The sequence below is a fragment of the Leucoraja erinacea genome, chromosome 17, assembly GCF_028641065.1.
Source record: "Leucoraja erinacea ecotype New England chromosome 17, Leri_hhj_1, whole genome shotgun sequence".
NCBI classification, from domain to species: domain Eukaryota; kingdom Metazoa; phylum Chordata; class Chondrichthyes; order Rajiformes; family Rajidae; genus Leucoraja; species Leucoraja erinaceus.
This window is the reverse complement of record NC_073393.1, coordinates 1857970-2002148: the sequence shown is the minus strand read 5'-3', so window position 1 is coordinate 2002148 and position 144179 is coordinate 1857970. Positions and strand designations below refer to the sequence as shown.

General features: G+C 43.3%; 5 protein-coding genes across 14 annotated transcripts in view; 3 read left to right on the top strand and 2 right to left on the bottom strand.

The window, feature by feature from the left end:
• vstm2b (V-set and transmembrane domain containing 2B) overlaps positions 1 to 11690 on the top strand; it is a 28511-nt gene extending 16821 nt beyond the window's left edge. Inside the window, exon 6 of the mRNA XM_055648370.1 lies at positions 8560 to 11690. Within this exon, the coding sequence (XP_055504345.1) occupies positions 8560 to 8639 (80 nt within the window). The 3' untranslated portion in view covers positions 8640 to 11690. The remainder of the gene's footprint in view (positions 1 to 8559) is intronic.
• A 19920-nt stretch (positions 11691 to 31610) lies between these two features.
• Positions 31611 to 44634, top strand: pop4 (POP4 homolog, ribonuclease P/MRP subunit). 2 transcript variants are annotated; one of them, XM_055648369.1, is made up of 7 exons: positions 31611 to 31704; positions 35129 to 35181; positions 36202 to 36419; positions 37089 to 37166; positions 38533 to 38594; positions 41202 to 41303; positions 42882 to 44634. In XM_055648369.1, exons 1-7 carry the CDS (start codon positions 31680 to 31682, stop codon positions 43016 to 43018), a joined length of 675 nt encoding a protein of 224 aa, XP_055504344.1. In that variant the 5' UTR covers positions 31611 to 31679; the 3' UTR covers positions 43019 to 44634. The 2 variants fall into 2 exon arrangements, with proteins under 2 accessions (XP_055504344.1, XP_055504341.1); XM_055648366.1 differs by having other exon boundaries at positions 31670 to 31737.
• Positions 44635 to 71722: 27088 nt separating this feature from the next.
• Positions 71723 to 83085, bottom strand: marveld3 (MARVEL domain containing 3). 8 transcript variants are annotated; one of them, XM_055648364.1, is made up of 4 exons: positions 83056 to 83085; positions 80313 to 80770; positions 77909 to 78036; positions 71723 to 74251 (listed from the first exon to the last, which is right to left on the bottom strand). In XM_055648364.1, exons 2-4 carry the CDS (start codon positions 80765 to 80767, stop codon positions 73629 to 73631), a joined length of 1206 nt encoding a protein of 401 aa, XP_055504339.1. In that variant the 5' UTR covers positions 80768 to 80770; positions 83056 to 83085; the 3' UTR covers positions 71723 to 73628. The 8 variants fall into 8 exon arrangements, with proteins under 8 accessions (XP_055504339.1, XP_055504338.1, XP_055504336.1 ...); XM_055648363.1 differs by having other exon boundaries at positions 82956 to 83081; XM_055648361.1 differs by lacking the exon at positions 83056 to 83085 and adding an exon at positions 82601 to 82910.
• A 6100-nt stretch (positions 83086 to 89185) lies between these two features.
• Positions 89186 to 143639, top strand: cep89 (centrosomal protein 89). 2 transcript variants are annotated; one of them, XM_055648355.1, is made up of 20 exons: positions 89186 to 89369; positions 91625 to 91731; positions 91853 to 92026; positions 94842 to 95055; positions 96925 to 97027; positions 101397 to 101492; positions 104507 to 104592; positions 106234 to 106288; positions 107263 to 107370; positions 108735 to 108874; positions 110603 to 110653; positions 114447 to 114530; positions 116395 to 116498; positions 119600 to 119715; positions 121838 to 122018; positions 125258 to 125425; positions 127056 to 127197; positions 129219 to 129308; positions 136271 to 136440; positions 142350 to 143639. In XM_055648355.1, the coding sequence occupies exons 1-20, from the start codon at positions 89331 to 89333 to the stop codon at positions 142774 to 142776; spliced, it is 2655 nt and encodes an 884-aa protein (XP_055504330.1). In that variant the 5' UTR covers positions 89186 to 89330; the 3' UTR covers positions 142777 to 143639. The 2 variants fall into 2 exon arrangements, with proteins under 2 accessions (XP_055504330.1, XP_055504331.1); XM_055648356.1 differs by lacking the exon at positions 101397 to 101492.
• Positions 130488 to 136274, bottom strand: zgc:165481 (uncharacterized protein LOC100073327 homolog). The gene is made up of 2 exons (XM_055648357.1): positions 136130 to 136274; positions 130488 to 132266 (listed from the first exon to the last, which is right to left on the bottom strand). Exons 1-2 carry the CDS (start codon positions 136135 to 136137, stop codon positions 131546 to 131548), a joined length of 729 nt encoding a protein of 242 aa, XP_055504332.1. The 5' UTR covers positions 136138 to 136274; the 3' UTR covers positions 130488 to 131545.
• Positions 143640 to 144179: the final 540 nt, after the last annotated feature.

Genomic DNA, 144179 nt, shown 5'->3' with positions numbered 1-144179 from the left:
AGGCAACGTTTTGGGCCAAAACCCTGAAGGAAATAGGCAACGTTTTGGGCCGAAACCCTTCCGGGTTTCGTCCCGAAACGTTGCCTATTTCCTTCGCTCCATAGATGCTGCTGCACCCACTGAGTTTCTCTAGCAGTTTTGTCTACCTTCGATTTTCCAGCATCTGCAGTTCCTTCTTAAACATTCTTGAAGATGTTGCCACGACTAGGGCCTGAGCTAAAAGGAGAGGTTGAACAGGCTGGGACTCTATTCCTTGGAGCGCAGGAGGGTGAGGGGTGATCAATATCATGAGAGGAATAGATCGGGTAGATGCACAGAGTCACTTGCCCAGAGTAGGTGAATCGAGAACCAGGGGACATATGTTTAAGGTGAGGGGACAAAGATTTAATAGGAACGAGCTGCCAGAGGAAATAGCCGAGGCAGGTACTATCGCAACGATTAAGAAACATCTAGACAGGTACATGGCTAGGACAGGTTTATAAGGATATGGGTCAAACACAGGCAGGTGGGACTAGTGTAGATGGGACATGTTGGCCAGTGAGGGCAAGTTCGGCCTAAGTGTCTGTTTCCACGCTGTAAGACTTTATGACTACCCCTGACCTTGTATGCCTTGAATAGAATTGTATCTGGCAAATTGAAAAAAATGACCACTGGAATATGGGATTAATACAGATGAGCCCTCAATGGTCAGTATGGGCATGATGGGCCGAATGGCCTGCATCTATGGCCCTTTAACCCATTCATTTAGACAACAGTTATACCTGGCCTATCTGATAGCCCTTTCTTTTAACTCCATTTTATTTGGAACAGCAATTGGCTCTTGCAAAACTATTGGAATTATTTTCCCCCAAATAAGTTCTCAACAAAGAGCTTTTTATAGGAAAGCACATCACAAGAAAATTAAAGTCTCTGATGCATGATTCATTGGAGTTGAAATGCACTCAATTTGCTAATGCATCTTATGAATGTAAAAAGCAAGTTGGTAATTCAGTATTTCTGATTTGATTAGGGAAAAGACCATGTAGAGTAGTCTGCACCAAATCATTTTAATATACAGTTCCCTCCATAATGTTTGGGGACAAAGACCCATCATTTACTTATTTGCCTCTGTACTCCACAATTTGAGATTTGTAATAGAAAAAAAATCACATGTGGTTACAGTGCACATTGTCAGATTTTATTAAAGGCCATTTTTATACATTTTGGTTTTACCATGTAGAAATTACAGCAGTGTATTAAAAATACCCTTGAATAAAATCTGACAATGTGCACCTTAACCTCATGTGATTTTTCTGTTACAAATCTCAAATCTCACTTTCTCATCCACTTCCGACACGCTTGGGGCATTTTGCAGAAGCCAATTAACCTACAAACCCGCACGTCTTTGTGATGTGGAAGGTAACCGGGGCATCCGGAGGAAACTCATGACAGATCCCAGGATAGCAAAACCCATTAGTTCCATTACCCTACTGTTTATTTTCCTGAACCCTCTCTCTCTCTCTCTCTCACACCTCGCACACACACGCCCATGTTCTCCCCTTTCAATACGTTTACCATTAACTCGCAACCAAAGAGCAATTTTTCACATTAAATAACCAAGAGAGCAGACGGAGAGAACATGTCCATGATTCACACATAATAATAATAATACATTTTATTTATGGGCGCCTTTCAAGAGTCTCAAGGACATGTACCATTTTCAAGAAGGAAAAACTGCAGAATTAAATAAATAGGAGAGATGACTATCAAAGTAAAGAAGTTACAAGACACAAAATAAGGCTGGAGAGTCCAACTCAGCAGATGGGTGTTGGCAGCTTGTCTATGTTTCCGTGCGTTATAGGTTATAAATAGGCAACGTGGGGCTAAGGGGCCATGGGTCTTGAGGCGGGCTGGGACTGGTGAGAGAGGAATGGGACTTCTTCAGACTGATTCACACACGGAAAGAGAAGGCTCTTTGCTAAATTGTGGATAAGAAGGAACTGCAGGGTTGGTGTCTGGATATGTGGGGGGCCAATGGTGGAGGGCTTTGTAGGTGAGGATCAGGAGTAGACGGTGGGAGAAGCCAAAGTTGTTTGAGGACTGGATTTGGTGTGGGTGAAGTCGGGCGGCTGCTCAGCTGGGTGGAGGTTCAAGAAGGAACTGCATGCTGGAGAATAGACCAAAATGCTGGAGAACTCAGCGGGTGAGGCAGGGTCTATGGAGCGAAAGAAATATGCAACATTTCAGGCCGAAATTTTTCTTCAGACTGATTCACACACGGAAAGAAGGTCTTTGCTAAATTGTTTAAGAAGGAACTGCAGATGCTGGAAAAATTTAAAGTAGACAAAAAATGCTGAAGAAACTCAGCGGGTGAGGCAGCATCTATGGAGAAAAGGAGTAGGTGACGTTTCGGGTCGAGACTCCAAACGTCACCTACTCCTTTTCTCCATAGATGCTGCCTCACCCGCTGAGTTTCTCCAGCATTTTTTGTCTACTTTTGTCTTTTCTCAATTAGTACTTAAATTTGAAAGTAGTCGCCCATTAATAAACAACGCTAATGTAAATGACAAACACCAGAGGGTAGAGCTTTAAGGCGGGAGTGATAAAGTTTAAAGGATATGTGCGGGGCAAATTTTTTTACACAGAGGGTGGCGGGTGCCTGGAACACACTGCCAGGGGTGGGGGTGGAGGCAGATACGATAGTGGTGTTTAAGAGGCTTTTAGATAAGTGAATGGATCTGCCGGGATTGGGGGGGGGGGGGGGGGGGGGGGTGTGGGTCATCTGCAGGCAGAGGAGATAGATTTGTTTTTCTTGGCAAGTTCATGTTGGTCACGGACATTGTGGGCCGAATGGCCTCATCCTGTGCTACACTGTTCTAGGTTCTATGTTGTGCCATCTCCAACAGGATCATCTCTGGGATAAGGATCATAGTCTTTGTCTGACAACCAAACTATCAAGCGGTATTTTCATCTTCTTTCTGTCTCTACATAGAAATTATTGAAACCTATACGGTCATGTGGAATAGGAGTAGAATTAGGCCGTTTGGCCCATCAAGTCCACTCCACCATTCAATCACGGCTGATATATCTCTCCCTCCTAACCCCATTCTCCTGCCTTCTCCCCATAACCTCTGACACCAGTACTAATGAAGAATCTATCTATCTCTGCCTTAAAAAATATCCACTGACTTGGCCTCCACAGCCTTCTGTAGCAAAGAATCCCACAGATTCACCGCCCTCTGACTAAATTCTGAGGCTATGACCTCTAGTCCAAGACTCCCCCTCGAGTGGAAACATCTTCTCCACATCTACTCCACCCAAGCCTTTCATTATTCGGTAAGTTTCAATGAGGCTCTACCTCATTCTTGTAAACTCCAGCGAGTACAGGCCCAGTGCCGACAAACGCTCATCACAGCCTCAGGAAAAACCTCCTCATTCCTGGTAACTTGGACTGCGCCCTGGACAATATTAATCATATGCACCGACTACGTAAAACATCCTGAATTCTCTAAATTGTCTTTCTTCCTATTTGCGCAAAAAAATGCTGATTTGGTTAAGTCCCAGGTTGTCAATTTCAAATACCAGACAGGATGACATTTATAACCAAGTGAACTATGTTGGCCACTAATGTTAATACAATATTGGTGCCACTGTAAAACACTTACTTTAATTTGGCAGATATAAATCCAATATTGTTCAGATTTATTTATTACATCAAAATATTCGGCCATACTTGGAGCAGCATGCAGTCACAGACAGATGGATGACAAAGATTTTATTTGTCCTAAGATCAATACTAATTCAATAAAATTGGGTCGTTACGCAATTTAATTCTACAGAAATCATTTCTTGTAAACTCCGTCGCCTGCAGTTCTGGTCAATATATCAAAGGATGCCACAGAAGTTATTCATTACAATTATAAGTTAGCATGCATGAGCACTGTTGTAAACCTTAATGCCCAGATATATGGGGGAAATAGGAAATCAGGGTTGGTTCCGTGGCCTTGGAACTAAAATGTTGCAAATTAATTTGCAAGTACCTGTAGCTACATAAGGAGGGGCACTGATAATATCATGCTCCTCAAGAACATAGCTTCAACTATTCGTATCGTAAGTCGGGACTTTTGTAGTTCCATTGAACTAATTCTCTAGAGAAATCAATTTAAATATCTGGCTTTACCCAGAAGCTTATTGCTTGTAAAGTCGTACAGCGTGGAAACAGGGCCTTTGGCTCAACTTGCCCACGGCGACCAACATGTTCAATCTACACTCGTCCCACCTGCCTGCATTTGGCCCATATCCCTCTAAACCTGTCCTAGATACGCAGATACATAAACATTAGGTGCAGGAGTAGGCCATTCGGCCCCTCGAGCCAGCACCGCCATTCAATGTGATCATGGCTGATCATCCACAATCAGTACCCCGTTCCTGCCTTCTCCCCATATCCCCTTGATTCCGCTAGCCCTAAGAACTCTATCTAACTCTCTTTTTAATGCATCCAGTGAATCGGCCACCACTGCCTTCTGAGGCAGAGAATTCCACAAATTCACAACTCTCTGTGTGAAAAGGTTTTTACTCATCTCAGTTCTAAATGGCCTACCCCTTATTCTTGAACAATGGCCCCTGGTTCTGGACTCCCCCAACATCGGGAACATGTTTCCTGCATCTCCCCCAACATCGGGCATGTCATCTACAATGTCCAAACCATTAATAATTGTATATGTTTCTATAAGATCCCCTCTCGCACTTCTAAATTCCAGTGAATACAAGCCCAGTCACCTATTCTTTCATCATATGACAGTCCCGCCATCCTGGGAATTAACATGGTGAACCTACGCTGGACTCCCTCAATAGCGGATCCAATACAGAGTTGTGCCAATGTCGTCAAACCACCAAAGATGCTTGCCAGGCCAAATCTTCCTGCCATCTCTCTTCCACCTTTCTTCTCTGCCTCTCCCATATAAACTAGTCCCATAATCGATCTGAATAAGGGTCCCAGCGTGAAATGTCACCTGCCCACGTTCTCCAGAGATGCTGCCTGACCTGTGTTACTGTGTTACTCAGCTACAATACAGTTGTCAAGTGTTGGACATTCTTCAATATTTTCCCCAAGCACTCACGGGTGACCACAATCACTGGGTCGTTTAAGAAAGAACTGCAGATGCTTCAAAAATCGAAGGTAGACACAAAATGCTGGAGAAACTCTGCGGGTGAGGCAGCTTCTGTGGAGAGAAGGAATAGGTGAAGGGTCTCGACCCGAAACGTCGCCTATTCCATCTCTCCATAGATGCTGCCTCACCCGCTGAGTTTCTCCAGCAGTTTTTGTCTACCTACAATCAGTGGGTTAATCAGACATGAAATTAACTGCCAGAGGAGGAAGTGGAGGCCTATATTATTACAATATTTAAAAGATATTTGGACAGGTGCATGGATAGGAAAGGATTAGAGGGAAATGGGCCAAACATGGGCAGGTGAGGTTGGTGTAGATGGGGCATGTTGGTCGGCGTGGACATGTTGGGCCGAAGAACCTGTTTCTGTTCTGTAAGACTCTATCACTGAGAGCTGGAGAATTTCTTTGCAATAAAACTCTTCAAAATATCCGTCTATTACGGCAAATCTGATGTTATCCACGACAGAAAATAATTATTTGATCTAATCACTACCAGCGTGGGTTTTCTGCATGAGAATAACATGTGTTTAGAATGAATAGGTGTTGAATGGCTGATGAGGACTCGGTGGGAGAGAGGGCATATTTCCGTGCCACACGACTCTCACAAGGAGGAGGAAAAGATGTTTTCTCATGCGCTTTGATTTCAAAGTGTAAGATAATAGCGAGGATGCTCGATTTAGCTCCTTATCAACTCACATTCTTATTCAGTGAGGAAATGCAGTTCGCGATGGTGGGAGGGTACATGGTGTTCAAAGGCATTTTGGATGCCGTTTTCTATTAATGCAAAATATATAAATAGTACAGCAAGCAACTGAAATCCAGATAAAAATGTTTCCTGCAAAGACACAAATGGACAGGCGATGAATGGAGCAGCTGGGCGTTTGTATACCCTGGCGTTTAGAAGGATGAGAGGATATCTTATTGAAACATATAAGATTGTTAAGGGCTTGGACACGCTAGAGGCAGGAAACATGTTCCGGATGTTGGGGGAGTCCAGAACCAGGGGCCACAGTTTAAGAATAAGGGGTAAGCCATTTGGAACGGTGACGAGGAAACACTTTTTCTCACAGAGAGTGGTGAGTCTGTGGAATTCTCTGCCTCGGAGGGCGGTGGAGGCAGGTTCTCTGGATGCTTTCAAGAGAGAGCTAGATAGGGCTCTTAAAAATAGCGGAGTCAGGGGGTATGGGGAGAAGGCAGGAACGGGGTACTGATTGGGGATGATCAGCCATGATGACATTGAATGACGGTGCTGGCTCGAAGGGCCAAATGGCCTCTACTCCTGCACCTGTTGTCTATTGTTTCGGGTCGGGACCCCTTCTTCAGCCTTGTCTTATTGTGTTGTTTTTGGTAAACCCCTACCTGCAGTTTCCTGTGTCGTGATATTTTCCCCTCATTGGCAAAGAGTTGAAGTGCAACATTGGGGAAGCGTTGTTGAACAGGGCTTGAAAGAGGTAGGCAGGTGTTGTAGTCTTGTCGGCGTTCCCAAGGCATGGGGTGAAGGTGGTTGAGGGCATGGAGAGATAGGTGTCATCCAGTCAGGCCCAGAGTCAGCCATAAAGCACTGGCATGAGATTTTTTTTTTTTGTGAGTAGGTTTGAAATCTTAGAGCTGACCTGAATATATCAATGAGTACACTGTATTAATGATGGTAATGAATTAGACAAAAGCGCTGGAGAAACTCAGCGGGTGCAGCAGCATCTATGGAGCGAAGGAAATGGGCAACGTTTCGGGCCGAAACCGAAGACAAAACTTAGACAAAAATGCTGGAGAAACTCAGCGGTTGCAGCAGCATCTATGGAACGTTCACGTTCAAGTTCAAGTTCAAGTGAGTTTATTGTCATGTGTCCCTGTAGAGGACAATGAAATTCTTGCTTTGCTTCAGCACACAGAACATAGTAGGCATTTACTACAAAAAACAGATAAGTGTGTCCATATACCATAATATAAATATATACACAGATGGATAATGGATATACACACATGGATAAATAAACTGATAAAGTGCAAATAATAATACGAAGGAAATAGGTAACGTTTCGGGCCGAAACCCAAAGGGTTTCGGCCCGAAACGTTGCCTATTTCCTTTACTATTTCCTTTGGGTTTCAGCCCGAAACATTGCCTATTTCCTTCGCTCCATAGATGCTGCTGCACCCGCTGAGTTTCTCCAGCACTTTTGTCTACCTTCAATTTTCCTGCAGTTCCTTCATAAACACATGGGAATTATTTAGTTCTTAGATGTTAAAGCCATCATGCAGTAGATGGGATGTCAGTGTGCAGGAGGATTGAGGAGTGGGGTTACGCATGTTCTTTTGAAAAGTGTTGCCGGATCGAAAGATCATCTGCTCTATTTTTCCTCGTCTTTACAAGGTATGTTTTTGCAACAGCATTATCACTTCACAAATACTTCACTGGCTGTGAAGAGCTTTGCAATGTCCCTGACATTGTAATGAACATATTGTAAATGAAGGCTTTCTTTAGCACCATTTTCTATTCCATCATATGTATCAAAGTGCTCCTGCAAGCTTCAGGCTGGAAGATCATGTGACAATTAGAATCCATTCCTTCCACAGATGCTGCCCAACCTGCTGAATTACTCCAGCATTTTTATGGTTTATTTTGCTAACCAGCATCCGCAGTTCCTTGTGGCTTAATAATTGGAAATGATTGAGTAAACTGTTGCTATTTATTTTCATGGGAATAAGATATCTCTGGAGAACATGGATAGGCAAGATTTCGGGTCTGAAAAAGGGTCCCAACCCAAAACGCCAACCTATCCATGTTCTCCAGAGATGCTGCCTGACTCACTGAATTACTCCAGCACTTTGTGGATTTTTTTTATAGCCAATTAGTTTTAGTTTAGTTTAGAGATTCAGCGCGGAAACAGGCCCTTCGGCCCACCGGGTCCGTGCCGACCAACGATCCCCGCACATTAACACTATCCCACACCCACTAGGGACCATTTTTACATTTACCAACCCAATTAACTTACAAACCTGTACGTGTTTGGGGTGTGGGAGGAAACCGAAGATCTCGGAGAAAATCCACGCAGATCACAGGGAGAACGTACAAACTATGTACAGACAGCGCCCGTAGTCAGGATTGTACCGGGTCTCTGGCGCTGCATTCGCTGCAAGGCAGCAACTCTGCCGCTGCGCCATCGTGCCGCCACTTTAATCGTGTATTATCAGTATCAGTTATGTCAACATTAATTCCAATTACAACCTTGAGTTTAGAAGGGGATAATTATGGTTCACAAATCTTGTCCATAATAGCTTTTGCATGAATGTGAAGTCCTCTTTGTGGATGGGGAATGGGCTATTATTATGGATGAGCAGCGAACGTCATTGATGAGAAAATGCTTCTAGTGGGAGTTCAGTGTGAAATAACTACATGTTCAATCCACCTGCAGGTTTCGAACCCCTTTGCCCTCTGGCCCTCTTGCTGCTTATCCCTTTAATGGTCTCACACGATCTCTGCACATATTATTGATCCTTGGACTGACTGCAAAGCGAACCTTTCGCAAGCCAATAAAGAAAATGTGCAACGAAGACACAAGAGTCTGTGGAGAGAGAAAATAACTTAAATACTAGTGACATCAAATTGCCTTTCACGATATCGAAGGAAGCATTTGAAGGCAAGGGAAGGGGACATTTTCATTTGAAGACAACCTTCAAAGATTGACAGCAGTCACATTCTAAATGTTTACAATGTGGTACATTAATTTTACAATTAACACAGTGTTGGGTGTGGCATGGCAATGATAAGATGACTTTTCTTTGTGATGAGTTATGCCTGCTCCTTTACTACTACAAGTCGTTCCATAGCCACCTATCGGTTATCGATAATCTAGAGTGATAAAGCAGGGTCGGTAAATCTAACAAAATGTGAATATTTTTAATTGATCTGTTTTGGTTTGTTCACTCATTTTCTTTAATGACTTTTGGATTTGATTGCCTTTTATGTTGAAACAAATCATCCCACCACTGAAACTATTCAACATCAACAATATTTATTTTTTAATAAAGATGGGAATTAAAGTAAGACATTCATTTTTAAACTGTATTGATATATTGCTGATAATAAGTTGGAATAAAGAATTTTCAAATAACGCCTTCAATCTGTAATGTTGCTGTGGTCCTCAATATGAGCTAAAAAATATGTGTTCATTTGATTCTTCTCAACAGATATCGGTGTGGTTTTGAAATGCATGTTAGAGACACAGCACGAAAACTGGCCCTTCGGCCCTCTAAGTCCATGCTGACCCATTTACACTCATCTAATCTGACTTTACATATTGTTTTCAATTCCCCCAGATTCTACACCCTACACGCAATATTCAATATGTGAATATTCACTTCTCCAACTTCAAGTAACCCTTGCTTTCCCTCTCTCTCCATCCCAGTTCTCCGACCACAAGATGTCCCCCTGATTTCATTGTAACTCTGTTTGCTCTGTATCACCTTCCCCAAGCCAACAATGACCTATTGTACATTCTCCAAGATCTTCACTTCTTTTGACCTCTTACACTTCCTTATCTCTGTAACTCGTTAACCCTGACGCTCGGTCTGAAGAAGGGTCTCGACCCGAAACGTCACCCATTCCTTCGCTCCATAGATGCTGCCTCACCCACCGAGTTTCTCCAGCTTTTTGTCTACCTTCGATTATTCCAGCATCTGCAGTTCTTTCTGAGACCTAGTGAACCATCTCTAAACAGTAATATTCGACCAATAGATGATATTCTATGTGCTGTTTTGAAAGGAGAATCGTAGTCTAAATGTGGACCACCTGCCGTCCGTTCAATGTCACTGAATGATTCTTTATTTTGTTGGCATGGATAAGTACTGGTGCTAATAACTTTCTTCACTCACGGCTGAATATTCAGAGTTTATTGGGAGTGTGCAGCATGCCTGCAAATGGAAATAGCAAAGGAAGCCTGAAAGAATAAATTCCCAGTAAGTTCATAAATGATAGGAGCAGAATTAGGCCATTCATCCCATCAAGTCTACTCCACCATTCAATCATGGCTGATCTATCTCTCCCTCCTAACCCCATTCTCCCCATAACCCCTGACACCCGTACTAATCAAGAATCTATCTATCTCTGCCTTTAAAATATCCATTGACTTGACCTCCACAGCCTTCTGTGGCAAAGAATTCCACAGATTCACCACCCTCTGATTTCACACAGAGAGTGGTGAGTCTCTGGAACTCTCTGCCGCAGAGGGTAATCGAGGCCAGTTCATTGGCTATATTTAAGAGGGAGTTAGATGTGGCCCTTGTGGCTAAAGGGATCAGAGGGTATGGAGAGAAGGCAGGTACGGGATACTGAGTTGGATGATCAGCCATGATCATATTGAATGGCGGTGCAGGCTCGAAGGGCCGAATGGCCTACTCCTGCAACTAATTTCTATGTTTCTATGTTAAAGAGATTCCTCCACATCTCCTTCCTAAAGGAACGCCCTATAATTCACTACATCCACTCTATCCAAGCCTTTCACTATTCGGTAAGTTTCAATGAGGTTCCCCCTCATCCTTCTACACTCCAGCGTGTACGGGCCCAGTGCCGTCTGGGTAGTAGAATGCTATTATGACACAAAACGCTGGAGGGATGTAGCAGGTCCGACAGCATCATATTCATTCCCTCCACAGATATCGAGTTCATAAAGTTCATACAGCTTGGGAAACAGGCCCTTCGGCACAACTTGCCAATGACAACCAAAATGTCCCATCTACGCTAGTCCCTCCTGCCTGCTTTTATCCCTCTAAACCCATCCTATCCATGTACCCATCACAATGTCTCTTAAACGTTGCGATGGTTCCTGTCTCAACTACCTCCTCCTGCAACTTGTTCCAAACACCCAACACCCTTTGTGTAAAAATAGTTACCCCTCAGGCTCCCATGAAATCAATCCCCCCTCACCTTAAAACTATGTCCTCTGGTTCTTGACTCATCTACTCTGGGCAAGAGACTGTGTGTGTTTACCCAATCTATTCCTCTCATGATTTTGTACACTTTCATAAGATGTGCTCCTGTGCTCCAAGGAATAAAAGGTGCTCCAGAACGTTGTGCGTTGCTCCAGATTCTTGTATCTATCATAATCACGATAATACTTTTTTAGCCAAGTATGTTTTGCAACATACAAGGAATTTCATTTGCCAAGTCAGTCATACAAATAAAAAGCAACAGAACACACAAAGTACATTTTAACATAAACATCCACCACAGTGACTCCTCCACATTCCTCACTGTGATGCAAGGTGAAAAAAAAATTAAAATCTCTTCCCTTCTTTGCTCTCCCACGGTCGGGGGCCTGGAGCCCCCCGTTGATGGGACGTTCCTGACTCCCGTAGCCGGCGGCGTTTGGGCCCTCTGCATCGGGGGGATGTCAGCTTCCCCGTGCCAGCGATCAGACTCAGTGTCGGGGGCTGGTCATGCCTCTGTGGCGTTGGAACGTCCCGACTCTGCCTCTCCCGAGACTGCGAGCTGTTGATGGTAAGTCCGCAGGCCACGGTTGGGATCAGGCAAGGGATCAGTATCAATGTTAAGTCCACGCTCCACAGTGGGGCTCAAGTCAGTCCGAAGTGGCCTCCAGCACCATCGATGGTAGGCCGCAGAGCGACCCGAGATGCGATCCGGAAAACATTCGCATCTCCGGCAAGGTAAGAAACTGAAAAAAAGTTTCCCCCAAGCCCCTCCCGGGGGTCCCCCACATAAAACAAACCATAGAACATTTACACAAACTCTTAACACACACTAAAAATGTTTTAAAAAGACGAAAAAACAGGCAGACTGTTGGCGGGTATGCCAATCGAGCGGCGCCCCCTGGTGGAAATAGACTTCCTTGTGTCCCCATGGTCCATATTCCTTTGCCGTTTGTTTTGTGTTGGAGTTAGGTGAAAGCAGAGGTGCTTTTTGAATTAAAGAGCATGATATTTCTCCTCTGTCCCTGCTTGAGAACCCCAGTCAAGAGTCAAGAGTCAATTTAATTGTCATTTGGACCCCTGGAGGTCCAAACGAAATGCCGTTTCTGCAGCCATACATTACACACAAATAGACCCCAGACACAACATAATTACATTTAACATAAACATCCATCGCATAGCTGTGATGGAAGGCCAAACAAACTTATCTCTCCACTGCACGCCCCCCCCCCCCCGATGTCAGAGTCAAAGTCAAAGCCCCCGGCTGGCGATGGCGATTGTCCCGCGGCCATTGAAGCCATGCCGGGTGGTGCGAGGTCGCACACCGGGTCTTGGTGTTGGAGCCCCCGGTGTGTGCTCGCAAAGTCCCGCGGCCGTTCCAGCCGCGCGGGGCAATGGTGTTAGGCCCCGCTCCAGGAGCTCTTCGACCCCGCAACACGGGCGGGAGAATTCGCCGTTGCAGGAGCCCCGAAAAGCAGTCTCCCTCCAGGGAGCCGCGCGGGGTCGTCCGAGCCGTCCGCAGACCCGCAGTAGCAGCCTCCGACTCAGCAGCAGCAGCGGCAGCAGCAGCAGCAGCAGCAGCAGCGGCAGCGGCAGCGCTCCTCCACCGCTCCACCCGCTCCGGTCTCGGCCAGCTCCGCGACGGCAACGGTAAGTCGGCACCAGAGTCCCCGGCTTCTTCCCGTTGGAGGCCGCTCCTCGTTGCGGCCTCAACGACACCTGAGACCCGACGAGAAAAGGTCGGGTCTCCAGTGCAGGGAGAGATTCAAAAGTTTCCCCCCCCTCCCACACCCCAACATAAAATAACAAAAACTACACAGAAACACAGACAAAAAATAACAAAAACGCGGACAGGCTGCAGAGGCCGCTGCTGGCCAGAGCCGCGCCGCCTACCGGATCAGCCACTGTGAATGTTAAGTCGCTCTCAGAGACAGTGGCGCAGCAGTAGAGTTGCTGCCTCCCAGCGCCAGAGACCCGGGTTCGATCCTGAATACGGGTGCTGTCTGTGCGGAGTTTGCACGTTCTCCTCGTGACCGGCATGGCTTTTCTCCTAAATTTCCGGTTCCCTCCCACACCCCATAGATGTACAAGTTTAATTGGCTTGGTTTCATTGTCCCCAGTGTGTGGAGGATAGTGTTCATGTGCGGGGATCGCTAGTCAGCGCGGACTCAGTGGGCTGAAGGACTCAGTGGGCCGAAGGACTTGTTTCCGCACTGTATCTCCAAACTAAACTAAACTAGACTTACACACATGCAGCAGAAGAGAAGTTGGGACCCTCTTCTGAACAGCGGGCTGTAGAAACATTTCATGAATTAATGGCATGAAACCAAGTCTTATCATTTGATGCACAGTTCACAGGTAATCCTTCACAGTGAGTAGCATGGATCTAATTAGCCTTTTCATTTTCTTTATCATCACCTCAGATTCAATTTAGTCCACAATGACACCGAGATACCGTTAAAGGAGCACGTTGCTACACCAGCAACCACTCCTCGAGGTTTTATTAGAAAGATAAATCATTATTTCATCTCTTATTACCCTCCCAACCAATGTTGTCCATATCCATCAGATTGCATTACCCGAATGCAAATAACAATGTTTCTCAGATATATTGATGCACCAGCAATTCTCTCCCTATCAGTAATTGGAATTAAATGCTATGGTTCGGTTGATCATGTCAGTAACATGAAGCCTCCACACAGACACACAGTAAGCGCTGACATATCACCATGGCAATGGTGACAAAATAGTTTGAGAATGTGTTATAATCTGGGCTCAAAGATTGCAGCCTTAATCATTGTGGATTACCTTTGGTGAAGTTTAAATGTACTGTAAGTTAATCTTCGTCTCATCTGTCCACAAGACCTTTTTCCACAACTGTGGTTGCTCTTTTAAGTACTACTTGGCAAACTGTAATCTGGCCATCCTATATTTGCGGCTAACCAGTGGTTTGCATCTTGCAGTGTAGCCTCTGTATTTCTGTTCGTGAAGTCTTCTGCGGACAGTGGTCATTGACAAATCCACACCTGACTCCTGAAGAGTGTCTCTGATCTGTCGGTCTTTGTCCCAAACATTATGGAGGGACAATTATCAATGTCCCAAACATTTACTGTGTTAAAATTGACTATTGTAACGCAGTAAATAGTCAAACCCAGTTACAATTATCAATAATTAATTAACTGACCGCTTACAGCATTAATCATTAGCAGTCAGAAAATAATTTAAACCATGAATGCACAAAGTGTTGTTCTGTCATTGGGTGCACTCGGTGAAAAGGCAGGAGGAATCTTGAAGTTATTGGGACTGTCACAATCCACAGCTGCCATTTTCAAATGGAAGCTTCTTCTTCTTGCGAATGAAACATAAATAAACCAAAGGAATAGTTAGATCTCAAGCCGGATGTTGAGCAGCCAGGTTGTTGCCTCTGTTGGCGTCAATGTCTGCCAGGCCCTAACACAGCTCAATTTGGTGGGTGGTAGAGCGAGTACCCAGAGATGACATGGTTGGCTGCCTGTTGTTCTGCTCCACATTCACAGGCTGGGCTCTGGCAGAGAGAGCGCCCATCTCCACACGCTGGCTGCCGATAGGCGGCGCGGCTCTGGCCAGCAGCGGCCTCTGCAGCCTGTCCGCGTTTTTATTATTTTTTGTCTGTGTTTTTATGTAGTTTTTGTTATTTTATGTTGGGGCGTGTGTGTGGGGGGATGGGGGTGGGGTGGGAGGGGGGGGGAAACTTTTGAATCTCTCCCTGCACTGGAGACCCGACCTTTTCTCGTCGGGTCTCAGGTGTCGTTGAGGCCGCAACGAGGAGCGGCCTCCAACGGGAAGAAGCCGGGGACTCTGGTGCCGACTCACCGTTGCCGTCGCGGAGCTGGCCGAGACCGGAGCGGGTGGAGCGGTGGAGGAGCGCTGCCGCTGCCGCTGCTGCTGTTGCTGCTGCTGCTGCCGATGCCGCTGCTGCTGCTGAGTCGGAGGCTGCTACTGCGGGTCTGCGGACGGCTCGGACGACCCCGCGCGGCTCCCTGGAGGGAGACCACTTTTCGGGGCTCCTGCAACGGCGAATTCTCCCGCCCGTGTTGCGGGGTCGAAGAGCTCCTGGAGCGGGGCCTAACACCATTGCCCCACGCGGCTGGAACGGCCGCGGGACTTTGCGAGCACACACCGGGGGCTCCAACACCAAGACCCGGTGTGCGACCTCGCACCACCCGGCGTGGCTTCAATGGCCGCGGGACAATCGCCATCGCCAGCCGGGGGCTTTGACTTTGACTCTGACATCGGGGGGGGGGGGAGAGTGCAGTGGAGAGATACGTTTTTTTGGCCTTCCATCACAGTTATGTGATGGATGTTTATGTTAAATGTAATTATGTTGTGTCTGGGGTCTATTTGTGTGTAATGTATGGCTGCAGAAACGGCATTTCGTTTGGACCTCCAGGGGTCCAAATGACAATTAAATTGACTCTTGACTCTCTTGACTGGCATTGAAATGCCCAACACCAGTACCAAGTCTGTTGAGCTTCACCCATGCTCCTCTGGGGAGATCAGAACTTGGGAAGCTTTTATCTGGTGAGGAGATGTGGCTGTGTAATGGAGATGAGGTTGCCTTCCACTCCGAGTTGAGCTGAATTTCAACCTCGCAACATAATTTTAATTTGGAAAGGTTTGAACATATTTTCAGCTCATGGTTTTTGAGATATATGATTTCTTGATTAGTACGGGTGTCAGGGGTTATGGGGAGAAGGCAGGAGAATGGGGTTAGGAAAATAGACAATAGACAATAGGTGCAGGAGTAGGCCCATTCGACCCAGCACCGCCATTCACTCTGATCATGGCTGATCATCCACAATCAGTACCCCGTTCCTGCCTTCTCCACATATCCCCTGACTCCGCTATTTTTAAGAGCCCTACCTAGCTCTCTCTTGAATGCATCCAGAGAACCTGCCTCCACCGCTCTCTGAGGCAGAGAATTCCACAGACTCACCACACTCTGTGAGAAAAAGTGTTTCCTCATCTCCGTTCTAAATGGCTTACTCTTTATTCTTAAACTGTGGCCCCTGGTTCTGGACTCCCCCAACATCGGGAACATGTTTCATGCCTGTAGCGTGTCCAAGCCCTTAACAATCTTATACGTTCCAAGGGAGGTAGAGATAGATCACCAATCGATTTGATGGACCGAATGGCCTAATTTTACTCCCATCCCTTATGACCCTATGATATGGAATAAAAAAGGGATGGAGGGATATGGATCACGTGCAGGTAGAGGAGTTTAGGTTTAACTTGGCATCTGTTCAGCACGGATATTGTTGGCCAATGTGCCTGCTCCTGTGCTGCACTGTTCTATGTTCTATATGTTAAATTGTGATGATAAACGAGAAATGTGACTCTTGATTTTCATCACACTGGGTAGACTGTGGCCGCTGCAATTTGATTTCCAATGTCTCCACCGCTCTTAATTAAAATACCAAGACCACAAACACTGTTATGGTTTTATCAAATTTCCCCTTGCAGTTTTAAAGGTGCGTGTCTGTGAATCCGGATTCCTTTACTGCTTCTCAAGGCGGCAAGTCAGAGAGCATCGATGAACTTAATTATGGTGAGTTAATAAAAGATGCCGGGAACTCGGAGCTTCCAATCACTTCAGGCTGAAATAAACTGGAAGTGCTTGGAAGATAAGTGGCCTCCTGCAAGCGAAGTCCTGCTGGCAATGATTTGCAGGATTCATGATGCCCATTCAGCATCAGGAGAGCGCTGCTGAATTAGCTTGTGGAACTGACGGGAAAGAATGGAGAAAGGCACAACTGGGCAGAGGACAAACTCTGAGGTTTACAGATATAATGGACTTGTTTTGACTTGAAAGGTACAGCATGGAAACAGGCCCTTTGGCCCACCGAGTCCATGCTGACCATTGAACATCTGTTCACACTTGTTCTATGTTATCCCGCTTTCATTTACACTCCCTACACACTAAGGAGCAACTTAGAGGCCAATTAACCTACAAATGCACACATCTTTGGGAAAGTGGGATGGTCAGCATGGTGGACTGGCATGGTGAGCCGAAGGGCCTGTTCTCTCTCTCTCTCTCTACATATATATATATATATATGTCAGTCCCCTAGTATTTCCGGGAGATTGTTTGCGACTTCCTGAGTGAAGACAGAACCAAAGTACTCGTTTAACTGTTCTGCCATGTCTTTGTTCCCCATTATAAATTCACCTGTCTCTGATTGTGAGGGACCTACATTTGTCTTCACTAATCTTTTTCTTTTTACATATCTAAAGAAGCTTTTAGAGTCAGTTTTTATATTCCCCGCAAGCTTTCTTTCATGCTCTTTTTCCCCTCTCCTAATTAACCCCTTTGTCCCCGTGTTCAGTTCTAAATGTCTCCCAGTCCTCTGGTTTGCTGCTTCCTCTGGCCAATTTATCTGCCTTTTCCTTGGATTTAACAGATCCTTGATTTCCCTCGTTAGCCACGGTTGAGCCGCCTTCCCCGTTTTATTTTTTCGGCAGACAGGGATGAATAATTTTTGGAGTTCATCCATGTGGTCTTTAAATCTTTGTCATTGCATCTCCACCCTCAACCCTTTAAGTATAATTTGCCGGTAGACACAAAATGCTGGAGTAACTCAGCAGGACGGGCAGCATCTCTGGAGAGAAGGAATGGGTGACATTTCGGGCCGAGACCCTTCGTCAGACTGAGAGTCGGGGGAGGGGGAAATAACTTGCCAGTCTATCCTGGCCAATTCCCGTCTCATACCTTCAAAGTCTCCTTTCTTTAAGTTCAGGACCCTAGTCTCTGAATTAACCATGTCACTCTCCATCCGAATGCAGATTTCCACCATATTATGGTCACTGTTGCCCAAGGGGCTTTGCACAAGATCACCAACTAATTCTTCCCCATTACACAATACCCAGTCTAGGATGTCCTTGTTCTCTAGTCTTCTACTTATTTGTACATTCCGGGAAATCCTCCTCAGCGCTGCTACCAGTTTGGTTGGCCCAAAGATTAAAGTCACCCATGATAACTGCTGTACCTTTGCGACACGCAAGTTCCTGCTTGATGCTATCCCCAACCTCCCTACTGCTGTTTGAGCATCTGTATGCAACTCTAACAAGCCTTTTCTGCCCATGGCTATTTCGCAGTTCTACCCGTACCAATTCCACAGCATCCAAGTTGATGTCAGTCCTTGCTATTGCATCAACCTGAAACGTCACCCATTCCTTCTCTCCAGAGAGAAGCGGCTTGACCCGCGCAGTTACTCCAACACTTTGTGCCTCTTTTTTTTTAACACGATCACACTTGGATTCAGTAATGAAGCGCAGCTGCTGGTAAGTTGCTCAGAAATAGGAACGACGACTTTGAAATGTACGGCAGTTCATTTAATTAAAATTGGACGATTTGAATTAAACAGCAGCTCCTCTGTAACAGCTCTGAAAACGGATCAGAGACTCAGTGTAACGTATCAATGTGTTGCTGCTGCTTTCTGCTCCTACAGGGCTCATTCCCAAGAAAATTATTGTTCTGCTCTGAACCATGCCCTGTCATTGAAAAGCCACGACTTTGATGAGTCTGCACACTCAGACGCCATCACTGTTGCAGTCGGTGACTATTACTGGACTTTGAAACATAAAAACATGGAAAATAGGTGCAGGTGTAAGTAGGCCATTCGGCCCTTCGAGCCAGCACCGCCATTTCAGTGTGATCATGGCTGATTATCCAAAATCAATACCCCATTCCTGCTTTCTCCCCATATCACTTGATTCCATTAGCCCTAAGAGCTAAATCTAACTCTCTCTTGAAAACATCCAATTAATTGTCTTCCACTGCCTTCTATGGCAGAGAATTCCACAGATTCACAACTCACTGGATGAAATTATTTTTCCTTATCTCTGTCCTAAATGGCCTACCCCTTATTCTTAAACTATGACCCCTGGTTCTGGACTCCCCCAACATCGGGAACATTTATCCTGCGTCTAGCCTGAGAAGATACATACTGCCGGATTCCTTCTGGAGCGTAGACGAGAATAAATGATTGTACTTGTTCTTTATCTCTCAACATCACCGTCTATATCTCTCGTTTCCCTTGTCCATAACCAATCTGAAGAAGGGTCTCGACCCAAAACATCACCCATTCCTTCTCTCTAGAGATGCTGCCTGTCCCGCTGAGTTATTCCAGCTTTTTGTGTCTATCTTCGGTTTAAACCGGCATTTGGAGTTTCTTCCGGCACATTCTTGTACTTAAGGTGGCTTTATATCAAGTTTTCTCTTCAGAGACTGCCGTTGACAGATATCAAAGAGCCAATTCTCCCACAAATCAATTGTGCTTTCTGGATGCAGAAAAAAATCACGTCAAGGTGGCCCAGCGGTAGAGTTGCTGCCTTACAGCGAATGCAGCGCCGGAGACCCGGGTTCCATCCTGACTACGGGCGCTGTCTGTACGGAGTTTGCACGTTCTCCCCGTGACCTGCGTGGGTTTTCTCCGAGATCTACGGTTTCCTCCCACACTCCAAAGACGTACAGGTTTGTAGGTTAATTGTCTTTGTAAATTTTAAAAAATTGTCCCTAGTGGGTGTAGGATGGTGTTAGCGTGCGGGGGTCGCTGGTCGGTGTGGACCCGGTGGGCCGAAGGGCCTGTTTCCGCGCTGTATCTCTTAACTAAACTATAAAATTTGCGCAGAATGAAAATCATTAAATAAAAGTAGAATCTTTTATTGCAAGCAATCTATTCTCAGGCTGACAATAACCCTCTCACATACCAATAAAGGGGCGGCTGTTTAATTTGCTCATGTTCTTGATGAGTAGTGCACTTGTTTTGCCAATGTTTTGGTAGGTGTGGTTGTATTTTAACAAGAAAGGAAAGGAAGGTTTTATGTTATGGATTTCTAGGCAGGAAATGCTACGTTTTGGGGAATTAAGGTTTACATTGCAGGTGGACACATCTTGGGTTTCATCAGCAAAATGGACAGTTTTTCTTTCCATTTGATATGTGCACATGTTCGTGAACTCAGTGCATCCCTGCTGCTATCAATATTAACATTCCACAATCTGCTGAATTATTTAATAGGTATGTGTTGAATGTGCAGTGTTTTATGGCCTAATACCTGGGAAGTACTGCAGAGTGTCCCTATTACCATCAAGTGAGCGTATCCACAGTACTTCTGCTTCCCAAGTGATTGAAGGAATCATTTTCTGCTGCACTGCCCCTTTCATTGGAATAGAAGTGCTTCAACTATACTGTCTCTTCTGTGGTGACGGTGATTTTTCAAATGGGCTGACCAAGATGAAAGGAAAGAGGAGGTGGGGAAGAGGGCCCTCAGAACGAGACAACTTACTGGATGGTGAGAAGGAGATGGTGTCTCTTTAGGAGGCTTTATCATCTGAGATGATAATATGGTTGGGTTCGTCATTAGGATGGAGAGTGACATGGTTAATTCAGAAACAATGGTTCTGAACTTAAAGAAAGGTAACTTTGAGGGTATGAGACGTGAATTGGCCAAGATTGACTGGCAATTAATTCTTAAAGGGTTGACGGTGGATATGCAATGGAAGGCATTTAAAGACTGCATGGATGAACTACAACAATTGTTCATCCCAGTTTGGCAAAAGAATAAATCAGGGAAGGTAGTACATCCGTGGATAACAAGGGAAATCAGGGATAGTATCAAAGCAAAAGATGAAGCGTACAAATTAGCCAGAAAAAGCAGCATACCAGAGGACTGGGAGAAATTCAGAGACCAGCAGAGGAGGACAAAGGGCTTAATTAGGAATGGGAAAATAGATTATGAAAGAAAACTGGCAGGGAACATAAAAAAACTGACTGCAAACGTTTTTATAGATATGTGAAGAAAAAGAGATTAGTTAAAACAAATGTAGGTCCCTTGCAGTCAGAAACAGGTGAATTGATCGTGGGGAACAAGGACATGGCGGACCAATTGAATAACTACTTTGGTTCCGTCTTCACTAAGGAAGACATAAATAATATGCCGGAAATAGCAGGGGACCACGGGTCAAATGAGATGGAGGAACTGAGTGAAATCCAGGTTAGCCGGGAAGTAGTGTTAGGTAAATTGAATGTATTAAAGGTCGATAAATCCCCAGGGCCAGATAGGCTGCATCCTAGAGTACTTAAGGAAGTAGCTCCAGAAATAGTGGATGCATTAGTGATAATTTTTCAAAACTCTTTAGATTCTGGAGTAGTTCCTGAGGATTGGAGGGTAGCTAATGTAACCCCACTTTTTAAAAAGGGAGGGAGAGAGAAAATGGGGAATTACAGACCAGTTAGTCTAACATCAGTAGTGGGGAAACTGCTAGAGTCAGTTATTAAAGATGGGATAGCAGCATATTTGGAAAGTGGTGAAATCATTGGACAAAGTCAGCATGGATTTACAAAAGGTAAATCATGTCTGATGAATCTTATAGAATTTTTTGAGGATGTAACTAGTAGAGTGGATAAGGGAGAACCAGTGGATGTGGTGTATCTGGACTTTCAGAAGGCTTTCGACAAGGTCTCACATAAGAGATTAGTATACAAACTTAAAGCACACGGTATTGGGGGTTCAGTATTGATGTGGATAGAGAACTGGCTGGCAAACAGGAAGCAAAGAGTAGGAGTAAACCGATCCTTTTCAGAATGGCAGGCAGTGACTAGTGGGGTATCGCAAGGCTCAGTGCTGGGACCCCAGCTATTTACAATATATATTAATGATTTGGACGAGGGAATTGAATGCAACATCTCCAAGTTTGCGGATGACACTAAGCTGGGGGGCAGTGTTAGCTGTGAGGAGGATGCTAGGAGGCTGCAAGGCGACTTGGATAGGCTGGGTGAGTGGGCTAATGCATGGCAGATGCAGTATAATATGGATAAATGTGAGGTTATCCACTTTGGTGGCAAAAACAGGACAGTAGACTATTATCTAAATGGTGGTCGATTAGGAAAAGGAGAGATGCAACGAGACCTGGGTGTCATGGTACACCAGTCATTGAAAGTAGGCATGCAGGTGCAGCAGGGAAGTGAAGAAAGCGAATGGTATGTTAGCATTCATAGCAAAAGGGTTTGAGTATAGGAGCAGGGAGGTTCTACTGCAGTTGTACAGGGTCTTGGTGAGACCACACCTGGAGTATTGCGTACAGTTTTGGTCTCCAAATCTGAGGAAGGTCATTATTGCCATAGAGGGAGTGCAGAGAAGGTTCACCAGACTTATTCCTGGGATGACAGGACTTTCATATGCGGAAAGACTGGATAGACTCGGCTTGTACTCGCTAGAATTTAGGAGATTGAGGGGGGATCTTATAGAAACTTACAAAATTCTTAAGGGGTTGGACAGGCTAGATGCAGGCAGATTGTTCCCAATGTTGGGGAAGTTCAGGCCAAGGGGTCACAGCTTAAGGATAGAAGGGAGATCCTTTAGGACCGAGATGAGAAAAACATTTTTTCACACAGAGAGTGGGGAATCCCTGGAACTCTCTGCCACAGAAGGTAGTTGAGGCCAGTTCATTGGCTATATTTAAGAGAGAGTTAGATGTGGCCCTTGTGGCTATAGGGATCAGGGGGTATGGAGAGAAGGCAGGTACAGAATACTGAGTTGGATAATCAGCCATGATCATATTCAAGTTCAAGTTCAAGTGAGTTTATTGTCATGTGTCCCTGTATAGGACAATGACATTCTTGCTTTGCTTAAGCACACAGAAAATAGTAGGCATTTACTACAAAACAGATAAATGTGTCCATATACCATGATATAAATATATACACACATGAATAAATAAACTATTGAATGGCGGTGCAGGCTCGAAGGGCCGAATGGCCTACTCCTGCACCTATGTTTTATGTTTCTATGAGAGCAGTTTGGTGAGATACCTCAATCAGAACATAGAACAATACAGCACAGGAACACGCCCTACAGCCCACAAGATGTGATCCATATCCCTCCATTCTCTGCATAACCATGTGCCTATCTTAAAGCCTCTTAAATATCACAATCGTATCTGTCTGCACCACCTCCGCTTTGTTCCAGACATCCACCACCCTCTGTGTATCAAAAGCTTCCCCCCCCCCCCACTACCACCCACACACACACACACACATTTCCCTTAAACTTTGCCCCTCTCACCTTAACGCTATGCCCTCTGGTCTTTGACATTTCCACCTTGGGAAAAATGTTCCGACTGTCTACCCTATCTATGCCTCCGATAATTTTACAGGAGAGATTTTAATTTAGTATGAATCAGAAGAATTAGGAACAAAGGCTGGTTGGGACCTGTCGCCTGTTGTAGACACACCCTCGCTGTGTGATTGCCCGGTCACTGGATGTGAAGACACATCGTTGCAGACAAGGATGTTCCCCAGTGTACAGCTCACTGTGATAGTAGGGATGGTGAACATGCTCTTTCTCCAGGGAAAAGGAGATTAAGTTTAAGTATATGAAATGTGTAGGAAGGAACTGCAGATTCTGGTTTACACCGATGATAGACGCAAAATGCTGGAGTAACTCAGTGGGACAAGCAGCATATCTAGAGAGAAGGAATGGGTCGAGACCCTCCATCAGTTTAGTTTAATCTCTATACAGACAGCACCCGTATACTTGATGGGCCGAATGGCCCAATGCTGCTCCTATCACTTATCCTATGACCTTGTGCCACTGTGCTGCTAATATTCACATATTGCTATCTACTAATTACTTTTGATAAACTAGAATGGGAATTCCAGATTGCCACTTTAAATATACAAGTCTATAAATGTATCCCAGGTTGGTTGTATTAAATGTGCAAAATCATCATGCTGCTGTTCTCTGCCTCTGTCATTCATTCCATTCCATTGACTTCAACACAATGTATTTCGGAGCTAAAGTTCCACTTGCTGATGTGAATTTTTATCGCATTAACTCCACTGACTGGGATGGATTTGCAGGCAATGATATGGAAAGGAAAAGAAGGTTGATTGAAGATCTGTCCACGTGTTCTGATGAAATGCTTAATGACATTAGTTTGTGTTCAATCCAATTTTCTAACGAGTCGATCCTTTGATCTTAAACTGCCATTAGGTCTATTTTGCTTTCAAATGGATTTATAATTGAAGAACAGTAAGTGAAGTATAACTAATTACTCCATTAAATAAACAATACTCTGTTATAAAGTTACATTAAGCTTGTAGTAAACACCTTTCATCTTTGACTGTGATAAATGTAGGTCATCTATTCCTGTTAAATATTGCTTCTTTTGAAAGACAAATTTCAATTGCTACAAGCAAACCACCAGATGAAATATTAAGAATTGTTCACCTTGCTTAACCTTGCTTAACTCCCTTAAACATCGAGTGAGAGAGTTAAGTTATTTTCATAATAGAATGCAGCAAATGAAAAACCTGTTAGAGCATTGTTAAAAGTGGGCTGATGATCAAGAAAGCAGAAGTTTAGGCTCAAAGAACTGCAGATGCAAGAATCTTGAGCAAACAACAGAAAGTGCTGTAGTTCCTGACCAGAAACCCGAAATGTCACATATTCCTTCTCACCAGAGATACTGCCAGACCCGCTGAGTTACTCCAGCACTTTGTGTCTATCTTTGGTATAAACCAGCATCTGCAGTTCCTTCCAACACAAGTGCTGGAGTTACTCAGTGGATCAGGCAGCATCTGTGGAGGGAAAGGACAGTCAAAGAATGAGATCCTTCATCAGGCTCTGGTCTGAAGAAGGTTCCTGATCCAGAGATGGCCTATCTATGTCCTCCAGAGATGCTGTCTGACCCTCAGAGTTACTCCAACACTTTGTGTTGTTTGTTTAAGCCTAGAGTTTATATATTTTCCATATATTTCACAATAACTAGGTTTCTAAGTAGACATTTTTCTTGCACCAGGCAACAGTTGGCAGGATCTCCACAAAGAAAGCCACGAGGCATCTGTCACTAATTGTGGATACCCGGAAGCTATGTCCATCTCTCAAAACTCTATCTATGACTGTGGGTTGCCTCAAAGTGCTCTGGCTTCCTCCAACACTCATAGTGAGTTAACATGAGTTAGCCTCCAGTGTGTAGGTGAGGGGTTGAATCTGCAGGGCGTGGACGGGAATGTGGGAAGAATAAAATATTGGAATTAGCCCAAGTGAGTACATTATAGTTGGGGTGGACTTGTTTCTGTGCTGCATGGCTCCATCATATTCCTTTTTGTTACCTACCTACATTGCAAAAATACAGCAATGGATCTGAGCTACATGGAAAATATACTTCAATTTTTAAGTAGAAAGCTTTGACCTACACAAAGTGGTCTTCCAAGGAAGGCCTTGTACAAAAGTGTTAGTTCTTTGCACTCCCTCAATCTTGGTACATAATCCTCACAGTTATGTTGGCCAGCTGCTTTATATTCTTCACCTATTGTTTCTGAGTGAAACTTTGACTGATTTTATTTTAGCCATAGAGTGATACATTGTGGAAACAGGCCCTTCGGCCCAATTTTCCCACACCGGCCAGCATGTCCCAGCTACACTAGTCCCACCTGCCTGCACTTGGTCCATATCCCTCCAAACCTGTCCTATCCATGTACCTGTTTCTTAAACGTTGGGATAGTCCCAGCCTCAACTGCCTCCTCTGGCAGCTAGTTCCATACACCCACCACTCAAGTGCTTATAGGATTTATTTTTCTGATTCAGTGCCATCAGCGCGAATCCTTGCCAGATGGCCAAGCATATTAAAATTAATAAATGGAAATTCACAGGCAACGTGCTTGCAATTTGCTGAGGCACATCGCTGGTGGGGAAGGCTCTGCGTAAAATCATTGTTTGTATTTCTTGCCTCTAACTAGTGAAGAAACATAAAAGGAACTATGAAGTAAAATAGTAAGATTAAAGATCGGGCTAGGGTTTAGGTTTATTATTGTCATGTCAAATCAAGTCAATTTTATTTCTATAGCACATTTAAAAACAACTCTCATTGACCAAAGTGCTTTACATCAGTACAGGTGCTAACATGCTACATACAGTGGTACATAGATCAACAATACATATATAAATACATACATACAGCGCTCCCTCAGAGGACCTTGAGAAACGTTTGTGAGTAGAAATAAGTTTTAAGTCTAGACTTAAATAATGTATAATGACATGCTTTGTTTTGCATGGTATCTGAATAAATTAGGTAATACAATACATATATACAATCGTCATACTCTAATACAATAGGTAGAGCAAAGGAAAGATAGTGCTCAACCCCACAAATTCATTTACACCATGTATATATGTATGTACTATGGAAGTGATTTTGTGATACAATACGTACTGAGCTTAGCACAGTGCTTTTCCTCCACTTTTTTTAGTTAATTAACGACACTGCATGGAAACTGGCCCTTCAGCCCGAGTACATGCTGGCCATCAATCACCCATTTATACCAGTTCTATGTTATCCCACCTTCTACACGTTACGGGCAATTTACAGAGATCAATTAACACGCAAAATCTGCACTTGTTGGTTTCATAAGGTCATAAGTGATAGGAGTAGAATTAGGCCAATCGGCCCATCAAGTCTACTCCACCATTCAATCATGGCTGATCTATCTCTCCCTCCTTACCCCATTCTCCTGCCTTCTCCCAAAAACCTCTGACACCCGTACTAATCAAGAATCTATCTATCTCTGCCTTAAAAATATCCACTGACAAACAGACTTTCTGTGGCAAAGAATTCTAGATTCACCACTTCTGACTGAGAAATTCTCTTCTACTCCTTCTTCAAATCCACACATCCTTTAATTCTGAAGCTCTGACCTCTAGTCCTAGACTCTCCCAATAGTGGAAACATCTTCTCTACTCTATCCAAGCTTGTCACTATTCTGTATGTTTCAACGAGGCGCCCCCCTCATTCTTCTAAATTCCAGCAAGTACAGGCCCAGTGCCGTCAAACGCTCATCATAGGTTAACCTACTCATCCCTGGGATCATTCTTGTAAACCTTTTACAAGAAACCTTAAACCATTTCCTCCAGATGCTTCAGTTTCCTCCCACATCCCGTTTACAGGGAGAACCTGCAAACTCCACACAGACAGCGCCTAAGGTCAGGATCGAACCCAGGTCCCTGGTGCTGTGAGGCAGCAGTTCTACCTGCTGCACCACTGCCACTCACTTCATGGTAGAGCCATGTTTGTCACCATTTAATTTTGTCTGCAATTGTGTGTTTACTCTTGCCTCATTTTTCATGTACTGTAGATGATTAAAAATTGGTAAATAAAGAACTGGGTCGGTTTAGCTCAGTTCAGTTCAGTGAAGTTTATTGTCACGTGTACCGAGGTACAGTGAACAGCTTTTGTTGTGTGCTAACCAGTCAGCGGAAAGACAATACATGATTACAATTGAGCTATAACTGCGTAATTATTTGCAATACCAAGAGGAATGTTGCAAAAGGGAAGTCTTATACAATACAATAATACTTTATTAGCCAAGTATGTTTTGCAACAAATGAGGAGTTTCATTTGCCAAGTCAGTCATACAAATAAAAAGCAACAGAACACATAAAATACATTTTAACATAAACATCCACCACAGTGACTGACCTCCACATTCCTCACTGTGATGGAAGGCGATAAAAAAGTTCAATCTCTTATGATGGGATCAGAAAATTGCAGATGAAACTTAACAGTGCAAACAGTCAAAGACTGGAAGAGAGGTGGAACACTCCTTATAATCTTAGGAAAGCATGAGGAGAGACGGAAAAGCAGGAACAACATCCCACAATCAGTCTGAAGAAGGGTCTCAACCCGAAAAGTCACCCATTCCTTCTCTCCAGAGATGTTGCCTGTCCCGCTGAGTTTGACTGCCCCGACCGTGGAGAATAAATGAGGAAGAAGATTGGACTTTATTACCTTCCACCACAGTGAGGAATGTGGGGAATCCACTGTGGTGGATGTTTATGTTAACTTTTGTGTCGTTTTGTTGTTTTTTTTAGTATGGCTGTATGGTAATTTGAATTTCACTGTACCTTAATTGGTACACGTGACAATAAACTGATCTTGAAACCTTGCTGTCTCGAAACAAGGAACTGCAGATGCTGGTTAATGCACAAATGGACACAAAGCGCTGGAATAACTCAGCGGGTCAGGCAGCATCTCTGGTGAATGTGGATAGGCAATGATTTGCATCAAGACCTTTCTTCAGATCTGTTTGGATTGCATGCAAAACTAAACTTTTCACTGTACCTTGCTACAGTGACAATATAAAACCTCAACACATTTCCGTTTCATCATCTATCTGTGACTTGTTCTAGTGTACACTCTAGTGGAAGCTTTAAGTGATGGCAGTTACAACTTTAGTATTGCCATTTCAGAAATATTGGTACATTACATAATTAACTGTACAGAATAATTTGGTCATCTTTCTTGGTTTCACTCAGTTTGGGGCTGGTCCAATGTAGATAACACTGGCTTTGGCAAGAAGGTTGGATTATTGCCCTAACTCTTCATTTATTGTCTCCTTCAAATGCATAATACAAAGTGCTGGAGAAACTCAGCTGGTCAGGCAGCATCGGTGAAGGGAGTGGGTAGGTGACGGTTCGGGTCAAGACTTGTCGTCAGCTGATTCCACCATCGACAGTCTCTTGTGTCCCCTTCAAATGCTGCTGCTGGCTTCAGACTTCCAGGAGAACCTTCGGCAACGTTCTGACACGTCAATTATTAGTCGGATGGGGCGGTGGGGTGGGGTGGGGTGGAATGGGGTGGGGGGTCCCTGCATTGAGGCAAGCTTCCCATGTGTACTTGATGCCCTATGGAGACATGCCCTTCCCCTCAACAGTTCACCTCTGGCTATCGATGAAAACTTGCACGGCACAAAACTGATTTAGCTATAGATTTATTATTGTCACGTGCACTGAGGTACAGTGAAAAGCTTTGTTTGCAAAGCAGATCAGATTATGCAACAAATAAATACAATTAAGTCAAACTTAAGTACTCTAGGTAGAGCAAAAGGGAAGATACAGAGTGCAGAATATAGTTCTCAGCGTTGTAGCGCATCAGTTCCAGAGACAAAGTCCAATGTCTGTAATGGTACCCAACGGAAGGACCATTCATAAGATTAATTACAGAGGGGAAGAAGCTGTTCCAGACTCTAACTAACCTAATGCTGATGAGAGACCCTTTTAGTGAGAGCTTAATATTCAGTTCACACATTGTGATTTAATCTGTTTTACTTTCTGTTTATATTTTGGAATATTTATATTTAAATAATTGGAGATAAATGTCACCAAGCGAAGTAACTGAATAATTATTTAGCCTGAATTGTGTGATGGAGTTGAACAAACATCAGTAAAGATAGTCATTATCACAATGTGCTTCAATAAGCATCACAAGTCAGCTGTGTGTGATAATTCAGCCTACGCTTGATTGGTCATGTAATTGCTATTAGTTGGCTTCCAAATCAGCACACACACTTCAAAGGATAAACAACACCTCAAATATGGAGAGTAAAATCTGAAATGGTGACCACTGTGCTGCACTTTGTTGAATGACCACACTGGCCACACACTCATTTCACCCCTGCCATCGGGAATAAGATGTAGGAGACTGAAAGCTGGAATGTCCAGGTTCAGGAACGGCTTCTTCCCTGCAACAATCAGGCTAGTAAACACTACGACCTACTAATAAACTCTGTGCTGCAAAGACTAGGGGCATCGGTTTTGTATTTTTGCACTATTATTGTTTGTTTTTATGTGTATGTATACCATGCACGAGCGACCTATGACCTGTGCATGTGCAGTCGGAATACCGAACTGGCTTATTCAGGCATGCCAATGTAATTTGTGAAGCCTTCCATCCAATGCTACAAACACTGTGCATGATGCAATTAATAAAGGTGTGAGCGAAGCCATCTGTCAGACCTGTCCAACCGAGGATTACATGACTTGCTCAGATCAGAATAAAATTAACAGTGTTTAGATGCTTCTGTTATAATCAATCACCATAGTATTCACACTGTGTTAAAACCACATCTTTACATGTCGTTGGGGGAAAAGATCTGCAAAGAAACCTTGATCTTTTCTGAAACTTCTTTGAGAGAAGATATTTAATAAATAGCTGCCTATACTGTTGAGTGACATTATGCTATGGTACTGTCAGGTGGAATTTTAATTAATTATTTTTAAATACGTTAAACTGCCTGTTTTCAGATGCTTTTTTTTATTTAAAGGTATGGCATGGAAACAGGCCCTTCTTGCCACCGAGTCCATGCTGACCATCAATCACCCGTTCACACTAGTTCTATGTTATCCCACATTCTCATCCACTCCCTACACACTAGGGATAACTTACAGAGGACCAATTAACCTACAAATGTCATTTAGAGTCATGCTGCCATACAGTGTGGCAATATCAGGCCCTTCAGCCCAACCTGCCCACACCGGCCAGCATGTCCCATCTTCACGTCCCACCTGCTCGCATTTGGCCCATATCCCTCCAAATCTGTCTTATCCATTTGACCTGCTACTGTTCCAACATGACACGTTAATTTATGAAAAACTTTTCAAATCAATTCGAAACATTTCTTTAATGATGCTGAACTGACTTAACACTGCAGTGTAATGCCAGGCTACAGCAAAGCATGCAAAATAAATCAGGAATTATTTAAACGCCACAGCATTAGGGGCAGTCAAATCCACACACTCCCTCGGCAAGGCCAGCAGCATAATCAAGGACGAGTCGCGCCCTGGCCATTCCCTCTTCCCCTCTCTCCCATCGGGCAAAGGTACAGAAGTGTGAAAACGCACACCTCCAGATTCGGGGACAGTCTTTCTTCCCGGCTGTTATCAGGCCACTGAACCATCCAGCCGCAAACGGAGAGCAGTGCTGAACTACTATCTCCCTCATCAGGGACCCTCGGACTATCCTTGGTCTGTATTTGCTGGCTTTACCTTGCACTAAATGTTATTTCCTTATCATGTATCTGTACACTGTGAATGGCTCGATTGTAATCATGTATTGTCTTTCCGCTGACTAGATAGCACGCTGACTGGATACAGCTTTTCACTGTACCTCGGTACGTGTGACAAGAAAACTAAACTGTAAACGGAGATCCATTCACAACACTATGAGCTTCTGTGGAGTGTGTCTGAGTGTGGGTGTGTGTGGGTGTATGTGAGTGTGTATGTGAGTGTGTGTGTGAGTGTGTGTGAGTGTGTGGGTGTATGTGGGTGAGTGTGTGTGGGAGTGTGAGTGTGTTTGCACTTAATAATAATAATAATAATAATAATAATAATAAATTTTATTTGTGGGCGCCTTTCTAAAGTCTCAAGGACACCTTACAGAATTTATCAAGAGTAAAAAACATATAATCGGAGTAAAATAGATAATAAAGACATCACCAATACACAAATTAAAGACAGAATTCGATCCAAAGACAAAAAAATCAAAAACATAATCAACAGTTGTGTTGAGGTAATTATTTGATGTAACCTGTGTGTGTGTGTGTATTATCCCCCGTGCACCGTGTGTTTACAGACCTGCAGGAGCTGCAGCATGTTGAGGGCGGCCACTCGGCCCATCAGCGGGCTGGCGGGGCGGGGTCACCATGACAACCGCCTCCTCCTTCTGTCACTGCTGCGCGCCGCCGCCCCCTCCTGTCGTCATCACGGCGCGCCGAGCCCAGCCGAGCCTGCTGCCATGGCGACGCGGGCTGAGGTGCGGGGTGAGGGCCTACACACCGGCGCGGCCTGCTGCTGTGAGGGGCAGGGGGCGGGGGGCGGACTGGGCCTACACGGGGGGCGGACTGGGCCTACACTGGGGGGGGACTGGGCCTACACTGGGGGGGGGACTGGGCCTACACCGGGGGGGGACTGGGCCTACACTGGGGGCGGACTGGGCCTACACCGGGGGGGACTGGGCCCACACCGGGGGCGGACTGGGCCTACACCGGGGGGCGGACTGGGCCCACACCGGGGGGCGGACTGGGCCTACACCGGGGGCGGACTGGGCCTACACTGGGGGGGCGGACTGGGCCTACACCGGGGGCGGACTGGGCCTACACCGGGGGCGGACTGGGCCTACACCGGGGGGGCGGACTGGGCTACACACGGGGGGATGGACTGGGCCTACACTGGGGGGGGCGGACTGGGCCTACACCGGGGGGGCGGACTGGGCCTACACCGGGGGGGGGGAGGACTGGGCCTACACCGGGGGGGGCGGACTGGGCCTACACGGGGGGGGGGGGGGGCGGACCGGGGGCGGGACTACACCGGGGGGGGGGGGGGGACTGGGCCTACACTGGGGGGGGGGGCGGACTGGGCCTACACTGGGGGGCGGACTGGGCCTACACCGGGGGGAGGACTGGGCCTACACGGGGGGGCGGACTGGGCCTACACGGGGGGGGGCGGACTGGGCCTACACCGGGGGGGGCGGACTGGGCCTACACCGGGGGGCGGACTGGGCCTACACCGGGGGGGGACTGGGCCTACACCGGGGGGGGCGGACTGGGCCTACACTGGGGGGCGGACTGGGCCTACACCGGGGGGCGGACTGGGCCTACACTGGGGGCGAGATGAGGTTCACGCCCCCTGCCTTGGCGCTGTCTGCTGCTGTGAGGGGCAGTGGTCTGCTACAGTGTGAAGGAGAGCGAGCGGCAACCGAGGGGGCAACAGTGGTCTGTCCTTGTGTTTTGTCGTGGAGAGAATGGGGAGAGAGCATGTTTTTCTCATCTCTGTCCTAAAGGATTTCCACCTTATCTTTAAACTGTGTGACCCCTTGTTCTGGACTTCCCCAACATCTGGAACAATCTTCCTGCATCTAGCCTGTCCAACCCCTTAAGAATTTTGTACAAGAGAGGACGGTAGTGAATTATTGTTCTTCTTGGTCCCTTGGTCCTCCAAAATATTCCAAATGGAATTTAAACTGGAGGTGGTGGAGGGAGGACTTAAGCCATAAAGGGTTTTTTGGAAGAAAGATCTACCTTCAATTTGGTTGCATCTGGTTGGGTAACTATGGTAGGGTGAAGACTATTCCAAAATTGAAGGTAGACAAAAATGCTGGAGAAACTCAGCGGGTGCAGCAGCATCTATGGAGCGGATCGGGTTGAAACCCGAAGGAAATAGGCAACGTTTCGGGCTGAAACCCGAAGGGTTTCGGCCCGAAACGTTGCCTATTTCCTTTGCTCGATAGATGCTGCTGCACCCGTTTGGGAAGAGAGGGAGTGGGGAGAGGAGAGGGGTGGGGAGATTGGGGAGGGGAAGGGGATTCTTTAATCCCCCCCATACCCTGGCAAATGTCCCCCATATTCCCCCTGCAAACACCATCTTACTCCCCTGGCAAATGCTCCCTCCTCTCCCCCCACTCCATTGGCGAATGGCCCATTACTCCTCTAGCAGATGCCATCATTCTCCCAACAAATGCCACCCACTCTCCGGCAAATGCCCTTATTCATGACCAACTTTAATAAAATGGACAAGTCTACAATCAGAATGAAGAAAGGTCTCGACCCAAAACTTCACCTATCCATGTTCACTAGAGTTGCTGCCTGACCCGCTGAGTTACTCCAGCACTCTGTGAAACGTCACCTATCCATGTTCTCCACAGATGCTGCCTGACCCGCTGAGTTACTCCAGCACTCTGTATCTTTTTTTGTAAAGCAGCATCTGCATTATGGGTTTAGCACTTGGAGACTAATACCAAAAAAATGATGATCGAGTAGGAACCCAAATGGCTCTATTCAATCATTGATCAGTGCAGCCACAGTCAGAATTGAGTAAAAATGGCAGGTGATTTATCTGTAATCATTGCTGTATACTTAGTTGAAGACAAACGTATCAGGCAGTAAAATTGGGATTTATACTACCTTTGGTGGCTTTGAATTGATTTTTGTTTAACTCGGATAGCTGAGAAAAATGTTAAATAAATTGTTTGCCTTATCTTGGCAGTCAGCAATTGTGAAGTGTTTTGATCATTTAAGCAGATGATGGAAATGAAAGCTACAAAGAACTTTCATTTGCAGGACCAGCCAATAATTCTTCAAATATATTTAAAACCTTATTTGAAACATGTTTTGGCAAAAGCACATGACAATCTGGAATTGTGTAATAGGTCAGAGGTGTGGCATTGGGATTTAAACCTGACATATTGTAGAAAGGAGGTGAGGAGGAACTTCTTTAGCCCGAGGAGGTGAGGAGGAACTTCTTTACTCGGAGGATAGTTCATCTGTGGAACTCATTGCCGCAGAGGGCTGTGGAGGCTAAGTCAGTGGATATTTTTAAGGCAGAGATAGACAAATCCTTGATTAGAACGGATGTCAAGGGTTATGGTGAGAAGGCAGGAAAATGGGATTGGGAGGCAGAGATCAGACATGATTGAATGGCTGAGTGCTCGATGGGATGAATGACCTAATTCTGCTCCGATAACTTGGGAATAGTTATTTTCTTTGGAACCTTCCACTCCATCCACAAAAAAAGACGGATCTGGTCCATGCATGTGCGATATTTTACATTAGGTTTCCAATATTAAAAAATGTCATTCATCTTCCTCAGAAATGCAATAAAATATTTCTGATGATTCAGCTGGTGCATTAGATTTTTTTTTAAATTCCTGGTTTAATTGTGCTGCTGGCAACAGCTTTGCTTTGCAGTAGTAAAGGGAATTAAAATGATTAATTGCCAACTCAACGCGTGCTTTGTTCAAGGATTTGCAGTCCTGCTATATTTGTAGCTTTATGGCTTCTAATGGTTCACTTACAGGGTTTCGCACTGCATGCTTCATTTGACTACAATATATCCCCACAGAATGCTTTGCTTGATGCAGTAATATGTGGCAAAATATAGAACGATTGTGAGCAGGTGATCAGTAGTCAGCATGGGCTCAGTGGGCTGAAGGGCCTGTTTCCATGCTGTATCTCTAACCTAACTAAAGATAGACACAAAATGCTGGAGTAACTCAGCGGGACAGGCAGCATCTATGGAGAGAAGGAATGGATGACATTTCGGGTCAAGACCATTCTTCAGACTGAACCAAATATGTGGCTTACATTTTGCATGATTTTCATATTTTTTCTATTTGAAATAACCATGTACTTACTTTAACGCTGCCCTGTTTCCAAAATGTAACTGAACTTCTTTATTTTGCTGTTGAAGGCATTATTTACAGCAGGATCCGTCCTGATGCAGGGGACCAGTCCGAGCTTCAGGTACGCTGCGCCCTCTGGTGCTTTTATGTTGCCAATGCTTACAGCAGCTTGTTTGGGTCATGCAACAGTGTGTAAACAACCAAAAACCTACTGATATGATTAATAGTATCACATGGCAACTACCAAAACCTTATTCCATATACATCTCTGAGGTATCATCATATACTTACATTTGGTGTATTGATCGTTTTATTTTGCCTTTTTGCCTTGCAGCTGGTATATAATTTTGCACTGTTTTATGGATTTTGAAACACAAATTATTTGTGCTTGTGGAATATTAATAGTCGATCATATTTTTAGAATCATAGACCACTAATGACCTGTAGTGGACTGGGCAGTGTCTACCACGGTCTGTAAACACCTTCATTCATCGGCGATCGTTAGCAAACTAGGCCGTGATGCAACCAGTCAATATGATCTCTACCGTGCACCTGTCAGTGTTCAAGAGAGTATTTGTCGACGTAACGAATCTCATCAATCTTCTAAAGAATCCGAGGCATTGATGCAGTTCCTAGCTAATAATAAAAACGATCCCATTGATCTTTTAACTGTCTTCTTGATTGATTGAAAGATACAACATGGCAACAGACTCTTCAGCCCTCTAAACCTTTTCTATCCATGTACCTGCTAAGTGTCTATTAAATGTTATAGTACCTGGCTCAACTACCTCCTCTGTCATCTTGTTTCATACACCCACCATCCTTTGAGTGAAAAATTTCCCCTCAGTTTCTTATTATATGTTGCCCCTCTCACCTTAAACCTATGTCGTTGATTCCCCTAACCTGGTAAAAGATCCTATCTATTCCCCTCATGATTTTATACACCTCTCAGCTTCCTGCGCTCCAAGGAATAAAGTTCTAGCCTGCCCAACCTTTCCCTATAGCTCAGTTCCTCAGTCCTGGCAACTTGAGGTAACATTTTTTATTAGCTAAACAAGCATCTTAGGTTTGAGGAATGCAGTTGTCGACCTTGTGAAAAGTTGTTTGCCGGTTTCAAATGTTCACAAATTCCTTCTGACAGCTACCTGAAGGCAAGAAATCGGCAGAGTTCATCGCATCCTTTGTCAGATCCAGTTTACCGCAGCTGAGTCAGAAAGAAACGCATCATTATTTGTATAAAAATCTTACCCTTGTTGGGACCACAAAAAGGAACAAGAAAAAGAAGGGGAAGACAAAGTGTCTGTCTGCTAAAGAGAGGCGGGAATTGAGGCTATTTGAGCTAAACCCTGAACAACAAAGGTATGTTTGCCTATCTGTGTTCAAATATTGTAGCCCATTCTGATTTTACGCACATTTGTAGATCTTTTTAAAAAGCAGAAAAACACAGAGAAACTGGTGTGATCTATATTTTTTAAAGTACAATTATGTTCATTGCATTGCAGATCAATAGTGAGGCCTGAGGCTTTTAGATAGGCACATGGATATAGAGAGGTATGTCAGGTGTGATAGGTTTATCTTGGCATTAAGTTCAGCACAGACATTGTGGGCCAAAGGGCCTGTTCACGTGCTGTATTGTTCTTTATTCCACGTGCACATTGTGTATCTAGTTATTGGCTCCCTGTACGAGCCTGATTTTCAATTCCAGCTTTGTTTCTGATTTGAGTTTCACCATGTGACGTCAGAAAGACACAATACAATTCTTATGGTTAGTGATGAACACCATATCCAGGTTTCCTTCACTCTGAACTCGTGCCACATATCCTCTGAATTAGCTAAATTAATGAAGGCAGTAAACTCCACATTCTGAACTGCTGTCCTAGCTGACCATGGTAAAAAGCCAAGAAAATATGACAGAATTATGTAAAAATAAAGTTTCTAAATTGAAAAGTGAACTGATCAGTCTTGTATTCATACACAAATAACTTGCAGGTGTTTAAATATTAATTTGAACCATTTCACTTTTCTCAGGTATGAATTGTTCCTCCCTTTGCATGAGCTGTGGAAACAATACATTCGAGATCTATGCAATGGCTTGAAGCCTCAAACGTAAGTACTATCCTTGTAGAGTATAGTGGACTCATTAAACAGTATGTGAGCTTGCAGAACCTCCATCAGACTCGGTTATCTGAGTCTTCCTGCACGTGACCACTGCAAGACTGAGATGGGTTGATGAGTGGCTGTCAAGCCACACAAAATACCATGCCACCATCTTCTCCTTGATGTTCAGTGGCATTACTCTGGATGAGACGCTGCTCGAGAGCCAAGAATTTGGTGGTGGGGGGGGTTTGGACACTCTAGAGGCAGGAAACATCTTCCCGATGTTGGGGGAGTCCAGAACCAGGGGCCACACAGTTTAAGAATAAGGGGTAAGCCATTTAGAACGGAGATGAGGAAACACTTTTTCACACAGAGAGTTGTGAGTGTGGAATTCTCTGCCTCAAGAGGGCGGTGGAGGCCGGTTCTCTGGATACTTTCATGAGAGAGCTAGATTGGGCTCTTAAAGATAGTGGAGTCAGGGGATATAGGGGGAAGGCTGGAACGGGGTACGGATTGTGGGTGATCAGCCATGATCAAATTGAATGGCGGTTCTGGCTCGAAGGGCCGAATGGCTACTCCTGTATCTATTGTCTATTGTCACCTTTGATCAGAGGCATATCTAGTCCTGCCTCACCAATAACAAATACACAAACCCAATAGACCTTGTCATTGGACAAAAGAATATTACGTCCCAGTTTTTCCAAACGAAATTTCAAAAAAATTGATTTTTTAAATCTCACTCTTTATTTGAGTCAGCAACACTTGAGTTTTGTTTAGGCTGGAGATACAGCGTGGAAACAGGCCCTTCGGCCCACCGAGTCAGTGCCGAACAGCGATTCCCGCACACTAACACTATCCTACACACGCTAGGGACAATTTACACATACACTAAGCCAATTAACCTACAAACCTGTACTCCTTTGGAGTGTGGGAGGAAAGCGAAGATCTGGAAGAAAACCCACATAATCACGGGGAGAACGTACAAACTCCGTACAGTCGAGTTGTAATCGTGATTGAACCAGGGTCTTGGGCGCTGTAAGGCACAACTCTACCGCTGCACCACCGTGCCGCACTGTTACAAATGATTTACAATGAGCCTAGTAAACAATGTTTGGAAAATGTGTCTGATAGAAACGACCACTATAAACGTGGTTCTAAATCTTATGAAATGCTGCATTGTGTTTTTTAAATGTTCAAATCTTTCAGAATCTATTCATGGACATATCTAAACTTAATGACTAAAGTGCATGTTGAGTACAACAAAAAATGTGTTTTAAGTAACGTTGTGTGTTCCTGGTTGACATACTGAATGACAACTGTCTTGGAGAGAATGTCAATGCTGCATGATTATCACACATGCCTACAACATTTATAGGTCTACGAATGTAATCCAGACAAAGTTGATGAAGGCAGACTTTCATGGAGCCATTGTGACAGGTACGTCAATCTTGTTGCGTAATAAGCAAAGTACACGTGTATACGCAAGGTATATGTAGGAAGAACAGCAGAAGCTGGTTTAAACTGTAGATAGGCACAAAAAGCTGGAGTAACTAGCGGGTCAGACAACATCGACCCGATGGGTCAGAAGGGTCTCGACCCGAAACGTCACCTATTCCTTTTCTCCAGAGATACTGTCTGACCCGCTGAGTTATTCTAATTCGCAAGGTATCGTGCTGAGGAAGATTAAGTCAAGTCAAGAGAGTTTATTGTCATGTGTTCCAGAGAGGACAATGACATTCTTGCTTGCTGCAGCACAACAGAATATTGTAAGCAAAAATACAGAACAGTTCAGTTCAATATACACATAAATAAGCAGATAAAGTGCAATAGGCTGTTACAGTTCAGAGTCTGTTTGTTGGTGTGTTTAATAACCTGATGGCTGTGGGGAAGAAGCTGTTCCTGAACCTGGATGTAACAGATTTCAGGCTCCTGTACCTTCTGCCCGATGGTAGCGGAGAGATGAGTGCGTGGCCAGGATGGTGTGGGTCCTTGATGATGTTGGCTGCCTTTTTGAAGCAGCGACTGCGATAGATCCCTTCGGTGGGGAGGTCAGAGCCGATGATGGACTGGGCAGTGTTTACAACTTTCTGCATTCCTTTCCGCTCCTGGACCCTCTAGTTGCTGAACCAAGCCACGATGCAACCGGTCAGCATGTTCTCTACTGTGCACCTGTAGAAGTTCGAGAGAGTCCTCTTTGACATACTGACTCTCCGTAATTTTCTCAGGAAGTAGAGACGCTGATGTGCTTTCTTTATAATTGTATCAGTGTGCTGGGACCAGGAAAGATCTTCGGAAATATGCACTCCCAGGAATTTGATGTTCTTGACCCTTTCCACCATCGACCCGTTGATATAAACGGGACTGTGGGTCCCCATCCTACCCCTTCCAAAGTCCACAATCAGTTCCTTGGTTTAGCTGGTGTTGAGAGTCAGGTTATTGTGTTGGCACCATTTGGTCAATTGGTCCATCTCACTTCTGTATTCTGACTCGTCCCCATCAGTGATACGTCCCACGACAGTGGTGTCGTCGGCGAACTTGATGATGGTGTTTGCACTATGTCCGGCTACACAGTCATGAGTATAGAGTGAACACAGCAGAGGGCTGAGCATGCAGCCTTGAGGTGCTCCCATGCTGATTGTTATTGAGGATGACACATTTCCACCAATACGGACAGACTGTGGTCTGTGGATGAGGAAGTCGAGGATCCAATTGCAGAGTGATGTGCAGAGACCCAGATCTGACAGTTTGGTAACCAGCTTGGAGGGGATGATTGTATTAAACGCCAAGCTGTAGTCAATAAATAACAGTCTGACATATGAGTTTTTGTTGACCAAGTGGTCCAGGGCGGAGTGGAGAGCCAGTTAGATCGCATCCACCGTTGATCTGTTGTGGCGGTAAGCGAAATGCAGTGGGTCCAAGTTCTTGTCGAGGTAGGAGTTGATATGCACTATAAATCAATCTCTCAAAGCACTTCATCACCACAGATGTTAGTGTCACTGGTTGATAATCGTTGAGGCACGTCACCTTGCTCTTCTTGGGTACCGGTATTATTGATGCCCTTTTAAAGCAGGTGGGAACATCAAACCTTAGAAGTGAGAGGTTGAAAATGTCCATAAAAACTCCTGCCAGTTGGTCCGTACAGGTTTTTAGAACACGCCCGGCTATGCCATCATGTCCAGGCGCTTTTCGAGGGTTCACCCCCCCTGAAGGATCTTCTGACGTCGGCTTCTGTGACTGTGACTGAAATACCGTCAAGGCGAATGGGGGCTCGAGAAGGCACATCAGTATTCTCCCTATCAAACCGTGCGTAAAACGTATTGAGCTCGTCAGGGAGTGATGCTTCGCTGACAATTGAGCTGCCTCCTGATTTCATCTTATCGGAGGTGATGGCATTCAAGCCCTGCCACAGTTGCCGAACATCCGTCTCATCCTCCAGCTTGGAGCAGAAGTCCCTTTTGGCTTTTTTGATGGCCTTACCAAGGTCGTATCTGGACTTCTTGTAGACTTCTGTGCCTCCAGACCTGAATGCCCGGGATCTGGACTTCAGAAGAGTGCGGATCTCATGGTTCATCCAAGGCTTCTGGTTAGGAAACACTCGGAAGGTTTTTGTAGGGATGCAGTCCTCCTCACATTTCTTTATGAAGTCTGTGACTGTATTCATTCAGGTCCATTGCCGAGTCCCTGAACATTGCCCAGACTACAGACTCCAAACAGTTCTGGAGTGTTTAGAGATGCCCTCTAAAGGCAGGTATTTTGTGTATTAAGAGGTTCTGCTCACATAACGTCAGCTTTTCTAACTTGTACAAGTTAAACTGGAAACGTTAAGACTTTACGATTTTCTGGAGACGTCTTAACGTCCAGTTAATTTTCTGAGAAAATGACCTGGAGACTCAATATCGCAAACATCCAGCTAGTTTCTAAAATGTAAAATTAATTTGCTTGTTCAAGGTATGTGTTGGCAATTATTCCAACTCACCAGTATAGCAGCATTTTATAACTTTAGTTGAGATTGACGTGTGTATTGATGATGTGTTTGTATTGCAGTGGTGAAGTCCAAATGTCCCTCTTATGTCGGCATTACTGGAATTATCCTGCAGGAAATGAAACATATATTCAAGATTATCACGGTGGAAAATAAGATTAAAGGTACTGTTACAAATCCTCAGTGGTCTATGAATCCTTACGTAAAGGATTGTCACTGTCCTGTACTCTCAAGTGACAGCACGATATTGAGAAGGGAATTAAGCGCTTTAGCGAATTAACCATTAAACTATTGCAATGATTCCTGTTTTATTTCCCGCCTTTTATGTTGATCGATCCAGTTTATGTTTCTGCTTAACTTTGAGTTTAAAATGAGAGTGCATTTATTTGCTATGCCCAACTCTTAGACAAACTTCCTTGTTCTCATTTCCTATGAACTACACCATGCATTGTAGTTATTTAATTAAACCAGCCATCAGCCCCAGGGGTTAATGGATAGGTGACGATTTGGATCGGGACCCTTCCTCAGACTGATTGTAAGGATGGGGGGGGGGGGGGGGGGGGGGGGGGGGGGGGGGGGGGGGTTACTGGAAGCGAGAAAAGACCAGAACAATCCGGGGCTGGCTACAGGAAACCTCAAGCAGGGAGGTTGTCCGAATGTTAGCTAGGGATGCTATGATCCCATGAGGTGGACACATTAGAGGCAGGAAACATGTTCCCGATGTTGGGGGAGTCCAGAAGCAGGGGGCCACAGTCTAAGAATAAGGAGTAAGCCGTTTAGAACGGAGACGAGAAAACACTTTTTCTCACAGGGAGGTGGTGAGTCTGTGGAATTCTTTGCCTCAGAGGGCGGTGGAGGCAGGTTCTCTGGATGCTTTCAAGAGCGAGCTAGATAGGGCTCTTAAAGATAGCGGAGTCAGGGGATATGGGGAGAAGGCAAGAACAGGGGACTGAGTGGGGATGATCAGCCATGATCACATTGAATGGCGGTGCTGGCTCGCAGGGCTGAATGGCCTACTCCTGCATCTATTGTCTATTCACTTGTTTCCATGACATTAGTGGGGGAACTCAATTAAAATCAGGATCAGGGGTGGGAGATTGGAACCTTCACGTGGTCCACCCTGTCTCCACGAATGCAATCAACCAGGCGTGCTCAAACAAGATCAAACAGAACAAGTTGTCTTACAATTTGCTCAGCCTCTAATGTAGTCACCATTAACTGGTGTGTAATATTTCTGTGACTCAGTCACAATTCAATGTGGTGGGTCATTCATAATTGTTGGCAGTAAAGTACAAGTTTTATTTGATGCCTCTTCCTCCAACTGGTGACATGTAATCATCCTCTGTTATGTAGCCTCCTTTTGCTCTGGTATTTTATTTAATTCACATGTTTAATCGATAAAGTGTTATTATTAATGTTTTATGTGTCATTCCTAACTGTCACTGTATGTCATATTGTCACTTGTGGGCGGAGCACTAAGGCAAATTCCTTGTATGTGAATACTTGGTCAATAAACTTATTAAACTTAACTTAAACTTAATGTTATCTGATCTACACTTGTTGCTATCCTCTCAATATATCAATTCTGTGTTAACAAACATTGTAGTAAAGAGTGCTCAATAACACTTGCCATAGGTTGTAAAACATTCAAATACTGTGCAACTGAAGAATGTTTACATGCACTAATGTATGTTCTGCTTTCTTCCTCTCCCCTCATGCCCAACAACATCCCGCAACCAAAGTTATTCCAAAGCAAAACAACGTCTTCAGTGTGGAGATCGACGGTTTTGTCTCCCATATCTACGGCAACATGTTTCAGCTGAGATCAAGTGAGCGGTCTGTGAAGAAGTTTAAAGGGAAAGGAAGCATAGACCTCTGAGTCAAGGACATTGCCCCTGGCATGCTTCACCAACTATAGTACTGACAAGTGTGGGAGGGAACTGCAGATGCTGGTTTACACCGGAAATAGACACACAATGGTGGAGTAACTCAACGGGTCGGGCAGCATCTCTGGATAGAAGGAATGGGTGACGTTTCGGGTTGAGACCCTTCTTCAGACTGAAAATGAAGAAGACATTGCATTTTGTGTCTATATCTTCACAGTACTGACATCTTGATTCAAGTTTGCAAGAAGCAATGAGACCCTGCATGCCCTGCGCAACCAGTTTGAACATCCTTCTCTCCAGAGATGCTGCCTGTCCCGCTGTTACTGCAGCATTTTGTCTACCTTCAGTTTGAACATGAACCGTGCGAGGTCTTTAGTCCCAGGAGGATGATCCGGCAAACCCTCACATTCAAATACTGACCAATGTCAACATTTGCCACGGCATTAGGTAACTAATAAATCAAAACATGTTGCATAACTCATTATCACCTAGCCCACAGCCAACAATGGACTCTTGTGGGCTCCATCTTTCCTTGATCATTATTACTTTTTGCATATCTTTCATTCATTTCTTCTATATCTCTATATCACTGTCCATATCTCTCATTTTTCTTTCATAAGGTCAAAGGAATAGTAGAATTAGGCCATTTGGCCCACCGAGTCTACTCCGCCATTCAATAATGGCTGATCTATCTTTCTCCTAACTCCATTCTCCTGCCCTTTCTCTCCATAACCTCGGACATCCGTACTAATCAAGAATCGATCTATCTCTGCCTATCCCCTGGCTCTCAGTTTGAAGAAGGTTCTCGACCCGATACATCACCTATTCCTTATGCTATCTGACAGGCTGAGTTACTCCATCATTTTGTGTCTGTGTTGATCCATTAGTTGCATCGTGATCTATTAGCTTTTCAGACCATGAATTAATGCAGATTGTAATTTTTTTTTCACCCCCTGTGTTCTCAGTAAAGTTTGCTGCAATAAAGTGGTTATATTGGCAGCTTGAGTAACTCACATTCACGTATCTTTAGCAAATATGTATGTCCCCTTGTGTTTCATTATTATGTTTTGGAAAATTTGGAGCTGGTGAATCTGTGATGAATGCACAATCTTCTCTGAACAAATATGGTTCCATGCAAAACCAGGGAAGACTTCATGTTTAAGAAGGAACTGCAGATGCTGGAAAATCGAAGGTAGACAAAAATGCTGGAGAAACTCAGCGGGTGCAGCAGCATCTATGGAGCGAAGGAAATAGGCAACGTTTCAGGATGAAACCCTTGGGAAATAGGCAACGTTTCGGGCCGAAACCCAAAGGGTTTCGTCCCGAAACGTTGCCTATTTCCTTCGCTCCATAGATGTTGCTGCACCCGCTGAGTTTCTCCAGCATTTTTGTCTGCCAGGGAAGACTTCAAATATATATCATGTTCCCCTCTATCAACACCCTCACCAATGGAGATGATGTGGTCTTTTACATCAGTGACGTTAGAAAACGATTTACAAAATGGTTGTATTGTCAGTTGAGGATTGATCCTTCTTGAGCACTGTTTAATTTCTCTTCCTGTAAAGATGTTGAGCTTATCCCGTCAATAAATTCTCCATTATTATTTCCATTGCTGGTTTATTGTGTGTTTTTTTTTTACAATTTGTTTTAGCTGTTATTTACTTCATTGATCATTGCTTAAAGGTACCTCTCAACAATGCAAACTATTCCAATAGTTCTTAATTAGTTTCGTTTCGAGATACAGCATGGAAACAGGCCTTTCGGCCCACCGAGTCCACGCTGATCACCGATCACCTCCTCCATGGCCAGAGTGAGCACCACCGGAAATTGGAGGAACAGCACCTCGTATTCCGCTTGGGCAGTCTGCACCCTAGTGGCATAAACATTGAATTCTCCCATTTCCGGTAGCCCTTGCTGTCTCCTTCCCTTCTTAGCTTTCCCTCAGCCCTTGGGTTCCTCCTCTTCCTTTTTTCCTTTCCCCCCACCCTCCATCAGTCTGAAGAAGGGTTTCGGCCCGAAACGTTGCCTATTTCCTTCGCTCCATAGATGCTGCTGCACCCGCTGAGTTTCTCCAGCTTTTTTGTCTATCTTCGATCACCCGTTCACTATATTGTCACACTTTCTCATCCACTCCCTGCACACTAGGGGTGGTTTACAGAGGCCAATTAATCTACAAACCCATCTTTGGTACGTGGAAGGAAACCCGAGGAAACACATGGTCACAGAGAGAACATGCAAACTCCACATAGGCAGCATCTGAGGTCCAGATCGAACCCGGGTCTCTGGTGCTGTGAAGCAGCAGCTCTACCTGCTGTGCCATTGTGCCGCCCTTAAATGATTGGAATTCTTAATTGCTAATCCTAACAATTCTTCATTCCCACTACTTTAAATTATTTAAATCTACTTTAAATTCTAACAAAACAAAATGATATCAAGTCTGAAGAAGGGTCTCAACCCGAAACATCATCCATTCCTTCTCTCCTGTTCTGCTGAGTTACTCCAGCTTTTTGTGTCGATCTAAAATGATACCTTTACTGTTTTCTGAATCTCTTTCAGCCCAAATCAGGCTGTGCTGATCTGTTCTGTACTCTTCTGTCTCCTAGTTTAAGAACCGTGAGAATAATTCTCTTTTTATACCTAACCATTCAAACGTTTCCAAATATTTTTCTTTTTCTCAAATTCATGTCAAAAACGTTGGCTTTGATTGAAATTGTAACTTTTAGAAGCACTTTGCAGACGTCAATATGATGCCAATAAGGTTGTTGAAGAATTTGACCATCTGTTATTAAAGTTTCCTCAGGAAATGTTTTTGCATTTGTATGCTTAAGTAATGAAAAGCAATCAAGTACGAAGGTCACCCTTTTGCCCTCATTTATGGAACCGGACCTCACTACATTTTACAATTGAGATGCTGTTTATTGCAGGTGGCGGATAAAATGTGCCATTAACTTTGCCCAAAAGGATGCAAAGTGCTGGAGTAACTCAGCAGGTCAGGCAGCATCTGTGGAGAACATGGATAGGTGACGATTCAGGTTGGGACATTTCTTCAGACTTATTTCAGCCAACCTTGCCCTGTAATTTTTAATTCAAATGTTACTAATATTTGCAGGTGGCACATAATCCTGGATATATAAGATCATAAGACATAGGCGCAGAATTAAGCCGTCCCCCCCCCACCCCTCCCCTCCCCCATCAACTCTCCTCCATACATATTTCAGTACAAAACTTTAAATTCAAGTAGTTTTAATTAAAAAATGAAAGGCAATTCAAATGAAAAGCTTTTTCACGCAGAGGGTGTATGGGTGGTGGTGTATGGGTGGTGGGTGTGTGGGTGGTGGGTGTATGGGTGTATGGGTGATGGGTGTATGGGTGGTGGGTGGGGTATGGTGGGTGTATGGGTGGTGGGTGTATGGGGGGTGGGTGTATGGGTGGTGGGTGTATGGGTGTATGGGTGTATGGGTGTATGGGTGTATGGGTGTATGGGTGGGTGTATGGGTGTATGGGTGTGTGGGTGTATGGGTGTGTGGGTGTATGGGTGTATGGGTGGTGTGTGTATGGGTGGTGTGGGTGTATGGGTGGTGTGTGTATGGGTGGTGTGGTGTATGGGTGGTGGGTGTATGGGTGGTGGGTGTATGGGTGGTGGGTGTGGGTGTATGGGTGGTGGGTGTATGGGTGGGTATGGGTGTATGGGTGTATGGGGTGTGGGTGTATGGGTGTGTGGGTGGTGGGTGTATGGGTGGTGGGTGTATGGAACGAGCTGCCAGAAGAGGTAGTTAAGGCAGATACTATTGGAACGCTCAAAAGACATTTGCACAGGTGCATGGATAGGAAAGGTTTAGAAGGATACAAGGCATGCACTGGCAAATGAGACCAGCTTAGATGGGGCATCTTGGTCAGCATGGAGGAGGTGGGCTGAAGGGCCTGCTTCCATGCTGTCTGACCCTATGACTTTAAACCTGGCTTCCATGAAGTTGCAATTGTGCCAACATTATTTTAACCTTCACCACACAGTGATCCAATGAGCCTTTTTTTACAACCGGTCCGAGCTTCAGTGTGGAGCTGATTTCGTAATCCTGGCATGAGTTCAGATGTAATCAACAAATGATTCAAACCTATGGAACCAAACCCCAGGTTATAAAATGTGGTTTTATTTATTTGGCGGATTCTGGTATCATGAATTACTGACAGGAGGTGGGTGGGGGGGAAGGGTATGACTTATTTAAATTTTTTTTTTTTAAATCCAGTTCTGCATTTCCTTCCTTCCTCCCAGAGTACACTCATGTAAACAGGAATACAGTGAAGCAATCATTAATCAACCTTCAAGCACTCTGCAATGGCTGGAAGGCTGATAGCAAGAACAAGCGGAAAATATCCCTCACAAAACAGGTAAGTGTTTTTAAACAGAGTCCATGCCAATTTTGCAAAGTGTTGCTTAAACCAGACGGTTTTGTATTTAATTTTAGTTGCCGCACATGGCTTACACAGGTTGTATACACACAATGCTGGAGTATCTCAGCGGGGCGGGCAGCATCTCTGGAGAGAAGGAATGGGTGAGGTTTTGGGTCGAGAAGTCTTCAGACTCTGTCTTTCCAGAGATGGTGCCTGTCCCGCAGAGTTACTCCAGCATTTTGTGTCTTATCTTCAGCATCTGCTGTTCCTTCCTGCACACAGATTATGTTTCCGATCATTTAACGCTGAGAAACGTTTCCCTCCGGTACATTATCTGAAACAGAAATAGCCCCTGCACTTTAAAATTGACCGTGGCCTTTGCAACAAGACAGCCTGGAGCAATGTAAGATCAGCCATTTGCACTTTATGAAGAATCTTTCCCCAGTGAGCACCAGACAGAAGTGTTTAAGAAGGAACTGCAGATGCTGGAAAATCGAAGGTACACAAAAATGCTGGAGAAACTCAGCGGGTGCAGCAGCAGCTATGGAGCGAAGGAAATAGGCAACGTTTCGTGCCGAAACCCTTCTTCAGACTGATGGGGGGTGGGGGGGGCGGGAGAAGAAAGGAAAAAGGAGGAGGAGGAGCCCGAGGGCTGAGGGAGAGAGATGGGAAGGGGAGGAGACAGCAAGGGCTAACAAAATTGGGAGAATTCAGTGTTCATGCCCCCAGGATGCAGACTGCCCAAGCGGAATATGAGGTGCTGTTCCTCCAATTTCCGGTCTTGCTCGCTCTGGCCATAGAGGAGACCCAGGACAGAGTGGTCGGATATGGAATGGGAGGGGGAGTTGAAGTGCTGAGCCACTGGGAGGTCAGGTTGGTTAATGCGGACTGAGCAGAGGTGTTAGGAAAAATAAAAAGTGTTTCCTCGCCTCCGTTCTAAATGGCTTACTCCTTATTCTTAAACTGTGGCACCTTGTTCTGGACTCCCCCAAGATCGGGAACATGTTTCCTGCAACATCAGGAACATGCTCACTGCTAATGCCTCCATAATTCCGACAACTACACCTTTCGGAACCATGTGGTGTAGTCAACATAGAACATGGAGCAGTACAGCACCAGAACAGGCCCTTCGGCCCACAATGTCCGTGCTGAACATGATTCCAAGTTAAACTAATCTCCTCTGCCTGCACGTGATCCATATCTCTCCATCCCCTGCATATCCATGTTGAGACGCTTGCAAAAACATCGCTGCATCGCACGTCGTGTATTTTGCAGCGACCTGATAAGTCAGTCAATGATGCCAGCAGTCGCTGAAAGAATCGCCGTGGGACAGGCCCTTTAACACCACTAACGTACACCTGCCTTCACCACCACCCATGGCAGTGCGCTCCAGGCACCCACCACCCTCTGAGTAACAAAAAAAACTTGCCCCATACATTTCCTTTAAACTTCTCCCTGCCGTCAGTCTCTGGTGCTACGAGCAGCAGCACTAACAGCTGCGCCACTGTGCAGGCAGATGTGATAGGCTTACATTGGCAGCATGGTTAGCACGGACTAAATGGGCTGAAGGGCCTGTCCCGCGCTCGCTGTTCTATGTTCTGTTGCTTCCGTTCAAAGTTTACACTGAAACATTTCCTCAGCTAGTAAACTAACATATTAGTTTCCAAAAGCTGATGGTAAATGTATTTCCAGTACTGAACAGAGCAACTGATTTGTTGAAACTAAAAACAGGAAAATAGGAATAGAATGTGTTGTTATTCTTGGTTTAAAATAACACTTCCTCATGCACCATTATACCTGGATTGCTAACTCACAATTGAAACTGCAAGCTGGATTGCACACCAAGGCATCTGTGATTTGCATAGTTGGCCTGCCTCATTGACAGAAGTATGTAGAATGTAACTGGAATAACTAGTCTGGTGGACGGGGTCAAGGGCAGGTTTTTTCCCAAAAACCTGTGCAGTTTCTCATCGGGCCAGTGAGGGAAACACGTTGCAATGTTCTGGGGCATTGACACTGACTGTCCAGACGGCAGTGGGGTCTAACTAGATTGCATAAGGCACTGAAGGGGTTGATGCAGGAGATACCGACATCCTAGGGAACTGAAACAACAGCAGAGGTGAGTGAGAAAGACTCGTTATTGTTTATAGACGAAAAAAACTAAAATCTTCGGATTGGGGCCCTTCTTCAGGCTGAAGGATCCTGCCCTGAAACGCCACATCCTCCCCAGATGCTGCCTGGCCCGCAGAGTCACTCCAGCGCTTTGTGTTTTACCCACGATTCCAGCACCTGCAGTTCTTTTTGTCACCAGACAAAAATCTTAACTGCTTGTAATTATGAAAGGCGTGGAGATGTTTATGTATTTAAAAAAAAAAGTATTTCCCAATCATTTGAAAAGTCTGGCACAAGGTGAGATTATTTCCTGTCGCCCATTTTACAAAATTGCCACAGACGACTCTCCGTATCCAAATGGATGCAGGAATGTCGAGAATTTTGTTTTGGTTTCACCAACAGCAATGGTGGCGCAGCGGGTAGTGTTGCTGCCTCACAGCGCCAGAGACCCGGGTTCGATCCTGACCTCGGGTGCTGTCTGTACGGGGACATTCCCCCAGTTTTTCTCCGGGTGCTCCGGTTTCATCCCACATCCCACAGACGTACAGGTTTGTGGGTTAATTGGTTGCCCCCTCGCGTGTGCGTGTGTGTGTGTGGGTGTGTGTGTGTGTGTGTGTGTGTGTGTGTGTGTGTGTGTGTGTGTGTGTGTGATAGAACTAGTGTACGGGGTGATCGCTGTTTGGCGCAGACTCGTTTTAACGATACAGCATGTTTCCAGGGCTGTATCTCTAAAACTAAGTGATGGGGTTGAGGAATGTTGACCTGGTGAGGGAGCTACCTGCAGCCCAAAGCCTTCCATGTACCCAACACCCTGTCAATGTCAATGTTGCCAAAGATAGACACAAAATGCTGGAGTAACTCAGCGGGACATGAAGCTGAAGCATCCCTGGAGAGAAGGACTGGGTGACATTTCATGCCTCGACCCTTCCTCAGACGTTAAACCATCATCTGCAGTTCCTTCTTACACATTGTGAATGTTGCCCCTCGGGTTCCTGTTGAATCTTTCCTATATCACCTTAAACCTATGCCCTCTAATTTTTAGACTCTCCCACCATGGGGAGTGTGCCCATCCGTCTTATCTATGGCCCTTGTTGTTTGAATGAATGAATAAATTTATTGGCCAAGTATATTCACATACAAGGAATTTGCCTTACATGCCTGTTTCCAGTCACCCTGTAGTCTCCTACAAAGATCTTATAGCAAGCTCCACGGATCAATGTCACATCTTATCCAGGAACTCCTTATTATTCACATCCTTGAGCACCACGGTGGTGCAGCGGTAGAGTTGCTGCCTTACCGCCCGAGACCCGGGTTCAATCCCGACTACGAGTGCTGTCTGTAAGGAGTTTGCACGTTCTCCCCATGACCTGCGGTGCTTCTCCGAGATCTTTGATTTCCTCCCACACTCCAAAGACGTGCAGGTTTGCAGGTTAATTGGCTTGGTTTTGTATATTTGGTTTAAGTGTAAATTGTCCCTAGTGTGTGTAGGATAGTGTTAATGTCCCGAAACGTTGCCTATTTCCTTTGCTCCATAGATGCTGCCTCACCCGCTGAGTTTCTTAAGCATTTTTGTCTACCTTCGATTTTCCAGCATCTGCAGTTCCTTCTTGAACAAGAATCTAATTATCTCTGCTTTCAAAAATATCCATTGACTTGGCCTCCACAGCCTTCTGTGGCAAACAATTCCACAGATTCACCCTCTGACTAAACTTCAGTTTAGTTTAGAAATACAGCATGGGAACAGGTCCTGCACCCACCGAGTTCGTGCCGATCACTGATCACCCGTTCACACTAGTTTCATGTTGCCCCACTTTCACATTCTACACACTAAGGGCTAATTATAGAGGCTAACTACCTTACAAACCTGCACGTCTTTGGTACTTTGGAGGAAACCGGAGCACCTGGAGAAAACCCACGCGGTTACAGGGAGAACGTGCAAACTCCAGAGAGTCAGGGGAGAGGGAGACACGGAGATATGGAAGGGTAAGGCATGAAAACGAGACTGCCCATCTCCCTCCCCCCCCCCCCCCCCCCCCGTCTGAAGAAGGGTCTTGACCCGAAACGTCACCCATTCCTTCTCTTCAGAGATGCTGCCTGTCCCGCTGAGTTACTCCAATACTTTTGAATTAATAAGTTTATTGGCCAAGTATCCACATACAATATATTCACTATGACATATTATATGTATGACTGCTGAAATTTCGTTCAGACTTCAGTCTGAATGACAATAAAGGCTATCTATCTATCTATCTACAAGGAATTTGCCTTGGTGCTCCACCCACAAGTGACAACATGACATACAGTGACAGTTAGGAATGACACATAAAACATTAAGCATTAATAATAAAACATTATTGATTAAACATGTGAATTAAGTAAAATACCAGAGTAAAAGGAGGCTACAGATTTTGTGTACAGATTTTTCTTGGAGAATAAAACACTCGAGTAGGAAGGGACTGCAAATGCTAATAGAAACATAGAAAATAGGTGCAGGAAGAGGCCATTCGGCCCTTCGAGCCAGCACCGCCATTCATTGTGACCATGGCTGATCGTCCCCAATCAATAACCCGTGCCTGCCTTCTCCCCATATCCCTTGACTCCACTAGCCGCTAGAGCTCTATCCAACTCTCTCTTAAATCCATCTAGTGACTTGGCCTCCACTGCCCTCTGTGGCAGGGAATTCCATAAATTCACAACTCTCTGGATGAAAACGTTTTTTCTCACCTCAGTCTTAAATGGCCTCCCCTTTATTCTAAGACTGTGTGGCCCCTGGTTCTGGACTCGCCCAACTGCATTTAGCTTGTCCAGTCCTTTTATAATTGTGTATGTTTCTATAGGATACCCCCCTCATCCTTCTATGCTGGTTTAAACGGATTCTTGACTGTTAAAGTACAGGATTATTGCCCATGTTTAGTGTCATCTCTTCCTCTGTGTGCAGCAGGAGCCGGTGATTGGCAGCTGGACAATGGGGGAGCATTTGGTGAACACGGAGGTGAATGCTGAGCGGATTGCCGCGGTGGAGAGCTGCTTCGGGCCGAGCGGCCACCCATTGGGCGTGCCGGGCCGGGTGCTGGTGGGCGAGGGGGTGTTGACCAAGATGTGCCGCAAGAAGCCGAAGGCGCGGGTCTTTTTTCCTGTTCAGACGAACGGGGACACCTGCGCTGGGGTACGGGACGGTGCGGCCGGGGCAACATGGTCCATGGGGCAGCAACAATTCTTCGCCGCAGATCGCTCCTGGTCCTCCTTCCACATGTAGTCACTGTCAGAGACAGTCCAGCTCCTGCTAAATGCAATGGGCTGACGTGCAGCACGCAACGGAGCGGAACGTGGGCCTTTTTTTCATCCATTTCAGTAACCGGACCCGACCCGACCCGCAGTGTAATCAACGTTGCGGGGGAACAGTTTGTGTTAATCAATTATAATTCTGAAAATGAGGAGAAGATTTTTCCCAAATAACTTTTATTTTTACGAGGATGTTTCTGTAACCGTCTCCCATCTCCGCACTAGTTTCTTTGCTCATCTACGGGATCTTTGGTGCGGAGACGGAAGCCGGTTACGGAAATGGGGCCGAAAATTACCCACGAATCTGCCCGTAACCGTACTACGTCTTTATCGTCGAGTGATCTATGTTGCTCGCTGTGGGATCTTTGGTACCCAGGTCCAGCACCATGGCCCCGCCCAGCCGAATCTTTAATCCAACAACCCCCCATGATTCAATGTGATCATGGCTGATCATCCCCAATCAGTTCCCCGTTCCTGCCTTCTCCCCATATCCCCTGACTCCGCTATCTTTAAGAGCCCTATCTAGCTCTCTCTTGAAAGTATCCAGAGAACCGGCCTCCACTGCCCTCTGAGGCAGAGAATTCCACACACTCACAACTTCCTGTGAAAAAAAGTGTTTCCTCATCTCCTGATATCCCCTGATTCCTTTAGTCCTAGGAGCTAAATCTAACTCTCCCTTGAAAACATCCAGTGAATTGGCCTCCACTGCCTTCTGTGGCAGGAATGGAGGGTTATGGTTTGAGTGCAGGTAGATGGGACTAGGGGAGAATAAGTGTTTGGCACGGACTAGAAGGGCCGAGATGGCCTGTTTCCATGTTGTAATTGTTATATGGTTATCTCAGTCCTAAATGGCCTACCCCCTCTTCTTAAACCGTGACCTGGTTCTGGACTCCCCCAACATCGCTATCTCGGCTGTTGGATTCCTCTCTGAGTGGCCGGCAAAACGGATAATCCAGAAAGGCTCTGGAAACAAAGATGATTAGAAAATGGGTGTTGGAGCTGTAACCAGCACCAAGCCATGTTCTAGAGCTCAGAACCAGGCAACTTCCTCAACTACCTCCACCAGCAGCTCGTTCCACACACACCCACCACACTCGGTGTGAGAAAAAGTTGTCCCTCAGGATCCTATTGAGCCATCCCTCGCTCACCTTAAACTTCTATCCTCTGGTTGTTGAGTATCCTACCCGTGGTCAAAGACTCTGTACATTCACCCTATCTATTATTCCCCTCGTGATTATACACCTCCAATTTATCACCGCTCATCCTCTGCTCTCCGAGGTATAAAGTTCTCGCCTGCCCAACCTCTCCCTGTAGCTCAGACTCTTGAGTTGATAAATGTGCTTCAAGCAATTTGGCAGAAAAAGACACAAACTACAATTTTAGTTTCACTAAATGCTAGCCTGAATGTTAGTATTTCAGGACTCGACATGGCAGTATGTGCTGTTGGAATCAGGACATTTGACTAATTTGATAAACTTGGGGAAATTATGCTATTCAAACCCCACGTCATCTAAGTTGGACAAAGTGATATCATTGGTTAGATCATTTAGATGTTGTACGCATTGCTGAATGATGTAGTTGGCATTGGTCGATGGACAGAAGGGTCTCGACCTGAAACTTCACCCGACCTTCTCTCCACAGATGCTGCCTGACCCACTGAGTTACTCCAGCACTCTGTGAAACGTCACCTATCCATGTTCCCCACAGATGCTGCCTGACCCGCTGAGTTATGGAGCAGCAGCATCTATGGAGCTAAGGAAATAGGCAACATTTCGGGCCGAACCTTCTGGAAATAGGCAATGTTTCGGGCCGAAACCCGGAAGGGTTTCGGCCCGAAACGTTGCCTATTTCCTTAGCTCCATAGATGCTGCCTGACCCGCTGAGTTACTCCAGCACTCTGTGAAACGTCACCTATCCATGTTCTCCACAGATGCTGCCTGACCCGCTGAGTTACTCCAACACGTTGTGTCTATCTGTGGTATCGAAACATAGAAACATTGAAAATAGGTGCAGGAGTAGGCCATTCGGCCCTTCGAGCCTGCACCGCCATTCAATATGATCATGGCTGATCATCCAACTCAGTTATAACCCGGCATCTGTTGTTCTTTGTGTTTTCCCCAGTGTGGGTTCACAATGTGTTGGGGCGAAGCAGAGGGATTTAATTGGGATTAATCGGCAACATTGAATTTGTAAATAAACACCAATGAGAGTTTTTGCTCTGTATTGCTGTGGATTTCTTTAACATTGTTACACAATTGAATGAATGATACTTTATTGTCTTTGAGATTCTTCGCATTGCTTAACCAAAGAGTTGCCACGTAGAGGATGCCCCCCCCCCCCCCCCCCCCCCCCCCCCCCCCCCCCCTCTGTTCTCTCGGTGGTGGGTCCAGCACCAGTGTGCAACAGACCAGAGGGAGCTTACAACAGTCCATTGGTGGATCTACGAGCAATCAAAGTAGTGCTGCGTTGTACAGGTGTCAGGGGTTATGGAGGGGGAAAGGCAGGAGAATGGGGTTAGCAGGGAGAGATAGATCAGCCATGATTGAAGATTTTAGTTGGCGGAGATAAATTGATGGGCCGAATGGCCTAATTCCAGAGAGAGAGAGAGAGAGAGAGAAGGGAGAGAGAGAGAAGGGAGAGAATGGGGGGAGAGAGAGAATGGGGGGAGAGAGAAGGGGGAGGGTGAGAAGGGGAGAGAGGGAGAAGGGAGAGGGGAACGATGGCACATTATAACCCGCAGCCGTCCCATTCTGACTGCTGCTGAACCCCCCACGGCACCATTGCACCTTCTTCACAGTGGCCCAGTGATGTCTCGGCTCTGGCAATTCGAGGGATGTAACCGCTAACAACACTAAGAGCAGCCCCGGCTTGCCGCATTCCCCGACTCGAATCTGAGCTTGAAAAATCCGCTGGTGGGCCTGATGTGTCCCGGGGGCCATATTTTGGAGATTCCTGCCTTACATGAACTAAACAAAAATGTACAGAAGTACAAAAAGTGATGACTTTATTATTGTGATAAGTATAAATCTATTTTTTTTTAAAAATCGAATAACTTTCTAATTTACCGACAAAGTCGACCTTCCCAACGACCGTATCTTGCTCCGCTCTATGATCTTTGGTCAGCGCCGCTAGCGGTGTAACCCAGTGCTGCGCCGCCGCTGCTGAAGCTCGCTAACGTGGAGGGAGAGCGGGGCAGTGTCAATTACGTCGGCTGAGCCTGACACTCGCTCTTCCTCCACTGGGCTCAAGACACGCCCCCTTGTGAGGCAGATGTGATCGCTGCCTCCCCTGGTGCTTTTTCATTGCAGTTTCATGATGAGACCAGCGAGCCCAAATTTAATATATTTATACGTGAAATAAGTTACCTGGACTATGGAAGGTGAGGACATGTAATGAAGGGGTTTACACACATTACATTGGTGACATACAGAGAGATAGTAACAGGCACCCGCTTATTGCCGCACTCCATGCAGATTCTGAGGGGTTGTGCAATCAGAGGGGAGGCTCAGCTTGTCACTGCCTCAGCTCTCATCTCTCCCTGTATTTGCAGCGGAGCTGCGCAAATTTGGCGATTTTGACCATGAAAAATGATTAGATTCATATGGAAATGAGATTTATAACACAGATCAGTGGAAAAATCTTCATATTTATTTTATTTTATTATTATTTTTCTTTACTTTTCTTAACAGCTATTTTCATTGGGAGAATGGCAGGTGAGGCACTGCTGCCCCCTGCCTCCCCTGACCACATGTCCTTGCGCTGCACCACTATATTGATGTACAGTGGTTATCGCCAGTAATTGGTGGACAAACACAGCCTAGTCTGTGCAGTGCAACGCTCATTTTTATCCAACTGTTTTGTGTGATTCTGAGGTTGCAGGTGCTTAAATGTTAATTTGAACCATTTCACTTTTCTCAGGTATGAATTGTTCCTCCCTTTGCATGAACTGTGGAAACAATACTGCTAGTATTGTATCCCACATGCTGTCACTTGCTATTGAGGGAGTGCAGCGTAGGTTCACCAGGTTCATTCCCGGGATGGCGGGACTGTCATATGTTGAAAGAATGGAGCAGCTGGGCTTGTACACTCTGGAATTTAGAAGGATGAGAGGATATCTTATTGAAACATGTAAGATTGTTAAGGGGTTGGACACACTAGACACAGGAAACATGGTTCCGATGTTGGGGGAGTCCAGAACCAGGGGCCACAGTTTAAGAATAAGGGGTAAGCCATTTAGAACGGAGACTAAGAAACACTTTTTCTCACAGAGAGTGGTGAGTCTGTGGAATTCTCTGCCTCAGAGGGCGGTGGAGGCCGGTTTTCTGGATGCTTTCAAGAGAGAGCTAGATAGGGCTCTAAAAGATAGCGGAGTCAGGGGATATGGGGAGAAGGCAGGAACGGGGTACTGATTGGGGATGATCAGCCATGATCATATTGAATGGCAGTGCTGGCTCGAAGGGCCGAATGTCCTCCTCCTGCACCTGTTGTCTATTGTGCCAACCTAATGCATTCCTGTTGTAATTGTGGCACTAACTGTGTGTACAACATTCCGTGTCTGTCACTAACCACACCTCAGGTGCCTGCTGATGATTCACTCACACCAGTAACAGGTATATCTACTTTTGGCAGTAAACATTCCTACCCACAGATAATGTTTCTCAGAATTAGACCAGCTGAGAGGAAGAACCTTTGCTGGGAAACACGGGGACATTTCCCAAGATCATCTTTGAACTCTATGATGTATTATTGATATATTCAAGCAGGAATGCCATCGGGAATCCTGGTGGCTTGGTATCCAGGCAGCATGGTGGCACAGCGGTAGAGTTGCTGCCTCACAATGCCAGAGATCCAGCTTCTATCCTGACCTCCCCACCATCGAGGGGATCGATCGCAGTCGCTGCCTCAAAAAGGCAGCCAACATGATCAAAGGCCCACACCATCCTGGCCACAAACTCATCTCTCCGCTACCATCGGGCAGAAGGTACAGGAGCCTGAAATCTGTTACATCCAGGTTCAGGAACAGCCACTTCCCCACAGCCATCAGGCTATTAAACACACCAACAAACAGACTCTGAACTGTAACAGCCTATTGCACTTTATCTGCTTATTTATGTGTATATTGAACTGAACTGTATCTGTTCTGTATTTATGCTTACAATATTCTGTTCTGTACAGCAGGCAGTGAAGAAAGCGAATGGCATGATGGCCTTTATAACAAGAGGAGTCGAGTATAGGAGCAAAGAGGTCCTTCTGCAGTTGTACAGAGCCCTAGTGAGACCACACCTGGAGTATTGTGTACAGTTTTGGTCCCCTAATTTGTGGAAGGATATTCTTGCTATTGAGGGAGTGCAGCGTAGGTTTACAAGGTTAATTCCCGGGATGGCGGGACTGTCGTATGCTGAGAGAATGGAGCGGCTGGGCTTGTACACTCTAGAGTTTAGAAGGATGAGAGGATATCTTATTGAAACATATAAGATTGTTAAGGGTTTGGACAGGCTAGAGGCAGGAAACATGTTCCCGATGTTGGGGGAGTCCAGAACCATGGGCCACACAGTCTAAGAATAAGGGGTAAGCCATTTAGAATGGAGCCGAGGAAACACTTTTTCAAACAGAGAGTGGTCTGTCTGTGGAATTCTCTGCCTCAGAGTACGGTGGAGGCAGGTTCTCTGGATACTTTCAAGAGAGAGTTAGATAGGGCTCTTAAAAATAGTGGTGTCGGGATGTGTGGAGAAGGCAGGAACGGGGTACTGATTGGGGATGATCAGCCATGATCACATTGAATGGCGGTGCTGGCTCGAAGGGCCGAATGGCCTACTCCTGCACCTATTGTCTATTGTGCTGCAGCAAGCATGAGTTTCATTGTCCTATCTGGGACAAATGACAATAAACTCTCTTGACTTGACTTGACCGCAGGTGCTGTCTGTGTGGAGTTTGCATGTTCTCCTTGTGGGTTGGGACCCTTCTTCAGATTTGTTGGGCATGGGGAGGGGAGGGGGGAGAACGTTGGTACAGAGGAGGGGCAGGACAAAGCCTGATGAGTGACAGGTGGATACAATGAAGGGGAGGGAGTCGTTGACATGTGGTTGTATAAAGGCCAGGGATGAAAGGACAGAAGGTGAGAGACCATAGAATTGAAGATGTGCAAATTGTGAAGCAGGAAGAAGGAATGTAGGAGGAAGGGGTGGGCGGTCATCAGTGATAGGAGCAGATTTACCCAACTCGGCCCATCAAGTCTACTCCGCCATTCAATCATGTCTGATCTATCTCTCCCTCCTAATCCCATTCTCCTGCCTTCTCCCCATAACCCCTGACACCCGCACTAATTATGTATCTATCTGTCTCTGCCTTAAAAATATCCACTGACTTGGCCTCCACAGCCTTCTGTGGCAAAGAATTCCACAGATTCACCACCCTCTGACCAAATACATTACTCCTCATCTTGTCCTTTAATTCTGAAGGGAGGGGGGAGAAGGGGTGTAAATCTAGTTGGGACAAAGACGGGGAGAAAGTCCAAGTGGGGCCCAGAGAAGAGGGGGAGGGAAAAGAAAGGGGCAGGTTTTGGTAGTTATCTAGAATGGGAGAATCCAATGTTAATGTGGGCAACATGGTCCCGCAGCTGAATTATTCCAGATGTATCCCAGGATACGAAGTTTGGGACGTTGGATCAAGATAGACAAAACATTCTTCACTCAAGAGGAGGCGTTCTATGGAGTGTGTGTGTGTGTGTGTACGTTCGTGTGTGTGTGTGTGCGTGTGTGTGTGTGTGTGTGTGTGCTTGTGTGTGTGTGTTTGTGTGTGTGTTTGTTTCTGTGTGTGTGCACGTGTGTGTGTGTGTGTGTGCGTGTGTGTGTGTGTGCACGTGTGTGTGTGTGTGTGCGTGTGCGTGTGCATGTGCGTGTGTGTGTGTGCGTGCGTGTGTGTGCTTTCTCTCTCTCTTAACCAGAATATCATGATGTTCTTTCTTACATTTTTTAAATGAGTCAGACTGTGAAGTTACTGGAACTTCTGACATGTTTGGAATGTGAAACAAACGGGTAAAGTTAGTTGTTTCAGTTCATACATACTTTATAATATTTAATCGAGATTACAGCATCTATAAAAAACATCTTTAATATTTTGTCATGATGTTAGTTTCATTTTACTTTTCCAATATGGACTTTAACTAATTCATATTTTATCTAAAATAGTCTCACAGAGTGCTGGAGTAACTCAGCGGGTCAGGCAGCATCTGTGGAGAACATGGATAGGTGACGTTTCACAGAGTGCTGGAGTAACTCAGCGGGTCAGGCAGCATCTGTGGAGAACTTGGATAGGTGACGTTTTGGGTCGGGACCCTTCTTCAGAAGCTCTGTAGACATGAAGTGTCACCTATCCATGTTCTCCACAGATGCTGCCTGACCTGTTGAGTTTCTCCAGCACTATTTTTTGTAAACCAGCATCTGCACTTCCTTATCTCATAACAGACAATTATTCTGGGGAAAAACCCAAAGATCCCGCGACTGATATTGACACAATTGGACGTTACTGACTCCACTGAGCACCTGTATACCTCCCCCTCCCCTGCGGGATAGTGTAAGCATGCGGGGATCGGAGGTCAGTGTGGACTGGGTGGACTTAGGGTCTGTTTCCGCGCTGCATTTCTAAACTAAGTGCAAAGTGCTGGAGGAACTCAGCGGCTCAGGCAGCATCTGCGGAGGGAAAGGACAGGCGATGATTCGGGTCGGGACCCTCCTTCAGACCGAAGCAAAGAGTTATTACACTAGATTGAAAGGACGACAGCTTGATGGAGCGGGGGAGGGGTCTGGGGGAGGCAGTGGCAGTGGGAGGGTGCATGGAGAAAGGAAACTGCTTATGAAGTAACTCGTCTGGAAAATCATATTGACCCCACCAGCACTGAGGCGGGACTGGCTTCAATGTGCAGAGATTCACAAGATGGGTCTGTGCGGGAAACTCCCACCTTACGAATGGCTGGGCAGGCCAAACATTCGGAAATCCCCAAACAAATTCCCAAAAGTGCCCCTGACCCGCTGAGTTACTCCGGCACTCTGTACATTGGCATTAAACTCGACTTAAGTTTCATTTATTTACTTACTTAATTTCTGAATAAATAAAAATTGTCGAGTTTAATGTCAAAAGTACAGAGTGCTGGAGTAACTCAGCGGGTCAGGCAGCATCTGTGGAGAACATGGATAGGTGACGTTTCACAGAGTGCTGGAGTAACTCAGCGGGTCAGGCAGCACCTTTGGAGAACATGGATAGGTGATGTTTCACAGAGTGCTGGAGATTAACTGGGTCAGGGAAAGCCCACCTTACGGAGCTAAGGAAATAGGCAACGTTTCGGGCCGAAAATCCCCCTATTTCCCCAGATGGTTCGGACTCCGAAATGTTCCGGCATTTCCTGTACTTTTTCCATAGACTGCTGCTTCATTTATTTACTCAGTAATTTCAGGCAGCATCTGTGGAGAACATGGTTGGGTGACGTTTCACAGAGTGCTGGAGTAACTCAGCGGGTCAGGCAGCATCTGTGGAGAACATGGATACGTGACGTTTCACAGAGTGCTGGAGTAACTCAGCGGGTCAGGCAGCATCTATGGAGCTAAGGAAATAGGCAACGTTTCGGCCCGAAGCCCTTCCGGGTTTCGGCCCGAAACGTTGCCTATTTCCAGATGGTTCGGCCCGAAATGTTGCCTATTTCCTTCGCTCCATAGATGCTGCTGCACCATAACTCAGCGGGTCAGGCAGCATCTGTGGAGAACGTGGATAGGTGACGTTTCACAGAGTGCTGGAGTAACTCAGCGGGTCAGGCAGCATCTGTGGAGAACATGGATAGGTGACGTTTCACAGAGTGCTGGAGTAACTCAGCGGGTCAGGCAGCATCTGTGGAGAACGTGGATAGGTGACGTTTTGCGTTGGGACCCTTCGTCAAGATTCCAGCATCTGCAGCTCCTTGTTGCCATGTTCTCCAGAGATGGCCATCGATTCAAACAACACACAAAGACTTATACAGTCTTATTATTAAGTTTCATTTTACACAACGTACCTGAATGATCCCAACATTTTGATCTTTGTTTAATTAAATAACTACGTACATAATACGCACAGCCTAGGAACTAATTCACTAATTTAGAGACTTTATTTAATTATCTGTCGTAATAGATGTAAATATGATTACCTACAATTTAAAATACATTAGTTCCTGAACCAAACAAAATCACAGCAATATTTTGTTCAATAATTATTGATGATTTTGTAACCACATCCTGCAATTTTCATATTTTCTTCTTCAAATTACCACTGTTTTACACCTGCTCTGTTTGTAGAAAAATCATTTTTTCAATGTTAAATTAATGTTACTCCAGCACTTTGTGCTTTTTACTCAAGATTCCAGCAGCTGCAGTTCCTTGTGTCTGGAGTTCAATTGACACACGTGCAGTGAGATACAGGTACAATGAAACCTTGCTTGCAGCAGCATCACAGACTCAGACAACACACTGAGCCTTATGTCATACATCACATTTCCAAAAGACTTTGCAAAATAATAGTCAATAATAGTTTTGCATTTGTGCAAAACATACGTTAAAAAAAAAACAGGTTGATGGTAGTGTAAAAGGTCATAGTGCCTCTATGAGGTTCAAGTGACAAATAAATTGTATAGTGTATTGGTTGTTCCATTGCCAATGTAGGATCAGTGTTGGTTCAAGAACTTGGTAGAGTTATGGTCAGAGTCATAGAGAAATACAGCACAGAAACAGACCCTTCAGCCCAACTTGCCCATGCCGACCAGGGTGCTAGTCCCACCTACCTGCGTTTGCCCATATCCATCTGAACCTTTAAAATGTTGCAATTATACCTGCCTGTGGCGCCACCTGGTGGTCAAGCCACTTACTGATCGAACCCTCGTCACCAGAACTGGAGCGGTCACGTGACTGCATTTGGCGGGTTGAGAGCGTCATCAGTTAAGGGGTGTGACGTACAACAACAACAACAGAAACTTAGCTCAAGAGCTCGAGTCAACAACCCCGTTCAACAGCAGCAACAATTACTTTATGTTCGAGTGTACTAAACTCGCATGTATGCCAAATCTGTAATGGCTTACTAAAAAAACGTTTGTACACAATATTTGGACTTTCTACGTTCCCTCCTCTGGCAGCTTGTTCCAAACACCCACCACCCATTGAGTGTGAAACGTCACCTCTCAGGTTCCGATTAAATCTTTCCCCTCTCACCTTAAACTTATGTCCTCTGGTTCTTGATTCCCTACTCTGAGGAACAGACTCTGCATTCTCTATTCCTCTCAGTAGCAGGAATGTAGCTGTTCCTGAACCTGGCGTCATATAGATCACAAAAATGTTGTTATGCGGTGAGATTTCTCTGCTCCTGCCTGGATAATCACTTCCTCCGTCTTATTTATCATTCTTGATTCAGCCACAAAATGGCAACAAGTTATTTCTCCTCCAAAGTAATAAATATCGATGTCAATCGAGAAACAAGATTTGGACAGTGCATGAAGGAGTCTTTAACAAGTGTATTTGCTTCATCAAATTCATGGAGCTAAGTTTAGAGATACGTTTAGCGGAAACAGGCGCTTTGGGCCACCTAGTCCGCGCCGATCAGCGATTCCCGCACATCAGCACTACCCTACGCACATTGGGGACAAGCCAATTAACCTACAAACCTGTACGCCTTTGGTGTGTGGGAGGAAACCAGCGCTTTTGGAGAAAAACAGGTCATTGGGAGAACGTACAAACTCCGTACAGACAGCACCCGGGTCTCTGGCGCTGTAAGGCAGGAGCTCTACCGCTATGCCTTACATTATATCTTCTATAATATAAACTGGCCAAGCAAACTTTAAGGTTTTAAAAACAGTTTTTTAATCCAGTTACATTTTACACAATGTACCGCACCTGAATTATTCTAACATTTTGATCTTTGTTTAATTAAATAACTACATACATAATACACAAAGCCTGGGAATTAATTCACTAATTTAGAAACTTTTGTTAATTAGTAAAACACCTGACCCAATTGTAGATAAATCATTTGTTCAAATTTAGCTCCTAGCTGATAAAATAAAAATCTCACATTAATCTTAAAATAATTCCCATTAATTTTAATTTTCACCACATTTTCCCTTTATCAAAATAATTTCCTTGTTAAAATGGGACAACATGGCTTGCATAGGTTAGTGTTAGAACGAGTGACCATTGGGTATAGCGACATGTGTTGCATCTTCTGCTGTTGCAGGGGAAGGTACCTGGGGAGGGGGTGGTTTAGGTGGGAAGGGATGAGTTGCGGAGGGAATGGTCTCTGCGGAGGGCGGAAAGGGGTGGAGATGGGAAAACGTGGCTAGTGGTGCGATCCCATTGGAGGTGGCAGAAATTTCGGATGATTATGTGATGTATGCAACGGCTGATGGGGTGTACGATAATGACTAGAGGGAGACTCTGTCGTGTCCCATCCCCCAGTTGGTGTATTAAAACACATTCTCGATCACACCAGCTCCAACTTGGTTGTCCTGACACCCACCTGCACTAAGGGGGCTATCTCATAGAAAATAGGTGCAGGAATAGGCCATTCAGCCCTTCCATTCCAGCACTGCCATTCAATATGATCATGGCTGATCATCTAAAATCAGTACCCCGTTCCTGCTTTTTCCCCATATCCCTGGATTCTTTTGGACCTGAGAGCTAAATCTAACTCCCTCCTGAAAACATCCAGAGTACAGTTTTAGTCAAATGTATTGTGCAAAGAATAATGATTTTGATTATCTTGAGAGTGGATGTTTCTGGATTAATTCATGGGAATTAAACATTAAATTCCTTCCATTTGGCATATGTTCATGACAAAGTGAGATTTAAAAATCATGTTATATTGTGAATTCTTGTATGAATGGGATCAGTTTGTTATTTGTTATTTGGATACTTAGGCTAAGTTAGGATAAGTTTAGATCTAGTAATTGAATTTAGATGAAACTGATGAATATGAATTTTTTGTTGGGTATTTACTATTTGTTTTAGGATTTAACTTTGTCATTTCTACCTTTTTTTCTAAAACTGCAAATAATAACTAGTTTCTGTTCATGCTGTTCAGTGTTTTTTTTTACATTTTAAACAGATGTCTCAGAAGAAAAATTGTCAATCCAAATGCCCAGCAAAAGAGACCGATTTAGACAGCATTCGCAGAGATTATCCGAATTTGGACTTCTCCAAATGTGATGATCTACAGGACATTCTTAATGGGAAAGTAGTGGGCAGAAAGGCATGTCATGCGTGGTTAGAAGAGCAAAGACTTGTAGTTTGCAATGCCAATATTGAAGTTGAGAAAAACAAGGTGTACAGAGTTGCTTATCGGTTACAATCTGAGGAGTATGATGATGCTACTGATTATGATATGCCAATGTACCAGCTAGTAACTGATCTTCTCCATAAAGACTTGGTCTATTGCTAGAAATTGTAATTTCTTTACCTATCTGATACAGACTTACAGCATATAATGCAATAATATTAAAGTTCTGATCGTGAGACTATCACATTTTTGAATTTTCAAGGCAGTCGGGGTATTTATTACTATTTCCGTCACAAAGGTCGATTTTGTAATTAACTACAATTAACTAATTATATGCTTTAATTTCAGGGCATCCAAGTAACATGTTTCAAATTTGTTTCAGAACGCTTCAATCTATAATAACTGAAAATTTCATTCAGTTCTCTTAATTTTTAAGAAAGTTATGGGCTTTTGACTGTCCTCGATCACAGCTTTTGAGTTAAGTCAATGGAAAAGCAACAGGGAACAAGATGCTAATTTACGAGTATGAAAATGGCCATAACATTTTTAGTACGGAAGATATGAAAGTGAATTAGGTGTCAAATAAAGGTAATTGTATTCTATTCTATTCTAAATTAAAGTTATTTTTATGCTTTATCTGATGGGATAAATTATAACCATATAACCATATAACAATTACAGCACGGAAACAGGCCATCTCGGCCCTACAAGTCCGTGCCGAACAGCTTTTTTCCCTTAGTCCCACCTGCCTGCACTCATACCATAACCCTCCGTTCCCTTCTCATCCATATGCCTATCCAATTTACAGACTTGATTTTTTAAATCTCAACATTTTGTAACATTGCTACTATCTGGGACACGTGACAATAAACTCTCTCGACTTGAAACAGATCAACACATATGGCGATAATCGGATTAAAAGAAGAAATTACTAATTTCACGACCCGACCACGGATGAACATCTGGGAAGATCGGAGGGGAGGCTGGCTGGACTATGATGCCTTCCTCACCTTGGTGCCACTGTGTTACGTTGTGTCGTGGACTTTCTGTGTTTGTGCTTTTTTTTAAATTCTATTTTATTTTTTTAATATGTTTTAATATTTATTTTTTTATTTATTTTATGATACATTTGACTGATCAAGAAGGCTCATCAGCGGAAATTCATTTTGTTGTGAATGCTCTTCTACCTCTAACCGCTGCACCATTGAGACTTAATGCATCACAGTATGGTATGGCAAATTTGCAATAAAATGCCCAACGCATCACCGTTTCCAATCCAACAAAAGCTGTGCGGAGGGGTGGGAGTATTTACCCTCCTACCATCCGGGAGGCGCTCTCTCCGTTGCTGAACCAAAAAACACTTTCAACAACGTACCTCGGTGACTGCCATTTTTTTATTCAAATCGTTTGCTATGTCACTCTTCAAGGGAGATGCTAAATGCATTTCGTTGTCTCTGTACTGTACACTGACAATGACAATTAAAATTGAATCTGAATCTGAATCTGAATCTAATTGAGACAATGACAATAAATTTGAATACAATACAATACAATACAAAAACAAAGTGTGCAGTGGGAGTATTTATAGATCTAAAAAAAACTTTTGTTACCATTGATCACAATACATTACATGATAAATTGGAAAGGTGCGTTATCAGGGGGTCGGTGTTGAATTGGTTGAGAAGCTATTTAAGTAACAGGCAACAGTTTGTGAAGATAGGTGAGCATAAATCAACATGCTTGGATATTACTTGTGGAGAACCTCAGGTTATTACGACCAAAATTGTTCATTCTGTATATAAATGATATATGTAGAGTATCAAAAATATTTAAATTTGTTTCATTTGCGGACGATTCTGATATCCTTTGAGCTGGGGAGAGTTTACATACAGCAGCTTTTGGAGGAGATCACATCAGAAATGAGAAGATTAAAAAGGTGGTTTGACATAAGCAAATTATCATTAAATTTGAACAAAACAAAGATGGTGTTGTCTGGAAATTGTAAAGTAAACACCCAGGTCCAAGTGAGATGGTGCTGATATAGAAAGACTATATATGAAAATACATTTCTAGGTGTGATATTAACCACAAAATCTGCTGGAAACCTCATATAAAACATGTGAGCATTGCATGTCAAGGAGCATTGCAGTCTTGGGAAGAACAAGGCACGTTCTGAATCACAAAGCAATGTTTATTGTTCACTTGTACTGCCATTTCTAAATTGCTGTGTGGAGGTATTGGGTAACACTTACACAAGCACCCTATTATGTAGACTGCCACAATGGGCCATAACATAGAAACATAGAAAATAGATGCAGGAGTAGGCCATTCGGCCCTTCGAGCCTGCACCGCCATTCAATGTGATCATGGCTGATCCTCCAACTCAGTATCCTGTACCTGCCTTCTCTCCATACCCCCTGATCCCTTTAGCCACAAGGGCCACATCTAACTCCCTCTTAAATATAGCCAATGAACTGGCCTCAACTACCTTCTGTGGCAGAGAATTCCACAGATTCACCACTCTCTGTAATAGGATAGTTAATAATGTTTAAGAAGGAACTGCAGATGCTGGAAAAATCGAAGGTAGACAAACATGCTGGAGAAATTCAGCGGGTGAGGCAGCATCTATGGAGCGAAGGAATAGGTGACCTTTCGGGTCGAGACCCTTCTTCAGACTGATAAAGGAATAGGTGACGTTTCGGGTCTCGACCCGAAACGTCACCTATTCCTTCGCTCCATAGATGCTGCCTGACCCGCTGAGATTCTCCAACATTTTTGTCCACCTAGGATAGTTAATAATGTAGGATTTCATGAGCTCACCGACTCTCTGGTTTTAAAGTCAAACGCCTTGAATTTATGGATCTGGTTGAATCTAATACAGCACAAATAATGTATAAAGCAAGAAATAATTTACGACCAGGTAATATACAAATAAATGTTCTTTACCAGGGAGGGTGGCTATCATTTGAGAGGGTGGTTAAAATTTAATTTAAAGAAACTTTGTGTTTGCACAACTATGAAATGTTTGTGTGTTTCAATCTGTGTTGTGGAGTTGTGGAATGATTTGGATGTGGAACTCAAGCAAAGCACAGACATTACTCAGTGTAAAAAGAAGTGAAAAACATTTAATTTCCAGAAGTATAAGAATGAGGAAGGGCCGTGATGACAGATACGTGTTAGTTTGTTGGCACAGTGGGATATTCGCCTTGTACATAGAATTTGGATAATTGTTTATTAACTGTATGTATGTATGTTTGTGTGCGTGGATATGTGTGTGTGTATATGGAAAATAGAAAGTAGGTGCAGGAGGAGGCCATTCGGCACTTCGAGCCAGCACCACTTATATGTTGCTTATATGTGCATGTATGTGGCTTATGTATGGATACATGTATGCATATGTTTGTGTATTTATATATATATGTAGATGAGATAAAGTTTGTGAATGAATTGAGCAGTAGCGGAGAAGCGGTTGGAATAAATAAGTGTATACTTCCTCCTTCTTTTCAAACATGTAAGATTTAATTTGTGATGTTTAAGAGAAGTTATTTAATGAGTTGTGTCTAGGTTTATTCTTCATTTCATGGTTATTTTCCTTTGTTTTAAACTTTTTGTGTTTTACATGTGTGAAACTAAATATATACTAAAATATATACTACAACTACTATTACTATTACTACTACTACTGCTACTACTATTACTAAAATATATACTATTACTACCTTTCAAACAATCAAAAATTCCAGGCAATGCCCATGTCCCAGTGTGTCCGAGATGACCACCTTGTCTAAACATTAGTGGCATCATTCCTGCCAACACTTCCTACATTGGAACCATCTAACTGGATCAGTCACAAAGAAACTGTGGTCACAAGAGCTGAGTCAAGTATTCTCCCGACTCCTCACCTCCTTCCCACCATTGATAAAGCAGAAGTTGAGGCGGTGATGAAATCTTCAACAGTTGATCGCAACTTCAAAAAAAAACACTTGTTATATCAGCAGCTCATCACCCACCACTTGCAATGTTCATCCCAATACAACATCGCCTCCAAATAGGCTCCAAACTATATTCACTTGCGGGCACGGCATTACTTTTGACTTTGCAATGTTATTGTCTTCAATGTGATCATGGCTGATCATCCCCAATCAGTACCCCATTCCTGCCTTGTCCCCATATCCCCTGACTCCGCTATCTTTAAGCGCCCTATCTACCTCTCTCTTGAAAGCATCCAGAGAACCTGCCTCCACCTCCCTCCACCCGAGGCAGAGAATTCCACAGACTCACCACTCTCTTTGAGGAAAAGTGTTTCCTCGTTTCCGTTCTAAATGGCTTACTCCTTATTCTTACAATGTGGCCCCTGGTTCTGGGCTCCCCCAACATCGGGAACATGTTTCCTGCCTCTAGCGTGTCCAAACCCTTAACAATCTTATATGTTTCAAATAAGAATCCCTCTCATCCTTCTAAACGCCAGAGTGTACAAGCCCAGCTGCTCCACTTTCACGACCTAATTCACAACCTTTTTTACTCGTGGACGTTTTTCATCAGGCTAGAGACCAGCTCATGTGTCTGGTGGGGGGGTTGAGGTGAGACAACTGCGGCCCACAAAGTCCGTGCTGAACAGGACGCCAAGTTAGACTAATCTCCTCTGCCTGCACGTGATCCATATCCCTCCATTCCTCACGTATCCATGTGCCTATCCAACGTTGGATTTTCAACACCATCCACAGTCTATCTCACCCGCCCATCCGCACCACCTCTGCCCTGGTCGCGGCCAAGTTTGTCTGGCACGGGTTACGGAAGCAGGTCGCAGCATGGGCCCGCGCTTGTATCCCCTGTCACACTTCCAAGGTGCAGAGGCATATGTGCACCCGCCCGTGCAGGATTTTGCTGTCCTGGTCGCAGGTTCCTGCACATCCATGTCGACCTGGTGGGCCCCTTGCCGTGTTCGCGTGGGGCCACTCACTTACTCACTATCGTGGATAGGTTCACCAGGTGGGCGGAGGCTATACCGTTAATCGATACCTCCGCTGAGGCTTGTGCACTAGCCATTGTCTCCCATTGGATCGCTCGTTTCGGGGTCCCTTCAGATATTACTACCGATCGTGGGGCCCAGTTCACGTCCTCCCTGTGGCGTGGTATGGCGTAGCTGTACGGCGCAAAGCTGCACCAGACCACCACGTATCATCCGGAGTCAAACCGTTTGGTTGAGCGTTTCCACAGCCACCTCAAGTCGGTGTTGAAGGCTCGGCTCGCCAACACCGATTGGGTTGACCAGTTGCCCTGGGTCCTCCTAGGCATTAGAACTACGCCTAAGGAAGACCTCAACGCCTCCTTGTCCGAGCTGGTTTACGGCTCGGTTTTGCAGGTACCTGGGGATTTTCTGCCCGCCACCCGCGATCAGGATGTCCCGGCTTTGGCGGTGCTAGCTGACCTTCGCGAGCGAGCGCGCTCTTTGGCACCGGTTCCCACTTCCCGACACGGGTCGTCCGCAGTGCATGTGCCGACGATGTTACGGGATTGTGCTTATTCAGATTCAGATTCAGATTCAATTTAATTGTCATTGTCAGTGTACAGTACAGAGACAACGAAATGCATTTAGCATCTCCCTTGAAGAGCGACATAGCAAACGATTAGAATAAATAATAATAAGTGTCCGGGGGGGGGGGTGGTGATTGGCAGTCACCGAGGTACGTTGTTGAGTAGAGTGACAGCCGCCGGAAAGAAGCTGTTCCTCGACCTGCTGGTTCGGCAACAGAGAGACCTGTAGCGCCTCCCGGATGGTAGGAGGGTAAACAGTCCATGGTTGGGGTGAGAGCAGTCCTTGGCGATGCTGAGCGCCCTCCGCAGACAGCGCTTGCTTTGGACAGACTCAATGGAGGGGAGCGAGGAACCGGTGATGCGTTGGGCAATTTTCACCACCCTCTGCTTCCCTCTTATGTTTTCCTTCGTAGGGATGCTGACCGCTCACCGTTACAGCGGGTGTACGAAGGACCGTACAGGGTGTTGAGGACTGGTACCTCAACGTCCACGTTGGACACGGGTGGCAGGGAGGAGTTTGTCTCCGTCAGCCGCCTGAATCCAGCTCACGTCGACGAGGATAGCCCAGTGGCGGTGGCCACTCTTCTGTAGAGGACGTCCACCTGCTGTTTAGCCGCGCTCTGCATCTGTTACCCCCGGTTATGTTTCACCGGTCCCGTTACGCCCGTCCCTCGCTCGCATTTGTCGCATCCCTCCGGTTCTGCTCTGCCGGCCCTGAATGTTACGCTCGCCCCCCGACCTCGGACTACGCGTTCCGGTCGAACCGTCCGGTTACCCGTGCGTTTCCGTACCGCGGATTCTGGGGAGGACCATGTAGCGGCTCCCACTGGCACACGCAGATATCGGAACCCGGCGTTCTCGGGAGGGGCTGCTGTTTTTGCGCAGTTTCACGCCACAGTTGTTTTGCTGACCACTGTTGTGATCAGACGTGTTTGCAGAGAACTGTTTGCTGAGGATTGAGTGTTCAATAAAAACCGTTCAGAAAACGTAGTCGTCGTTTCTGCATCTGCTGAAATATTATATATATGATGATATTCAATGCAAGTTGGTTACATTCTGCTGATATAATCGAATTGAACAAAAACAAAGACAAATTGGACATTAGTATGTTCTTTAATAATGTTAAAAATAATGTATTTTGTCACCCAGATTAAATATGCTTTTCAAAAATACACAGCATAATTTATAAACGAATGCTGTCATCAATTCATATTTTTCATGTTCATAAGCTCTAGGAACAGAATAAGGCCATTCAGCCCATCGAGTCTACTCTGCCATTCAATTATGGCTGATCTATCTTTCCCTCTCAACCCCATTCTCCTGCCTCACTAATCAAGAACCTGTCAAATCTCTGCCTTAAACGTATGCATTGACATGGCCTCCACCGCCGTCTGTGGCAATGAATTCCACAGATTTACCGCCTTCTGACTAAAGAAATTCCTTCTTATCTTTCTAAAGGTATGTCCTTTTATTCTGAGGGTATGGCCTCTGGTCCTAAACTCTCCCACTAGTGGAAACATCCTCTCCACCTTCACTCTATTCAGGCCTTTCACTGCTTGATAAGTTTCAATGAGCTCCCCCTCATCCTTCTAAACTCCAGCGAGTATAGTTCCAGTGCCTTCAAATGCTCATCATATGTTAACCCAACCACTCCGGGGATCATAGAAACATAGAAATTAGGTGCAGGAGTAGGCCATTCGGCCCTTCGAGCCTGCACCGCCATTCAATATGATCATGGCTGATCATCCAACTCAGTATCCCGTACCTGCCTTCTCTCCATACCCTCTGATCCCCTTAGCCACAAGGGCCACATCTAACTCCCTCTTAAATGTAGCCAATGAACTGGCCTCGACTACCCTCTGTGGCAGAGAGTTCCAGAGATTCACCACTCTGTGTGAAAAAAAGATCATTCTTGTAAACCTCCTGTGGACCCTCTTCAATGCCAGCACATCCTTCCTCAGATATGGGGCCCAAAACTGCTCACAATACTCCAAATGCTATCTATAATGTAAAATGCAATCATGGGTTATGGGTTAAAGGATATGGGTTTAGCTAAATTTATTTAAATTGTAATTAACCCACAGTTAGAAATTCAATAACTAAATTATGTGGAATAAAGCCGAACAAATCTTTAATCATGTATCTTTTGTGATCATGTATTCATGATTAACACCAATGTATAATTACCTTGTGGTTGAGATATTTTAAACTCTTTAGTGAAGAGACCAAATGGAATGCACATTTCGGTTTTGTTGGACTAGCATTGTGCACTGCGAGATGAAATGATTTATCTTTAAACAATCCTCAATTTCAGAACCAGTGAGAAAATATTTCCATTTTTCTCACCAAATATGTTTTGATTTAATGGTCTAATGCTAAATGATAATTAATTATAGGCTGGCACTTGTAATATGTCCCCTATCAAGTAAATGACCATTGATTTTACAATTACCTACTGTTCAATAATACATTTAAGCACAAGCTCTGGCAATGAATAGAAAATGCACAAAACCCCTCCAGGCATCCATCTACCCTCCCCTACTTAAGAAATAAAAGATCCACCTTGCTTTTCCACTGGCTAATCAAATATATGGTGCAGATAATCTGTGGTAAAAACATAATGACATATCTATAGATCATCTAACTGCAATTATTAGGAAACAAATAAAAGGATGTTGGGTTTGTGTATTTCTGTCTTTAACCATTAGTTTTTAACACAAGTCTGCTCAATTATTGAGCAAATAGCTGTAGAAAGTTCAGATGATGGTGGTATTACTAATTCCCTTTATGTTAATATCTACCAATGCCATCTCCTGATATAAAGAAGGAAGACAGTCACATTAAATTTCCTTTTGGAAGGAAAATGTGACAATTTATCGCCGTAAGACAAAATGTAACCAATTTTATCACTTCTGTTTAGCTTCTGTGATTTCCTTCATTGTTATGAAAAAACCTATATGCAGTCGGGTTAGGGTTCGGGTTAGGGTTAGGATTGAACCCTTAGACATCAATCCCGTTCGCATAATCTTCTTCTCTGGATCTCTTTAATCTTCTAACCTTTTTAAATGCCAATATTGCTGCTACTGCATTGAGCAAATATACAATGACAGCTAGGCAGCCACACAGACCACCAACAATATCAGCACCATGCAGACTACAGTTAAACCCCTCGTAGCCTTTACTTTTGTACATGCTCTCCCTCTCTTTACACACTTCTGAATTGTAGCCCTCAATCAGGTGTTGAAAATAAAAATAGACAGCAGGTATATAGCCAAGTGCTATTGCTATATCCAGGGCACATTCCCCAACCATCAAGAGTGGACATTTCCAGGGTACCCGAGCGAGGCCTAATAACAGCAGAAGGCATGCCAGAGACATCAAGGCCCCACTGTATGCCATCGTGGCGGTGACTACAGGCAGCTTTAAATCATAGAACGCAATATCTAATTCCTTTACTCTTTCAGCTTCTGCTCCTTGAAATCCACTATAAGCTGATCCAAATGTGTAGTAGTAGAGACTTCCTAGGCTGGAGAGATCTGTGTAGCCACCGGTCCCACTGTAGGAGATTCCCCCGCACACCAGAATCAAGAGATTCAGCAACACCTCCACCAACTGACAGAGACCTGCAACAACACAAGTCAGATGTTATTTAATTGTCAAGGTGTCAACTTTAAACGCTTTCATCTTGGAATAGTGCGAAAAACAACTTTGGAGAAAGTGAAATGAAGAACAATCTATTGAGAATATTTACCTAATTTGATTCAAGTATGCATGAGCATGTCAGACTAAGGACAATCTCAAGGATTTTTATACTTACATTAAAGATAAGAGGGCAACCAGGAAGAAGGTAGGGCTGCTCAAGGATAAAGGAGGGAATTTGTCTTTGGACTCAGGGGATATAGACACACACTGAACTTTTTTTTCTCCCGTTATGTACTATGTTTACATATTCTGTTGTGCTGCAGCAAGCAAGGATTTCATTGTCCGATCTGGGACACATGACAATAAAACACTCTAGACTCTTGGGATTTAAACAAAGTACTAAATGAGAACTTCGTTAAGATTTTTGGGGCATCTGTTTTCACCATCAAGGAGATGAACATGGAGGCCAGTGAGATCAATGTGGAGAATACCAATATGTGACCTATATGTATTTCCTTCGCTCCATAGATGCTGCTGCACCCGCTGAGTTTCTCCAGCAATTTTGTCTACCAATATGTAACAGCTGTTTGACATTAAGGAGGAGGTGGTGCATACATCCCCATGGCCTGATGTGATCTAACCCAGGTTGTTGAGAGGGGCAAGAGAGGAGATTACGGGAGCTGTGACAAAGATCTTTGTATCTTCTCCACTCACAGGCAAGGTCTTAGATGACTGGAGAGTATCTAATGTTGATCCATTGTTTAACAAGGGAAGTAGAGAAACCATGGATGGGTTATGGACTGCAAGGTTTAAAGGGATACGGGCCACACACAAGCAGGTGAGAAGGAATGTCAATGGGGCAGCTGGGTCAACATAGACTAGCTGTGCCAAAGGGCATGTTACCGTGATGTTTGACTCTATAACTCTATCTAATGTTACACTCTTGTCCTAAAAATACAGGTAACTTTCATACCAAGATTGTGATTAACAAATAGTTTGGTGGCGAGGAACTAATTTCAGCCAAGACTAAACAGATATTCCCAGCAGTTGAGACCTATTCCTCTGGGCAGAACGCTGCTATTGTTGTGAATTGTTTATCATTATTATCATAGCTTGACTGGTTCTGTTATAAAAACAACATTTTTTTCTCAATAATTATCTCCAGTGTTGCACAAGAACAAACAGCTAGAGTAAGTTTATTTTAACATATCATGCAAATATTAACCACCAAAATTACACTAATATTGGAAACAGCCAACGAGATGTTTTGCTTTATAGAAACATAGAAAATAGGTGCAGGAGGAGGCCATTCAGCCCTTCAAGCCAGCACCGCCATTCATTGTGATCATGGCTGATCGTCCCCTATCAATAACCTGTGCTTGCCTTCTCCCCATATCCCTTGACTCCACTAGCCCCTAGAGCTCTATCTAACTCTCTCTTAAATCCATCCAGTGACTTGGCCTCTACTGCCCTCTGTGGCAGGGAATTCCATAAATTCACAACTCTGTGGGTGAAAAAAAATGTCTCACCTCAGTCTTAAATGACTTTCCCTTTATTCTAAGACTGTGGCCCCTGGTTCTGGACTCGCCCAACATTGAGAACATTTTTCCAGCATCTAGTTTGTCCAGTCCTTTTATAATTTTATATGTTTCTATAAGATTCCCCCTCATCCTTATAAACTCCAGTGAATACAAGCCTAGTCTTTTCAATCTTTCCTCATATGACGGTCCTGCCATCCCAGGGATCAATCTCGTGAGCCTACGCTGCACTACCTCAATCACAAGGATGTCCTTCCTCAAATTAGGAGACCCAAACTGTACACAATACTCCAGATGTGGTCTCACCAGAGCCCTATACAACTGTAGAAGATCCTCTTTACTCCAATACTGAAATCCTCTTGTTATGAAGGCCAACATTCCATTAGCTTTCTTCACTGCCTGCTGTACCTGCATGCCAACTTTCAGTGACCGGTGTATAAGGACACCCAGGTCTCGCTGTACCTCCCCCTTACCTAACCTAACCCATTGAGATGATAATCTGCCCCCTTGTTTTTTTCCACCAAAGTGGATAACCTCACATTTATCTATATTATACTGCATCTGCCACACATCTGCCCACTCACTCAACCTGTCCAGGTCACCCTGCAACCTCATAACATCCTCTTCACAGTTCACACTGCCACACAGCTTTGTGTCATCCGCAAACGTAGTGGTGTTGTTCCTAATTCCCTCTTCCAAATCATTAATATATGGTAAACAGTTGCGGCCCCAACACCGAGCCTTGCGGCACTCCACTCACCACTGCCTGCCATTCTGCCACTGCCCGTTCACTCCTACTCTTTGCTTCCTGTCTGCCAACCAATATTCTATCCATGTCAACACCCAACCCCCAATCTGGGCTACTATTTTAGTGTCTTCTTGCCTTTACAATTCCTCAACTCAATCCACAGTGACTCTACCTCGTCAGTCCCCGTCTTCCCTCGCAAGGGACTGAATTCCATCCCTCACCAGCAGAGCTATCCCCCCCTCCTCTGCCCACCTGCCTGTCCTTTTTATAGGATGTATAACCCTGAATATTAAGTTCCGAGGCCCGATCCTCCTGCAGCCACGTCTCAGTAATCCCCACAATGTCATATCTACCAAGCTCATCTACTTTACTTCTTATACTTCGTGCATTCATATACAATACTTTTAATTCCTTACGCATCTCACCTTTCACATCGATCCCTATTACACTTGGCCATATACTCTCCTATCCCTTTGTGAGCTTCCTTTCTTGTTAATTCTGAGGTCATTAACCATCCCTTTACTCTCTTTCCCTTTAACTCCGACCTATCTATGAAGATAGGTGGAAGGGTAGATAGTGTCGAGGAAGCAGGGTGCCTGCAGAAGGACTTGGACAGGTTGGGAGAGAGTGGGCCAAGTGGAAAATGGAATGTAGCGTGGCATCAACAATTTATAAATGGGAAGAGGATTCAGAAATTGGAGGTGCAAAGGGACTTGGGAGTGCTGGCATAGTATTCCAAAAAGGTTAATTTGCTGGTTGTCAGTAGTAGGGAAGGCAAATACAATGTTAGCATTCATTTCGAGAGGACTAGAATATAACGGGAAGAATGTAATGCAGAGGCTTTATAAGGTGCTGGTCAGACCACATTTGGAATATTGTGAACAGTTTTGGGCCCCATATCCGAGGATGCTTGGGTTCACAAATGGAGTGTTTGATGGCTCTGGGCCTGCACAAGCAAGAGTAGAGAGGATTGAGGGGGGATCTCATTGAAGCTTACCGAATAATGAAAGGCCTAGATAGAGTGTAGGTGGAAAGGACGTTTCCACTAGTGGAAGAGTCTATAACCAGGGAGAACAGGCTCAGAATAAAAGCACGTACCTTTAGAAAGGAGACGAGGACAGATTTCTTTAGCTAGAAGGTGGTGAATCTGTGAAATTCATTGCCACAGATGGCTGTGGAGGCCAGGTCAGTGGATATTTTTAAAGTGGAGATTGATAGGTTCATGATTAGTAAAGGCAAAGGTTAAGAGGAAAATATTGATCAGCCATGACCAAATGGCCGAGCAGACTCAATGGCTTAATTCTGCATCTATGTTTTAGGATCATGATCTAAATCAACTCTTGCTACCTTACCTCGATTTGTGCAGAAGTACCGAAACCTGTAACAGTTTAAAATTTCTTCTGAATCGTCATTGAAGTAATGCATCTCGGATCTTTTATCTTCGGTTCCTACATATTCAGGTGATACCTCTTCAGCATAACTATTAAGAAGAATAAAATATTTGTTCTATTGTAGTCTGAAAAATCTCTTAATAAGTAAATTGTGTAGTAAAATTATTCCACAGACGTTGGCTATAAAATTTGACCATCTACAAATAATACATAAATTGGTATAAAAAAATATAGAATTTAATGTTAGTCCACATGTTGTCAAGGTGACTGTTACATCACAGCTAGGAGAAATAACTGATAGTAGTTAAATTGAGGATTTAATGTTCAGCATGTTTTCAACAAGTATTATGAACCTATGACTTTTATTTTACTAGATAGCCCCATTCTTGCCATAGAGCCCCATTCTTGCCATTCTTGCCATTAATGCATTTCGTTGTCTCTGTACTGTACACTGACAATGACAATTAAAATTGAATCTGAATCTGAGAGGGAGTACAGAGAAGGTTCACCAGACTGATTCCTGGGATGTCAGGACTTTCATATGAAGAAAGACTGGATAGACTCGGCTTGTACTCGCTAGAATTTAGAAGATTGAGGGGGGAATCTTATAGAAACTTACAAAATTCTTAAGGGGTTGGACAGGCTAGATGTAGGAAGATTGTTCCCAATGTTGGGGAAGTCCAGAACAAGGGGTCACAGTTTAAGGACTAGGGGGAAATCTTAGGACCGAGATGAGAAAAACATTTTTCACACAGAGAGTGGTGAATCTGTGGAATTCTCTGCCACAGAAGGTAGTTGAGGCCAGTTCATTGGCTATATTTAAGAGGGAGTTAGATGTGGCCCTTGGGGCCAAAGGGGGTATGGAGAGAAGGCAGGTACAGGGTACTGAGTTGGATGATCAGCCATGATCATATTGAATGGCGGTGCAGGCTCGAAGGGCCGAATGTAAAGGATCTTGCCAAAGTTCAAAGAAATTATGCCTTTTATATTTCTGTTTCCCACTGAGATTCTTTGAGAGGAAATACTAAATGAAGCCATTCTGCATTGTGGTATTGTTTTCATTAACCTCATACTGTAGACATTATACAGTTTTAAACTCTCACAGGCCTTTACCCCTCTCTGCCCAACCTGCAACATTCATCAACGTGAGATGCAATTCTGTCATAGGATTTCTTTCCATTATTTGACAGATTTAAGATCGGAGATAAGGTCATATTGCAAAGTTATTTCAGAAAATATGTTTTGTTTTTTGGATTTTACGTACTTAACATGCATGTTCTACGCAAGGAACTTTTAGTTCCGGTGTCTTTCATTATGACACCAAAGTGGGTGATATTGCAGATAGCGAAGATGGTCATCAAAGGTTACAGCAGGATCTTGATCAGCTGGGTAAATTAACCGAGCATTGGTTAATGGAGTTTCATGCCGACAAATGTGAGGTGTTGCATTTTGAGTAGTCTAACCGGGGCAGAAACCTTCACGTAAATGACAGGGCTCTGAGGAGTGTTGCAGAGCAGAGGATTCTAGGAGTATCGTGGTGCCACAGGTAAATAAGGTGGTCAAGAAAGCTTTCGGCACATTGGTCTTCATCAGTCAGGATGTAGAGTATGGAAGTTGGGATGTTATATTACAGCTGTACAAGATGCCATGGTGAGGATACAGTTGGAGTATTGTGTTCTGTATTGGTCACCCTGCTACAAGAAAGATGTTGTTTTGGAAAGAGTACAGAGAAGATTTACGAGGATTTTGCCAGGAGTTGAGGGCCTGAGCTATTTGGAGGTTGGGTAGGCTACGAATGCATCCCTTGGAGCATAAGAGGAAGAAAGTGGATCTTATAGAGGTGTATAAAATCATGAGGGGAACAGATAGGGTAGATGCAGAGTAGGGGAATCAAGAACCTGGCTGAAGAAGGGTTTCGACCCAAAACATCGCCTATTTCCTTCGCCTCACCCGCTGAGTTTCTCCAGCATTTTTGTCTACCTTCGATTTTCCAGCATTTGCAGTTCCTTCTTAAACAAGAACCTGAGGACATAGGTTTAAGCTGAGAGGGGAATGATTTAATAGGAATCCGAGGGGCAACTTATTCACAAGAGGGTGATGGGTGTATGGAGCAAGCAGCGGACGAGGTAGTTGAGACAGAAACTATAGCAACATTTAAAAGACATTTGTTCAGGAAATGGATAGGAGATGTTTCGAGGAATATGGGCCAAAGTGGAATTAGTGTAGATGAGACACCTTGGTCAACATGGGCAAGATGAGCCGAGGGCCTGTTTTCATGCTGTATGACTGAATATTTCACCAACTCAAATTGAACAATATTTTGACCACCAATTACTTTTCTCCAAAATGTATATAAGCATCTTACCTTTTATGTCTGTAGGTTATTGGACCATCATCTGGAGAATACATTTCTTTTTCATTTTTATAATTTGGCAGCTGGTTACTACGTGAAACATTTTCATGTGTTCGTGAATGATGTTTTATTTCATGTTTGTGATGGTCTCGATGCTCCCTTTTATGATTTTCCCTTTCCTCCATTTGGTGCTGCTCCTCCCTTGTGGGAGGTCCACGATTGTGGACATCTCTGATTCGAGATCTTTTCTCATCTGATAATTCTCTCCTTGCATCTCTTTCTGGATCCCTATGTTGTCTGGAGTGATCTCTTCCTCCGCTGTTTCTGCTGCCATCCCCGTGATTTTTGCGAGGATGGGAATGATTGTTTGGGCGTCGATGATCACGGTGGTGTTCTTTCTTAGGTTTATCTTGTTCACTTAACTTTTTGTCAGCCATGTTTTCTTTGTAGTTTGTTGACTGGGCCATTGTCTGGTGAAATAATTAAAAATCACTACAAAGTACTTTGTTCATTATGCACACTAAGAAAATGGTCACATTAAGGATTAGAATTACTCACAGGGACAATTTACAGTTTTTTATTAAGATAATTAACATAATCTCAATTGCTATAACAATAGTACACAAAAATTCTGGTAGTTTGGATGTATCAGCATGTGAATAAGGCAGTGATGTTTCCCCACACTCCTTTTAAACTCATTTGGACTCATCATGTTTCCATCATATTCACATGGGGCCCATTTCAATTTGAAAATTCCCAAAGTCCATGCCGTGGTCCATTTAAACTCACTGGAGTGCAGTTCCCACACAACTTTTCAAGCTGCAGGACCCCAACATAGACAGGAAATACAGGTACAAATTTTGCAAAGCCATCAGGGATACCAGGCTAGAGTCAATTACAAACAAAGCTAGAGTCTCAGTATAAGCACATAGACATCTGATATAGACCATACAACAGTATCGCACAGAAACAGTCCCTTTGGCCCATGTTTGTGCTGAACATGATGCTAAGGCAAACACTTATCTACCTGCATATAATCTATATCCCTCCATTCCCTGCATATCCATATGTCCATCCAAATGTCTCTTAAATGGCACTATCATATCTACCTCAACCAGCAACCCCAGCAACTAAGACCTCTAGTATTTGATTTGTTCATCCTGGGAAAAAAGATTCTATCTATCTACCCTATCTATGTTTCTCATCATTTTAAACACTTCTATCAGGGCTTCCAGAGCAAACAATCCACGTTTGTCGAACCTCTCCCAGTGGCTAATACCTTCTAATCCAGGCATCATTCTGGTAGACCTCTTCTGCACACTTTCCAAAGCTTCCACATCCTTCCTACACCAAACCCAAACCAATTAGGAGCAGACGAGGGCATTCAATCCAATTTGAGATTCCAGCTACCAAGACAGATATGTACAGCAATTTGTTCTTCCCCCGCACAATAAAAGCATGGAATAATCTTCACCCTACCATAGTTACCCAACCAGATGCAACTAAATTTAAGGCAGCTCTTTCTTCCCAAAAACCCTTTCTGCCTTAAGTCCTCCCTCCACCACCTCCAGTTTAAATTCCATTTGGAATATTTTGGAGGACCAAGAAACCAGTCTGAAGATTCAGAAGGAAGAAGGGCCTCGACCTGAAACGTCACCCATTTCCTTCTCTCCAGTGATGCTGCCCCAAAGCTATAGGATCTTTGATGCTGCCTGCCCCGCTGAGCTACTCCAGCATTTTGTCTCCATCTCCGGTGTAAACTAGCAGCAGCAATTCCTTCCTACACAAGGGTTTACCACGTCTGCAATCTCCTGTGCCTCTTGTAACTCACGATGGGTGAAGTGTGGTCTCATTCACCCCACAATGAATGTGCTGCTCACCATATTAGGAGCTTACTGCATTGGCGATTACATTCTTCAACAAAACTGGTTCAGCAACTATTTTGTTTCACTCGCCAGGAAGCATCTAATAGGCTGCTCAGAATACTGAATTTACAACAAAAAAAAAGTATATGTTGGAATTCTTAAATTTAAAAAGAACTGTAAATGCTGGAAAGACTCGGGAAGTAAAGCAGCATCAGTGGAAAGAAAAATAGTCCATTTATTATCCTTCCTAGTTTTAACGAAGGGTTTTGTTAACTATTTCTCTTTCTAGATACTGCCTGATTTTTTTGTTTCCACTGCGAACACAACTCGGTTAATCCTGTTTACACGAGTACTATTTGTTCTAAAGTTAAAATGCTGTAACGTTACCGCCAACAAGTGAACAAAGAAACAGGGTAGTTATTTCATATAAAGTACCTAAGATTTAGTGCCAGGTAGACAAAAAAAGCTGGAGTAACTCAGCGGGTGAGGCAGCATCTATGGGGCGAAGGACTAGGCGACGTTTCGGGTCGAGACCCTTCTTCAGAAAGTGCGGTCTGATTACAGCCTACGGTATCTGTCCACGAACGGCAGAAGCGGACCCAATCAATCCACGTCCCAAAGGAAACCTCTTCTCAGCCGCCAGATTTTTTTGTTTGAGCTATCCGAGGTTGTGCTGTTAGTTGATCGTCTTCTAAAAATGTTGGACCACACCAAATATTTGGAAATTTGACACTACAGCACCTGACCGAAACTCGCCCGAGGTGAAACTCTACTGCCAACCAAAACATACCTGAATGACAATGAGCCTTGAACAAAGTAACGCCTGGCCCGTGAGATGGCCACTGAAATCTGATCGCAGATGCGTGAAATCTTGTGGGGGAAGTACTTACTTAGTTTTGCACCTGGAATCACAACGCAAGTAAAAATAGAGAGAAAATAAAAATAAAAACTCCAATATGTCCCGCAGTTGATTTTGGCTTGTAACTGACTATTGCGGCTTTAATGAAAATCGTAGCCGCAACTGTAAAAACGACAACAAAAAAACTTGAGTTGCGTTTCGGCGTTTCTATAGCAGCAGCGGCTAATCTTCCCACTTCCAGAAGCCAGGTCCCTCCCTCCTAGTGAAACGCGCTTTCATTTGAAAAGCATCTTTGAAAAGCAAGGTGATCTATGGATCAAAGGTGATTGGAAGATTTAAATGTTACTAGACCAAGTGCAGATGGTGTGATCCCCCAACCCAATATTCCACCATGCACCCGTCTCCTCCAACGCCCAAATGTAAAATTCCAGCACTCCCCTGCCTCCCTCAGCAGTGGATTAAAAAAAAAAATCCCAATTGCACCTACCCTGCCTGCTGCAGCAGTTCCAATTGCAATACCAATTGGCCCTCTCCTCCTGTTGAAGCACTTGCTGTGATATCCCATTGAGGTGAAAAGTTCAGAGTGTTCCTGTCTTGCAACTTTGTTTTGAAGTGTGTTGGAAGCTGATAGGAAGGAGCAGCCGTCAAAGAATCAAAAGGCAGAAAGACAGCCGGACGGACGGACGGACGGACGGCAGGCGGAAGCCACAAACTTTTAATAGATAGATAGATAGATAGATAGATAGATAGATAGATAGATAGATAGATAGATTAGACCAAGTGCAAGTGCTGTTCCCCCAAAGTGTGATTGCGGGGGATGGCGTTACACACACACACACTAACCCCCCCCCCCCCACACACACACACACACACTCACACTACCCCACACACACCCACACACACACACACACACACACACACACTACACACACACACACACACACACACACACACACACACACACACACACACACACACACACACACACACACACACACACACACACACACACACACACTAACTACTCGTACACACACACACACACACACACTAACTACTACCCCCCCCCCACACACACACACCCATTAACTACACACCCCCCCCACACACACATACACTAACTACCCCCCCCCCACACACACCCACTAACTACACCCCCCCCACACACACACACACACTAACTACACACACATCCCCCCCACACACACACACACGCATTGCTACCTCCCTTGATATTATATTAATATTATTAATTTGCTCCTTTCAACCCATAACCGCCCTATCCACTGACGCATAGCCCCCAGCTCGCAGGCGCGTCTAGAGAGGGAGGGGGGGGAGGGAGAGACAGAGAGAAAGGGGCAGAGACAGAAGGGCAAGAGACAGAGGGAGAGGGGGGTGGAGGAGGGGTGAGAGATGGGAGGAGAGAGGGAGTGGGTGAGGGGGGGAGGAGAGGTGAGAGATGGGAAGACCTCGGCATCCGCTCCTGCCGCTGGCCTTCTCCTGGCCTTCTCCTTCCCTTCTTCCCTCCCTTCCCTTCTTCCCTCCTGCCTCTCATTCTCTCCCTCCTTCCTCTCCCTCCCCTCTCTCCTTCCTTTCCACACACACACACACTTAATGCACAGACAACTAACACGCACACATCAAGCACAGACAACTAACATACACATAACTAAGACACACACACAACTAAGTTAGGATGGGGTAGAAGCCCAAAGGGTAGGATGGGTTGCCACTTTTCATTTCACTGCACATTTCGTATGTGTATGTGACAAATAAACCTGACTTGACTTGGGGCTGAAGCCTAAAATTAAATGCCTGGACTGGTTTTTCGCCAATAGTTACTGGTTTTCCAGGATCTAATTATTATTTTTTTTTCATTTCAGTCACTAAAACAAATGTTATTGTAACAATGTACTTTTCAGAGGTGATCTATACATTTTATTTGTTAATTGTAGGCTTACATGTATGCAATTTTATATTAAAATGTAGCTTAGATCTGTTTGGTCCATTAACTCGCAGGCACGTTTTAAGCGCACATTTTGATTACTTTCCATTCTACCATAGAGATATAAAGTCTATAATAGACTTTATTTATATTTCTATGATTCTACAGACCTTGTTGGTATTGATGGCACTGCCCTGAGCTGGTTCATCTCCTACCTCAAAGGTAGGAGTTTCTCTACTAACATAGGCAACTCTTTCTCGTCCCCAGCTACCCTCTGCTGTGGGGTTCCACAAGGTTCCATCCTTGGCCCCATTCTCTTCTCCCTGTATATGCTCCCCTTAGGTCAAGTCATTGAAAGGCACAACATTTCCTTCCATTGCTACGCAGACAATACGCAACTCTATCGCCCCCTGAAGCCCAAAAAACAATTAAATCTGCTTAACCTTATCCGCTGCCTCGAGGATATAAAGTGTTGGATGGCCCAGAACTTCCTCCAACTAAACGAGAGTAAGTCTGCGGTCATCCTTCTCGGCCCCTCGGACTCGATTAAAACGATAGCAGGCAGCCTTGGAAGCCTTACCCCACTACTCAAACCTCACGTCAAATAGAAACATAGAAATTGGCGTGCAGGAGTAGGCCATTCGGCCCTTCGAGCCTGCACCGCCATTCAATATGATCATGGCTGATCATCCAAAAGTATCCCTAGCTTCTTTTAGCTTCACATCTAATCCCTCTTAAATATAGCCAAACAATGGCCTCAACTCCCTCTGTGATGACCTTCCAGAGATTCACCACTCTCTGTGTAAAAAAAGTTCTTCTCATCTCGGTTTTAAAGGATTTCCCCCTTATCTTTAAGCTGTGACCCCTTGTCCTGGACTTCCCCAACATCGGGAACCATCTTCCTGCATCTAGCCTGTCCAACCCCTTAAGAATTTTGTAAGTTTCTATAAGATCCCCTCTCAATCTTCTAAATTCTAGAGAGTATAAACCAAGTCTATCCAGTCTTTCTTCATAAGACAGTCCTGACATCCCAGGAATCAGTCTGGTGAACCGTCTCTGCACTCCCTCTATGGCAATAATGTCCTTCCTCAGATTTGGAGACCAAAACTGTACGCAATACTCCAGGTGTGGTCTCACCAAGACCCTGTACAACTGCAGTAAAATCTCCCTGTTCCTATACTCAAATCCTTTTGCAATGAAAGCTAACGTACCATTCGCTTTCTTCACTGCCTGCTGCACCTGCATGCCTACCTTCAATGACTGGTGTACCATGACACCCAGGTCTCGCTGCATCTCCCCATTTCCCAATCGGCCACCATTTAGATAATAGTCTGCTTTTCCCGTTTTTGCCACCAAAATGGATAACCTCACATTTATCCACATTATACTGCATCTGCCAAACATTTGCCCACTCACCCAGCCTATCCAAGTCACCTTGCAGTCTCCTAGCATCCTCCTCACAGCTAACACACAGCCCCCCAGTTTAGTGTCATCCGCAAACTTGGAGATATTGCCTTCAATTCCCTCATCCAGATCATTAATATATATTGTAAATAGCTGGGGTCCCAGTACTGAGCCTTGGGGTACCCCATTAGTCACTGCCTGCTAGTGTGAAAAGGACCCGTTTACTCCTACTCTTTGCTTCCTGTTTGCCAGCCAGTTCTCTATCCACATCAATACTGAACCCCCAATGCCTTGTGCTTTAAGTTTGTATACTAATCTCTTATGCCTTGGCGTGCGTGATATTTGACTCAGCACTGAAATTAGACAAACAAGTCAATGCTGTGGTAAAAGCTAGCTTCTTTTAGCTTCAGACAATAGCTAAAATAAAACAATTCCTCCAGTTTGATGACCTTGAAAAGATCATCCACACATTTATCTCCTCTTGCCTAGATCACTGCAACTCCCTCTACACTGGCATCAGCCAATCTTCTCTGTCCCGCCTGCAACTCGTCCAAAACGCCGCAGCGAGACTCCTGACGGGCACCCAAAAAAGGGACCACATCACACCAATTCTAGCCTCTCTCCACTGGCTCCCAGTGCGGTTCCGAATAAATTTCAAGATCCTCCTTTATGTCTACAAAGCTCTTAATGGGCTTTCTCCCACCTACATCAAAAGTCTGTTTACCCACCACACCACCTCCAGGCCCCTCAGAATCGGCCGACTTGGGGTTACTGAACATCCTGCGGTCTAGGCATAAGCTCAGGGGCGACCGCGCCTTTGCGGTTGCAGCTCCTATACTGTGGAACAGCATCCCCCTTCCCATCAGAACTCCATTAACTCCTTTAAGTCGAGACTTAAAACTCATCTCTATTGTACACTGCACAATGACAATAAAGTTGAATGTGAATCTGAATCTAAGCCTTTCTTGATGTCCTCTGAGTGAGGGCTATATTGTATGTAGTGATGTAGAAACTTTAAAATCTCTTCCCTGCATGGAGACCCGACCTTTTACCTGTCGGGTCTCCGTTGCCGTTGGGGCCTAGCGCCGTGGAGCGGCCTCCAACCGGAACGACCTGGAGGCTCAAGTCATGGAGCCTGTGGAGCTGTGGAGCCGCGGAGCTGCGGACCTACCATCGTGGAGCTAGCCAGCTTTGGAGCGTGGAGAGCTGCGGCGGCACGCTGCTGTGGACCCGACTCCGGTGGATGGTGACACCGGGAGCCCGCGGGTCCCTGCTGGGAGACCGCTTTGCGGGGCATCAGCAATGGCGACTTCTCCCGCTCGAATTGCGGGGTTCAGAGTGACCTGGAGCGGGGCCTTACAACGCCCGGCGCGGCTTTAAATTGCCGCGGACTTGCTAGCGCCCGCCGGGGGCTCCAACATCAAGACCCAGGGCAGGGCCTTACATCGCCCGGCGTGGCTTTGAGTGGCCGCGGACTTGCTAGTGCCCGCCGGGGCCTTTGACCTCGACTTCGGGAGAGGAATGGAGAGCAGGGGAGAGATAAGACTTTGCCTTCCATCACAGTGAGGAGGAGATTCACTGTGATGGATGTTTGTGTGAATTGTGTTGGTTGTGTGTCTTGGTTCTTTTCTTGTACGGCTGCAGAAACCAAATTTCGTTTGAACCTCATGTGAGGTTCAAATAACAAATAAAAAGTATGATATTGTATTCACCCAGCCACGGGCCGAGTCGCTCAACCAATAGCCGTCGGGAATTTGTCCCGTATTTTGACCTTTTCGTCCGTTATTTTGGGAGAAAGTGAGAAAGTTGTCAGGGTCAGAGTTCGCGTTGTCCGGGAAGGTCTGGATTTATCCAACAGGCCCCGTTGCTAGGGTGATGACCGCGGCCTGGGATTGGGTAATATGCGGCAGCCGTCCAATGGGGTGAGGTTTCACTGGTGAGTGCCTTGGGCCCGGGTTCTGCACAGATGCTGCCTGAGGCGCCGAGTTACTCCAGCACTCTGTGTGTGTGTGTGTCCTGAGTTACTCCAGCACTGTGTGTGTCGGGAGTCGCTGAGTTACCCCAGCACTGTGTGTCTGTCCTGAGTTACTCCAGCACTCTGTGTGTGTGTGTGTCCTGAGTTACTCCAGCACTCTGTGTGTGTCGGGAGTCGCTGAGTTACTCCAGCACTCCAGCACTGTGTGTGTGTGTGTCCTGAGTTACTCCAGCACTCTGTGTGTGTGTGTGTCCTGAGTTACTCCAGCAGCTGAGTTACTCCAGCACTCTGTGTGTGTCCTGTCGCTGAGTTACTTCAGCACTGTGTGTGTGTGTGTCCTGTCGCTGAGTTACTCCAGCACTCTGTGTGTGTGTCCTGTCGCTGAGTTACTCCAGCACTGTGTGTGTGTGTGTCCTGTCGCTGAGTTACTCCAGCACTCTGTGTGTGTGTCCTGTCGTTGAGTTACTCCAGCCCAGTGTGTGTGTGTGACCTGTCGCTGAGTTACTCCAGCACTGTGTGTGTGTGTCCTGTCGCTGAGTTACTCCAGCACTCTGTGTGTGTGTGTGTCCTGTCGCTGAGTTACTCCAGCACTGTGTGTGTGTGTCCTGTCGCTGAGTTACTCCAGCACCGTGTGTGTGTGTCCTGTCGCTGAGTTACTCCAGCACTCTGTGTGTGTGTGTCCTGTCGCTGAGTTAGTCCAGCACCGTGTGTGTGTGTCCTGTCGCTGAGTTACTCCAGCACTCTGTGTGTGTGTGTGTCCTGTCGCTGAGTTACTCCAGCACTCTGTGTGTGTGTCCTGAGTTACTCCAGCACTGTGTGTGTGTGTGGCCCGAGTTACTCCAGCACTCTGTGTGTGTGGCCCGAGTTACTCCAGCACTGTCTGTGTGTCTGTCCTGAGTTGCTGAGTTACTCCAACACTCTGCTGTCTACCTGCTGTTTAAAAGTATCGACAGCCGTCTCTGCGTTTCAGCCGCCAAACGAAATGCCATTTTCATTTAGAAGAAAGGATAACATACCGTTTGTAAGTGAGATCAGATTTCGCAAAGTGTTTCTAACTCAAACATACGATTGCAGGGTTATCCATTCAATAATTATGTTCTTGGTTTCTTGGTCCTCCAAAATATTCCAAATGTAATTTAAACTTGAGGTGGTGGAGGGAGGACTTAAGCCAGAAAGGGTTTTTGGGAAGAAAGAGCTACTTTAAATTTAGTTGCATCTGGTTGGGTAACTATGGTAGGGTGAAGATTATTCCATGCTTTAATTGTGTGGCGGAAGAACGAATTGCTGTACATATCTGTCTTGGTAGCTGCCGTAATACGAAGACGGGTGGAGAGGTAGGCAGTGCCGAGGAAGTAGAGCGATATTGGCAGATTGGGCAAAGAAGTGCAGATGGAATAGAGCGTAGTAATGTGTGCGGTCATGCACTTGGTAGTAACAATAAAGGCATGGACTATTTTCTAAATGGGGAGAAGATTTAGAAATTGGAGGTGCAAAGAGTCTTTGAGTGGTGGTGCAGGTTAATTTGCAAGTTGAATTGGTAGTGAGAAAGGCAAAAGCCATGTTAGCATTCATTTCAACATGACTAGAATATAAAAGCAGGGATGTAATGCTGAGGTTTTATAAGGCACTGGTCAGACTGTATTTGGAGCAGTTTTGGGTCCCATATCTGAGGAAGTGGTGTTGGAGAGGGTCCAGCGAAGGTTTACGGGAATAATCCTGGAGATGAATGGGTTAACGTATGATGAGCATTTGACAGCTCTGGGCCTGGACTCGCTGGAGTTCAGAAGGATATTGGGGGCTTCATTTAAACTTACTGAATAATGAAAGGCCTGGATAGAGTGGATGTTTCTATTGGTGGGGGAGTCTAAGACCAGAGGACACAGCCCCAGAATAAAAGGACGTATCTTTAGAAAGGAGATGAGGAGGAAATCTTTAGCCAGAGAGTGGTGAATCTGTGGAATCCATTGCTGCCGACAGCTATAGAAGCCAAGTCTTGTGTCATTTTTAAAGTGGAGATTGATAGGTTGTTGATTAGTAAAGGTGCCAAAAGGTTAAGGGAGAAGGCAGGAGAATGGGGTTGAGAGAAAAAGATAAATCAGCCATGATTGAATGGATGAGAAGACTTAATGGGCCAAATGCTGTTCCTATGTCTTATGAAGTGATGTTGTAGTTGTATAAATGAGCTGGAGTTCTCTGGGCAGCCAAATTTGAAGAATTTGCTCCCAGCTCAATTATAGGATATTTATGAGTCGCTGTTGGACTTACTATTTCTGTTCTGTTATCCCCATCTGCCTGTTCTCAAAACTACAGTAACAGCAGAAACATTGCTAGAAAAATATTAGTTTTGAAGGTCTTGAGAAGCCAGCAAAGATAGCTTCTCAGGCAGCACCTCATAGATAACTTGATTACCAGCAACCAAAAGGATGCTACGCATGCCCAGGACATCTCGATCCTCTTGAGATCTGTTGCACCTCTGGGTTTCTCTTCCAGAAAATGTCAGGATGGTTTTACTGAAAATAGAAAAGAATTGTAGGAGCTAAATAACCCCAAACATTCTTAGGGTGGGGAATCTCCACCACTTCTCAAAGAGAAATAAACGGCTCTAGGGACATTCCGTAGACAAAATCTTCAGTCAGAAGAAGGGTCTCGATCCGAAACGTCACCCATTCCTTCTCTCCAGAGATGCTGCTTGACCCGCTGAGTTACTCCAGCATTTTGTGTTTACCTTCGATTTAAACTAGCATCTGCAGTTATTTCCTACACATGATGTCGTTAAACTGATCTCATCTGCCTTCTCTCTGTCCTACCTTCTCCTTGTAGCTAAAATTCTCTAATCCATTCTGGTTAAAAAGAAATATTGCTGAAGCCTGATTATTGCAATAGTTTATCATGATTCAAGTTATGTTGACACTGTCATTTTGTAATTAGATCTATTTAAAGTTTGTACTGAATTTGACAGACACACCAAGAAATGTTTTAATACATATTTCTTGAAAATTTATATCAAATATACAAAATAAACATGTATGCCCATTTTCCAGCACATCATTTCATATTTGATATGAATGCAATGATGTGCTGGAAAATGGGCATTGGATATAATTTAATTGGATGCAAACTGAATGTAGCAGTATTAGTTTTGTGAAACAAGGTCATCTTGAATTGATTTTTTAGCAATTTCTGTTTTAATCTTGAAATATAACTTTTTTTAGTTCTCTAAGATTTCCTGTATTATTCTCGTTATCCTTCCTAACATTTTTTTGACCATTTGTCTAGAAACACATAGCTCATGGTTTAGTTCCTGCAGCCACCATTGCTCCAAGAGCTGCTGTACCACGGACACCACCACCTCGTAGTCCCAACTCATCACCAGAGAGACCAAGGTATGTTGCTTTCATTGTGTTTTCCATGCTTGTTCCAAAAATATTCATTCAACAGATTTTGGTTAAAATACTTCTTTTGCAAACACACTGCTCAAGTTTTTTCTTAATTTGATCATTTCAGGTCGGCACTTGCAGCTGTGATTTTAACGTCGTGTTTGACTGGTCGTACAATTGCCATTCCTCAACCACATTTGGCATTGCCCCGTCAAAGGTCCTATTCTGAAAGTGATGGCACACGTTCAGAACACAGAAGCTTTCGTGAACCTTACGCCAGTGTAATTGACCTTGGATTTAGGTATTTATTTTATTCGTCTGTTCAGTACAGTTACAAATATCGGTATGTATGTTTTTATAAATGAATGCTTTTGAGTTGGAAATCAATAAATTGTGGATACTAGAAATCTAAAATAAAAATCTTTCTAATGCAGGGTCTTTTATCCGAAACATTGACTTTTTTCTTCCTCCAGTTGCGACCTGATTTTCTGAGCATTTCCAGATGTATCTCTTTTGTTTTTGAATTGGAATACTGTAGAACTGACTCAATGTCCATACTAGATGCCATTTTTTTGCATTTACTGTTTCCACGTGCAAGGGGCAAAACAAACACACTCTGCAGCTGGGAATTCTAAACTATGACTTGGTCCCAGCTGGTTCTGGCTACCAAAATACCCTGAAGATAGCGACATTTAAAATCTATAAATAGATTGCACTCACATTACTGATATTAAAAAAACTTTTGATACCAAGAAATAATTAAAACAGTAAATCTATGTAAAATAGTTCAAATACTTTGTGGCACTTGGAAAGCTATCCTTCAGCCTGCTGATGTAAAGCGGAAGGGCTGGGTGAACAATGCATCTGGTTTCTGCCCAGCACATTAGTGCTTCAGCTCTGGATTCATTGGTTTATCAAATGGGGGAGCGAGGTCAGAAGCATTGATATCTGATCTCCAGCTCATCTTAGATGTGGATTTGATTGAGTACGAGCAAGTCCAAGATGAGCGGGGCTGCAGAAAGTTGTCAATGGGCTTCATTCGACCGATTTTGTTTAATTTTTAAAATGGGTGTAAAGGATTTGATTCTTTTCTTTAATTAAACTAAAAATTATCCATTTTTCTTAATCTCCATCTTGTTGTATTATAATTTAACTTAACAATCCTTTGTGACCTGACTTATTCCTCATGTAAATGCACGTCTTTTCTTTGCGAAATGGTTCACAATGATTTGTCATTCCCATTTTTATGGAGGTATTTACAAAACTAAATGTTTCCAGCTTTATTCATTGTTGGATATGTGAAAGCTGTTTGTTCTAAAACACCAGAAAGGTGTTGAAAGTTATGTGGTTACAACATTTATGCAGACAAGATCAAAGGTGGATGTCCAAATTTGGGTGGTGTATGAATTGTAGGAGAACTTGGTGTGGTATTTCATTATGTCTGGTTTTCATGATCTAGATGGAAGCGGTAGCTTTGGGAAGTGGTGTTTCAGAATAAGTTGGTGCAGTTTATTTTGCAAAAAGAAAATAATGCAAGTTGAGGTTGGTGGATGAATTGCTGATCGTTAATGTTATCCTAGATTGCATAAAGGGCCTGTCCCACTTAGGCGATTAGGGGGGGGGGGAAGAAGGAGTGGGGACAACTTTTAAGAAGCCAGGCAACTTTTAATAAGCCAGAGATACACAGCTGCGAAGTTCGGGCATTTAACATTACCGGTCGGTTATCCTTAGTTCTGAAACCTTCTCCTTACATTTTTTCCCCGAATGAGCCAATGAAAATGTCCGGTTAGCAAAGGCAATTAACTAAAACTACCTACAATTACATGGCGATCCCACTGCAACTGTACCTAAGACTACAGGATTACCGATTTTCTCCATGGCAACCAATTTTTGGTTGCAGAAAATGTTTCAACATGTTGAAAAATTTGCAGCGACCATACTGAGGCCGGGACTAGTTCCCAGAATGCGGGAACTCCTCGCGACCATGAAGGAGACCAGAGACCAGTGACCACCAGCGAACATGTGGCGAGCGCAGAGTCTCCTGCACTCACCTAAAAAGTCGCCTAATTAGGACAGGTCCTTTGATCTCCATTTGTATATTTGGAGCTGCAGTCAACAAGGCATGTCAGAACTATTCCATTACACTTCAGACTTGTGCTTAATATGTGGTGCAAAGATACTGAGGAGTGTGGAGGTTCTGGCTGCAAAATACCCATCTCCGATCTACCCTTATAAGCAGATTATATTTGACAATGATGTCTAGAGAATCTTGATAATGGAGGAATTGATGATAATAACAGTATAGACTGCCATTGAGATGGGCCTATAGGATCTTTTTGCCCAGGATCACCTATTTGAGAGTGTACTACAGGCCCCAAATAGTCAACGGGAATTAAAAGAGCAAATATGTCAGGGGATCGCAGGCAGCTGCAAGACTAATACATTTGTCATAGTAAATGATTTTAACATTCCCAATATAGACTAGAACTATCATAGTGCAAAAGGCTTAGACGGACTGGAATTTATCAAATGTGTTCAGGAAGGTTTCCTCACACAAAAAGTAGAGAGGTCTACATGGGAGAGGGTAAAGCTTGATCTACCCTGGAATGCATTGCCTGGGGTGGTGGTGAAAGCAGATATGATAGTGGCGTTTAGATAGGTAAATAGAAGGGCAAAGAATAGAGGGATTTGGATGAGATCAATTTAACTTGGCATTGTGTTCGGCACAGATGTTGTGGGCTGAAGGGCCAGTTCCTCTGCTGTACTGTTTGATGTTCTAATAGTCATTGTAGACTAAGTGTCATTTGGTGGTAATATCTTACAAACCATTGCAATGTTTGGATTGGGCAGCTTTGGTTGGATGGAATTAGAGAATGGAACATATTGGCCAATGTTCTACTTTTCTTAGTTTGATGGCTGCTTGGCCAAAACTATGATTCGTTCTGGACTACAGGTTTGCCCCCATTAAAATAGAGATGATTTTTTTGTAGGATTTGTCTTACTCTTTAAATGAATGCTTATTCAGTGGTGTTATTTTCTGTCTCCATCATTTTGAACATTTTTGACAATTGTGCAAAATCTGTTATTTGTTTAATCAATAATCTCTTTTTGAAAAGGAATGAATGGCAAAGCCCTGTAAGGGGTAGACCTCCTTTACCACTGCCTTCTAATTCTGATGAGGAATGCCATGAAGAAGAGGAAGAAGATGATTACCTAGATTTAGAACAACTGTCGAATAAATCAGACCAACCACATTACTATGTTCTAGAAAAAGAAGGGGAGATACAGAAAAAGGAACTGATATATGCTGTTCCATGCAAGTCAAACCAGGTAACTGTTTACATTTAATTACTGGAAAGGGTGCAGAGGAGGTTGACATTACTGTTCACTGGATTAGTGGGCATTTGCTAAAGGATAGACTTGGTTATTTTCTCTGGAATGCTGGAGGTTGTGAGGGACCCGATAGTATTTAACATTATGAGGCATAGTTCGGGTAGACATTCAGAACCTTTCTTCCAGAATGGAAAATTCAAACACTAGAGGGCACAGCTTTAAGGTGAGATAGGCAAAGTTTAAAGGAGAGGTCCAAGGCAACTTTTTAACACAGGGTGGTGAGTGCCTAGAACTCACTGCTGGGGTTGATGGAAGTGTATGAATTTGGCCTGTTGGAAGTGTATAAAATTGTGAGGCATAGACAGGGCATTTAGTACCTTTATCCCAGGGTGGAAATGTCAAAGGCTAAATGGCTTGGCTTCAAGATTAGAGCGAGGTGTGCGGGGCACGTTTTGTTACACAGAGTGGTAGGTGCCTGGAATGCGCTGCTAGGGGTGGTGGTAGAAGCAGATACAATGGTGGTGTTTAAAAGGTTTTTAGATAGCTACTGACATTATGGGCCAAAGGGCCTGTTCTATGATTACAATTTAAATATTTTTGGTGAGTTCAGTATACAAACATGTATAAAATAATTTGCAACCTGTTGCTGAATCATGTATTTCACTGGCCAGTTGAGTCTTTTGGCATAGTCAGTTTCTCATGCAACGTCTGGAGGATTGGAGGCAGCAACTTCTTAATTTATACATTTCATTTTGTATATGCTGTCAACTGTTTATTAATTTAATGACCATTATTCAAGAGTGTTTTATTGTCATGTGTCCAAAAACAGAACAATTACATTGTTACTTGCAGCAGCACAACCAATATCTCAACATAGTACCCTGTAAACACATAATAAACAACAAACAAAGTGTAGTTTAAATCCCTTTGATGCAGGCTCGAAGGGCCGAATGGCCTACTCCTGCACCTATTTTCTATGTTTCTATGTTTCTACTTCAACGATTTGGATGAGAATGTACAAGGCATGATTAGTAAATTTGCAGATTACTCTGAAGTGGGTGGTATTGTAGGTAGTGAAAGTGGCTATCAAAAATTAAAGCAAGATCTTGATCAGTTGGGCAAGTGGGCTGAGGAATGGAATTTAATGCAGATAAGTGAGATGTTGCATTCAAGGAAGTCAAACCAGGTTCAGGGCCTACATAGTGAATGGCAGCCCCCTGGGAAGTGTTGTAAAGGGATCTAGGAGTGCAGGTACATAGTTGATAGAGAGTAGCGTCACATGTAGATAGGATAGTTATGAAGGCTTTCGGCATATTGTCCTTCATCAGTTAACTTTATCCACGGTGAGGTTGCCGGTCATACGGAAGCAGTTGCCAGAGGAGTACCCTGTAAACACATAATAAACAACAAACAAAGTGTAGTTTAAATCCCTTTGATGGTGGGGAGATCAGTAGACTGGGCAGTGATCACCCCTTTTTGTAATCTTCTTCGTTCCTGGGCTTTGTAGTTGTCGAACCAGGCCATGATGCAACCAATCAATATACACTCTACTGTAGTTCAAGAGAATATTTGATGATATACTGAATCTCTTCAATCTTCTAAACGTAGAGGAGTTGATGGACTTTTATGGTTGGATCAATGTGCTGGGTCCAGGATAGATCTTTAGAGTTATGTACACCCAGGAACTACCGCTGTCCTGACCATGAAGGCAAGTTTGTGGATCTTCCAAAATCAGCAATCAGTTCATTGGTTTTACTGACATTGAGAGTATGGTTGTTGTTCTGATCTCCCTCCTATACTCTGCCTCTTCTGAGAAATTAATAATTGAACTAAATGGTTTGATTTTTCTACCCCTTATTTATAAAGGATGAAATCCCAATATCGATAAGCAGTGAAATAACAGATGTTTCTTCTTATGATGTTGCATCTGTCACTCCGATACATGAATCAAACCCTGGACAAGTTCGAGGTAGGTAATAAATTATTACATGTACATCATGGACCTTGTGTTTCAAAGTGATAACCCTTTTGGTATTCATGAAAATACAAATACATAATGCTCTATTTAACGCTGCCTTCGACTGGGGGGTGGGTGTGTGAATCTCCTCCTCACTGAGATAGTAGATGTTTGTGTGAATTGAGTTGGTTGCGTGTCTTGTAAAATTGTTTCTTGTCGTATGGCTGCCGAAACCAAAGTTCCCAACGGAAAAATGAAGTTTGTTGAATTGAATTGAATTGAAACCGGATCTTCAGTTCACTGGTCCACGCTGACCATTGATCACCCATTCAAACCAGTTCGATGTTATCACACTTTCACTTGAGTGGTAAAGAAGGCACATTGTATGCTTGTCTTCATCGGTCAGGGCATTGAGTATAAGAGTCAGGATGGCATGCTGCAGCTTTAGAGGACATTGGTTAGGCCAAATATGAAATATTATGTGCAGTTTTGTTTGCCCCCATTACAAAAGGGATGTTGAGGCTTTGTAAAGGGTGCAGTGGACGTTTATCAGAATAAACCACCTGGATTAGGGGGTATTAGCTACAGGAAAAAATTGGACAGACTTGGTTTCATTTCTCTGGTTTGCCAGAGGTTGCGGGGAGACCTGATGGAAGTATATAAAATTAAGAAAGGCATAGATAGGGTGGACAGTCAGAACCCTTTTTCCAGAATAGAAAAATCAAAAACTAGGGGGAATAGATTTAAGACGAGAGGGGCAAAGTTTGAAGGAGATGTGCAAGACAACTTTTTTTTACTGGATAGACTCGGCTTGTACTCGCTAGAATTTAGAAGATTGAGGGGGGATCTTATAGAAACTTACAAAATTCTTAAGGGGTTGGACAGGCTAGATGCAAGAAGATTGTTCCCGATGTTGGGGAAGTCCAGAACACGGGGTCACAGTTTAAGGATAAGGGGGAATTATTTTCGGACCGAGATGAGAAAAACATTTTTCACGCAGAGAGTGGTGAATCTGTGGAATTCTCTGCCACAGAAGGAAGTTGAGGCCATTTCATTGGCTATATTTAAGAGGGAGTTAGATGTGGCCCTTGTGGCTAAAGGGATCAGGGGGTATGGAGAGAAGGCAGGTACAGGATACTGAGTTGGATGATCAGCCATGATCATATTGAATGGCGGTGCAGGCTCGAAGGGCTGAATGGCCTACTCCTGCACCTATTTTCTATGTTTACACAGAGGGTGTTGAATGTCTGGAACGTGCTGCCAAGAGGTTGAGGGAGATACGATAGTGGCATTTTAGAGACTTTTGGGTAGGCATGTATGTAGGCAGGGAATGGAGGGACATGGATTATGTATAGGTAGATAGTTGGTCTTGGCATCATGTTCCTCACATACATTGTGGGCTGAGGGGCTTGTTCTTGGGCTGTACTGTTCTATGTTTTATACACTCTGCATACTATGGGCAATTTTACAGAGGCCAGTTAACTTACAAACTTGCAAATCTTTGGGATGTGGAAGGAAACTGGAGCACTCGGGAGGAAACCTATAGGGTCACATAAAGAATATGCAAACTCCATGCAGATAGCTCCAGAGGTCAAGATCGAACCCATGTCTCTGACACTGAGGCAGCAGTTCTACCAGTTGCTTGACACTGCCACAAGATGGCAATACCCAGACTGCACAAAATATTAAGATTAATCGAGGGAATTGTTAGATGACAACAAATTTGTAGGAAGACGAGAATATTTTCAAGAGAAAGGTTAATATCCAGGGAAAGAATTTGAATATTCATAAACCCGTATGAGGTGGCAGTGAGGGAGGAGTGGACGAAAAACAAAAGCTTATTTTTGAACTTTGCACTTGCGAGAGTATGAGGCCTTGTCGATGCTTCTCACAGCTGATAAGGTAGTCTTCACTGTTGACAGTTTATGCATAGGAAGGTACCACAAATGAGATATGAGAATCGACTCCTGTATATCGGCAAGACCAAGTGCAGGCTTGGCAGTTCTTTCCTCCACAAATGAGACACATTTGTTGATCATTTTTTTGGTTACGTCGGTTGAAGGGAAATATCAGCGTATTTATACATTGGCCACCATCAGTCAGGGTTTGAGTTTAGAAGTTGGGACATTATGTTACAGTTGTGTAAGACATTGACAAGGTCATGTTTTGAGTACTGTGTTCACTTTTGGTCACTCTGCTAACAGAAGGATGTCATTAAGATGGAAAGAGTGCAGAGAAGATTTATGAGGATATGGCCAGGAGTTGAGGGCCTAAGGTGTATATATAGGGAGACGTTGGACTTTATTCCTTAGAGCGCAACATGATGAGGGTTAATCTTCTAGATGTGTATAAAATTATGTGGGAAATAGATAGGGAAAATGCACAGTGTTTTGCCCTGAGAAGTAGCATCAAAAACCAGCGGAGACTGGTGTACGATGCAATGGGTAAGATTCAATATGAACATGGGACAAATGTTTCCACAGAGCATGTGGTGCATATGTGGAACGAGCTGCCAGAGATAGTTAAGGCAGGTAATATTATTGGTGCATGGGCAGGAAAGATTTAGAGGGCTGTGAACCAAACGTGGACATATAGGGCTAGTGTAGATGGGGCATCTTGGTTGTATGGGCAAATTTGACCAAAGGGCTCGTTTGTATGCTGTATCACTCTGATTCTATGATTCTAAGTTCAACACTTGAGCAAGATACTGTTTAAAGTTGCATTAAAGACATGGCTGCTAATACTGCCACCCTTGAATGGGTTGTGTGCTTCAGTCATTTGCATAAGATTTCATCCCTTAACTTGGAACTCGGAGCCAAGCTGATGCATGCTAACGCGATTCATTTTTCGATTAGCAGCAACAGCAGAGGAAAATTCAGAACAGAACTGGTAGAAAAGAGGACAAATGATGTTGTGTAACTTCAATTGCTCACACTGTGATGAGAGAAGCTTTCGATAGGGTTGTACAGAAAAATAACACATGGAATTTAATCCAAATAGGTGTGAGGTGATGAACAAACTGCAGGGAAAATAGTTTGGTCAAGCAGCCTCGGTGGAGGGACAGTCAGGTGGAGTTCCTTCATTTGGACTGAGAGTGGAACCAAGTAAGGGATGGATAGTGGGCAGATGGTTTTGGTAGCTCTTCTGACTTATCCTGCAACCTACTCCCAATAATTAAATGATCCCCATTTTCCCAATACCAAAGCCAAGCTACCATACCCTCCATATTGTTCGTCCACCTGGGATATGAATGGTCCTGGGTTTCAGCTGTTTGGTCTGTTTAACGAAAAATTATTATTGAATGATATTTTTCAACATATTCACTGAATCCTGCTGACTACACTAAAAAGTAATAGCAAAGCAGATTTTGAGGATTCAGATCCTTGATTAGTACAGGTGTCGGAGGTTATGGGGAGAAGGCAGGAGAATGGGGTTAAGTGGGAGAGATAGATCAGCCATGATTGAATGGCGGAGTAGACTTGATGGGCTGAATGGCCTAATTCTACTATTCCTTATGACATGAGATCAATAATAGAATCATAGAGTGATACAGCGTGGAAACAACTTGCCCACGCCGGCCAACCTGTTCCAGCTACAGTGGTCGCACCTGCCCGCATTTTGCTCGTATCCCTCCAAACCTGTCCTATCCATGTACCTGTCTAACTGTTTCTTAAATGTTGGGATAGTCCCAGCCACAACTGCCTCCTCTGGCAGCTTATACCATGCCACCACCACCCTTTGTGTGAAAAAGTTACCCCTCAGATTCCTAATAAATCTTTTCCCTTTCACCTTAAACCTAGGTCCTTGTCCTTGATTCGCCTACACAAGGCAAGAGACTCAGTGCATCTACCCGATCTATTCCTCTCATGATTTTATACACCTCTGTAAGATCACCCCTCATCCTCCTGTGCTCCAAGGGATAGAGTCCCAGCCTACTCAACCTCTCCATATAGCTCAGACTCTCTAGTCCTGGTAACATCCTTGTAAATATTCACAGCCATCTTCATTATTCAATAATTTTTTTATCATCAGAAAACTTGCTAATCTTGCCATGCATGTTCTCATCCAAATTATTGATATGGATGACAAACAGTAACGGGCCCAGCACCGAACCCTGAGGCACACCACTAGTCACGGGCCTCCAGTTGGAGAAGCAACCTTCCACCATCACCCTCTGCTTCTTTCCAAGAAGCCAATTTTCTATCCATTCAGCTATCTTTCCTTGGATCCCATGCAATCTAATCTTCCAGAGCAGCCTACCATGCGGAACCTTATCTAATGATTTGCTGAATGTTGCCATATATACAACATCTACATAATGGAGAAATACATGTATTGAAACATCAAACATCAATTAGTCTCACATCTTTCTATCCATTAGGGACTCCGACCTTAGATGGCTGGTCTGCAGAACTTGAGGATCCTGGCAACGTTCCCAATCCCAGTCCGCGGAGAACTCTGATGAGCTTGCAAGCAGGTTACACTAATATCTATTTTCCTAGTATATGTGTGTGTGTGTGTGTGTGTGTGTGTGTTCTGCCTGCGTCAAAACGCCACATGCTAGCGCAGAAATTTTCACAGATTATTAATCACATTAACACTGTCAACTAAATCTACTGCTTCACTTCACATTTCATGCTCTATTTCACAAGTTATAGTGTTTTAAAAATGACCAAAACCAAGTTTTTAAATGACAAACATCCTTCAACCCGCTTCAAATGACGTCACAATGCCGCCCAAGGGGGAGAGGGCGGCCACCAGCTTCCAGTGACGTCAGGGGAAGGGCCGCAATTAAATTAACGTTCCATTTTATCCGACCCGAGCTTCTACCCGCGGTGCCCCGGCTGAGGTTTTACGTGGCCATCAAAGAGGCATCGAGACTACAGCGGGGAGGCCTCACGATGATGGGGCCGCAGCAGAGATGGAGCAGCGGTAGCGGAAAGGAGAGGGAAAGAGAGGTGAAGGAGGGATTGGGGGGAGAGGGATCCCTCCCACCCACTCTTACCTCCCCACTCCCTCTCTACCCACTCCCTCTCTCCCCCCCTTATTGACTTTGAATAAATATGAATGTCTTTGGCATTAACAGACATTTGAAGTTGCATCTGTCTCACCTCGACGTAATAATAATTAAAAAAAATCAAGATAAAACATTTCACGTTAAAACAGCGACAATAACTTTCACTGAAATGGAAACATTGAAATGTGCATGACCATTTTAATTAGAACTCCAGTTCTAATTTTCATGTTATTTTGTTGAAATACAACATATTTTTAATTTGCTAAAGATGTTTATTCATCCCTTTTTATCACTAGCCATTTGTGTATATTTTTTGCAGTAGGGCCTTTTTAACTGAGGGATCTGAGAAAATCAATACTACAGCTGACCCACTTGTTTCTTGGGGGTGGGACAGGGTTGTGTTCTTAGCAACGGTCCATATCACAAATTATTCTTTTGGTAACACAAAGCAATGTAATCTGTGCATGTGTCAATAAATTGTCGAGGAATTATATAGCACGGATATAGGCCCTTCAGCCCAACTTGCATGTCGACCAAGATGTCCTATCTACACTAGCCCCACTGGCTACCTTTGGTCCATAAACCTCTCAGTCCTTCTCATCCATGTACATGAAATGTTGTTGTAGTACCTGCCTCAACTGCCTCCTCTGGCAACTGCTTCCGTATGACCGGCAACCTCACTGTGGATAAAGTTAACTGATGAAGGACAATATGCCGAAAGCCTTCATAACTATCCTATCTACATGTGACGCTACTCTATCAACTATGTACCTGCACTCCTAGATCCCTCTACAACACTTCCCAGGGGCCTGCCATTCACTATGTAGGCCCTGAACCTGGTTTGACTTCCTTGAATGCAACATCTCACTTATCTGCATTAAATTCCATTCCTCAGCCCACTTGCCCAACTGATCAAGATCTTGCTTTAGTTTTTGATAGCCACTTTCACTACCTACAATACCACCCACTTCAGAGTAATCTGCAAATTTACTAATCATGCCTTGTACATTCTCATCCAAATCGTTGAAGTAGAAACATAGAAACATAGAAAATAGGTGCAGGAGTAGGCCATTCGGCCCTTCGAGCCTGCACCGCCATTCAATATGATCATGTAAACCACAAACAGCAAGAGGCCCAGCTCCTATCCCCGAAACACAACTGGTCACAAGCCTGCAGTCCAAAAAAACAACCTTCCACATCACCCTCTGCTTCCAATCGTTAATCCAATTCTCGATCCAGTTGGTACACAAAAATGCTGGAGAAACTCAGCGGGTGCAGCAGCATCAATGGAGCGAAGGAAATGGGCAATGTTTCGGGCCGAAACTCGGCCCGAAACATTGCGTATTTCCTTCGCTCCATAGACCTGCTCATGCACCCGCTGAGTTTCTCCAGCATTTTTGTGTACCTTCGATTTTCCAGCATCTGCAGTTCCTTCTTTAACACTCGATCCAGTTGGATTGCTTTCCCTAGATCCCATGCGAGCTAATCTTCCATTTCGGCCCACTGTGCTGATACTTATCAGATGCCATGCTGATGTCTAGAAAACATCTGCAGCTCTGCCCTCAAATATTTTAGTTGCTTCTTCAAAAATTCAGTCAGATTAGTAAAACACGATCTGTCACGTACAAAATCATGCTGATTAGCCCTTGTGTATCCAAATCCATATGTCGTATCCATCAGAATACTCTCCAGTAACTTGCTTCTAGTAAATCGGGTATGGAAATATATGTTGTTTGTTTATTTACTGAACATAAATTCTGAAAGAATGATTTATGTTCCACATCTAAAAATGTAGGTAGTGATTTGTGAATACTGTTGGGTAATTTTCTGTAACCCAAACGGCCGTAATGCAGGAATCACCTAATTTTCCATTTTATCTGTTTGCGTTGATGTGAATCCAAATCTTCTTTATAAAAGTGTTAAATTAAAGCTCTCAAACTTTGCCTTTTTTCATTATTCATGGTCACAAACATAAATTACAATGTCAATATTAGCCACAAGGTTTAAGGGATATGGTCCAAATGTAGGCAGGTGGAACTGGTTGAGATGCAGAATCTTGGTAAACAAGTTCAGCTTAAGGAGCTGTTTCTCTGCTGTGTGACTCCCTGGCACTTGGATGATCAGGACTTGTATTGTATTGTATTGTATTCAAATTTATTGTCATTGTCTCAATTTGAGACAACAAAATGAATTTTCCTTACAGGCAGTATCATTAAAAAAATCACAAAGAAATTATAAAAATAAATAATAAATAAATAATTTTAAAAATTGAAATTGAATTAACATTTTCTCAGTCCAGCTCCTTTGTCATAGTCCAGCCAGCCTATACAAGTAGCACAGTCGCCGCCCCTATGACTTTCCTAGAAAATCCCCGGACCTAATTTTTCTTTATCTCACCAGCTCCTTTGTCTTATACAAGTAGCACAACTATGACTTTCCTAGAAAATCCTTAATTTTTCTTTATCTAATTCCAGAATATTCACCAGTTCATTCACCCGAGGTAAGAAAAACAAAGGACCAAAATCATTGTCCATATTTGTGTTCCAAGAAGGAAGCAAAGGTAAGAAACGTAAAACCACCAAACTTTCAATAATAGTTCATTTTAATTCATTTGACAGGCAGAAAGTGCTGGAATAACTCAGTGAGTCAGGCAGAATCCATAGATGACTTTTCGAGTGGGGTACCTTTTTCAGACTGATTGTGATTGAGAGGGGAGAGTAAATTGAAAGAGTGATGGGGCCACAACAAAGCGATGTGGACACAGATGAAGTGGGGAGGGTTATTGGCAGATGGATGAACAAATGCAGATTGATGAACAAAAGACAAAGTGTGAGATAAGGAAAGAAGAGGCATGAAATGTGAAGCCAGAGGAAGGAATATAGGTGGAAGGGGAAGGGGATTGAATCCAGATGGGGAAGAGGGGGTGTCTACACTTGGTCCCACTGATGTGAAGGAGACCACATTGGAAGCGCAGGTTGCAGTAGATGAGGTTCGAGGAGGTGCATGTAACCTCTGTCTCACTTGGACATCCCTGGATGTATGTGAGGGAGGAAGTATAGGGACATGAGTTGCAGGGGGAGGATACCAGGCGAGGGGGTGGTTTGTGTGGGATGGGATAAGTGAATGAAGGAAGGAGGAGACTCCATGAAATGCAGAAAGGGGTGCCTCCATCTTAATTAAATTGATGTTAGTGTGATTATCATCAAAGATAATAGACAATAGGTGCAGGAGTAGGCCATTCGGCCCTTCGAGCCAGCTGATGGCTGATCATCCCCAATCAATACCCCGTTCCTGCCTTCTCCCCATATCCCCTGACTCCACTATTTTTAAGAGCCCTATCTAGCTATCTCTTGAAAGCATCCAGAGACCTGCCTCCACCGCCCTCTGAGGCAGAGAATTCCACAGACTCACAACTCTCTGTGAGAAAAAGTGTTTCTTCATCTCTGTTCTAAATGGCTTACTCCTTATTCGTAAACTGTGGCCCCTGGTTCTGAACTCCCCCAACATCGGGAACATGTTTCCTGCCTCTAGCGTGTCCAAACCCGTAACAATCTTATATGTTTCAATGAGATCCTCGCTCATCCTTCTAAGCTCCAGAGTGTACAAGCCTAGCTGCTCCATTCTCTCAGCGTATGACAGTCCCGCCATCCCGGGAATTAACCTTGTAAACCTACGGTGCACTCCCTCAATAGCAAGAATGTTCTTCCTCAAATTAGTGGACCAAAACTGCATGCAATACTCCAGGTGTGGCCTCACTAGGGCTCTGTGCAACTGCAGAAGGACCTCTTTCCTCCTATATTCGATTCCTCTTGTTATAAAGGTCAACATGCCATTCGCTTTCTTCACTGCCTGCTGTACCTGCATGCTTACTTTCATAGACTGATGTACAAGGACCCCCAGATACCGTTGTGACTTTCCCTTTTATCCTTGAACTACTATTTTAATATTAAACAAATTTAACATAAGATATTTAAGCATTCATATTACAATTTTGTCATAGAATCAGAGCTATAAAGAATATCTCTGTATGAAGTTCCCAAACAATGAGAGTTGTGTTTTGGGATCAGAGTTATGAACAGTATTACATTGCCAAGTGAAACGCATTGCTGAGGGAAGCATACTAAAATAAAGCTGGTAATACTTTTAAAATGGGTGGAAGCTGCTTTATGACAAGTTAAAAACATATTTGTTTCGCTTCCAGGAACAACAAATAATTGAAAAGAGTCATATGGTTCCAGGGTTCAGCAGAGTCCCAGGTAACCTCACAATCTTGATTGTACAGATAGTTTTCAGAATCGGAAATTATTTTGCTGACAGGGCAAACAGAAATTGTTATAAAGCTTTAGATACCAGTTGATGGCCTGATAAAGTGCTGATTATGTTATGTACAACATAGAGGGAAGGGCCAAGTTACAAAGAGACTCCTTAATCAGGTGTGGCAAGTCCAAAGAGTGAACCTTGGCAGTCTTTCAGTCTGGGAAGAATCAATCTGAACTGATGGAGATTTAAAATAGTTGAATACATCTTGGAGTAATTATATAACATGAACAAATGAAATCGGTACCTAGAGGGAGATGGAAAAACTAATACAGAAAGAATCAAAAAACAATCAATGATTGATTTAGAACAATCAATCAATGATTGATTTAGAACCTTTAACATAAGGGAAGATATTGATGGACAATATAACTCATTCAATGATAGTAATTAAAAAAGCTTTTTGAAATGGCCATTCGGGCCTTCGAGCCAGCACTGCCATTCAATGTGATCATGGCTGATCATCAAGATGTGACTGGAATGTTTGATGATGACCTTCCCAGTGTACAAGTTTGTGATCACTGATGCTCTATTCTACAACCAACGTGGGTGGTATGTGTAAAAGTCCCGAACAATAGGAAACGGTTTGTGAATTCACCCTGCTACACAATCTCACAGTGATGCAAAGAAAATTGAAGGACCAAAATGTAATTGTTCCGAGTGTTGGAACAGGTATTTCTGAAAGTGAATGTACTTTTCTTGGACTTCTTTTCATGCTGTAGTGTGTTCTTGTAATTCATCTTGGATGTGTTTATAATAGCTCTGTTAAAACTATGATGTGATAAATAGCTACTTTTTTGAGTCGTAAATTATTTTTGTTGTCTCTGGTCCAAGAAAAGTTATTGCCTTGAGAGATATTTTCAGATGAACTTCAGCGATACTGTAGTTATTGGAATTTCACTCTGTTCTTAAGGTTTGAAAAGCAGCACCAGTGTTGAAAGCCCCAGAACACCATCTCCAAATAAGAAAAAAACAAAGATAAAGACAAAGATAAAGAATATTTCGGAGGTGATCACATCAGGTGGGAGCATGATTAAGTTACTTTTCATAATGCTTTGATGAATATTTATATAGATTTGGTTTTGATCTTTAATCCTTGCTCCATGCTAGATGCAAATGAGATTCATTTTCTTTCCTTATTTGTGAATATTGAGGGAAATACAGTTTCCTTACTGGCACCAAATTGTGATTATCGAATGTACCAATAATCATAGATTCAATTTTGGACCACCTTGGTGCAGGCTGATGGAATGTGTGTATCCATTCAATGGGTTTAACATGTGTGTGTGTGTCTCTCTCTCTCGCTTGCTGGACCTGCCATCATCCTTATAAATATTCTTGGAACCCTTTCCAGCTTAACATAGAAAATAGGTGCAGGAGTAGGCCATTCGGCCCTTCGATATGGTCATGGCTGATCATCCAACTCGGTATCCTGTTCCTGCCTTCTCTCCATACCCCCTGATCCCTTTAGCCACAAGGGCCACATCTAACTCCCTCTTAAATATAGCCAATGAACTGGCCTCAACTACCTTCTGCGGCAGAGAATTCCAGAGATTCACCGCTCTCTGTGTGAAAAAAGTTTTCCTCATCTCGGTCCTAAAAGATTTCCCCCTTATCCTTAAACTATGACCCCTTGTTCTGGACTTCCCCAACATCGGGAACAATCTTCCTGCATCTAGCCTGTCCAACCCCTTAAGAATTTTGTAAGTTTCTATAAGATCCCCCCTCAATCTTCTAAATTCTAGCGAGTACAAACCGAGTCTATCCAGTCTTTCTTCATATGAAAGTCCTGACATCCCAGGAATCAGTCTGGTGAACCTTCTCTGTACTACCTCTATGGCAAGAATGTATTTCCTCAGATTAGGAGACCAAAAACTGTACGCAATACTCCAGGTGTGGTCTCACCAAGACCCTGTACAACTGCAGTAGAACCTCCCTGCTCCTATACTCAAACATCTTTTCAGTGACATTTGCCTGAATAGTACTGTGAGCGGAGCGTCATTGTGGTCAACAGAGATTGGACAACCTTAAATGTTTTTCTTTGGTGCTTGTGTTCTACTCTTCTATCTTCTATGTACTGGAGGGCATAGCTTTAAGAAGAGTGAGTCAATCTTTAAAAGAGATGTGTGGGTTTGGAGCATAGTGGTGGGTACCTGCAATGGCGATGGAGGCAGATGCAGTAGTGGCATGTAAGAGGCTTTTACTTACGCACGTGGATATGAAGGGAATCGAGGGACATGAAATACTTTCATTTTTTAGGAGCTAATTATTACCTTAGCATTAAAGAAATCATTTTTCATCAGCGGGGTAGGCTTATCAACAATTTATTTGTGTAATTTAAACGAGTACCAATCTGATTTTCAATTTACTGAATGCCTTTTCCAGGTGACAAAATAGAGTTGGTTTCACTCCGACAACAAGCTCAGGAGTTGGTGGATGAAAACGATGCCTTGAAAATGACAATACATCGCTTAAGTGTAGAGCTAAGCCATTATCAAACTAAATACAAATCTGTGGATAATGAGGTACAATCTTAAAGTTTATTCTCTCTTATTTTTGCATGTCATCAAAGTTTGCTCATCACCAAACCTCTGTTAGTATTCCCAGTTTGTTCAAAATATTATGTTGGTGCAGACGATTGGACATGGGAGTAGAATTTGGCCATTTGGCCCTTGGAGTCTACTCTATAATTCTATTGTTGGTGATTATCTTTCCCTCTCAACCCCATTCTCCTATCTTCTTCCCCAAACCTTGGATGCCTTTATTAATCAAGAGCTTTTCAATCTCCACATTAAAAATACCCAACAACTTGGCCGCCACAGTCATTTGTGGCAATTAATTCCACAGATTCATCACCCTATGGCTAAAGAAATTCCTCCTTGTCTTCTTTTTAAATGTACACCCTTTTATTGTGAGGCTGTGCCCTCTGGTTCTAGCCCTCCCATCACTAGACCCCCTGATTTAATGCTTTGTAACATATAGGCTTAGATGCACAGAGTCTCGTGCCCAGAGTAGGGGAATCGAGGACCAGAGAGTTGTGAGTCTGTGGAATTCTCTGCCTCGGAGGGCGGTGGAGGCCGATTCTCTGGATACTTTAAAGAGAGAGCTAGATATGGTTCTTAAAGATAGCGGGGATATGGGGAGAAGGAAGGAACGGGGTACTGATTAGGGATGATCACATTGAATGGCGGTGCTAAGAAAAAACGTTTTCCCCCAGAGAGTTGTGAATTTATGGAATTCCCTGCCACAGAGGGCAGTGGAGGCCAAATCACTGGATGGATTTAAGAGAGAGTTAGATAGAGCTCTAGGGGCTGGTGGAGTCAAGGGATATGGGGAGAAGGCAGGCACGGGTTATTGATAGGGGTCGATCAGCCATGATCACAATGAATGGCAGTGCTGGCTCGAAGGGCCGAATGGCCTCCTGCACCTATTTTCTATGTTTCTATACAATCAGCACGGTATCACCTCAAGGCTGCGTGCTCAGCCCCCTGTTTTACTCACTATACTCATGACTGTAGCTGGACATAGGGCGAACTCCATCATCAAGTTCGCCAACGACACCACTGATGTGGGATGAATTACAGATGGTGATGTATAGTGAGATTGACTGAACTGACCTAAATGGTGCCAGCACAACATCCAGAACTGATTTCGAACCCAACCCGACACCACTGATGTGGGGATGAATTACAGATGGTGATGTATATACTGACCAGTTGCATCGTGGCCTGGTTCGGCAACCCGAACGTCCAGGAGCGGAAAAGACTGCAAAAAGTTGTGACCACTGCCCAGTCCATCACCGGCTCTGACCTCTCCACCATCAAAGGGATCTATCGAAGTCGCTGCCTCAAAAAGGCAGCCAACATGATCAAAGACCCACACCATCCTGGCCACACACTCATCTCACCGTTGCCATCGGGAAGAAGGTACAGGAACCTGAAAATTGTAAAGTCCAGGTTCAGGAACAGCTTCTTCCCTACAACCATCAGGCTATTAAACACAACAGCAAATAAGCTCTGAACTATAACAGACTATTGATCTATTTTTTTTCTCCCATTATGTTCTATGTTTACATATTCTGTTGTGCTGCAGCATGTAAGAATTTCATTGTCCTATCTGGGGCATATGACAATAAAACACTCTTGACACCTCCACACCCCCCTTCCACCTTTTCAATCCTTTTATCTTGCATCTTCTGTCTTGTAGGCCCTGGTCTACTACCTCTTAACATTTGTATTTTGTATTTATTTCAGGGATCCCATCATACTGGGCTTCCACCATCAGGGCCACCTCCACCTTGGCTTGTAAGTAACTAGTACAATTTCAAGTTCACACGTTTATGTTAGATAGACAATTTCTCAGTCTAATTTTAGAATTGTATTTTTCCCTGGACCATGAGAAAGGAGTATGCCATGCCATACTGATGCATGTCAATGAACCAGTTCAAAAATCTTTGTGATATATTTCTAATATGGGCATGCGTCCTGGGCTAGCTCCATTGCCAGAGTGAGGCCATAAACTGGAGGAACAGGACCAATGCGCTTGGGTAGTTTATAACATAACCCAACGTTATGAATTTGGGGTAAACAAGTCCACTCCCCCCCCCCCCCCCCCTCCTCCTTTTCATCACTCTCTTCCCTTTGCCCCACCTCAATCCATGCCTATTTCTCACTTTCCCCTTCCATCCTCTATCCCTTCCTTTGTATTTCACACCTCTTTTATCCTTATCTCACACTTTTTTGCTTTTCTTCTTTGGCTTTTGTCCAACCATCTCCCAATCAACCCTCCACCCCCTCACCTAACCACCTATCACTTGCCAGGCTTTGTCCCACCCCCACTTCTCTTCCACCTTTCTCCCCGTTACTACAATCAGGCTGAAGAAGGGTCCTGACCCGTAACGTTACCTATCCACTATCTACAGAGAGGCTGCTTGACCCGCTGACATACTCTAGCACTTTGAGAGTTTGCTAAACCAGCACCTGCTGTGCCTCATGTCTGCATTATGATATTGGGCTGTGTATAGTTTAAGTAGATGGAAATTACTGACTTCTATTTCAATTTTATTCCTTGATTTAGTGCTTACTAATTTATTATTGCGATTGGTAACCAAAACAACTAAATGTTTCATTCAGGAATCATAAAAATGAAGAAAGCGATACGTATATCCAGTCTGGTATTGGTACTGGGCATCAACCTCACCAACTGAGGTTTGGAGTATAGAAGTAGAGGGATCGTGCAAGAAATGAATAAAATATTGGTGAAGTTACACCTGGAGCACTGTGAACAGTTCTAGTCCCTGCTCGATGGGAACGATTTGATAACACTAAAGAAGGGTGCAGAAAAAGTATGTTGTCAAAGTGGAGAAATATAGTTGAGATTTTTTAAACAAGTAAGATTGAAAACTGATTTAATTGATGAGGGGGGTGGTGCATATAATTAAGGTAATTATAAGATTGAGTGAGCCTGGACATTTTGAATTGATGTGTGAAAACAGGACCCTCATCATTTATTATAAACGGATCAGATTTCCTCTAGGCAGTGTGATAGGTTGAATAATTCTCTGGGGGTGTGGGAGTTGAGGTCTTTAAAAGGGGGTGGTGCCATACAAGCTTTTCCCTTTGAGAATAGGTAATTAGTAGAATTAAGGAGTTTACAGAGGGGGAACGTCTTTTGAGAGGGGAAAATAAATCACGTTGGTATCAAAAAGTAATGGGGCATTTTGAATTTGATGTGTGAAAGGGTACTAGAGACCCTCCTCATTTATTATAAGGTGCCTGGCCACTTGAGATGGAACATATGAGAGTGTAACTACCACCGAGTAATTATTTGAAACAGGTCACAAAGGATCAAATTTATCATAAAATTCTGATTCTCTGATGCTCTTCATAAAGATTGTAACAACCACATTTAAAAAATCAAAAGTTTGTTAATGATACAAATCTAGATGGCACCATGGGCAGTGAAACATATGTGGAAAGTACTGGGGGTATAGATCGGGCAAGGACACAACAGATGGAATATTATATGGAAAAATATTAATCATGCACTCTGGGGAAAACTGCAGAGTATTTTTAAGAAGTGAAAGATCAAAAGGTGTTGAGAGTGACCACGAGTCCTTGTATACTAATCACTGAATATTAAGATGCAGGTACATAAGACGAACAATACAAATGCAGGAAGATTTGAGTTCAGTTGTGTTAGTTTTGTAGGGATCTGGTGAATTCACATGTGGATTAGTGTGTATGGATATTCACCCGTATAAGGAAGGATACACTTGTAATAAAGCAAATGCACCAGATTGATTCTTGGGCTGACATGAGGGGAGATTCAGCACAATGAAAGATGCTCGCATTCAAACATACAAAATTCATTGGGTCATAGATACATAGAAAATAGGTGCAGGAGTAGGCCATTCGGCCCTTTGAGCCAGCACCACCATTCAATATGATCATGGCTGATCATCCAAACTCAGTACCCTGTTCCTACTTTCTCCCCATATGCCTTGATTTTGTTAGCCCTAAGAGCTACATCCAGTGAATTGGCCTCCACAGCATTCTGTGGCAGATAATTCCACAGATTCACAAATCTCTGGCTGAAAAAGTTTTACCTCATCTCAGTCCTAAATGGCCTACCCCTTATTCTTAAACAATGATCCCTGGTTCTGGACTCCCCCGACATGGGGAACATTGTTCCTGCATCTAGCCTGTCCAATCCCTTAATAATTTTATATTTTTCTATTAGATCCCCTCTCATCCTAAATTCCAGTGAATATAAGTCCAGTCAATCCATTCTTTCACCATATGTCAGTCCCACCATCCCGGGAATTAACTTGGTGAACCTACGCTGCACTCCCTCAATAGCAAGAATGTCCTTCCTCAAATTAGGAGACCAAAACTGCAAACAATATGTTGGCCTTCATAGCGGTCTTCGCTATGAAGGCCAACATGCCATTTGCTTTCTTCACTGCCTGCTGTACCTGCATGATTACCTTCAGTGACTGATGTACAAGGTTGCCTAGGTCTCTTTGCACCTCCCCTTTTCCAAATCTGACACCATTCAAATAATAATATGCCCTTGTTCTTACTACCAAAGTGGATAACCTCACATTTATCCACATTATACTGTATCTGCCATGCATCTGCCCACTCGCCCAACTCATTCAAGTCACCCTGCAGCCTCATAGCATCCTCCTCACAGCTCACACTGCCACCCAGCTCTGTGTCATCCACAAATTTGGAGATGTTACTTTTAATTCCTTCATCTAAATCGATAATAGGTCAGGGCTTGATGCTTTTCTTGGTTGCAATGTGTAGATCCAGTGGTCACAGTGTCAGTCTTAGGTATTTAGGAAGGAACTGCAGATGCTGGAAAATCGAAGGTGGATAAAAGTGCTGGAGAAACTCAGTGGGTGCAGCAGCATCTATGGAACGAAGGAAATAGGTAACGTTTCGGGCCATTTCGGCCCGAAACGTTGCCTATTTCCTTTGCTCCATAGATGCTGCTGCACCCGCTGAGTTTCTCCAGCACTTTTGTCTACCGTCAGTCTTAGGTAAGTTGTTCAAGGCAGAGATGAGAAATTCATGTATTGTACAGGATGTTGATTTTTTGTACTTCTCAATGCAAGACGGCTTCAAAGTCTAAATTTGAATATATTCCAGATAGTTATCAATAGATTTTCAGATATTAAGAGAATTTGTAGATAGTTGGTTAGTGCAGGAAAGTGGCACTGGGGTAAAATATCATCCATGGTCTATTGAATAGTAGAGCAGGCATGAGGGGCAGAGTGACCTTTGGCTGCTTCAATTGCTAACATTTTAATCTTTCTGTTTATACCTTTTCAGTATGTGCAAATATATAAAATACCAAGGCACAAAATAGTAGCCAGTGAAAGCTACTGTTCTGTCAAACCCTGCACCAGCAGAATTGAAGTATCAAATGTAAATATTTTATGCCATTTTGCAACACCCTTCGTCCTCTGTTCCTTCCCAGGGACATTTATGAAGGAGATTACATCATTGAATTACTCTCTGCATGTGCTTTCGCAACAGTATGAAATACTGTACAGCCTATAATGAAATGCAATACCATCTCTTGCAGATTGATATGACGTACCTGTCACCCCTTATGTTGGCCTATGAAGACAGATTACGAGAAAAGGACGCTACATTGCAAGTACATGAGGTATGCAGCTGATGAATACAAGATATTTAATAATTATCAATAATATAATTATATTAATATTTAACCTAATAATATATCGGCATTAGAAGGCATAGCTTTAAGGTGAGGGGCCAAAGTTGAAAAGTTTTTTTTTACACAGATGGTGGTGAATGTCTGGAACGCACTGCCTGGGGCGGTGGAGGAGGCAGATACGATAGTGGCATTTAAGAGTCTTTTGGATAGACACATGGATGTAGAGGAATATGGATTATGTGAGGTAGATAAGAGTTAGTCTTGGACATCATGTTCGGCACAGACAGTGGATCAAAGGGCCTGTTCATGTTCTGTAGAGTCATACGGCATGGAAACAGGCCCAAACCCGCAAAACCGTATTTTAAAAGGCCCCCACTTGCCAGATGTTCCCTCAACTGCAAACACTCGCCCAAACAACCTCTGCAAGTTCCTGCCTAATGTCTCCCAAATTGCCCTTGCTCCAGTTCAGCACCTTAACTTATGGAGCAGTCCTATATTTCTCTTGTATTACATAGACCTGCGCCAGATACTGGCAGAACGACATCTGAGATTGCAACGGACTCGAAGAGGAAAGATTACATAGAATTACAGTAACCTGTCCCAAAGTTCCTCACTGATGTTTCCCTTAGAGGAGGTCAAGTATTGAGACCTCTCTAATATGGCCCTCCATATATTAATCAGGGAAGCTTTCTTAGACACACTTAACAAATTGCACCCAACTAAAACCACACAATATTAGGGAAGTTAAAATCTCCCACCAATACTACATCTGTTTTTCTGATTCACACTGACCTTTGCGGGGGTTTGTAATGCAGTCCTGTCAAAGTGATTTTCCTCTTGTTGTTTTGAAGTTCTACCCATACAGCTTTACTGGACATTGCCCCAGGAATAGCCTCTAGCCTGACTGGATGACCCCCCAAGAATATCCTTTCTAAATAAGAACATTAAATCTCCAAAACCCCAAGTAGTGCTGTTTTAACAAGCAATCTTCCATGATTGAGTTTCTACTTATTTGACTTGAATTATTGCAGATATTTGTTTGAAGGAAAATGTTTAGTTGTCCTGATGTCCAGTTGTCCTGGAGTCTAGTGCGAGTGTGGATGACTTTTTGACCTTCGTGCGGATAGGGACTGCAGAGAGAGTGACGATGGTCGGTACAACTCTGGTCACATCACGGTGAAGGAACGTGTGTGTGGAACGGACATTGAACTGATGGCTGTGGGTCTCCGCTTATGCTGTGTGCACTAAGGATTCTCACACGCCTCTCTGTGGTTTAATCTTTATGTAGTTTTAGTATCTTGTTGCTTTTTTGGTTTGACTATAACCATATAACATATAACCATATAATAATTACAGCACGGAAACAGGCCATCTCGGCCCTACAAGTCGAACAAATTTTTTTCCCTTAGTCCCACCTGCCTGCACTCATACCATAACCCTCCATTCCCTTCTCATCCATATGCCTATCCAATTTATTTTTAAATGATACCAATGAACCTGCCTCCACCACTTCCACTGGGAGCTCATTCCACACCGCCACCACTCTCTGAGTAAAGAAGTTCCCCCTCATATTACCCCTAAACTTCTGTCCCTTAATTCTGAAGTCATGTCCTCTTGTTTGTATCTTCCCTATTCTCAAAGGGAAAAGCTTGTCCACATCAACTCTGTCTATCCCTCTCATCATTTTAAAGACCTCTATCAGGTCCCCCCTTAACCTTCTGCGCTCCAGAGAATAAAGACCTAACTTATTCAACCCATCTCTGTAACTTAGTTGTAACTATGGTAAATCAAATTCTACTGTACACGACCGTTGAATGTCAGTTAATCATGATTTGGCCTTAATTATTAACAGAAGGAGATGAAGAATTTCAGAGCCCGAGTGGAAGAGGTGGTGAAGGAGAATAAACGTCTTCATCAACAACGTGAAAGGAGTGGCATTGTGAGCAACATGGACTGGTAGGAAAATACAAAACTACACAACACCATTTTTGAATGTCAGTCCATGTAACCTGCCTTATTTAAAGCTAGACCAATTTCCCACTGTTTTGCAGATTAACAGATAGAAGCTTCCGCCCAGAGTTCTAACAACTCCAGGGTCATAGAGTCAAATGGCATGTAAGCAGGCCCTTTGGCCCAACTTGCCCATTCCAAACAAAATTCCCTATCTATTTACTATTGTTTGTCTATATCCCTCTAATCCGTTCCTATCCATGATCCTGGATCTGCAGAATAATGCATGTACTAGTGAGGGTAAGAATTGGCAGACTCATTTGCCTGTCCTATATTCCAATTCCTACCTTTACTAACACGTGGAATCGATAGTAACCTGCAGATCACTACCCATGAGCTTTTATTTTTATTTTTTGCCTAATTTTCTTTGATCACTGGAAGTCCTTATTTCTTTTCCTACCTATGTCATTTGTGCCAATGTGAAAACAAATTCTGACTGGCAACTCTTCTCCAACCCCCCCTTGAGAGAATATTCTGAAGCCTCACCAAGTCATAGCGCAAGGGTGGCAGTACAGCATCCTGGAGGCTCATTTGTTGCCACTGAATATGCTGTATGTCCCCCTATCTAATGACTCTGCCCTACCCCACTGTGCATCAGAGGCACACTTCATGTCACAGATCTGACTGCTGCTATCGGCCGAATCGTCACCCCCCCCCCTCACCTCCCCCCGTATCCAAAAGGGTATAAATGTTTTGAAGGGGGATTCCTGCACTCTCTGCCTACATCTTTTCCCAGTGGTCACCCATTACTTTCAGCCTCACCTTCAATCATAACCTCGAGTTCTGTTGGTGCCATTTGCATGTTCTCCCACAGACTGTGTGGCCTCTTCCTGGCACTCTGGTTTCCTCCCACATCCCCAAATCATGCACGTTGGCAATTAACTGATCACCGTAAATTGCCCCTAACATGTAGAGGAACGTTAGAATCTTGGGACACAATGATGAGAATGTGCAAGAATAAAGTAGGGTAAAGTGGTATCAGTGTAAAAATGCTTGATGGTTAGCATGGATTTGGGGGCCGAAAGGTCTATCTCTGCGCTGTACCTCTGTCTGATTCTATAACTTTAAAATGGTACTGAAAAGGAGTTTATAAACTTATTTTTCACAAATTATAGGGAGAGGCTGGATAGGCTGAGACTTGTTTATTTTGACCTTAGGAGGCTGAGGAGTGAACTTTTTGAAGGATATAAAAACATGAGGTGGAGGATTCTAAACTGAGAGGGCATTGGCTTGAAGTGAGAGGAGAGATTTAAGAGGGACCCATCGCGTTCCATTCCCCCAACGCAATATTCCACCACTCACCCATCGCCCCTACCTGTGCAGGCGTGGCTCTTTTCCCCTCACCCCCAGCACTCTCTCCTCCTCTTCATCCTCCCTCTTCTTTCCTCTCCACTTCCCCTCCCCAATCCCTCCCTCTCCTCTCCCTTTCCTTTCCCCAACCCTCAGTCATTCCCTCCCTCTCTCCCTCCATAACTCATCTCCCCTCCCTACCACCCTCCGCCCATCTCATCTCCCCTCCCTACCCCCCTCCTATCTCTCTATCCCCCACCTCCCCCACTCCTCACCCTCTATTCCCCACTCCCCCCTCCTCTCCCCCTATTCTCCCTCCTCCCCCTCACCTCCCCCACTTTCCCGCCTCTCCCTCTCTACCCCCTCCTCTCCCTCAACCAGTGAGATATTTAAAAGTAAGAGTACCTGGCTGCACTTTCGGGAATTGGAATGGGAAAGCTGATTGATTCAGGGATTGGATGCGTATAGAAGCTGGGATGTAATGTTAAAATTGTACAAGGCATTGGTGAGACCAAATCTGGAGTATGGTGTACAATTTTGGTCGCCCAATTATAGGAAGGATGTCAACAAAATAGAGAGAGTACAGAGGAGATTTACTAGAATGTTGCCTGGGTTTCAACAACTAAGTTACAGAGATAGGTTGAATAAGTTAGGTCTTTATTCTCTGGAGCGCCTGATAGAGGTCTTTAAAATGATGAGAGGGATAGACAGAGTTGATGTGGACAAGCTTTTCCCTTTGAGAATAGGGAAGATTCAAACAAGAGGACATGACTTCAGAATTAAGGGACAGAAGTTTAGGGGTAACATGAGGGGGAACTTCTTTACGCAGAGAGTGGTGGCGGTGTGGAATGAGCTCCCAGTGGAAGTGGTGGAGGCAGGTTCATTGGTATCATTTAAAAATAAATTGGATAGGCATATGAAGGGAATAGAGGGTTATGGTATGAGTGCAGGCAGGTGGGACTAAGGGGGAAAAAAAAATTTGTTCGGCATGGACTTGTAGGGCCGAGATGGTCTGTTTCCGTGCTGTGATTGTTATATGGTTATATGGATGGTACTGGGAAAGAAGCTGTTCTTAAGTATGAAAGTCTGAGCTTTTAAGCTGTATCATCTCCTAGAAGTTAGAAGAAATAAAAGAGAATGGTTGGGTGGCAGGCATCCTTGACAAACTTCCGGCCTTTCTAATGCAACACACTGTGATAATTAGCTGCAAAACCAGCAGGATGCTCCTCAGCTTTTTCCCGCAGGCTATAAGACTGATAAACGGACTTTGCCCCCTGCCAAAGTATCGCGCACCAATCACCAACCTGGACACACTGCAGCAGAGCCACTGTCGTGCCGCTGCCGATCGGAACGCCTGTTGATGTTTAGTAGAGAGTAGAGTGTTTAATTTGTTCATGATATATGTATTTTTATTTCTATTTATTTTTTTACTGCACACTGAATGGACACCGGTTAGGCAACGTTTTTTTGTTTCCTCTGGGTATGTGAGTACTCAGGAAAATGACAATAAAGATATACTTATACTTATAATGGACTGGATGGATGTAAGTGATGAGCCTATGATGGAGTGGATAATTAGAAATGCTGGAGAAACTCAGCGGGTGAGGCAGCACCTATGGAGCAAATGAATAGATGATGTTTCGGGTCGAGACCTCTTCCTTTCTTCTTCCCTGGTCACGCCAAACACATGCAGTCGCATGCAAGTGGGACAGGCCCTTGGATGCAGCATGGTTGATGTGAGATTTATTTTCTTCTAGGCATCAATTGCAGGATCAGGCAAAGTTGGTTTTGGAGGAAAATCAAATCTTAATGGAACAGCTGGAGGTTCAGCAAGCCAAAGCAAAAGACAGCCACAACAGGCATGTGCAGGAAGGTTTGTGACTTTGTAAATTTTTCTTGTTTTAAAGCCTGACTGAATTATGCACTGAGATTTATGTAAGTCTTTCCCTCACGATAAGGTGACAACTTCATGTTCCCTTCTTGCTTTGTGATTGATAATTGTCATAGACAAAATTTTTACATATCAAATTTGTTAAGTCTGAAGCAAAAGTCTTCAATGCGAACTGAAAAAATAAAACAAAAAGTAATTTATTAGGAAAGCATTCCTTTAAAAATGTAATACAGAGGAAAGATGATCCAACTGTGACACAAAAGAGAAATTAAATGTAGTGTTTTACTAAAGGGAGAAGCTTACAGTTTTACTAAAATCAAGAATAAACTTCACAATTGTAAGTCGAAGAAAGCCAAACATGCAAGGTGCTAGGTTGTGGAACTGAAATGAGAGTAACAGTCCTTGACAGTCAGATACCACATGACTGAATGTGGCATTTCAGTGTGCTGGTAAAACTGAAGTGTATGAACATTCTGGAGAAATCAATTCATGTGCTGCGCAAAGAAAGATGGTCGATGGGGAAATTCATCATTGTCAATCCCATTAAGGAGATGGTTATATTTTTCTTGCAGAAGATGGTCATTGCCTGGCCCTTTTGTGACTGAAACATTGTTTTCCACTGATTAGCCCTTGCCTCCATGTTGTCCAAGGTTTTCTGCATGCAAACATCCCCTCCTGTATTTGCCGAGACCTTGTGAACAGAGTTGAACATTGTACAACCATTGACAGATGCCTCCATGTCTGAGGGGTTGCAACACCTACAATCCTCTGTGCAGGGCATCCATTGAGGACAGTTAAAGGAAGGAAAACTGGAAACCACACTTTTTTTAGGTTTGCAAATTTTAGTTGGGCTTCAACTATTTATAATTCATGTCTGATTTAACGTGATTGTCAAATTGTATTATAGTTTGATACAAAAGGGAAGAAAACAGAAGATGCAAAGGGATACCGGTAAATTAGGCAAAAATACAGCAGTTGAAGCATTAAGTGGAGAAAATTGTGGATGATGTTCCTCATTTAATGTCCTGGGAACAACCACTTTCAGCTGGTTCATCAATGATTTTCCCTCACATCATAAGGTTAGAAGTTGGGAAGTGCATTATGATTACACATTCTTCCATTTCATTTGTAACTGTCTATGGCAAGTCAAGTTTCACTTCACCATTTGGTGTATGTGATAATAAATGTCCTTTGCATCATTTGTAACTCCCCGACATGGGAGGTATTCATACCTGCATACGACAAGATTTTGACAACATTCAGGTACAGGCTGATAAGTGGCAAGCAATATTTATGTCACAAAATGACCATAGACAACTGCAGAGAGTCTTAACTTTCTACTCTTCAGCACTAACGAGAAATTCAACTGGATTGCCATAGTGTGCTTAGAAGAGCAAACCAAATGTTTGGTATCTTGCACCATGACAAGGCTCAAGCCATATGTATGATGGAATATACTCCACTTGTCTGAATAAGTGCAAATCCAATATTACTCCAGAAAGCCATCCAGGCTAAGGCAACCCACCCTAAACCTTCAATTCCTTCACCACCATCACACAATTTGTTGCCATACTCACCGAGGCAATTTGGCATCTTCCATGCATGTCTCTGCTCTCTCCAAGAAGGATGAGAGCAGTAGGTGGGTGGGAATGTTGCCTTCAGCTTCCCCTCCAAGTTGCACACTATTTTAATTTGGAAATATATCCTCATTCCTTCATTATTGCTGGGTCTAAATCCTGAAATGCCACACCCTCGACAAACATGGCGGTGCCTTCAGTAGAAGGATTGCAATGTTTAATGGAGTTGGCTCGCCACCAGTATCTCAAAGGGGTGGAGGTAAATTGGTTATTCCTCTAGCTTATGGAAGGCCCGTTCAGAAGTCTGATAACAGAGGGGTGAAAACTGTTCCTGAATGTGATGGTGCGTGCTTTCAAGCTGCTGTACCTTATGTCTTACGGGTTCAGGGAGAAGGTGGAATGACTGAGGAGGAACAAGCCTTTGATTATGTGGATGGCTTCTCTGAAGTTTCTCAACATGGAGCTTCTCACTAAGCATGGATAACATTTCAAAAAATCGTTTTAATCTTTTTTTCTTTTGATGGCAGTGTCAAAATTGACTAAACAATTAATACTGCTGGAAGCAGAGAAGCAAAGTCAACAAAAAGAGTTGCGGGAGGCTCATCATCAGCTAAATGACATTTCCTCAAAGTTTGATCAACTGAAAGCAAGTCTTCATTACAAAATAGGGGTGGATGAGCACACCACAGTATTGAATGACCTCAAAAGGTATACACTTTTTCCTAAATTAGTTCAAATGGATTTTCACATGGAAACTAGAATCCTAGTATTTACAAAAGGAATTGTAGAGATGTTTGAAGTACCTATTCTTTAATTTCAGTGGAAATGGAAATTGTACATTTCCTGCAGCAATTAAAATAATATCCAATCAGATGAAAAACAACATCTCTAACAGAACTGCTGTATTCCATAGAAGTGTCCAGCTAAACTATCTGCTGTAGTCCACAATAGTGGGTGGGCGTTCTCACATATTGTCAGAAATGTGCTATCAGTTGTGTACAAAAGTGATTAAACAAATGTATTGCAGAAAGGCGTTGCCTGGATTGAAGAGCGTTAGCTATAATGAGAGTTCAATAAACTTGGATTGTTTTTGCTAGAACATTGGAGTCTGACATGTGACATTATACAAGTGTATCAAATTATGAGAGACATAGATGGGATAGATAACCATATCTATTTTCACTAAGTTGGAAATGTCAAATATTAGATGTCTTGCGTTAAGGTGAGGTTCAGAAAAGGAGATTTATACGGCAAGTTTGATAATGTTGAGTGGTTCATGCGTGGAATCTACAGTCAGGGAAGTGGTGGAAACACATACAATAGCAATTTTTCAAAGGCAGTTGGACAGGCAGCTGAACAGCCATGCGCAGAGAAATTGTATAAGTTTAAATTGGCATTGTGTCCACACAGACATCATGGTCCAAAGGGCATGTTCTTGTGTTGTACTATTTTTAAGGATAGTAATTAGTGAAAGTAACAGGATGTGTTGGAGTGAATAGTGAAGCACATTGGATAGATTGGACAGAGAATGCAGCAAAACAAACAGTTGGAGATTTGAGTTTGGTAAAATAAATATTTAAGCATGTGTCGTACAAAATTGGTGAGGTGAAGGCAAAAAGTGCTATGGTATACAAGTATTTTACAAATGTTAATGTTGCTTATCAATAAAGCCAAGATGTTTAGGCACTAAAAAACACTGAAATAGGCAGGCAAAAAAGGCATACTTAAATTACAAAAAAGGCACGAAAAAGGCATTTATTGGCAAAGAAAAACATAAAAGGCATTTATTTCCACCACCAAAAATATGGTTTAAAATGATAATATAAAGGAACACTACATTAAATGACCAAAGTTGCCTGGTTGCACATAATTACTAACATTTTTTTTAAATTTTCTGGTGTTAAACTATGCCATCTATCAGACAGAATATGCTTCAGTTGTGAAAGATTTCTTTCTACCTCTGCTGAGGTCACTGGTGCATACCCGAAACAAGCTACAGTCTCTATATTCATGTCGATATCTTGTGCATTACAACTACCTTTGAGAACTGTAGTTATGTTTTATATTTCTTCAAGATCTTTGTTATCTAAAATCACTCTCTCACATTTTCCTTGTATGTCTTTACCTATATCGCCAGGAACTTTACGAATATCATCAGTTACTTTGTTGAAAACCTGCGAGTTATTCACTAATGTTTCACCATGTTTCTCAAGGGAAGTGATAGCTTGTGGGAAGTTTTCAAAATTGGAATCAATAAACACAAGATCGCGGTGGAGGGACATTTTCTGCATGATTTCACTGACGATCCAGACTGCAGCAGATTCTTCTTCTTCAAAACAGTTGACGATTTATTTTATCTTTTCAAAATTTGCAGCATAGTAGAGTACAGCAGAGAGCCATCTACCCCACCTAGTCAAAACAGGCTGAGGAGGTAGCGGAATCTCAGGTGCCATTTCCTTGAACAACTGCACACGTGACGGTGCTTCGAAGATTTTCTTGACATTGGAAACTAGGCGATCGACATTTGGAAACAAGCTATGTATGTGCTTGGCAATTCTATGAAGTCCTTGAGCTAAGCATGTCAAATGCAACATTTTGGGGAATAAAACTTTGTCACAAACAGAAGAACATTCTTGTGTTTTATACCTTCTGGTCAAAGTACAGCAAGTGCAGATGTAAACAACTGAGCAATAGTTGAGCTGTTTGACTTCTCCAATACTTCCGATGTCAACAAATACTCAGTTGATGGTTGACCTGCCTCCAGTGTACCGATGACCACATTGGCAACATATCTCCCCACAGCACCGGTTGTCTTGTCTATTGAGATCCATATTTTGTTGTATGCAACTTCATCTTTAATTTTCTGCTCAACAATGTTGAAGTTGCTGTCAACATAATTTTTCCATAATGATAACTCGCTTGGTATATGTTCCTCTGTGTATTTCTCTAAATGACTTCTGAGAGATTTGTTTTCCAATTTCCACAGTGAATTTCCAGCATCAATGAATGCCTTACACAGATCACTCAAACTCAGATTTGCGACTGGAGCCAGCAGTAAATGTAGTGAGGAGACAAGCTTGGGTAATTCACTTGGGTAATCTACACCCCAGTGGTATCAACATTGACTTCTCTAATTTTAGATAGCCCTTGTCTTCTCCCTCCTCCCCCTCCCTCTTCCCAGCTCACCTTCTTGTCCTACTGTCTACGCCTCTTCCTTTCTTTTCTCCGCCCCCCCCCCCCCCCCCCCCCCCCCCACATCAGTCTGAAGAAGGGTCTCGACCCGAAACATCGCCTATTCATTCTCTCCATAGATGCTGCATCATCCGCTGAGTTTCTCCAGCATTTTTGTCTATCTTTGATTTTACCAGCATCTGCAGTTCTTTCTTAAATAAATCTTGGAGAAAACTGAACCAGCGGGCAGTCGCTCGAACGAATGAACTACCGACGGTGGAGTCCCGGGTATCGCCCTGGTGGTGGAAGTTTTCTTGTAAGTTATGCTATGCTAATACGTTAATAATATCATTAATATTAACGTGTTAACATATAAAACGTCATTCTGGTCGGTCCAACGAGAAAATAGCATGATCTTTTAGCAAAACGGCAAAAAAATGCTGATTTAGGCACTCGATCATGAAAAAGGCATTATCCTGGTGAAATCATCAAAAAAGGCATGGAAAGGTACTTATGGCATTTATGGCCAAATCCTGGCTCTACTCATCAAATGCTTACAGATCATCTCTGTTGCTGGACAAGGAAAATCTGCAGCTCATGCATGGAGGCACTTGTTAACAAAGGAGAAAACCATAGCACATAGATTGCTAGATTTTGGTGGGAAGCTTTTTTTTAAAGTTCTGTGTTTAAAAGCATATTTTTGCTGTTGACTGTGTGTAAGCCAATATCCCAGTATCCGAACAATTGTCAAGAGCTTTTGTGTTCTTTCTATGTAGAAAACAGCAGCTTGAACAAGAGAAGCAGCAGGTGGAAATGGAGGAATTGATGGGAAGAATTACAAGTCTACAAGCTGAGAAAAAGGGCCTGCTCGTTGAGAGGACAGAATTTGTTGCTGACAATAAAACTTTAGAAGCAGAACTACATGTAGCACAGAAGTCAAACAGGTATAATGGATAAATATGTTTCTACTGAACTATACATTTATTCCAGTAATATAACTCATTTACTGTTTAAACATTTCAATTTTATTCTGCACATCAAGACATTTTGCAGGGAAATTGTTTTCATATAATTGTCATTTGCTTTTTATTTTTCCCCTTCATTTCCACATTGTGAAATATGGGAAAGAGAAGACGACCATTTGACCCATTGAGTCTACACCAGTTCTTTGAGAAATCTCACATCACCACAGTGTTTATCATCACACTACCCTAAAGAGGCTGCCTCCATCTGAGTGACAGCTCATCTATGTAGACAGCAGCTTGATAGAACAGAGAACATTCAACAATACAGCACAGAAACAGACCTTTTGGCCCAAAATGTCCAGGTTGAGGCCGAGTTAAACTAATTCCTGTGCGTACATATCAATGTGCCTATCTAAAAGCCTCTAAAATATCTCTTTCCTCGTGTAGACTTGGTAAATCGCCATTTTTCACTTCATATTGTAAACCATCACTGTTGTCCATGGTCCTGCTCACTTGACGAGCACCCGTTATATTTTATAAATTAAGTTACTTTTCGGGACATTGTCAGGGTTTGTCAGATAATGTCAGAATGCAAGATTTCTGTGCAAAATATGAATGGGAGCAAGCTATTTTAACCCCTCATCCATTTGTCATTCAGTGTGATTTTTCTGATCTATAACCTAATATAAACCCATCTTTGGAGAGACGGAATGGGCGATGTTTCAGATCGAGACCCTTCTTCAGACTGATGTCAGGGGAGGGGGCGGGACAAAGATAGAATGTAGGTGCAGACAGTAATGCTAGTGGGAGCTATCTTCAGAGTGTCCTTGCTTTCTCACTCCGTCCCCTTCCCAGTTCTCCCACTAGTCTCCTCGATTGTCATTCTTCTCCCTCAGGTAGATCACCATGTAATTATCAAGGCTTCAACACTCTCAGGTAGCACCATCACTGTTTCCCAGCTGGTGCCTTATCATAGCTATTTCTCTCTTTCTTTCTAGCTCTGCCCCTTTTCCATATCTTCTGTTGTCTCAGATCTGAGGAAAGATCATCATGTCAAACTATTAACTCTCTTTCTTCCATGATTCTATTTGATCTGAGAATTTCCAGTATTTTCTGTTTTTAGTTTACACATTGTCTTTATTTATAACTAATTATTTACTTGTTCCTTATACCCATTATTAATTCTTACGTCATTTGTCTGTGGAATTCTCTGCCACAGAAGGTAGTTGAGGCCAGTTCATTGGCTATATTTAAGAGGGAGTTAGATGTGGCCCTTGTGGCTAAAGGGATCAGGGGGTATGGAGAGAAGGCAGGTACAGGATACTGAGTTGGATGATCAGCCATGATCATATTGAATGGCGGTGCAGGCTTGAAGGGCCGAATGGCCTACTCCTGCACCTATTTTCTATGTTTCTATGTCTATGTTTGTCCTAGATGATAATAAACAGGTGTAATTGTCTAATTAAACTATTCACTGTTTATTCTGTTTTCCAAATATAAATATCGGTAGTATTTGTCTAGCATATGAAATGGTTAAAGCAAAATTACCATTAAGCAATATAATCGATTAATTTAGTATGACTATTCCAATTACCAATATTGTTCTCAGGCTAGCACAAAAGAAGATTGGTCTTCTAAAACGGCAGATGGAAGAAGCTATGGAGAAAGAGGTGGCTGCTCATCAATATCTGGCAAATCTGATCAGTCTTGCTGAAAAAGCAGCTCTTGAACGTGATCAGCTTGTACATGTGGTAAGCAATTTTTAATATCTTCTGCCTGGAGAAGAATATCTTATCAAAAATGTTGATGAGGAGAAAATAGCATAATCATAATACCTTCTCCTTTTGAGATTATGAATGAGGTGCTGTTGGGGCTCTTGAAGACCATTAAGGTGGAAAAATCATGAGGTGCCATGGCTGAGATTTATGTCATCATTAAACACGGGTGGGGTGCTGGAAGACTGGTGGGTGACAAATGTTGTGCTTCTATTTAAGAAGGGCTGCAAAGAAACTCCTGGGAACTATAGGTCAGTCAGTCTAACATCGTAGAACGCAAGCAGGTGGGACTAGTGCAGATGGGGCATGTTGGAGAGTAGCCAATGTTGTTCCTTTAGTTAACAAGGGAAGCGGAGAAAATCCAGGGAATAACAGGCCAGCGAGCCTCGTGTCAGTAGAGGGGACGCTATTGGAGAGGACACAAAGTGCTGGAGCAACTCTGGGTCAGGCAGCATCTCTGGAGAGTATGGATCGGTGACATTTCAGATTGGGATCCTTCTTCGGACATTGTAGGTTGGGGGGGGGGGGAAGGTGGAAAGCTGGAAAAGGGAAGAGGCAAGACCAATCATGGCAGGTAATAGGTCAACGTAGGCAAAGATGGATTTAGATAGGCAGATGGATGGAACGAGCTGGAGACGGGTTTTAAGAGTTGTGCATTGTACAGCCAGAAAGAAAGTAGTGGGAGGGGGGAGGTATGGCGAGGCGCTTCTTTGTTAAACATCCCTGTTCCCCCCTCCCTCCCTTGTGTCCCACCTGGATTCCCACCTATTCCTCTCCCCGCACAGCTACTTTCTTTCCTCGGGCTTTACAATGTGCAATCCTGCCGCTTTTACTTTTCACCTTGCTACCTATTGCTTCTACCCTTATTTTGCACCCCTCTGTCTCCCTGGTCATGCTCCAGCTCTGCTCATTCACAGCTAACAATGGACGATTGTGGGCTCCACTTTTCCTTGATCATAGTTGCTGGCTTTAATTTGTCTTTTTGCATAACCTTGTTCATTCATTTGAACTTTGTACCAATTCTCTAGTTCCCTCTCTCCTGACTCTCAGTCTAAAGAAGAAACGTCATCAATTTATTTTCTCCAGAGATGCTGCCTGACCCGCTGAGTTACTCCAGCATTTTGTATCTTATCTTCGGTGTAAAGCAGCATCTGCAGTTCATTCCTATATATTTTATCATAATATTTCTTATTAGAAGTCAATAAACCAGCTTTCAAAATCAAAATCCTATGAAATAAATCATCACCAGTTATAAGGTGAGAGATTTCATGTTTTGTAAAATATTTACATATGTTCATTAAAATTACTTTTTCGTGCAATTCTTCACCCCATCCCCTTGCAATGAAATGTTTTGTTTTAATCGAGTAACTCTTGATGTCAGTTATTATACATGTGCAAGCCTTCATTGGCTGTTGAACTTGGCAACCAAATCCTTCAAATCACATATGCACAAAGAGGAAGAATAGGAATAGCAGTTTCGTAATCCTCCTTACATGGCGCTGAGGTCAAATATCATTTTGCCTGCTCCTAAGGTCGTACAGCTTTTAAAATTGGAAATTTTGTTTTAAAAGACTTTCTTATCTTAATCAAACACCAGTTCTTTTTGTTCACCACACCTTTTTTGTCAAAGCTTTAGTACTTACTTACTGCCTATTCTGCCTCCTGCCTCCTGCCATGTAAAATGAAGGTCCTCCACTCAGTAGTGTTGATTACTTCAGTTACTGTTTCTGTAACATATTTGTTTTACGAGACAGGGTTGTTAGCCCTGTGCTCAACCTCCAACCTGGAGGACCAGTAGATCGCTACTCGTCTCGCCTCTACCCTTCGACCTGTCCAGCATGGGAGACCCTAACAGCAGACGAATCTCCCGCTGACGTAGCTCTAGGGATCACTGAGACACACAAGCTCCCCGACAACGACAAGGTTGCAATCCAACAGGGAGAAAGCTTTAGTACGCAAACCTTAAATGTAACTTTTTTTTGTTTTTTTTGCAACAGACAAAAAGCTTAACAAATGAGAAGAATGGAGTTTTAAACAGGATATTGGCAGACAACATGCGTTTGGGCAAGTTGGAGGAGCAAGTGAAGGTTTGAATGTCTTCAGTTTTCAATTATTTTGTAAGTTAATTTAAGATTTCTCAACTGGTAGAAATTTCTATCAGTTGAGAAAATCATATTGTCATTAAACTGGTGCTTTAAAAAAAATCATAATAATTTAACTAGATTCATAACTAATAACTTTACATTATTAGTAAAAGTGAACAATAGGTAAATTTAAAGCCAATTTGGGAGCAGATTGGAAGTGGTTTTATGCAACTTTACAGACGGGAGTCAACTAGCACCATTATATAGTGAAACATCTTGCCTTGCTCGGGAAGGTCAGCAGTTCCAAGGTAAAACTGCTATTGTGGACAGAATATGTGTATATTAAAATTAGGTTATTTTAATTTATATACTTTCATTATTAACTGAGTATATGCTGTATTTCCCGGCAATGAAGTCGCACCCCCATTTTGAGTTGCTAATTTTGAAAAAAGGCTGGCGGGACATGATCAAGGGTTTGATTTAGTCCAGGGGGTCAGCAACCTTTTTTACAGAGGGGCCAGGACCCATGTTTGTAAGCGGATGGCGGGCCACATCTATCGCCATAGTTAATACATGGAAGTAATAACACACAGTAACTAAATTAGTAATTAGTAACAATACATACTAAAAATACTTAGTTTTCTGCAGTTTCCAGATCGCCTGCGTGCCGCGGGACTAGCTGCAGTTCCCAGATCCCTCGAGTCCCCGGGACTAGCTACAGTTCCCAGGTCGTTTGCGAGCCCCGGGTCTAGCTGCAGTTCCGCTGGCCAGTCCCGGCGGCCGCTCGCAGCCACCCGAGCTTCTGAGTGAGTTGCTGGCATGATTCCCGACCCTCTCCTTCACAACGCTCCTGCCCTCCCCGGTATTTTAATTCAGGGGCTGTAGGTAGTTAGGAAGCCAAATGATTTGGTTGGCCTTCATAACAAGAGGAATTGAGTACAACAGTAGCACTGTCTTATTCAGCTTAGCATGGTCAAATTACATCTTGAGCACTATGTGTAGTTTTGCTTTCCATATTTGAGGGAGGATGTTCTTGATCTGAGGGAATACTGTGAAGGTGACCAGGCTGATTTCCGGGATGGCAGAACCTGTGTATAACGAACAAATGGATTTGTATTTGCTACGTTAGAAGAGTTAGAATCAGTTGGGACCTCATTGATGAAACTGATGGAACTGGACAGAATAAATGCAAGAGGATTTTTCTGATGATGGTTAAGCCCAAAACTAGAAGTAAAAGCCGAGGTATGTGGGTAGGTAGAATGCTGGAGAATCTCAGCGGGTGAGGCAGAATCTATGGAGCAAAGGAATAGGTGATGTTTCGGGTCGAGCCCCTTCTTCAGACTGATCATGTGGGTAGGCCATTTAGAACTGAGATGGGAAGATGAAAACATTAAATGTATTTAAGCAGGAGTAGATCTACTTCATTTGGATAAAGAACAAAGGAACAAGGGATTGAATTTGGATGACCAGCTGTGATTGGGGAGACTAGACGGGCCAATAAAGGTCTGATACTAGCATTTAAAATGCCTAATCTTCAACCTATACATAACTAAAATTCTGATCTTGTTATCTTCCAGTTTGGCAAAAACGGTTCACGATAGCGCTACGATTTTTCGCCAGTTCACTTGATCCTTTGTGTATTCACTCTATACCCATGAGGGTATGTAGCCGGACACAGTTCCAACTCTATATTTAATTTTGCTTACAATGCCACCGTTGTTGGGCAAGTTATGGGTAATTATGAAGTCCTGTTTAAGAAGTAGATTGATTGACTGATTGACTGAATGGTGTCATTGAGTCATAGAATCATACAGCATAGATACAGTCCTTTGGCACCGCCGCATCCATGTCAACCAAGCTGCCTCGTCTAAGCTAGTCCAATTGCCTGCATTTAGACCATAACCATCTACATTTTTCCTGTTTATGTAACTGTCCAAGCATCTTTCAGTTGATAATTCCAGTTGAGGGGCATATGGAAGCCTGCTCTGTGCAAGTTGGTTATCATGTTTTCTACAATGCAACATCTATAGTTGGTCTGAAAGCACTTTGGGGTTGCTGAGGTTATTGTAAAGCTGCTCTTTGCAATTAGAGCTTGGATCATTGGGAATAAATCCCACAGCCTGGCAGATATTTTAAATGATTTACCCAATGTTTATGTATGCATGGTCCCATGACAAGCTATGGTTTTAAGCACATTTGATTGGGGTGCTGATCAAATCCATATTTTATTATAGTTGCTGTTAGTTTCTCGAACAATCACATATACCTTGGCAGAGGCACTGACAAAAACCGTAGACCAAGCAAACCGTCAAACTGGAAGGAACAAGACTGACACAAACAATACCAAGAGTCACTTTTTGGATGACCAAAAGATAAATTCCAAGTGGCAGTGAGCAGAAATAGAAGAAACCTAACAACCACACGAGTATCCTTGGCACACGGGTACAAATTTTAGAGAACACATCTTGATCAATTCTACTTTGGGATGTAATGGACATTGTTTCAAAACTATGATCTGCATGGTAATCAGAGGTGGTATTCCTTCTTGGAGTAATGGGAGAATTCATTTGAACCTCCCTTATGGTAATAACTAAAAAGTTAGAAGAATCTAGGGTTGAATTGGATGAAGACAAGTTTTTTGGCGTCAAAACTATCTCTTGGCAACCCAAATTCTTTGTTGTCCTGTTCTTCGCTGTAAGTTTACACATGATGTTTGTGTCATCAGGAAGACTATCAGCTTTGTGGACCTCTGTCTCGTGGCGACAGAAGGGACAGCTCATGCAGTGGGAATTATCAGTGGTATCTAGGATTTTGCTTAGACATCTTGCACATACTTTGTGTAAACAGTCCAGTATCTTTGGCTTTCGGCTATGGCTATTGTACTTTTGGTAGCAGATTTTACATTCCAGTTCTGTACTTTCATCTCCTGTGTCGGTGGAATTCATCTTTAATTCAGCTGCACTAAGGGACGAAGAAAGCCATGTTACAAAAGCATGCATTTACATTGTGTAAGCAAATGTATTAATTTGATTAACCACTGAACATAACATAGTTAAATGTTCAATTAAGAAATGTATTGTATATCAATACTAAGGTGAAATCTATCATCTGGAACTTCAACTGACCAAAGAAATAACTAACACTTTCAAACTCAAAATTAAAATCTCTGCTAAAGTAGACCATTAATGAAAAAGCATAATGTTTTGGGATGCTTGTGTGTAGTTTGAAGACACTCTTAAGTTATCTGGGAGAACTGTTTGGGTCACAGGATGATGGGACAGATAAGGTAAAAGGGCAGGTGTTGCATCTGCTGTGGTTGTTTGGGGAAGTGATGTGAGGAGAAGGAGTGGTTAATGGAGATGGAAAGTGAATCAGAGTCGAGAGTGTTTAATTGTCATGTGTCCCAGATAGAATAATGAAATTCTTAATTCCGCTAGCCCTAAGAGCATTTTTAACTCTCTTTTGAATGCAACCAGTGAATCGGCCTCCACTACCTTCTGAGACAGAGAATTCCACAAATTCACAACTATGTGGAAAAGTTTTTTCTCATCTCATAGATACATAGAAAATAGGTGCAGGAGTAGGCCATTTCGAGCCTGCACCACCATTCAATATGATCATGGCTGATCATCCAACTCAGTATCTCGTACCTGCCTTCTCTCCATACCCCTTGATCCCTTTAGCCACAAGGGCCACATCTAACTCCCTCTTAAATATAGCCAATGAACTGGCCTCAACTACCCTCTTTGGCAGAGAGATCCAGAGATTCACCACTCTCTGTGTGAATTTTTTTTTTTCTCATTTCTAAATGGTCTACCCATGATTCTTAAACTGTGTCCCCTGGTTCTGGACTCCCCCAACATCGGGAATATGTTTCCTGCATCTAGCGTGTCTAATCCATTAATAATTTTATATGTTTCTATAAGATCCCCTCTCATACTTCTAACTTCCAGTGTATACAAGCCCAGTCGTTCCATTCTTTCATCATATGACAGTCCCGCCGTCCCGGGAATTAACCTCATGAACCTACGCTGTACTCCCTCAATAGCAAGAATGTCCTTAAATTATGAGACCAAAACTGCACACAATACTCTAGGTGTGGTCTTCCCAGGGCCCTGCAAACCGCAGAAGAACCTCTTTGCTCTTATACTCAAATCCTTGCATTATGAAGGCCAACATGCCATTAGCTTTCTTCACTGCCTGCTGCACCTGCATGCTTACTTTCAGTGACTGATGTCTAAGGACACCCAGGTCTTGTTGCACTTCCCCTTTTACTAATCTAACACCATTCAGATAATAATCTGCCTTCTTGTTCTTGCCACCAAAGTGAATAATTTCACATTTATCCACATTAAACTGCATCTGCCAAGCACCTGCCCACTCATCCAACTCGCCCTGCATTCTCATAGCATCCTCTTCACAGTTCACATCTTTGTGTCATCTGCAAATTTTCAAATGTTACTTTTAATTCCTTCATCTAAATATCTAAATCATTAATATATCTTGTGAATAGCTGTGGTCCCAGCACCGAGCCTAGTCACTGCCTTCCATTCTGAAAGGGAATCGTTGTTTCCTGTCTGCCATCGAATTTTCTATCTATGTCAATATCCTACCCCAATACCATGTGTTCTAATTTTGCCCACTATTCTCCTGTGTGGGACCTTATTGAAGGCTATCTGAAAGTCCAGATGCACTACATCCGCTGGCTCTCCTAGTTGCATCCTCAAAAAATGCAAGAAGATTTCCCTTTTGTAAATCCATACTGATTTGTACTGATCCTGTTACTGCTATCCAAATGCACCGCTATTACATCTTTTATAATTAACTGCAGAATCTTCCCCACAACTGATGTCAGGTTAACTGGTCTATAACCATATAACCATATAACAATTACAGCACGGAAACAGGCCATCTCGGCCCTACAAGTCCATGCCGAACAAATATTTTTCCCCTTAGTCCCACCTGCCTGCACTCGTACCATAACCCTCCATTCCCTTCTCATCCATATGCCTATCCAATTTATTTTTAAATGATCCCAATGAACCTGCCTCCACCACTTCCACTGGAAGCTCATTCCACACCGCTACCTCTCTCAGCGTAAAGAAGTTCCCCCTCATATTACCCCTAAACGTCTGTCCCTTAATTCTGAAGTCATGTCCGTCTCATCATTTTAAAGACCTCTATCAGGTCCCCCCTTAACCTTCTGCGCTCCAGAGAATAAAGACCTAACTTATTCAACCTATCTCTGTAACTTAGTTGTTGAAACCCAGGCAACATTCTAGTAAATCTCCTCTGTACTCTCTCTATTTTGTTGACATCCTTCCTATTATTTGGCGACCAAAATTGTACACCATACTCCAGATTTGGTCTCACCAATGCCTTGTACAATTTTAACATTACATCCCAGCTTCTATCATCAATGCTCTGATTTATAAAGGCTAGCATACCAAAAGCTTTCTTTACCACCCTATCTATATGAGATTCCACCTTCAAGGAACTATGCACGGTTATACCCAGATCCCTCTGTTCAACTGTATTCTTCAATTCCCTACCATAATTCCCTGCTTTCTCTCTCCTTCCTTTTTTTAAAAAATAGGATAACATTAGCTACCCTCCAATCCACAGGAACTGATCCAGAATCTATAGAATATTGGAAAATGATCATCAATGCATCCATGATTACTGGAACCAACTCGAATACCCTGGGATATAGACCATCAGGCCATGGGGACTTATCAGCCTTCAGTTCCATCAGTCTACCCAACACCATTTCCTGACTAATGTGAATTTCCTTCAGTTCCTCCGTCACCCTAGATCCTCTGTTCCCTAGTACATCTGGGAGATTGTGACTTCCTTAGTGAAGACAGAACCAAAGTACCTGTCCAACTTGTCTGCCTTTTCCTTGTTCCCCATAATAAATTCACCTGTTTCTGTCTTCAAAGGACCCACATTTGTCTTATCTAATCTTTTCCTTTCAACGCTTTTACTATCCTCCTTTATATTCTTGGCTAGCTTACCTTCGTACTTCATCTTTTCTCCCGTATTGCCTATTTAGTTATCTTCTGTTGCTCTTTAAATATTTCCCAATCCTGTGGCTTCCTGCTCATCTTTGCTATGTTATACCTCTTCTGTTTTCATTTTATACTGTCCTTGACTTCCCTTGTCATCCACGGTTGCCTCTTACTCCCCTCATGCATAAAAAAGAGAAACTTCCAATTGTCCAGATATATTGCAGCTTCTTTGCTTCAGAATGCATTTTGGTTATTTACAGTTTGTGACGATGCTTGATAATTGCAGCTCATTGGATAGTATCCCTGAAGTAGCTTTTAAAGAAATATGTCGAAGGGATGCAGTGATCTGACGTATGTTAAGAGGGCACATACGAATTTATATTGGATTTTTGTAAGTGTTTAAGAATACAGTAAAAGTTAATATTTGATGATAGGAATAGGAATTCTATAGTAATAACCTGTGTATCTAAATTATGAGGTTTATATTTCATTTTTATTAGTATCCTAATGTTCCCCCCCCACATATCAATGATCTCTAATTTGCCAAAAAAATAACTTTCAGTGATTGGTTAAAAATAAAACATTAAACCAAAAACAATTAAAATCTCAGGGTCAATATTTAAAAATGATTACAAGCATATTTACAATAAGACCAGAAATGCTTCTATATAGCAGTTTTTTTAAAATAAAGCTACTTAAACCTGTTAAAAACGTGATCGATTTTGTATTTAGTTACACTGAAAACAATGTTATTTATATATCCTCAAGTGCTATTATATAAACTATAGCTGGCTTGCAAATAGAAAAAAATACCTGATCATGCCTTGTATCTTCAGACTAGGAGAATGTTTTCTGTCGGGTAATCCACAGGCCTGTAGTTTATTGTCATATCAGCAAGCTTCTTTTGCACAGCAGTGAACAACAATAACAGTGCCATTTGATGAATCCACCAAGGTATACAAAACAAAAGCTGCAGTGAAGCTAGGAGACGTTAACAACCGTATGAAGGAACATGAAGAGGATTTTGCCAGAAGAACTGCTCAGTACCAGCGGGAAAAACGACATCTCCAGCAGCTACTGAAGGACAAGCAGGAAACCATTGATGAACTGCTGGAACAGAAAAGGTAAAGCTGTCATTGGCATAGCAAACCAATTACAACATATCGATGTATAAGAGAATGCGTGGCTCCATGTTCCTGCATTGCATTTTATCCATCTGTTGCATTACAGACCTAGGCACACAACATTTGCCATTAAGTACGCAAGAGTGAATGGCAGAAAGCAGAATTCTATAACCTGGATTTATTCTTCTTTTACCTTCATGTCAAAAATCACTGTTGATCCAAGTTAACGATTTATTGCTACCAGGTTCTTTCTTCCTGTTGATTCAAAATAAATTGTTCGTCGAAAATACAAGTGAAATTTAGGAGTAAAGACGTCCATCAAACGAGCTCCAGATTTACACTGTTGGATATAATGTTCAATTTTCCTTTAATGTGAACATTTCTTGCTTCAGTAAAAGTAGTGGTTTTGTTTAAAGTTGTCAGATCTGTATTGTTGATCGAAGCAGTGTGAAATGAGGATCTTCGGTTAATCCTGCTTTGCCTGGCAGGGTGTGGAGCATTGAGACAAATACCAAACGTCATTAATACAATACATCTGGACTGTTGCTTGGAAGCAGAAGGGAAATTTGAGATCAACAGCTGAAGATGTCCTTGCGTAACAGAGGTTATGATTGAGAAGAATGCAATCTTGTTTCAAGCGATACATGTCAGCAGTGGTTTGCATCCTGTAGGCAGCTGTGCAGTAATGTTCACAGAGTGGGGAGAGGGAAATGACATCGACAATTCACCATCTTTTACAGCTCTTTATAGATTTTCTGAGTTAATAGTTTAAAATATTGCCAGAGCTGAATCCAAGCTGCTAGGTTGCTGTAGTTACTGAACCCGTACAGTAGTTAAAGCAACAATCAGAGCAGTCTTTGGAGGGATTAAATGAATAGTTAATAATAGCACAATATTTATTATCCATGCTTTATATTTCCAATACTGGGCGATATTGTCTTTTTATCTTCACTTGGGTCATCTTGATCTGTACAAGTTTAGAGAAGATTTTTTGTCATGAACAATATATAAACATTATAAATAAGCTTACAACCCAATGATATGAACATTGAATTTTCCAGTTTTTAGATAACTACTAGTCCCCACCCCAAACTCAGACCTATTTCTCTCCCTCCCCCTTCCCTTTCACCTACATTCCTTCAAAATTCACAACTCTTCGATCATTTTGCCTTCTGTCCTTTCACCCCTGCCTTTGTCAAACCATCTGCCTATCAAAACCCCCTCTCACCTGCGTTCACCTAATACCAGCCTAGATTTGTCCTTCCTCTCCCTTCTTCTCCTCCTCCCCAATCAGTCTAAACAAGGATCCTGGCCCAAAACATCACCTATCCATCTTCTCAGGGAAATGCTGCCTGACCTGCCAAGTTAGTCCAGCACTCTGTGTAGTTTGTGTAGTTTGTTGCAAACCAGCATTTGCAGTTCCTTGTTTCTAATATATAAACAAATATCATGTAGTCAGAAATGCAGAGGGGTGGAGCAAGAGTCAAGAGTGTTTTATTGTCATGTGTCCCAGATAGAACAATGACATTCTTACTTGCTGCAGCACAACACAATATGTAAACATAATAAATCCAAATACTCAACAAAAATTCATAGAAACCCCCCCCCCCCCCCCCAACCCGAAACGCCCAATTCAGTGCAATAATAATAATAATAATCTATTGTAGTTCACAGCTTATGAGGTAAAAGCCAAAATGCTGGAATAGCTCAGCAGATCACGCAGGGTTTCTGGAGCACATGAATATGTGACGTTTTGATCAGACCCTTCTTCTAACTTGGACCATGATGGGCAAATAGGTTTAGCCATTCATTGCCTGGTCTGGCTGCACTATATACAACATTGTACTGTAATCATCAGCCCAAAATCTTTACCTTTTAAAAGTTATCCACTTCTTCTTTGCCCTGTTAGCTATTTTCTTAGACCTCTCGCCCATCCTCCCCTCCCATAATGTGCCAATAATGAATCATTGTCATTAAGCTTGAAGCTACAGTGCCCTCCATAATGTTTGGGACAAAGACCCATCATTAATTTATTTGCCACTGTACTCTACAATTTGAGATTTGCAATAGAAAAAAATCACATGTGGTTAAAGTTCACATTGTCAGATCTTCAGCAGCCATACATGCCCAGGGCATAACACCCCCACCACCGTGTTTCACAGATGAGGTGGTATGCTTTGGATCTTGGGTAGTTCCTTCTCTCCTCCATACTTTGCTTGTGCCATCACTCTGATATAAGTTAATCTTTGTCTCATCTGTCCACAAGACCCTTTTCCACAACTGTGGTTGCTCTTTTAAGTACTTCTTGGCAAACTGTAACCTGGCCATCCTATTTTTGCGGCTAACCAGTGGTTTGCATCTTGCAGTGTAGCCTCTGTATTTCTGTTCATAAAGTCTTCTGTGGACAATGGTCATTGACAAATCCACATCTGACTCCTGAAGAGTGTTTCTGATCTGTCGGACAGGTGTTTGGAGGTTTTTCTTCATTATAGAGAGAATTCTTCTGTCATCAGCTGTGGAGGTCTTCCTTGGCCTGCAGTCCCTTTGCGATTAGTAAGCTCACCAGTGCTCTCTTTCTTCTTAACAATGTTCCAAACAGTTGATTTTGGTAAGCCTAAGGTTTGGCTGATGTCCCTAACAGTTTTATTCTTGTTTCTCAGTCTCATAATGGCTTCTTTGACTTTCATTGGCACAACTTTGAACCTCATGATGATAAACAGCAATAAAAGATGATGGAAAGACTGGAGAAAAAACTAGGTGCTGAGAGCTCACTTATACCTGCATTAAGGAGGCAATTGAACACACCTGAGTAATTACAAACACCTGTAAAGCCATTGAAATGGGGGAGTCTGTGTATCGACACAGCTGTAATTTCTACCTGGTGAAACCAAAAAAATACCCTTTAATAAAATCTGACAATGCGCACTTTAACCACATGTGATTTTTTTTTTTTTCTGTTACAAATCTCAAATTGTGGAATACAGAGGCAAATAAATAAATGATGGGTCTTTGTCCCAAACATTATAGAGGGCACTGTATTGGGTCTCCTGACTGCTGCTTCTCTTTCTTTTCTCAAGATCCATTCTCTCCCTGGCTCTAATCCCAAACTTATATATAACTGCAGATTATTTCCTCTCTCCCTTCAAGCCTTCTGCAAAGTCATCTTATCAAGATTTCCATTCACATGCTGACCTTCCAACGTTCCTCTTCGCCCTCGATATGAATTGAATTTTTTAAATTTTCGGTATTGTAGCCTATAAATTTATTTTCCTTCAAATGTATAGATAACATCCTTCGCCTGCAGAGAAAATACCTTTGGCCTTTTTGTCTTTGCAAATTACAATTCCGTCACTGAATTCTCCAAAGCCTTTAAATATTGCCTCCCAAATTCGTGCCTATTTTACATGGAATTATTTTTTTCTAATACTCAATTGAAGTTTGTGTCTCTGTCACAGTAACAAGACAGCTCTGTTACTATCACTAGTAGCATACGGTGGGATTGTGACTAAATATCCAAACCTTGTGGAGCTGTCTGCAGTGTTTGAAACATAAGATTATTAAGGGTTTGGACACACTAGAGGCAGGAAACATGTTCCCGATGTTGGGGGAGTCCAGAACCAGGGGCCACAGTTTAAGAATAAGGAGTAAGCCATTTAGAACGGAGACGAGGAAACACTTTTTCTCACAGAGAGTGGTGAGTCTGTGGAATTCTCTGCCTCAGAGGGCGGTGGAGGCAGGTTCTCTGGATGCTTTCAAGAGAGAGCTAGATGGGGCTCTAAAAATAGCGGAGTCAGGGGATATGGGGAGAAGGCAGGAACAGGGTACTGATTGGGGATGATCAGCCACGATCACATTGAATGGCAGTGCTGACTCGAAGGGCTGAATGGCCTACTCCTGCACCTATTGTCTATTGTTTGATTCTGTTGCAAACAATTGCTTTATTTCATCAAACATTTTTCAATTGTTTTCCACAGATTGGGATTCTGTTTGTCTGGTTCCTCTTTAGACTCTTCATTTATACCCACAGAATTGTTAATAATGGCTTTTATTCCCACACGTTCAGTAAAACCTCTGGTGTTCCTCAAAGATCTATCCTTCGCTGCCTCCTTTTTCTAAAGATAGACACAAAGTGCTGGAGTAACTCAGAGTCAGGCAGCATCTGTGGAGAACATGGATAGGTGACGTTTCACAGAGTGCTGGAGTAACTCAGTGGGTCAGGCAGCATCTGTGGAGAACATGGATAGGTGACGTTTCAGGTTGAGACCCTTTGTCATTCTGAAGACTACTCTTTTCTCATTTGAAACCTTCCCTTTGATAAAACCATCAAAAACGAGTTTTGGCATGTATGCTAATGTCACCAACACCGTCTGAACTGTCTCTAATTTGGCAAATTTTCTTTGTGCATCATCCAATACCAGATCCACAGTAATTTATTTCCAAACTATGTCTTCAGAAGATCAACCCCTTTATCCTAAAGCCCTGTCACAAGCTTAAATCGTGCCTTCCCACACAGTGGGAAACTTTGATTCTGCTGTGTGGGGATGTTTTATGTCAAATTCTATAGTGTGTGTTCTTTATTTTTTATTGTATGGCTGTATGGGAATTTCATTTCACTGTGCCATCTGGCACATGTGACAATTAAATGTATCTTGAATCTTGAATCCATAGGCACAAACTCTGACTCATTTTCTTGCAGTAATCTGAAAATGGACTAGTTTCTTCTAATGTTGGTATCATGTTTCCCATGCATTGAGTTGAACACCAATTCTACATTCGCTTGAAAGCTACCTAATTCTCTCTCCATAATCTCATCTACATTTAGTCTGGCCACAGCTCAACTGCTCAAGATATTCTCAACCTTGCATTTGTTACCTCTAGACTTGAAACATTTCCAAAAATGGCTGACCTCCCTTATCTGTACCGGCAAATTTAAATCTTGTTCCAGTTCCCAACTACTCCTTTTCACACTGCTTGTGAAGTAATATCACAGTTATTACAGTGAAGTAATATCACAATTTTAAAACTCCCATCCTCGCTTTCATATCTTGGCATGGTGTCACTTCTCCCGGTGCCATATCGTATAGGGATGGGTTGGACTGTCTAGGACCATGTGCCTTAGAGTAGAAGAATAAGGGGTGATCGTATAGAAATGTATTAAATCATGAGGGGCATAGATCAGTCTCTTGTCTCAGGAAAGAGAATAAAAAAATAGAGAGCGTACGTTTGCGATGAGAGAGAAAAGATGTAAAAGGAATCTGAGAGGCAACTCAAGTACTTCATGCAGAGTACATTAGGGTTAGGGTTAATGCATGTGTGGAATGAGCTTCCACAAGAAGTGGTTGAGGCAAGTGGATTAACAATAGGATAGGAAAGATTTAACGGGATATGGGCCAAACTCGGACTCAGATGCGCATCATGTTGGGCATTGACAAGGTGGGCTGAAGGGCCTGTTTTCATGCTGTATTATTTTGCGATTCTACGAAAGATAATGCAGAATATTTGAACAAATTTCACAGCAACTGTCCGGCAGAAAATTATTTCCGTGGGTTCTTCAGACTGACTTTTTGTTCCATTCATTAAAATAATCTGATGTCAGAGTGTGTTAACAACGCTGCTGTAAGACAATCCATGGCAACATCACCTTGCAATCAAACATGGAAAACCATCCTTCTAAATAGGTATATTCAGACTAATTTTCAGGAGACATTTTGTAGCATTTATTTGCTTTAAATTCCTGTTTTTTTTTGTGTGAACAAATACATTGCTGTGAAGGCAATCTACAGAAGCAATCTAACTCATTACCCAAAGAAAATGAAAATTCAGTGCTGGGTGAATTTATACGTGACCTAAACTTAATCGCACAAATAAATAAGTGTTCTGTAATGCTAATAATCTGCTCTTTCATTTAGGCAAATGGAGTCTGAGCTTGAAACAGTCTGGGAATCATCTACAAGGGAAAATCAGCGGATAAAAGTTCTATTGCGCAGCACTTTACGCGGTAGTCATTGCTGGGATGCACTCAACTTTGACCAATTTGATATCAAGGAAAACCCTTGCAGGTATTTCGGCTCTCAATCTGACTTCAGAGCATTAAGCTATTGTGACGTGATGGTTTCCTCTTCCAGAAGGGCACACGGGAATAACCTGCAGCCAAATAATAACAAGAGTTTGCCTGTTCATTTGCCTGAAAGTGGAGATTGTACAATTACTAAGCAAAGAAAACAAAAACCCAGAGAAGAAAATGTCAAGAGCCCAATGTTCGAGTCTGACTCTGATCAACAACAAGTTGCCTCTTCTGATGAAAGTGACAAAAATGAGCATGATTTCTATTCTTAATGTGATTATAGTGAATACTTTATCATATCTGTTTTCTTTTTATCAACTTAGAACAATTGAAATATTTTTGTACAATGAAGTTGATTAATGTTAAGGTTTGTTTTTAAATTGCCCTTTAATGATATTTTCACTAGTGGCATCTGTTATTGAGAACATTCTGAGATTTGTTATCGAGATATTCATTTGCTTAATGGAATACATGCACCTCGTCAGAGACCAATTTTATATTCTTATTTTCTACTCACAGAATCTAATTTAAAATACAATTGAGATTTTAAATAAATGGTAATTACTAAATAAGTTCTAATGAATAGCGTTCAAACTATTTTGCAAAGACATTTGCATATTGATTTGAGTTGAATGTAGTTAAGTGTGTTACTGAAATTATATGGCACCAAAGCTTCAGTTGGGGCAACAGGAAGAGGGGTTTATCCCATTGTTTTTACATTGCATGAAACAAATTGATGAATATGTCTGTGGGCGACTGGCAGGTGTATATAATGTGTCAGTGAACTTCACAACGTATCTCCAAATATCTAACATGGTTACCACATGACTTTCTACACCTATCAAGAGGAATATCTTGGCATTTGTTATTTTTAAACAATAAACACTAAATTTCACAGTAGATGAATATTTTGTTTTTATGGGCCATAGAATCTAGAATGATGGAAAACCAAAAGAAATTGTGAAAATCATTTGCAGGCCTATACTCTGTTTTGATAAGTTTTAATGTACGTTGCATTATTTCTGCAATCTTTTGTGTTGACATAGTTTTCTGGATATTTGTGACAGTGTTCCTATTTCGAGTTCATCTTTATTTTATAAATGATTCAAAATAAACAATCCGATTTTACTTCAAACTGGTAATTGACTTCACATTCATAGTAATCTTGCAGCATTTTTAAGTGTCTGTCTGCCTGTAAAACTCTCATTTTGTTTGAATGTCTGCGTGTGTGTATGTGAGATCCTGAAATTACGCCAAAACGGTACACGATAGCGCTGACATTTTTGCACCACCTAGCTCACAATTGTCCTGTGTATGTTTTTAATGTTTCGTTCAGATTGATGTTATACTTCACAAGTTATTTCACATTTTTAAATGAAAAAAATCCAAATTTGAGAAAAAAACCTTTCCTCTGCAGCTATAATTTCACAATCACCACAACGAGCAATGCCGTCCCAAATCGTCCCGATAAAGGCTCAAGGGGGAACAATCTGACCCCCGTCTCCCCTCCACCTCCGTTCCACCCCACTTCTCTCCAACCCTCCCTCCTTCCTCCTTTCCCCCTCCCCCTCTCTCCTCTCTCCCCCTACCCCTCTCTCCCCTCCCCCTCTCCCCCTCCCCCCCCCCCCTCTCCCCCTCCCCCCCCCCCCCCCCCCCCCCCCTCCCCCTCCCCCCC

Coding starts and splice junctions, on each gene's coding strand:
- marveld3 (XM_055648358.1), bottom strand. CDS start 82,153: ATGAGACCACACTTCACCCATCGTGAGTTACAAGAGGCACAGGAGATT. Junction 80,771..82,084: donor CAGACGTGGTAAACCCTTGT/GTAGGAAGGAAT, acceptor TTATTTCACCAG/ACAATGGCCCAGTCAACAAA. Junction 74,252..77,908: donor GTACTTCTGCACAAATCGAG/GTAAGGTAGCAA, acceptor GTGTTGTTGCAG/GTCTCTGTCAGTTGGTGGAG.
- pop4 (XM_055648366.1), top strand. CDS start 31,680: ATGGCGACGCGGGCTGAGGTGCGGGGTGAGGGCCTACACACCGGCGCG. Junction 31,738..35,128: donor CACCGGCGCGGCCTGCTGCT/GTGAGGGGCAGG, acceptor TTGCTGTTGAAG/GCATTATTTACAGCAGGATC. Junction 36,420..37,088: donor CTAAACCCTGAACAACAAAG/GTATGTTTGCCT, acceptor CACTTTTCTCAG/GTATGAATTGTTCCTCCCTT.
- cep89 (XM_055648355.1), top strand. CDS start 89,331: ATGCCATTTTCATTTAGAAGAAAGGATAACATACCGTTT. Junction 97,028..101,396: donor AAACCCTGGACAAGTTCGAG/GTAGGTAATAAA, acceptor TCTATCCATTAG/GGACTCCGACCTTAGATGGC. Junction 136,441..142,349: donor GAACTGCTGGAACAGAAAAG/GTAAAGCTGTCA, acceptor TCTTTCATTTAG/GCAAATGGAGTCTGAGCTTG.